We start from the raw sequence: 144,179 nt of genomic DNA, 5'->3' as shown, positions 1-144,179 counted from the left end.
AGCAAGGAGAGTGAGAAACCACAAAAGACAATGCTGATCCATGATGATCCTGAGGGATTAAAAAATTAACTAAGGCTCTCATAGATCAATCCCTCATTCTGAAAACCCTGGCCCAAACACCCTTGGTCAGCAATCCACATCCCATATCTCATCCAGGCATCCTCAGTGCTCACAGCACCCTGACACTGCATACTGTGATCCTGCTCTGGAATCCAGGACCCCTGGTCTGCTGCCACCACTGACCTTCAGACTCCAGAAAGTAGCATTCACAATATCTGAGTCTTTGCCTACCTTACTCCTGCATTTGTGACTGTGGGATGATAATGGATTTGGAGCAGAGCTGCAAAGGCACATGGGAGCCCAGAAGGGAAATTAAGAAATGTGGGATAAGTGAAGTCAGAACAACAGTGTAAGCAATGAGACAGCTCCACAGAAAGATCAGGAACTTCAGTTCTTCCAGCTTCGTAGCATAAGAATAGCAATTAAAAGATGCTAAAAAAAAATCAAAAGAAGTACTTTGCTCCCACGCATAATAGTGCTTCTCACAGACACAGGATAATGCTGGCAGGAAAAAAAATAGAAAGATGGAAATGGACCTGGTGTTTACAGTAAACACCCAATGATGTAAAAGTTAATGCTAACACCAGCATTATCGAGCAGACAAGCCTTGTGGTAGACTCTACCAGACATCATCATGAGACCTACATGGGGGGCACACACACCCTCATGCCTGCTTCTGCAGGGATGTTTCACCCAGGATTAGGCTCTGAAGTAGAGAGGTCACCTGGTCCACTTGGACCACATCCAGCTGGACTATCATGCAACCCTAAACTCCCCCCCCAACCTATAGTCTCCCCATTGCCTATATCACCCTTCACTCCCCTTTCAGTGACTCCTCTGTCTTACAAGCCTCTGGCTCCTTTTCCACAGTCTCTGCTGCAGAGACTGAAAGGAATGAGTCTGTCCTCAGCCCAGTTCCTGGGAGATCTTTTACATCAGGGATTCCCAAGATCACATTGTTCAAGAACCACCGTGGGTAACAGCAGCTCCTGGCTCTGTGCCTAGCACACACACATGCTGAAAGTGGTGTTCAACAGCTGGGGCAGCGTCCATATCCCATTTTGAACCTTGTGCACCATTGATGGTACACGTAGGAGTAGGAGCTCCTATTTATCCTGTCACCCCCCCAGCACTATGGGAAAAAAAAGCTTGTCCCTGGTCCCCCAGTGCCTATCTACTCATTCAGACTTCCCCTGCCCTTGTTACTGCCTTTGTAGCTGATTGTAACACTTAATCATGTCTCTCCATAAGGCTTTGGTATATTTTGAGTGTCGCCACAATACGACCACTTGAAAAGCATCATTTTGAGGATACAGACCGTGATGACAGCACACTTCACTGTGGAAGGACCTGATCTCCGCTGCCTCTGGGAAATGGCTGCTTGGAGCTGGCTTCCAACACCAGCACTGATCTGCTGACAAGCCCTGCTGATCAACATGCACTTCACGTTGGTGCAGATGCTGCTGTGGGAGGACAAGCTTTGCACAAGCACACTTTGACATTTGACAGCAAAATGTCAAGAGAGCTGACACACAGCCATTTCCCAGCTGTCTCTCCAGAGCTCTGGCTGCAACATGCAACTCTGCCCAGCTATTTGGTTTCAGTGGCAGCACAGGCTCCCCGGGTGGACTGTGATTCACTGGCTATTGCAGATGCTGCAGCAGATGGATGCCTACTCTGTCTGCACCCACAGCCTGCTCCCAGCACAAGGCTCTGAGGTCCAATATCACAGGAGGCACGTGGCCAGCTCCTGCCAGGAGCCATTCTGACAGCTTCCCTAGGGATATGCATGATACTTTTTCTGCCTTAGTGTATTGGGTCTGGCTGAGATGGAGTTAATTTTCCCCATAGCAGCCCTCATAGTGCTGTGCTCTGTATCGGCAGCTAGAACGGTGTGGATAACACACCAGGGTTTTGGCTACTGCTGAGCAGTGCTCCCACAGCATCAAGGCTCTCTCTCCAACATTCCCCCCCCCACCAGCAGGCTGGGGGTGGGCAAGATCTTGGGAGGGGACAGAGCCAGGACAGCTGACCCAAACTGACCAAAGGGGTATTCCATACCATATGACGTCTGCTCAGCAATAAAAGCTAGGGGGAGGAGGAGGAAGGGGGGGCATTCGTTATTTATGTTTGTCTTCTGGAGTAACCGCTACACGTACTGAAGCCCTGCTTCCCGGGAAGTGGCCGGACATTGCCTGCTGATGGGAAGCAGAGAATAAAATCTTTTGGTTTCCTTTGCTTTCACGCACGACTTTTGCTTTATTAAACTGCCCTTATCTCGACCCACGAGCCTTTCGTTATATTTTCTCTCCCCTGTCCAGCTGAGGAGGGGAGTGAGGGAGCGGCTTTGGTGGGCACCTGGCAGCCAGACAGGGTCAACCCACCACACTTAGATACCTCTTTCTCCCTTGGGACACCTCTCCTGGCTTCCTCCTGTCTCAGGGATGCAGGGAGGTTAGGCAGTGGCACTGCCAGTGCAGGGATTATTCAGTTCACAACACCAGAGCACTGTCCCTGGCCATACTGTTCCTTGGCTCTCCCTCCCCGATTCCGGAAGACTGTAGAAGGATCCTCCCTCTTCTATTTAGGGTCTGGTAGGCTGGGATTGACACTGGGGCATAAAATCCAGCAAGCAGAGTAGTTTCAGATTCTGCTGGCTTTGATCAGCTCCTTGTAAAGCCCTCACACTCCTCTGCAAGGGGAAGTTTCCAGATGTGGGGATAGGCAGTCTGTACCTGAACACTTTTTGCCAAATCAGTTCATTCTTCTTATTTACCATTTGCAATAGTGCAAGCCCACAGTGTGCTGAATCCTGCTTAGTCCTGCACACACATCAGCAAACATAGCATCCAGCAATGATCTCTGCCCAGAAAAGTGTGTTGTGGCAGTGCAAGGCAGGGAGGCATGCAAGGAGCACAATGACTCTAGACACATCAGTACAACAGCCATTTTGATTGCAAATGTCAAAATTCTTTACCTTCTCCATACTGACACCATCTGCTGCTACACGGGAGATATGGATTGTTTATTCAGTCAGCTCGCTCTTGAGGTGCTAAGGGTTACCTGGAGAAGGTGAGGACCAGACGTTTCATTACCTGTGGATGCTTCACTCCAGTCAATATAATACAGAACAGAGAAGGATGGCGTTTTGTGAGACACCTATGATGTGGTGTGGAATTGCTTATCAATGCTTATACTCCCATGTGTATATATATATATACACATGGCAAAAACTCCTTAGCTGCAGCAAAGCTCTAGGTAAGTAGTGGGAGAGGAGTGCTGAACAACAAAGGATGGTTCAGCACTGATCTGAGAGCTGCCTGCCAAGCCATGTCTGAGCTTTAGAAAGGAGGCAGCATGCTGCAGATAACAGGGGCATGCAGCACCTTGCAGAGCTGTGCCTTTCAGGATCTGCACCTCATGCCTTGTAAGTCCTTGCTGAGCACTACATAGAGGCCCCCAAATCCCTCCTCTGTCCTACCCTCAAAGACTGAGGACGTGCTGATTTAAGGGTGGTCGATGCAGCTCCATGGCTTCTGGAGTACAGCCTCCTGCCTCTGCAACACTGCTGAGAAGATGCAGAAGCTATATCAGAGCCAGCTCCAAAGTGGCCTGCAAGGCTCTGCTTCAATCAAGAGGGGGCTGGTACAAACACCAGCCTTGCCTCCAAGTGCTGATGCATTAGGTGTGGTGGTCGCATACCACCAGGCATACCCTGCTATCTGTTACTGCTCTGGCCATGCTTTTGGAGGTCCATTGCTGATTGCTTAATACCCTGCTCTGCTCAGCGCTCTCAGCTGCACACGTGGGGTGACAACCACCACGTGGGGTTCAACACACAGCGACGCAAGTTTCCTCATAAAATGTAATGCAATAGTGGGGGAGGCATGTAGAGATTTAAGAAATAAACGTGATTTAAATACAAAAAGGTTGCACATATAGCATGGAGAATGAAGAGGCAGGAGCAAGATCATCAGAACTGCCAGCTGGAGGCAATGCTGGCTTTTTGGAGAGTGGCTTTTCTGAAAAAATTACTGTTTCTACAAATCTCAGCCACTTCATCTATGAAATTGAAAGCCCAATGTAAACCTTTAACAGTGAGGATTCTTGCTGCCTCTTTCTGAATGGCTATGGTTTCACTGTCATCATCATCTTCCTCAGATAGACCAAGATCTATCAAGTCACTCAAGGGTGAAAGACGGAAAAACAGAGTTAAAAGCTGGGCATTCAGTTTCGTAGATGAACCAGCAAAAATCCTTTTGTATTGGAGCTGCTTGTTCTTTGAGGGTTGTTCCATGTAAATCCCTGACTCCTACGGAGCATTTGCATTAACATGCTTAAAGAAACCAACACAGCTCTACAAAACAAGCACGAGTAGAAATGCTGCAAAAAGCAACAGTTTGTGTGAGCTTGCAGACATGGGCACAATACAGACATCTCTTTGCTCCACAGGGAGAGATACATTCAGTTTACTCCCTTTAAGTCTACCTCCAGGCAAAAGGGCTGGGAGAAGAATCCAAACTGAAAGCCACTCTTCAGACATTCAACAGGACAGGCAGCGTGAGGGATCTCAGGGCTCACTGGTTCCAGCACCAGTTTCCAGGATCCCAGTAATGCAGTTCATCCCTGCCCCAGCTTTGCCACTCCAAAAGCTGCCAGAAAGTGCTGAATGGTTTTAAAAAAATCTCAACAGGAAAATTCCAGCAAGCTGGAGGGCATTCAGGGAGCAGCATGAGCAAAGAGGATGGGGTGAGGGAGTGGCCTGGGGACGGGACTGAACCATCTGGGTGAGTAAGAAGAGGATGGATGTGAGGACTCAGGAAGCCTGTAAGTTGTTGTAGGGTGGGACTAGCTAGTGGTATTTGTTTGGACATTCATTCATTTCTCACCAGCTAATACATCTCTGCCAAATTCATGCTGTCATTAAATGCTTTAGTAAATCATCCAGCACATTTAATGAAAGAAAAGGTGTAAAAAGAAATACTAGTTGTTTGACTCATCCTAAACCTCCAGTTCTCCTTCCCTGCCTCAGGGAACAGGGAGCATAGTGAGGATGGTCTGTCTGGTCCCAGGGTGAATATTCCAGCACCCAGTGTTTAAAGGGGGCTGCCACAAGACAGAAAGACTAAATACTTCCCAAATTTCTGCCTCAGCTCAGGCTAGTTCCTCTTGTGGTCCTGAGCAAACAGTGATTCCTGAAAAGACCACTTCCCTTTTCTTTCCACAGCGAGGTGCTGCCTGGGCCAGAGCTTTTTCCAGCGGTTTCCAGGACAGCCTGACTAAGCCCATTATTAATGTATCATTACATCCCAGAACTATATAGGATTATGATGCGTTCAAAATGGAAACTGCAGCATGTGATGATCAGTCACAGCCCTTGCACACATGACAGCAAGGAGCTGCTCAGGTCAGGGATGAGGGGCTTGCCAGCAGAGATGATAGGCTGAGTGAGATGAAAATAAGTAGCAGAATGTGTATTCCTGCTGATGACACAACTAGCATGAGGCAGGTACTGCCTCCCAGTGAGAGGAAAAGAAGCCCCAGCTGCTTTGGGCATTTTGAGTTACAGAAGACATCAGAAATAGCTCAAGCAGCAGATCTATACCAGCTAACACAGGAGCCAGACAATGACTGAACCAGTTTTTCCCATTTCTGTGCTCTCTTGCTCCATGACTCATCATCTGGCATGTGACAGGAGCCACTTATAGGCCGTGACTCACGGGCATTGGGTGAGGTGATCTGGGTTGGAACCTGCTCCTCCTTCTCTCCACAGCCTGTCCTCTGCCCCAGGCCCCATCCCATATGCTCTTAATTACCATATGCAAATCCAGATGAGAAAAACACTCTGATGTTTCTAGCTGTTAATATCACACCGAAATTGCTGCTGAATTAAACTGCAGACACAGTAAATCCTTTCTTATCACAGACACTCTAGTAGCAGCAGCAGGAGGAGGGCTATGCACTTCTATAGCATCTTTCTGCCTGAGCACTCTGAAAGCATATTGAAGATCTTACAAGAGCAGAAATTATACAATTCCTTTCTGAAACATGGATCTGTCTGGGTGCTGGAGCCTGGCTGTTGCGCGATTCCCAGAGTACTCAAGAACCCACACAGATGAGGAAAAAATCCTATAAGCAAATGAAATAGCTGGGCAGAATAAGTAGCTAAGATGCCAAGCTTAACTCCTCCTTAGCTGCACGGTTTTGGCCATGGCTTAGCTGTGAAGCAGGGCTGTGACTATATCAGCTGGCTGCCTCATGAACATGCTCCTTTTACAGACCTGCCCAACTGAGAACCCTGGGAACCAGAGGCTGCAGTTGAGTAGTGACAAAAATACAGCCAGCAGTTGTGGGTGAACCAGAGTCAAAGCCAGCAGAAGTGTGGACTGAAGGTTTTCCCACCAACTTCTATGCCTGGGAGCTGTGAGCTCAAAACTCTCCACCACAACAGCCACAGCAGGGCAGGGAATAAAGTGTCCTGCTGAAGGAGTCCGGCATCAAACTCAGCGCAGCTTTGTAGATCAAAGCTGGCTCTCTGACCTGTGCCTGCAGGCATACAAGATGGCAAAGCTGCTCCCAAAGTCTGTTATATGGCTACACGCAATGGTGAATGAGCAGCCATTCTTGCTCAGGTGTGCACTGCAGGGGCGAAGGCTCCTGAGATTGTAGCAAGAGGTGGAGAGGGCACAGATGCTTCACACGGATGGAGATATTCTCAACAGCACTGGAGATTTCAGGGGTTGCTGGGGATCTGAATCATCCCTAGAATTACTATATTTTGGAAAGACCTCTGAATGAGAGATCATGAATCACTTCCACTGGGCCCTCAGGACTTTCCTCCCTAACATTTACTGGAATCTGGCTTCAGATGACTTGGCCTTCCCCAGACCATGGTAAAGGAGAGGCCCTGCTTATCCAAGGCTTATGGGAGGATAATTTCAGAAGCAAGTTTCATCTGCACAAAGAAAAAGTACATGAGGACAGCTGCATCTCAAGTAGTTCTAGATCCCCTATCACCTTCATGACTTGGGGAAAAGATGAGCTAAGCCCTAAAAGGGACAAAGAAGGTCTTCATAGTGAATAAGATCTTACTGCAGTACAGGTCAGCACATCCATACAGACTCCAGCCACTCCATGGCTGCATATCTTCACTATTGCTTCCTCTCTATCCAGATTAAAACTGGCATTGCATTTCTGTCCAGACCATGCGTTGCAGGAATCACAGCTGCAAAACAATCTTGAACCCTCCCTGCAAGTCAAAAGCATCAGTGACCACTGAAGAAAGCCTGAGAAATAAGGAACTCAGTCTTAAGATAACTCAGGTAAAGAGGCTGTAAAATTATGTTTACTGTCTCTTCAACCCAGAGCTCCACATATGTAGGAATCACTCACAATCAAGTGGAAACCCAAACATTTCTGGGATGGCAGATTACAGATATACAACCTCATGTAGCAACACAGCAAAAGCAGAACAGGCAGCAAAGGTGGCTAAGGGAGAGTGAAGTAAAACCACAGCAGGGCCAAGTTCTTGAAATATGTGGTGGGTTGACCCTGGCTGGATGCCAGGTACCCACCAAAGCCGCTCTATCACTCCCCCTCCTCAGCTGGACAGGGGAGAGAAAATATAACGAAAGGCTCGTAGGTCGAGATAAGGACAGGGAGATCACTCAGCAATTACCGTCACGGGCAAAACAGACTCGACTTGGGGAAATTAATTTAATTTATTACCAATCAAATCAGAGTAGGGTAATGAGAAAAAAACCCCAAATCTTAAAACACCTTCCCCCCACCCCTCCCTTCTTCCCAGGCTCAACTTCACTTTCTCTACCTCCTCCCCCTGAGTGGCGCAGGGGGATGGGGAATGGGGTCAGTTCATCACACGTCGTCTCTGCCGCTCCTTCCTCCTCAGGGGGAGGAGGACTCCTCACACTCTTCCCCTGCTCCAGCGTGGGGTCCCTCCCACGGGAGACAGTCCTCCATAAACTGCTCCAGCATGGGTCCTTTCCATGGGGTGCAGTCCTTCAGGAACAGACTGCTCCAGCATGGGTCCCCCATGGGGTCACAAGCCCTGCCAGCAAACCTGCTCCAGCCTGGGCTCCTCTCTCTCCACAGGTCCACAGGTCCTGCCAGGAGCCTGCTCCAGCGCGGGCTTCCCACGGGGTCACAGCCTCCTTCGGGTGCATCCCCCTGCTCCGGCGTGGGGTCCTCCACGGGCTGCAGGTGGATATCTGCTCCACTGTGGACCTCCATGGGCTGCAGGGGGACAGCCTGCCTCACCATGGTCTTCCCCACCGGCTGCAGGGGAATCTCTGCTCCGATGCCTGGAGCACCTCCTCCCCCTCCTTCTTCCCTGACCTTGGTGTCTGCAGAGTTGTTCCTCTCACATATTCTCACTCCTCTCTCTGCTGTTGTTCTTCCGCAGTTTTTTTTTCCCCCTTCTTAAATCTGTTATCCCAGAGGCACCACCACCATCACTGATTGGCTCAGCTTTGGCCAGCGGTGGGTCCATCTTGGAGCCGGCTGGCACTGGCTCTATCCGACATAGGGAAAGCTTCTGGCATCTTCTCACAGAAGCCACCCCTGTAGCCCCCCCGCTACCAAAACCTTGCCACGCAAACCCAATATAAATAACTAAGGTATCACCCCACAAGTCACCATAAATAAAGCAGCTAGATATGTCAAAAAGCCCTAGCAGGATTATTTTCAGACTTGAGCACAGCGGTGGTGCAATGGTTTGCTACCAGGACTAGGTAGCCACGTCCCAGTGAATAGGAGAAGCAAGGCAGGTATGGCATTACCTAGCAGTGATGGGCATCAGTTCTGCCAGACAGCCAGAATGCCTGCATCTGCAGAGCTTTATTATTTTTAAATTATACAATCCTACAAGGAATTTAATACATACTGTGTACAACCAGATCAGGAGCTCCAAAATCAAGCACAAACAGAAAACATCCCAGCAGCAAGCTGGTTTTATTAGATGTTCCTCTTCACACTGCATGTCTAAATGGTTTTTCAAACAGCAGCTATGTCCAACAGCTGACTCCTGCTAAAACTGCAGGAAACTTTAACCCTTCCCAGTTCTAGGTAGTTCTAACAAGACCAGAAGCAATAACCGGAAACACAGAAAGAAATTATCTGTCTCTCCAGAGCAGGAATATGCAATAAGCAATTCAATGGTCTGGAGGCTGGCAGCACCCTGATTTGGGGATGATAGGATGCTACAAAGCAAAAAGGCTGAGTAACAGCCCAATAAAGGCAGCATCTGATGAGCGTAATGCATCAAATTTATCCTGCCCTCTGAAGGACATCAGGACCACATATACTTTTGCTGCTGATACCCAATCGCTTTTAGTCCACAGGCTGGATTTTGCAATCCCTAGAAGGTAGCTGGAGGAAAAGACCCTGTAGCACACAGGTTTGAAAAGGGAATTTGCCTGATTACTGTTAAGACTGTGCATTTCTTGACCCTTTTATGGCCAAGTCCCTGAACAAACAGGTCCTCTGAAATCAAGTCCAAATGCTGTCTGAATCTCATTTCAGCAGAATTCAGGCTTGGCAAAAGAAAGGCAGAATGATTCCCAAGATGATGGGACAAGAAGCTTCTGAACTGGGAACAAATCTTTGGACCATAGCGAGACTGTGCAAGATTAGAAACCACTTTTTGCACTACACAGCAGGTCTTGATATGACCTCCCTGGCCAAAACAAGTCTATCAAGAATGCTTTTTTCAAGAAAGACAAAATCTAGGGCAACTGTTGACACTAGCTCAGAAATAGAGGGAGGAGAAAGAAGTAATGGACAGATAAACATATTTAGTCTTCATGGATCAACTGCTACAGGGAAGTTTTGATTTCAGCACAGGAACACAGACGTCTGTGGACTGAATCAGACGGGTGAAGCCCCATCCTTCACCTTTGCCAGCAGAGTTCAGATGCTCTGCGTGAGGTGTAATAACCCCAAAGTAGGCAAATGAGTGACTGGCTGCTCCATTCTCCCCCTTGGTCACAGGCAGCCTCCTCCACATGGGAACGGTTTACATCTAGAAGCAGGTTTCATAACCCTCCCGTAGCAAGCTAGGTGCCTATACAACCTATATTCTTGCTTTATATGCTATATATTCTTGACATCCCTTATAGTGTCCAATTTTTTTTCTGAATTCTTGCAACTTTTGGGGCTTGTAACTTCCTGAACCAGTGAGTTCCACAGCTAATTACAAGCCACAGTAGTAGTTGTCTGCCAGTCCTTTTGAACATACTGGCATTTAACTTCATTGCTTGTCCTTGGGCTAGAGCAGGGAGAGTATCATCTTTTCTATTACATTTGCCATCCCTCTGAGCAGTCCCAAGCTTTTTATTCTGCTCACATACAAGAGTATTCCCTGATCTTTGGTCCTGTCACCAATCTCTCTCCAACTGTCCTCCTGATGTGTGGGTGGGCTCATACGTTCGCATGGCCAGCAGCAAGGCAGAACTCGGAGGATCTAGATGAAACCGCAGCATCAATTTACATAACAGGACTCACCAGGAGCATCAGACTGGAAGAAAATTAAGATCTCTGGGACAAAGAACTCGTTTTTTGTTTGCTATTACAGCCTCAGACACCTGAGAAGCAGTAATGGAGCCATGGGCAGGCCATTTCTGAGTCAATGGCATATTCTCCTGGGCCACCTGCACTTTCTGCAATGCAGGTCCAGGGTCCCTTGGATCCAGAGATCCAGCTGCACTTTATCCCCAGCATTCTGCATTGATGCAGCGAAGAAGACACATGGCAGCAATTTTATCTCCTTCCTGTGAATCATTTCGGTCAGCTCCAGTTGCCAGAAGCTCTTGCCCATCTTTTAAGCATCTCAGGGCAGAAATTATCTGTGCACTCTCACTGCTTAACAGATGCTCTTGTAAGAGTGGCACCTACTAGCTAGGCACAGCTCCACAAACCTCTTGGGGCTGCGCAGAGCACTGACCATCCCAGGGAACACAGTGAGAGGCTGGAGAATGACAGTACAAATGATACATTTACATTCCCTGACAATGACAACCCTGATTTTCCTCCCCTGTGCCCTCTACTGCTGGTCTCTGACCCACAATCCCCTGTTCCTCTAGCTCTTCAATGCCCCTCACACCTGCCTCTTCTGCTCCAAGGTTCCTCTACAGCTCTGCCAAACATTTACCATTTTATCTACGTTTTTCCTACCATCCTGTTGCTCCTGACAGGCCTAAAGATGCTTTATCTGAATTATTCTTGGTTCATCAGCAAACTGCAGAAAGCTTTTGTGAATAGGTTAGACCTGCCAAGCTCGCTCATTAGCAACACCAGTATACAAGGCTCTAGATGTCTGGAGGTAAAAAAGCAGATCTATATTTCCCCCATACTCCATACACCTTTACAACACCCATCAATCCAGTCTCTGTATGATCTGTTCCTCAACAGCCAATGCTAATATAACTCCCATTAACACCACATTCCCCCCAAATACCTGCAATTGCAACCTCACATGCTCAGCATTTTCCATAACCCCAAAAGATTGCATCTGCTATTTGATGATCTCCTTTTGTTACTACATTCCCATGTGTACATTCCCCTACAGCCACATCACTGTATCACACATACCAAAATCTCATTCTTTTATACCTTTGCCTTATTGTTCTCACTGACTGCCATCCTGAACATTGCCTCTCCAGAATCTATATCCCTATCCCACATATATCCTTCTCTTTGTTCAAGCCCTTCTCCCTTTGTGTTTGCAGATGCAATTTGATGGAAGGATTTGTGCAGAGAGTGGGGGAGGGAAGAAGGAAGGTGGGGAGGGAAAAGAGGGATTTGGCTATAAAAAGATCATGTAATTAAGCTCTAGTAACTGGTACCCAGCCTGGACCACTCATCTCAGTAATTAAAAGTAGTAATTCCTCCATTCCTAGATAACCTTTCTCATCTGATCTGCGAAAAAGAGGCAGGGAGAAAGCATTCATTTACACAGCCAGCACAGACACACCCTGGGCAACACAAAGGACTCCAGCCTGCACAGAGCCCAGTGTATCTCTTAGCAGAAGAGCAGGGTTTTACCTGCCACACTATTTTATCCTAACACCTTTTGAGCAATTGATTTACCAGTATTTAAAAAAAAAAAAAGAAGATAAAAAGGGAAAAAAAAGCTACAAGCTACACTGACAGCAGCCTTTCCTCTGTGTCCTTTGTTTCTGGCTTTTCATGGAAGCGCTGTCTGTCAAAACAGCTTTTGAGCTGCACAGCAGCATCACCACCAGGGATGCACAGAGAGCATGGTAGCTCGTGGGACCAAAACAATCCCTGTGGGCTTGGCTGTCATGGCAGACACAATGGAGAGCTGTGTGACTGCATTGTCGGGGCAAAGCACAGCTCGCCTCTGCACAACCAGCCCCAGACATGACAACCACTATTTCATAGCTACAATGGACAAACACGCATTCTGCGCAGCAATACCAGCCTCCTCACTCTCTTCCATCAATTATAATCACAGCAGCTCCAAAGCAATGCAACCTCTGAAGAGACAAAGCAATCCTAAAATTTTTAAGCTTCATTAGGTAGCTGGCAATCTCTACAAAAACAAACCAGCCACTTTGCAGGACAATGAATGGCCTGAAAACCATCAGTACGACTAACGTCCACCCCGATCATTTCTCCATCTCACCTTTCCACAGATCCTCTGTTCCCTGTCTCCTCTCACTGAATACGCTCTGCTCCGGCACTGCTGAGCACTCAGATTCCAGCTGGCTCCATGCTCTCTCACCAGGATGCTATGGGAAACACAGAGTCAAATTTTTTTTTTTTTTTTTCACAGCTGCATCCCTGGCAATGCAGAGGGTCTGCGCAATCACATCTCCAATGTTTCTGCTGCTGCTGCTGCTGCTGTTGTGACGTTGCTGCGTGTGAAGGAGCAAGCATGCCCACAGCATTGCTGCTCCAGCTTGCAGTCAGTCCCTGCGGGACCTCAGACAAGGCAGGGGATGGGAGGGAGCAGAGAAGGAGAGGAAGGAAGAGAACAAGTCAAGCTGGAAGACGGAGGATTGATTCTTACAGGAATTGGGAAATCAGGAAGGTAGCATGAGGAGAAATATAAAGACTAAAGCCTATGCCATAAAATAGAGTTGCAGTACCTTATTCTGTGATGAGCTTTGGTTTCAGATGCTGCATGGTTGCAAGCTGTCTGATCTCTTCTCCTGGCTTTGCAAAAGAAAGCAAAAGTAACTGGAGTGCTACGTTCCTACAGTTGATAATGGCAGCCAGAGCCCTTGGAGATAAAATGCTAGTCTGCAAAGCAATGCACAGGAGGAGGAGGATGGGAGGACTTATTACTAAGAGATCAGGAAGACTACAAGAAGCTTCTTGAAGCTTCTTTTACATTTCTGTAGTGCCTTGTCCTAAAGAGCTTCACCAACAGAATCTACACAGCATCCCTGAAACACAGCCACCCCCAGAGTGAGATGCAACCACCAGCACTTTCCCCAGTGCTGAACACAGCTAGCAGGGATAGGATGTCTGAAGTCCATGCTGTCACAGGGAATCTCAAATCAAGATCCCAGCAACTATTAACTACAGCTTGTGATTAAAGTGCTGCCCGTAACCTGGGCATCTCTGCAAAGCAATCCATGGCAGATCTTCCTTCCTGAAACAAGGGATCACCACCTGCAAAAGCCCAGGCTTTCTTGCTATCCTGGGGCCATATGAAAGAATTTTTCCATCACCTCCTTTTCACTAGAGGCAGCTGCAACCTGCTCCATAGGCAAGTCAGTGCAGTTCCTCACAGGGCACAGGTAGCTTCGCCAAGGGACACGTGTGGCTACTTTTGTTTTTCTGTCACAGTCTGGGCATGACCACACACCCCAGAAACTCAACTGTGCTCCAGGCTGTGCCAGGGGAGATGTTCCTAGCGCTAGAGCATCTCCCTTGAGACAACCATCCTGGAGGGACCATTCACATTATTGCACTTTGCCATCTAACCCTGCTCGGAGGGCTGAGGTGCCATCACTGCTCCTACAGCCACCACCCTGCTCTGAGCTAAACAGAGCTCGGAAAACGGAGTGTCCACATTGGAAAAAGGTCTACACTGGCAATCCCTACAAGCCCGAACCAAACCCCACCTCCTAAACCAAGGCTCCATGGGGAGCGGGCAAGTCAGAGAACACGTAGAAATGTCACACAGACACACAGTTCAAAGAAATGAAGAACTATCACATGCCTGAGTACTTTTTGCTCTATGCCATGATGCACTCAAAGCAGCAACCAAATAAAACAAATACAACAGCCTGGACAATACAACACTTTGCAGAAGCTTCTGCCTCTGAAGAGGCTAACATAAAAAGCTGTGACAGAAAAATGTTAGACGCATTACTGGAAGTGGCTGCCAATTGTCTTGGATCCCAGACCACTAGAAACCTTTAAAATATCTGTTCGGGTAACGTTCAAATCAGATTTCTGACTGAAAACCCAGTGACTGATAGGTAGCTCCCACCAAGAGCTATCAAGGGCTCCAGAGGCAGGAGTCCAGGACTCCCCCCAGCACAGAGAGACCCTTACAGTGAGAAAAGAGAAAGGGCCTTGGGCTGGCTGTGGGCTGTGCAGCCCATTCGCAACATACTGGAGCCAGCATCGTAGACGCATCTCTGCTACTCACCTCCAAAACACTGGAAATGATCCATCAGCCTGTCCCAAAGCTCAAGCTCTGCAGGTCCTTCCCAAGAGGCCGATGCACATGCCCCATCTGTGGTACTTCACTCTCCTCAGCCCACTGCTTGCCTTTCCTTGGATGCTTGGGACCCACATGACAACCTTGTCCCATTCAAGTAGCAGGGACAAGCCCCAGCGATGATGCAGGAGCGAGGGATGTACCTCCACGCCTGGCCATTACAGCAAGCAGAAAGCTAGTCCTGGTGGGCTCTGCTCCACCCAAGCTGCAGTAAATGAAACTATTAGCAGTCGCAACAACGTACTCCCATTAGAGTGCAGCCCCCAGACCCCCATACAGCCAGTCCCATTGTATTGTCAGCGTTAATTAAGGCAGGCTCAAGCAGATGTCTCCAGCCTGTTCAGCTGGGACAGTCGGGGAGCAGCAGCAAGGAAGGAGACAGTCTCAGCTGTGGAGCTCTGTGCAGAACAAGGAGTGTTTGTTACCCAGGAGACTCGTTCCCACAGCAGAGAGGAGAATGGAAACTATTTCAGTGCCCGCCCCAGTCCTCCACAAACATTGCCAATGCTGATGCCAGGAGGTATAAATGCTGGCAGGCTGAGTGCTTGCCTGCATCCCTGTCCCTGCCACAGGACACTGGCATTAACCAATTCACTGACAGCAATGCCTCCCTTGTGTAGCAGACATGCACACCAGAGCAGATGGAGTCAGGGGGCTGCTTTGTTAAAAAACAGAGCAATGCAGCAGACAAGGGGCTCCCTCAGAAACATTCCTATTTACATATCTGTTCCCAACATAAACATTTGTACCTTCCTCCCCAAAACAGTTATTCAGCACCTTCCCCCTACCCCAAGCTCACGTGGCCTTGCACCTCTGCAGCAAGCACCCCTTTGCTGCATCTCCCTCCCAGGATCTGCCCCTCTCAGCAACAGTGGTAAAAACTGATGGGCTGTCCCAAAGCTTCATAGGTAGTAAGAGATTACAGGCACTAATGAGGAAGAAGAAAGCTCTTTCTTGGGGACTGTCTTCTAGGAGATGACTTCTCTTTGATCACAGAGATGAATCAGTGTGAGAAGGGGAGCGTGGCTGACTCCACAGTCTCATGCAAGGAGGGGAGCAGGGATACTGCAGGCTGGTGACTGTGCTCATTAGAGAAGCAAGGCGAGGGAGATGCAGGTGCCAGAACATGCCTGCCCCTACAGTAACAAGGGTCCCCCTCCTGCTTGGCCTGGAGAGGTAGGGATAGGTGCTTCCCACACACCTCAGCATTGTGGGGTGCAGCTTGGCAGGAGAAAACTGCTTATCAAGCAATGCTAGTCTCATTAGTCATAGGCATCCCAGGCGTAGGGCAGAGTTTTTGCCATCTCGCCTCCTTCCCCCTTGCTCCAAGGGTGTGAGAACTCAATGCACAACACGTTCTCCCACCCATGAATTCCAGTTCAGGAGGTGCATCCCATTCCCAGTGCTGGGCTGCAGCAGAGCTCACCACTTCGGGGGAGCCCCATGTCCTGCACTCACACTGGACATGAGCTGTGTGCATACCTGGAGAGCTTGCTGACAACAACCAGGACACAAACAGATCATCTAGGTGGAAAAAAGCCCAACACACTTCTGCCTTGGCCTTGGTCACCTTCCTACACCTACCTACACGTACCATGCAGGAATTGGCCACTAAGGTCAGCACACCCCCACATACAAGAAGGAAGAAACTTTTCCATTTTTACTGCAATTGTACAGCAAAATCATCCACCAGCAGCCCAAGCCCCCCACCTATTTGCTGCAAATCTGCTCTGGTGATCCGTGAACTGGAAACAGCTCAGCCCCAAATCCCAGCCAGCTGCCTGGGCCGTAGCTCTGACACCAAGCACCGGGCAGGAACAGGTTTTTAATCACGTCTCACTGTCATGCATGGTGCACAATTTGCCCACTCTTGCAACAGCCTGACAGCCTCAGGGCTGCCACCTCACCACCGCAGCTCACGGCTATAACCCAGCACAGGGAGCTGCCTGTCGCCTCCTCCTAAAGGATGGATATTTTGATCTAGTCCTCATTACCTTCAGTGTGTCCATGCCTCAAGAAAATAGAAAGTGGTATGAGCAACAGTAAGCTCATTGCCACAGTGGACAATCTGTGCCTTGCTATCTGTGGGTGAATGTGGTGGGTTGACCCTGGCTAGACGCCAGGTGCCCACCAAAGCCGCTCTATCACTCCCCTCCTCAGCTGGACAGGGGAGAGAAAATATAACGAAAGGCTCATGGGTCGAGATAAGGACAGGGAGATCACTCACCAATTACCGTCACGGGCAAAACAGACTCGACTTGGGGAAAAAAATAAAAAATTACCAGTCAAATCAGAGTAGGATAATGAGAAATAAAACCAAATCTTAAAAACACCTTCCCCCCACCCCTCCCTTCTTCCCAGGCTCTACTTCACTCCCAATTTTCTCTACCTCCTCCCCCCGAGCGGCGCAGGGGGACGGGGAATGGGGGTTTGGGTCAGTTCATCACACGTTGTCTCTGCTGCTCCTTCCTCCTCAGGGGGAGGACTCCTCACACTCTTCCCCTGCTCCAGCGTGGGGTCCCTCCCACGGGAGACAGTCCTTCATGAACTTCTCCAACGGGAGTCCTTCCCACAGACTACAGTTCTTCACGAACTGCTCCAGCATGGGTCCCTTCCACAGGGTGCAGTCCTTCAGGAACAGACTGCTCCAGCGTGGGTCCCCCGCGGGGTCACAAGCCCTGCCAGCAAACCTGCTCCAGCCTGGGCTCCTCTCTCCACGGGTCCGCAGGTCCTGCCAGGAGCCTGCTCCAGCGCGGGCTTCCCACGGGGTCACAGCCTCCTTCGGGCATCCCCCTGCTCCGGCGTGGGGTCCTCCCCGGGCTGCAGGTGGATATCTGCTCCACCGTGGACCTCCATGGGCTGCAGGGGGACAGCCTGCCTCACCATGGTCTTCCCCACGGGCTGCAGGGGAATCTCTGCTCCGGCGCCTGGAGCACCTCCTCCCCCTCCTTCCTCACTGACCTTGGTGTCTGCTGAGTTGTTCCTCTCACATCTTCTCACTCCTCTCTCTCTGGCTGCAACTGCAACTCCCCTGTAACTTCTTTTGCCTTTCTTAAATCTGTTATCCCAGAGGCGCTACCACTGTTACTGATGGGCTCGGCCTTGGCCAGCAGCAGGTCCGTCTTGGAACCCACTGGCATTAACTTTATCGGACATAGGGGAAGCTTCTAGCAGCTTCTCACAGAAGCCACCCCTGTAGCCCCCCCCCCACTACCAAAACCTTGCCACGCAAACCCAGTACAGTGAAACAGCAAGAACATGCCTAGGCTACAGCTTCTGGTTCATCATGACCCCATTTGTAGCATGGTGTGCTGGTTTTGGCTGGGACAGAGTTAATTTTCTTCACAGTAGCTAGTATGGGGCTAGGTTTTGGATTTGTGCTGGAAACAGTGTTGATAACACAGGGGTGTTTTAGTTATTGCTGAGCAGTGCTTACACAGAGTCAAGGCCTTTGCTGCTCCTCACCCCACCCCACCAGCGAGGAGGCTGGGGGTACCCAAGAAGTTGGGAGGGGACACAGCCGGGACAGCTGACCCCAACTGCCCAAAGGGATATTCCAGACCATATGACGTCATGCTCAGCATAGAAAGCTGGGGGAAGAAGAAGGAAGGGGGGGACGTTCGGAGTTATGGCATTTTGTCTTCCCAAGTCACCATTACGCGTGATGGAGCCCTGCTTTCCTGGAGATGGCTGAACACCTGCCTGCCCATGGGAAGTAATGAATGAATTCCTTGTTTTGCTTTGCTTGTGTGCGTGGCTTTTGCTTTACTTATTAGACGGTCTTTATCTCAACCCACGAGTTTTCTCACTTTTCCGATCCTCTCCCCCATCCCGACACAGGGGCAGTGAGCGAGCGGCTGTGTGGGGCTTAGTTGCCGGCTGGGGTTAAATTACGACACATGGCCACAGGAGGGAGAGACATCATCACTCTTTCCCACATGCTGGACCACTCAGGAGCAAGGCGGGAGCAACTCAGTGACTTTCCACCTCGCTCACTGATTGCTTGTGGCAGAAATCTGAATCCCCAAGACATGGCAACCCCATCCATCATCGTTGAGGCCATTTCAGGAATGCCAGAGAGGGATGTTGGTCAGAGCTGAAGAGCATGATCCTGCTCAGCTGGAGCAAGGGGGACCAGAACACAGAGGCCATCAGGAAAGCAGAAGGTGCTGAAAAACTTATAAAAATCCTCAGAAATGAAAAGAGGGGGAAAAAAAATCATTCCCCATCACTGCAAGCCCTGCCCCTCAAGGTCAAACAACATCTCTCTAAAACACACAGAGATCAATACAGGCTGATCATTACCAATATTACTTTTCTATTCAGTGTAAGGTGGTGTCGTGGTTTAATCCTAGCCGGCAACTAAGCACCACACAGCCGCTTGCTCACTCCCCCCACCCAGTGGGATGGGGGAGAGAATAAAAAAAAACAAAAACAAAACCAAAAACCTCGTGGGTTGAGATAAAGACAGTTTAACAGGACAGAAAGGAAGGAAAACAATTATAATAATGATAATAATAATAAAAAGACAATAATAATACTCAAAGAATTAGACTATACAAAACAAGTGATGCACAATGCAATTGCTCACCACTCGCCGACCGATGCCCAGTCAGTTCCTGAGCAGTGATCCGCCCCTCCCGGCCAACTCCCCCCAGTTTATATACTGGGCAGGATGCCATATGGTATGGAACAGCCCTTTGGCCAGTTTGGGTCAGCTGTCCTGGCTGTGTCCCCTCCCAGCTTCTTGTGCCCCTCCAGCCTTCTTGCTGGCTGGGCATGAGAAGCTGAAAAAACCTTGACTTAGGATAAACACTACTTAGCAACAACTGAAAACATCAGTGTGTTATCAATCAACATCATTCTCACACTAAATCCAAAACCCAGCACTATACCAGCTACTAGGAAGAAAATTAACTCTATCCCAGCTGAAACCAGGACAGGTGGGAACAAATATGGGAGTTTTTGTATGAGGGGGTCAAAAATCCAAGCAGATTGAGAAAAACACGTTAGCATAGTGGCAATGCCTGCCCTCAGTCCTCACATTTCCCCAGGGGGTCACTAATTGATCCCCACTGAGCCTGCCTTCCGAGAGGATCTGAGGGCAGAGGCACAGGAGTCTGTGGGGTTATGCCAGTCACAGACATGTTCACAACAGCAGGATTCACCAGCCCCCCATGATGATCCTTCCCCAGCAAGCCCTGCCCACTGTCCAGAACAGCAGTACTGATTTCTTCAGGGCTAGCAACCCAAGGCAGGAGTCATACCTCCAGAATAAGAAAATGACTTGAAAAGAGAAAGTTGTTGCTGTTTATTTTTTTTTTTAAATGGACAGTTCTTGTTGTTTGCTAACCATTTTTGAACAGAATTAATTCCCCAAATTCATTCCTCTGATGTTTAACAACATCCTCTAAATTTCCAGCTTATCTTTATCCATGCACAGCTCACCCCTATTCACTACGTTCCAAAAATGAGCTTTAACGTCAATGTTTATCCAGCCTGTGTGTAAAGTTATATCATCTGAGTTCTTTAATCACTTCACATTAGGTAGACTCTCCATTTCTTTGATCATACCAGTATCCTTTCTCTGGACCTGACCCAGTTTGCATACAGCCTTCAGAGAGCGACTGGAAATGTACAGAGTCTTCCAAGCAAGATTTTACCATGCCTTAATACACTAAAATTTCCCCATCTCTGCTACAAATATTTTGTCCAACATGTCACATCGGATGACATTTATCTTTTTCATGGCTGCATCATACTAGCTGTTCACAGTTATCCTGCATGTCACTGACAGACCCTGGGTTTTCCCCCATCTCTCTCACTTTCCCCAATGAGCTCCCAGCTGGAGCTGAACTTTTTGCTTATTTCTCATGCACACAACCATGCAATTTTGAACTATCCAATTCCCATTTGTATTATTCCTTAAGGACATCCAAGCTCTTCCTGCTGAATAACATCATTAGCAAAATCTTACTTTTTAATGCTCAGAACATTATTTGATGTATTGAATACCTTCCATTTTGAGGCTACTCTCTACTAACAACCTCCCTTCAGACCAGTAGTTCCTCTTTCAACATTCCTGTTATCTTCCTCTAGTCTGTTTGCTGTTCCTTACTTCTCAAAGGGTATTATGGATGGAAGAAGTCCACATGGGTTCAAGGGGAGGCAGGACAAGCGCTTGAGAGATCAATTTCAGGTTACTAAACAGTTAAAATATAATAGACTTAGTGAATCCCCTGGAAAAAGAAATTATTAAGATATGATATCTGCTTGCCCTGCTCCCACTCTTCCCTAGCTGACCACCTGCAACCACTTTTGGAAAAATAATACTGGGCAAGGTGGATCCTTCACCTCAATCACTATCTTGATTTCCATCTTCCTGTATTAAGGTTGAATCCTTCCTATTGCTAGCGGCTGATGCCTCACTGCCCAGGAACAGAGGTTTTACAAGCTCCATAAAAAGTCACATCTACAATACTGAGACATCTATGGGAAAACCAAACCCAGCCCACAACCAGCTGTCTGTCTCCAGTCCCTTCCAGCCCAGGATTCCAGTATGTTCATACTGTTTTTCTAGGAAAGCACTGCTATCAACATTTTACATACAGGAGACTGGAGCAACAAGGAGATGTGAACCACTTGGAAGTCTGTGTGAAAGGGAGAACCTATCCTAGAACCCCAGTGCCCATCTTTTAGCCTTAATACTTAGTACTCCCCAAGCAGGAGCACAAAGAAATAGCTGAACATGTTTAGGCAGAGGGAAATCAGGACAGAAACAACAGAGCAGCTCCTGAATCATACCTAAGTCTCAGCTTCAATCTGATAAACAAAGCTCATAAAGCTGTACAGAGAACCTTGAATTAAAGCAAAGCCTGGATGTAACTGATGCAGCCTGAGATTTCAGAGTGTCTGAAGCAGGAGCTCAGCTGTAATAGCAATCCTGTTTCTTCAAGCATTCACTCAAACATTGATGATACACTGAATGGGAATATAAACTCTTTTACTGATCAAAGCCTTGGCAAAAGGAGCAGAAAGGGTATTATTACAAAAAAGATATGCCTTCTAATCTGGCAATCAATTGCTCTGAGCAGCCCATGGCAACAATGGATATTAAGGTGTTACTGGCTTCACTCATATTAAAATTAGTTTTCAAAGTGGGATCAATGCTTACTCTACAGCACAATTTACCTAAACCATTAGTACATTTTCACCATAACTTAATAGTTCCCCTCTGCCATGAGGAAAGCCTTAAGTTGCTACATTACATACTATATTGAAGCTGGTGAATTTGGCGGCTGCAGTTCTGCTGTATTCACCAGTTTGTATTCTGACCTCAAATAAAAATTACATATTTCCAACTAAGCAGCTGAAAAGCTGCAGGGCTGAGCTGAATCCGCAGCCCTGAAATGGTTCACTGTCTACACACTAAGTACAACCAGATTGCTGTGTACACAGAAAGCACTGCTCAATGAAGGTGACTGCTTATGGTTCCCATGATGTATACCAAAGTGACATTCCCTTCCCACTCCAGGGGCATCGCCTGGCTGACTCAAAGTGAGGGCGACTGCACTGCAAACAAGCCTCAGCTCACAGAGACTGCAATGGAAGGGATGCAGCAGGAAAGGGGCAAGCAGAGAAGAAGAAAAACATCACTGTTGGACACAAGAGAGGTCACATCCAAGAATGGAAAAAAGCCTCCTGCCCTCCTGATTCAGTACTGAGTCACAATTATTCCAGTTTTCCAAGGCAACAGCAAGTATGAAAGCTGCTCTGGATTTCACACAGAAAACCCACACTCACCTCCCTCTGCGCATGCCAAAGCACTTTTGTGCCATCACTGCTCAGAGCAACAGCAAGTCAAGCAGTGAGATCTGTCAACTCACCACAAAGTGTTCCCAGCAGACCTCCCAGTTCTCAAACACTCCCACCTTTTCAACAAAACCCAGGGAGCACATAACCACCAGCTGATTTATGAGACACGTGATATTAATGATGGTTGTTTATACTGCTTTTTTTCCTATGTTTCTCCATTTACCACCCAAACTGGACATGTAGCGCTGCTCTGCAGTGTTACCTAGATAGCTTGTGCTTCTGCAAAGCACTCTCTGATTTAAAGAGACTATTGAAGGTACACTCAAAAACCACCCACTAGTAGCAATCCTACAGCACAAGACTGGCAGGCGTAGGACTCCAGTGCCACCCAAGAGACTGCCTGTGCTCCTGAGCACCCACATCCCAGTAGGCACTTAGAAAAGCTGCAAAGGGGAGAGGAAACAGGACAGTTAAGGGAGAACCATTGAAAATTTCTGCTAAAAAGCCTCCATAATGCAGGCTTGTAACTAAACCCTGGAGACCTCATCCACCTCTTGTGCATTTAACCTGCTGGCTCTCAGATGGAGCGATTGTCTTTTACTCGTCATCTGTACCATCTGTAGTACTGATACTGTTAGCTGAAGGGATAAGGTCTATACATAAACAGCAAATTGACATAAATTATAATCATTACCATAACACCTCACACAGCACAGATTGCACATCCCCACCCATAATCATCATGCATGACCTGCTCATTCAGAAGGGATCTGTGGTTACCATAGATCACAGGCTGAACTTGAGTAATAGTGGCATTTTGCTTTGAAGCAGATGAACAGTATGTAGGGCTGTATGAATAGGCATGTCATATGCAAGACGTGGAGTAATCCTTCCTCTCTAACCAACACTGGCACATGCCTCAGCCTCCTATATGGACAAATTGGTGAGAGTTCAAAGAGAGCAAGGAAAACCAGAAAGGAGTAAATTGCAAAGCAAGCTGGTTAGTTGTCTGTAGAAAACTAGGGGGTACATGAAAGCAGTTCTGAAATGTATAAAAGGCTGCTGCCAAGAGCAAGTGAATAAGTTGTTCTCCACATCCCTGACAGCAGGAATAGGCTGCCTGAGGGGCAGCCAGGGAAGTTTAGGTTAGATATCAGGTATAACAGACAAAACTAGTGTCTTGGTTTTGGCTGGGATAGAGTTAATTTTCTTCTTAGTAGCTGGTACAGTGCTGGGTTTTGGATTTAGGGTGAGAATGATGTTGATAACACGCTGATGGTTTAGTTGTTGCTAAGGAGCGCTTCTCTTAAGCCAAGGACTTTCCAGTCTCCCATGCTCTGCCAGCAAGCAGGTGTGCAAGAAGCTGGGAGGGAGCATGGCCGGGGCAGCTGACCCCAACTAGCCAAAGGGCTATTCCATACCATGGAACCTCATGCCCAGTATATAAACTGGGGGGAGTTGGCCGGGAGGGGTGGATCACTGCTCGGGCATCGGTCAGCGGGTGGTGAGCAATTGCATTGTGCATCGCTTGTCTTTTCTTGGGTGATATTTCTTTTTTTTTTTTGTTATATTCCTTCTCATTACAATTATTATTATTATTATATTATTATTATTCTTAGTTAGTAGTGTATTTTATTTTACTTTAGTTATTAAACTGTTCTTATATCAACCCACGAGTTTTACCTTTTTTCCCTTTCCTCCTCCCCACCCCACTGGGAGGGGGGAGGGGGAAGCGGCTGCGTGGGGCTGAGTTGCTGGCTGGGGTTAAACCACGACAACTAGCCCTTCATTATTCCACCAAAAAAACACAGCAGTCAGGAGATAAGACTGGTTTTCTTAATATTTTGCATGATAAATAAGTAAAGCTCTTTCCTTTATTTAGAGGCATGCATTCCTATTAGTTTTCACAGGCCCTTAGTGTCAGAAATTGGAAATAATTTCTTTTTCTGGGTGTGCCACTGAAGAGATGCCCATCTTAGGGTCTTGGCCAACCCAGTGTACCATGGCATCAGGAGATACTGATAGAGGGAAGGGACTGGACTGCTAAGATGTGGGATGCAGCAGATAATGTCCCAATCACTGGGAGCTTCTAGAGAGAGATGAAATGAAGAAACACAAGGAATGGCATAGCCTGAGTCCACTATGCCTGGGTCAGGGAAATGTAATTATATGGCTTCTGGAGGTCTTATTTTTGTATGATTTCTGTTTGACTCAGAGGAGCAGGAAGCCTCTAATGCAGGATTAAAAACCTAGAGCAGTTTATTCTGTGAGGCAGTATACCTGGAGAAACAGAAACACGCTCCTGGAAAGACACAGCAAACCTACAGGTGAAGACAGAGTGGAAAAGCATCCCATGCCAGCTGATCCAGTAGCTAATCCACCTAGCTGTTAAAAACATACTCAAGGGGTTTTTTTCCTAAGTGGAATATGCTTAGTACCAGCTTTCAGCCAGTGGATTCATCCTCCTTTCATCCACCACAGTGAAGAGACTTTTTCTCATGAATTCAGTCTTGCTGAAGATAATCCTTGACCACAGCTGAGAACCCTCCTAACTTTCTCTTTGGTTGTTATAACCTCTTCCCATCTAATACAGCAGGCTGCACTGGATCATCAGTCAGCTGTACTCGAGGTCTCCATGTCAGGTCAGCCCATGATTAAACAACTGTTTGGCTGTATGTGCTTATAGGTATACGCTTAATCAGCACAAAGAGTCTAATCTGCAGCATCTAGCTGCTATGCGGCTAGTTGTGCAAGGTCTACCTCCTCTACAGACATGTTCAACCAACAGGCAGCAATATCATATGCATACAGGCACACAGAGCCAGAAATGGGAAGTTCGTACCTGTCCACTGCGTGCAACAATTTTGCTCAGGTTGAAGAAAGACCCACAGCAAAGGAAATGCTATAGGGATAAAGGGAATCCGTGTGTGGGAGGAAATCCTGCCATGTTCTTTAAAATAGAAAACAAAAGCTGGTAGAGACAAAGCCCATGACCTGGCACCAGCAATGAGGCAGGCCATGAAGGCAAAGCAGGTCACAGGAGATGCCTGACAAACACAACAAGCTTAGATTGTGTTGTAGAGACTGAAATAGGGCTCAGTCTCATGTGAAGCAGATGAAAGAGCTGGAGCACATTGCTCTACAGGGTTCCTTGTGGAGACATCTCAGCACTTCAAGAACTGCTGGAAACCGTGGTGTGGAGCTCTGGCACCTCACAGAAGACTATTGAGAAACGTCCAGCAAAGAGGTGCTTAAAGACGACAAACAAGGTCCTGTGTCCCCATGCACCTGAGACACATTCCAGTCAGGGGAACAAGAGCATACCAGGGTGGAAAGAGCCCTGAAAGAGCCCTCAGGAGCTCTGTAACATATGATGATACACAGAGCCTTGGCTCAGGCCTAATAATAAACAGCAACGATGATGACTCAGAGACCTCCTTTGTTGGCTGGATGTGGAAGAGGAGCAGGAGGAGCAGGAAGGAGCAGAGGAATAGAGGAGCAGGAAGCCCCTGATGAAGGACTGATTGCCCAGAGCATGTTTCTGGAAAAACAAAAACATGCTTTTCATCTCTGTGACATATTTCCATCTCCGGACAATTCTGAAGTCTGTGCTTTCAATACACACTTAAGAAAGCACTCCAGCCTGTGCACGAACCCAGCATGTGCCTTTCAACACACAGCACAGAAAAGAGAAGCCCAGCTAAATGGCGAGATGGGGAGGAGGGCTAGCGAGGGCTGAGCACGCTAGATATGACAGTCAAAGCCAGAACACAAGTGTCTGCTCTGCTCTCACTCATTCTCAGTGCAACGGCTGGAGAAAACTCTTGGTCACAATGTTCTAACAGGACCTGCTCTCCATCCCTGGGAACATCTGCCAGAATTAGTAATCCCATATCAGAGGAGGCGAAGCATGGAGCGCCAAACAATGTGACCTTTTTAGCAATTTTTGCACGCCTGCTGCTTTCACAGCAACTTTCTGTATCAGCTTAAAATAAATTCATCCCTTCAGAAAGTAAAGTACTCAGAGATTGCAGAAGCAGCTGGCCCTTCCTCTACAGAGCCAGAAACTAGCACAGATGTATCTGGGGATGCAAATGTGGAGGCAAAGGAGCTACAGAGGGGGTTTAATGCTATAGTTCTGAACCTCAGCATCTGAAAGAGAAGTGTGGTCTCCCCTGTCCATGACACTGCTGCCTTCAACTCAGAGCAAATAGGTAAGCCCAAGCACTGTCCCCAAGCTTGCAGCCAGGAGACATCTCAGCTCTTTTCATCTTCTTCTGTGTGCAAGGCTCCAAGTATTAAGCTATGTAACAGCAATGGGGGCTGCACTCCCACAGGGGGTAACTTCTCCTACATCCCATATTAGACCAGTCAAGAGTGGAGCCACATCATTGCCCTGGTTTCGGCTGGGATAGAGTTAACTCTCTTCTTAGTAGCTGGTACAGTGCTGGGTTTTGGATTTAGTGTGAGAATGATGTTGATAACACGCTGATGGTTTAGTTGTTGCTAAGGAGCGCTTATCTTAAGCCAAGGACTTTCCAGTTTCCCATGCTCTGCCAGCAAGCAGGTGTGCAAGAAGCTGGGAGGGAGCATGGCCAGGGCAGCTGACCCCAACTAGCCAAAGGGCTATTCCATACCATGGAACCTCATGCCCAGTATATAAACTGGGGGGAGCTGGCCGGGAGGCGCAGATCGCTGCTCAGGCATCGGTCAGCGGGTGGTGAGCAATTGCATTGTGCATCACTGGTTTGTTTGTGGGGTTTTTTTTCCTTTTTTTCCCCCTCTTCTTTTTTTGTTATATTCCTTTTCATTACTATTATGATTATTAATATATTTCATTATTATTATTGTTAGTATTATATTTTACTTTAGTTATTAAACTGTTCTTATCTCAACCCACGAGTTTTACTTTTTTTTCCCTCCTCCTCCACATCCCACCGGGAGCGGGGGGAGTGAGGGAGCGGCTGCGTGGTGCTTAGCTGCTGACTGGGATTAAACCATGACAGTCTGATAGAGCCAATGCCAGCCGGCTCCAAGACAGACCCGCCGCTGGCCAAGGCCAAGCCCATCAGTGACAGTGGTAGTGCCTCTGTGATAGCGTATTTAAGAAGGGGGAAAATTTGCTGCGCAACAGCAACTGCAGCCGGAGAGAGAGGAGTGAGAATACGCGAGAGAAACAACTCTGCAGACACCAAGGTCAGTGAGGAAGGAGGGGGAGGAGGTGCTCCAGGCGCCGGAGCAGAGATTCCCCTGCAGCCTGTGGTGAAGACCATGGTGAGGCAGGCTGTCCCCCTGCAGCCCATGGAGGTCCACGGTGGAGCAGATATCCACCTGCAGCCCGTGGAGGACCCCACGCCGGAGCAGGGGGATGTGCCCGAAGGAGACTGTGACCCCGTGGGAAGCCCGCGCTGGAGCAGGCTCCTGGCAGGACCTGTGGCCCCGTGGAGAGAGGAGCCCAGGCTGGAGCAGGTTTGCTGGCAGGGCTTGTGACCCCGTGGGGGACCCACGCTGGAGCAGTCTGTTCCTGAAGGACTGCACCCCGTGGAAGGGACCCATGCTGGAGCAGTTTGTGAAGAACTGCAGCCCGTGGGAAGGACTCCTGTTGGAGAAGTTCGTGGGGGACTGTCTCCCGTGGGAGGGATCCCACGCTGGAGCAGGGGAAGAGTGTGAGGAGTCCTCCCCCTGAGGAGGAAGGAGCGGCAGAGACAACGTGTGATGAACTGACCACAACCCCCATTCCCCGTCCCCCTGCGCCGCTCGGAGGGGGAGGAGGTAGAGAAAATAAGGAGTAAAGTTAAGCCTGGGAAGAAGGGAGAGGTGAGGGGAAGTTGTTTTAAAATTTGGTTTTTATTTCTCATTACCCTGCTCTGTTTTGATTGGTAATAAATTAAACTAATTTTTCCCCAAGTCGAGTCTGTTTTGCCCATGACGGTAATGGCTGAGTGATCTCCCTGTCCTTATCTCGACCCACGAGCCTTTCGTTTTATTTTCTCTCCCCTGTCCAGCTGAGGAGGGGAGTGATAGAGCGGCTTTGGTGGGCACCTGGCATCTAGCCAGGGTCAACCCACTACAAGCTCCTACAGCTCCATACACAGCATCTGCTAGCAGTAATACAGACCTATGCAATTTTCCATCCCATGCCCCACTTGAGACAGCCCCAGCTCCACACCTTCTGTGGTGCACAGTGCTACAGCAGCCCATCACACCTGGGAGAAAGGCTGATCAGAGCATTGCTCCATCCATATGTGTGACCAGCTCATGGTGCAGCAGCCCACCCCCGTAGTCCAAGCCCTCTCCCCATGCACAGGGGCTCCACAGTCACTGGGACTTACCCTCTCTCTCTCGAGTTCACTTGCCTTGGGCATCTCCTGCTAGGATTCTTTCCCTCCCATTTCAGGATAACTTACAAACTGTTTTGCAACTGGATTTACACCAAATAAGGAAGATGGGGGGATAGGGACTAGCTCAGCAAAGCAGCAATGTGTCAAAGGGTTTGGGGGCTTTGCCTTCATTGTCCCCACAGCTGGAACCAGCAGTAGAGGGGTTTTGCAGGTTTCAGCTACTGCCCATTAAACTAGCACTGAAAGACCTCAGCAAGAGGCTGAGGAGCTGTTTCAGGATGTATACCACAGCGGGCATAGCCTATTTTCAGTAAGCCCGGTGCCAGACAGGCATAGAGCTTACACCAGTGACCTCTGGGTACAACCGGTGACAAAGAACAGGGAGTTCATGTAGTTCTGTAGCAACTGATGTCTGTTCTGTAGAGGTTGGGGGGGACCTCCTTTGAAAAAATATTGCCTAGCCTCAAAAGAAAAAGGTTGAAAACAGTTGACATCATAGGCCGATTGCATCAGTGAGTGCTGTTAAAAACCTAGCTTCAAGGAGAGCACAGGGACCCCAAAGTAACAGGTCTATGTCCTGGTGATACCTACAAGAGGAGTGAATCCAGCCAGGCATTAAGCCATCCTGAAATTCTCCCTGTTAATGAGAGCAGCCAGGTTGTATTATCTATTGTCTCCTCTCTCCAGCAAACTGCTGGTATAGCCACTACCCCTTCACACAGCTGGGAAAGGACAGGTTATTGGAGTTAAAACTCCCTGTTCCTGCACATGCTGATATCCTTTCCCTGGGCTGCTGGTGCCTGCAATGAGGAAGGTACTTTATGCTTTCCCCCTCCATGGTGCAGGGATTCTCCACCGCATCCCAGCCCAGCTGACTTTGGGATGAGATAACTCCTGACATTGGGCTACCATTGCATAAGAAAAAGGGAAAGCTTCCCAATGTAACAACAGTAAATCTTGTGCCAGGTGCAGCTCCCCAGATCTGTCTGAGACAAAATATGGCCACGACTTCATCTCCAAGTATTCATCAATATGGGCAAGAGGGCTCCACACAGGGGGCTGCTTCTCCAGACATGATGAGCCTTCATGACTTATTCCTGCATAGTGACAAACCGGGACAGGTCTCTCCTGGGGTGAAGCAACTCTACACTGACAGGCTGGTTCACTAATAAGCAAGACAACACTGAAGCCATGTCTTCAACCAAGCTGCTTCTGCAGCCAAACTGATCTCAGCCAGGGAATGGCTAACCACCAGATGATCCCAAGGGGTTTAAAAATCATTCACAACAACCCAGGCTCAAACAAGACAGTTGAGAGTGAGTGTGTTTAGATCAAGGCTGCAATAAGGCTCACCACATGTGCAGCAACAGCAATTTTGCCAAGGCACAAGTGACAGCCCTGCAGCATCCACAGCCTGCCAGGAGCATGAGCATTGACCTTGTCTGGGGAACCCTGTCTACAAGCTCTCCCCTGTGCTTTCTGACCACACCTGGAAAGATGGAGGAAAGTGTTACCCACAGAAAATGTGGTTTAGCAATCTGTACAGCCTGGCCTTGTCTCACATTGGAAGCTGCTCTTCCCTACAAGCACTGCTCCACTTCAGTCTGACCCACTGCCCACGTTCATCATTCACTGGAGGAATCCAGCCATTACAGGAGAGGACGGGCACAGTCAGCACCACTTCATGGGAGTTTACTTTTCCAGCTCTAGCTGCATAAAACCTCAAGCAGACCACCTCCCTGTTCAGTGCCTCAGTTTCCCCACTTGTGAAATAAGGATCATAACACTTACCAAGTTGCTGCAGATGTTGTAAAGTTAACTTCATTACGGGATGCTGGCAGTCTGTAAACAGTAATGAGAATTCTGCAAGACTGATTTTCCACCCATAAAGCAGAGACTCCTTGTGGCTTTCCCAGGCATACAAGCTACTGCACTCAGCTTTCTTCACCCTCACCAAGGCAGGTATGCTGCAAAGACAGGGATCCCCATTATCCCCAAAAGCAGGAGCTTTGGTCCCTCTACCAGCTGCATCCAGGTCATCTGCCAGGCAGGAATGCAATGCATCAGGCGAGCCTCAGCACGAGCTGTCAAGGCACCGGAAGGGCTGGGGCTGCACCGCTCTGGAATTCCAGCAACGCACAAACACTCCATCAGCCTGTACCAGGAATGACTCCTCCCTGCCCCAGACCAGGCTGAATCACTGGAAATACCAAAACAATGATGAGGTCATGTTCCCAGAGCAAGGAACTGGAGCCAGATATAGCCGCGTGGAGAGCCATGCTAAAAAGGGACTCAGTGTACAGGTTGGAGCCTCTAGCAGACAGGGACCCCAGGCATTTGTCTCATTTAAAAACAGCTTGAGGCTGCCAGGAGACTTTTTTTTCTCTGCAGGGAGCAGGGAACTGGGCAGCACTACAGGGGCTTTAAAACTCTTTATCTGGCCCATTGAAAGAGGCACAAACATTAGAGCTTGTGAGTGTATAGATTTGGGTCAGCTCATTACATGAACAAAGCAGAGGAAAAATTATGACTGGATTCCAAGATCAATGTTCCCAAAATCTCAGTCCTGCTGTGATACCAGGCTCAGACTTAAGCAATTCAGAATCCCCCTGCAGCAAGCTGAATGGCAGACAAAAATCACATGCCCATTACTGTCTGGTTGCTTTTGCTACAGTCTCAGCCAGTTTCCATGAAAAAAACCATTAGTTTGGTAAGTTTTCAATGGGGTGAGCAGCAAATAAAAGTGGCTCCTGCTATTGCTCCTAAAATGAGCATCTAAGGCATTCCGCCATCAGCAAAAAGACTTTTCAAGGCAGTGCAGTTCCAGCCTTTCCCAGTTCTCAGTGGAGGGAGACTGGAGACATTTTACTACTTAGACTGTGAAGGAAATTGCAACATAGGAAAAGATCGAGGAATTCACAATAGAATTCACAACAGCCTACTCTTTCCCCTCTCCATAGGACGAGACATTTGGATGGATAACAAGAACACCCACAGTTATATGAAGAAGAGGCTCTAAGAATCCAGATTTTGTTCCATCAGGACATAAAACAGATCCTAATCAGAAGCCAAGGTGGAGCAAAGATAGGAACAAACAGCTAACGCCAGGCATCTCACCTGGCTGGCTGGGCAGTAGTCATTGAGCTGGCATACTCTCTGCAGCAACCACAACAGTGTCTGGCACACTGAGCTGGTGGGCTATGTCTGTACCAGTCTTTTTCTCCTGCAAGTGCTTTCAGATTTGCTAATAAAAGATAGAAGAAAATCTGTGGTGACCTGTGCATATGTATTGGGTTTGCATGGCAAGGTTTTGGTAGTGAGGGGGCTACAGGGGTGGCTTCTGTGAGAAGATGCCAGAAGCTTTTCCCATGTCCGATAGAGCCAGTGCCAGCCAGCTCCAAGACAGACCCGCTGCTGGTCAAAGCTGAGCCAAATAGTGACGGTGGTAGTGCCTCTGGGATAACATATTTAAGAAGGGGGAAAATTTGCTGCGCAACAGCAACTGCAGCCGGAGACAGGAGTGAGAAGATGGGAGAGAAACAACTCTGCAGACACCAAGGTCAGGGAAGAAGGAGGGGGAGGAGGTGCTCCAGGCGTCGGAGCAGAGATTCCCTTGCAGCCTGTGGGGAAGACCATGGTGAGGCAGGCTGTCCCCCTGCAGCCCATGGAGGTCCACGGTGGAGCAGATATCCACCTGCAGCCCGTGGAGGACCCCACGCCGGAGCAGGGGGATGCCCGAAGGAGGCTGTGACCCCGTGGGAAGCCCGCGCTGGAGCAGGCTCCTGGCAGGACCTGTGGCCCCGTGGAGAGAGGAGCCCAGGCTGGAGCAGGTTTGCTGGCAGGACTTGTGACCCCATGGGGGACCCATGCTGGAGCAGTCTGTTCCTGAAGGACTGCACCCCATGGAAAGGACCCATGCTGGAGCAGTTCAGGAAGAACTGCAGCCCGTGGGAAGGACTCACATTGGAGAAGTTCATGAAGGACTGTCTCCCGTGGGAGGGACCCCACGCTGGAGCAGGGGAAGAGTGTGAGTCCTCCTCCCCCTGAGGAGGAAGGAGCGGCAGAGACAACGTGTGATGAACTGACCACAACCCCCATTCCCCGTCCCCCTGTGCCGCTCAGGGGGAGGAGGTAGAGAAAATCAGGAGTAAAGTTAAGCCCGGGAAGAAGGGAGGGGTGGGGGGAAGGTGTTTTTAAGATTTGTTTTTATTTCTCATTACCCTGCTCTGTTTTGATTGGTAATAAATTAAGCTAATTTCCCCAAGTCGAGTCTGTTTTGCCCGTGACGGTAATTGCTGAGTGATCTCCCTGTCCTTATCTCGACCTACGAGCCTTTTGTTTTATTTTCTCTCCCCTGTCCAGCTGAGGAGGGGGAGTGATAGAGCGGCTTTGGTGGGCACCTGGCATCCAGCCAGGGTCAACCCACCACAGCATAACTCTCACAGGAGAGCTGTTAGACCACAAGTGCTCAAAACCAATTCAGTTCATTTTCACTGCACTGTTTCAGCGTGTTCTGGTAATAAGAACCACCATACTGGGTCACACCAAGAATTCTTCTGGTCTAGTGCCCTATCCTTGACATTTTGGTACTGGCATATACATATCACAGAGTACAGAGTGATCTCTCCTAAGGCCATTGTCGTGGTTTAACCCCAGTCAGCAACTCAGCACCACGCAGCCGCTTCCCCCTCCCCGCTCCCAGAGGGGTGGGGAGGAGGAAAGGAAAGAAAAAAAAAAGTAAAACTCGTGGGTTGAGATAAGAACAGTTTAATAACTAAAGTAAAATATAATACTAACAATAGTAATAATGAAATATAATAATAATAATAGTAATGAAAAGGAATATAACAAAAAAAGGAGGGGGGGGGAAGGAAAAAAACCAGTGATGCACAATGCAATTGCTCACCACCCGCTGACCGATGCCCGAGCCGCGATCCGCCCCTCCCGGCCAGCTCCCCCCAGTTTATATACTGGGCATGAGGTTCCATGGTATGGAATAGCCCTTTGGCTAGTTCAGGTCAGCTGCCCTGGCCATGCTCCCTCCCAGCTCCTTGCACACCTGCTTGCTGGCAGAGCATGGGAAACTGGAAAGTCCTTGGCTTGAGATAAGCGCTCCTTAGCAACAACTAAACCATCAGCGTGTTATCAACATCATTCTCACCCTAAATCCAAAACCCAGCACTGTACCAGCTACTAAGAAGAGAGTTAACTCTGTCCCAGCCGAAACCAGGACAGCCATACTCTTCCAGCCTGTGACAATCAGCAGTCAAGGAACTTCTAGAGCTGGAGGTTGCATACTGATCATCATGTATAATAGCCACTGAAACACATCTCTGCCATTGAGGTGTCTGGTTCCTTTTGTAACCTGTGTATATTTTCAGCCTTCATGTCATCTCGTAGCAGCATGTTCTGCAAATCAACTGTGTTGAAAAAGGACTTCCTTAACCTCCTGCATAATAAATAATTTTGCTGGATGTGCTGCTTCTGTGCTGTGAGAAATAGCAAATGCTCATTCCTTACTCAACTCCTCCCCACTGTACACTATTTTATAGGCCTTTACTCTTTCCTACTATCATCTACTTTCCCAGGGGAAGTCCTTGTTTAATCTCTTCCTACAGAAGCTATTCCAGTCCCTTAATCATCCTCATTGCCCTTTTCTGTATCATGTCCAGGTCTATGCCACTCTTTTTGAGAGAGGGTGACTAGACTGTATATGGTACTCAAGATGCAGGCACAACATGACTGTATACCTAAGTATACAAGAATATATATCAGCATTTTTTGATTTATTCTTTATTTCCAGTATGAGGTCTGCCTTTTTGGCTACAGCTGAACATTGAGCTGACGTTCTCAGATAACTATCCACAGTGATTCCAAAGGCTTCTTGTGGGCAGTGAGAAACTGTTCACAAATCACCATTACATGTGTAAAGTTGTGGCATTTATCAACATGGAATCCCATTTGCTGTTTTATCATGCTAATAGTTTTGCAAGATATTCATAGAATCATTTAGGTTGGAAAAGACCCTTGAGATCATCGAGTCCAACCATAAACCTAACACTGCCAAGTCCACCACTAAACCATGTCCCTAAGCACCACGTCTACATGTCTTTTAAATACCTCCAGGGATGGTGACTCAACCACTTCCCTGGGCAGCCTGTTCCAGTGCTTGACAACCCTTTCGGTGAAGAAATTTTTCCTAATATCCAATCTAAACCTCCCCTGGAACAACTTGAGGCCGTTTCCTCTTGTCCTATCACTTGGTACTTGGGCAAGGAGACTGACACCCACCTCACTACAACCTCCTTTCAGGTAGTTGTAGAGAGTGATAAGGTCTCCCCTCAGCCTCCTTTTCTCCAGGCTAAACAAGCCCAGTTCCCTCAGCCGCTCCTCATAAGACTTGTTCTCTAGACCCTTCACCAGCTTCGTTGCCCTTCTTTGGATGCCCTCCAGCACCTCTATGTCTTTCTTGTAGTGAGGGGCCCAAAACTGCACACAGTATTCGAGGTGCGGCCTCACCAGTGCCGAGTACAGGGGGACGATCACTGCCCGAGTCCTGCTGGCCACACTGTTTCTGACACAAGCCAGGATGCTCTTGGCCTTCTTGGCCACCTGGGCACACTGCTGGCTCATATTCAGCTGGCTGTCGACCAACACCCCCAGGTCCTTTTCCGCCAGGCAGCTTTCCAGCCGCTCTTCCCCAAGCCTGTAGTGTTGCATGGGGTTGTTGTGACCCAAGTGCAGGACCCGGCACTGAGCCTTGTTGAACCTCATACAATTGGCCTTGGCCCATTGATCCAGCCTGTCCAGATCCCTCTGCAGAGCCTTCCTACCCTCAAGCAGATCAACGCTCCCGCCCAACTTGGTGTCATCTGCAAACTTACTGAGGGTGCACTCGATCCCCTCGCCCAGATCATTGATAAAGATATTAAAGAGAACTGGCCCCAATACTGAGCCCTGGGGAACACCACTTGTGACCGGCCGCCAACTGGATTTAACTCCATTCACCACCACTCTTTGGGCCCGGCCATCCAGCCCGTTTTTTACCCAGCGAAGAGTACACCCATCCAAGCCATGAGCAGCCACTTTCTCCAGGAGAATGCTGTGGGAATTCCTGTAATTCTTCAGGCAGTTTTCAAACCAACTACCCTGATTAACTTAGAATCATCAGAAAATTATATTCTTCACTTCCTCTTCCAAACCATAGCTAGATGTGTTGCAGAGCATGTGTTCCACACAGATCCCTGAGGGACCCAGGCACTGCAGGTACCAGAGCTTTGATGCATTGCAAAGCCTGGCGTTTGACAAGGAGTACTCCAAGCACAGTAACCAGGGATGCTCTGTCTCAGTGGGATATCCCACCGCGACCTGATGCAAGGAGCTGTGGAGCTCTAATGCCTGTGCACTGCATCTGAACTTATGCTGACACAGGGCCATGCACAAGTAGACACCTGTACCAGGAGGCCAGACTGTCCTCAAAACTTTTAATACAGCTGGGGTTATTCTGTTGACAATGGATTAAGGTACACAGGCACTTCCCCTTCTTCCTGCTTTCCTTTCAACATCCAATTACAGTCTCAAAAGAAACCTCCCAACCCTTCACCCCATCACAGACACCTGCCCATAGGCTTTGCCAGGCACAGTCTCAATGCTGTGTATATGTAGCACAACCATTACAGCAGTAGGATGGTGGCCACACTCCACATCCCAGCACTGGGATGAGATTAGCAGCACATCAAATTTGTGCTTACACACTGCCATCTGAACCAGTGTCTTGCCCTGGCACTCGTGGAGGATCCTGGTGCAGTTTGAACCAGCCATTGTGAAATCAGCCAACAAGTTCTTCTTGTGAAGGACACTAACGAGACGCCCAAGAGACACCACCACCATACTGCATATACAGTTTCTTAAACAGAAAACTCTGAAGTCTCAAAGCAACTGAACTAGCAGAGAGGTTGAAAGCATCCTAAGGCAGTGTCCTCCAACAACAGCCTTTATAGCTTGTGCCAGACAGATACTGGTGTCAGCAGAACATTTGTAGCGATAGACCAAGAGCTGCCCACAGGGGAGACTGTTCAGATAGGAGCGGTCCTGAGGATGGGACACACTCCCATCCCCATCTCCACTGAGGAGTCAACTGGAAGTGCAGAGTCCAGGGCAAGGCTTAAGGGCTACAAAGATGCTCAGCAAATACCCACCCCAGGCACAACAGACGTGAGTTGTGGAAACCAACATTCCCAGTCCAGGCAAGCACACACAAGAACGGGAAGAGGGGGAGAAATTGTGGGCTTCAGATGAGCAGTAGCTATCACAAGCAAAACCCCAACCAGACTTCACTTTCCAGAATCAGAGGAACAGAGACCTATACCCAACAAACCTCAGAAAACACCCTGCTATGTGTCCAGGGCTTTGGTGAAGAACTGGGACTTAAGTGTTCAGCAGAAGGCAGGTTGCATGAGGCCAAGCAGAATTGGGGTAACCATCCTCCCTGAACATCTGGGAGGGATACAGCAAGCAGAAAAACTCCTCCCAGCCAAGTTTACCCTGAAGCACTCCAAGTTGAGCTGGCAAACCAGCAAGATCTGATGCCTGGCCCAGCTTCAGCAGAGCTAACCACAGGAAAGAGCATCAGGCAGCTACAGCTACACACAATATCTTAATTTCATTTATTCCCAGAGCTCAAAGGTACCCTTGCCACACAGCAGCTTGATGGTGTGGGGAAGGGTGAAGGAGGCACTTCATCTATCCCTCATCTGTTTCATGAAAAGTATTGCCTGCAATCCCAGCAGAAAGACAGAAAGGAGGTTTCAGCAAACCATAACCCCTATGTAATATCCCAGTCTGGGATATTACATTCTCCAGCTCACATAAAAAGAGAGCAGATGTATTCCTGCACATTGACCATCGCACACTGCCCAGTCACCAGCTCCACCAAGCCATCCAATATGCAACACAACCAAGCCACTGAGTAGAGAAAACTCAGGATGCCAGGCATCCTGCACAGGAAAAAGTGTCAGACAGCATCTGCTGCCACAGCAAAAACTGAACCAGAAGTAGAACTGCAGGCAGAATATCAGGCAACCATAAACCAGGCTTGCACCTTCTGAATATTATATGTTCCCTTATCCTCAGCCTGAAGGTTTTTGAGGGACGATTGCCAGCAGGTAAGGATGTTGTCCCAAAACTCAGGATTCTTTCACCCGGTGTGCAAAAAAGCCGGTTAACACGCAGAGTCGCGATATCTATTTCATGTCTGCGCAGAGATGGGTGCTAGGTGGTAACTCCACAAAGCTAGCACAGCCGGTTAACACACGGTAAAGCATTTTATACCTTTCGAGCAACAGTTATCAGTACTTTTACAGCTTCGCTGAGTTGCCCTCGTTCCTATCGGTTCTCGCAAGCCTCATCTCCACTTAAAGTCGCAGCGTCCTCCTTTTTTACTGCGCATGTTCTGTGAGGAAGGGGCTTCTGTTGGTAGGGGCTCTCCCTACCCGAGGGCGGGTTTTCTAGTATGTTACTTAGGATAGTTCACTCACAGTCCAAGTAGCTCTTTGGTTGCCTCTGTGCTGATCTTGGTATTTCTTTACCCGGCTGACTTATGGTGTCATCTTGTTTCTCTTCTCAAGGTCGTGCCTCCTTAACTAAGTAGCATCCTTTGGGTTTTTTTCTCGCATATCTCCAACAATTCCCCCCTTTGAGACTTAGATAAAGAGTTCTTATTTAAAATAAGTCTCACTTAGATATTTTCATTCTAAAATTTCCATCTCTGGGAGATTTCAAAATTTTCCAAAACTGCTCATAGGTTCCTTCCCATTGCCATATGTCTTGTTGGAATTTTTTCCTGTCCTTTATAGGGAAGTTTTCAAGTTTGAGGGATTTATCTCCCTCTGTCGTGAGCGTGCATACCCTGGATGATTGCATTAGAGCAATTTGCTTCATCATGTGCCAAACCTTAAAATACAGTATGATTATAAGCAGTAAACATAAACATGTTAGTGATAACAAGATCACACCAGGGTGTAGCATGAGATTAAGAATACCTGTTGTCTTGGGTGACCATCCGAGGAGGGCTTCCCACCACCTATGTTCTCCATCTTTCTTCACCCGGTCCAAAACACGATGTATCATCTCTTCTGTGTCATGGTGAACGGTGATTGAAGCCCTTTGTCCATCTTCTCAGGCACGTTCCAGCAACCGGTGTAGATCATTACATTGTAAAATATTTTACACCAGCGTGAGATTCATCCCAATGGGAGTAAGCAATAGATCCTTAACTAAAGTATAATTGGGTTGTATTAGCTGATAAGTCGTAACAGGAGCTGAATAGTTGAAATCACATCCTATAATGTTAGTAAAGTTACAAATGCAAGTATTTGAGTGATTATTTATCCTGACAGTAATATTATCTACAACTATAAAATTACATAGAGTTCTTATACACACACATCCTTTCTCAGTATATATAAGTACAGTTCCAGGGCTTTCTTTCGGATGCATCTCGAAGTGACAAACATTTTGCCCAGTGTCGAGACAAATGTCTTGAGCTTTGATGGTATTACTTTCGCAAATAAATCCCTGTTGTTCCCGTACCACACATGCATCAACTTCAACAGTCTGCCATCTGTTATTGTCTCGTTGGGCCCATACTCTATGCTCTAATGGATAGAGTACAGTCCCGTTGTGGTTTAATCCTAACGCGATGATCGGGTAGATGGTTTTTACTGATGCATTCTGTATGGTTACGACAAAGGCCGTGGCTTTATTATCGATAGGATTGTGAGTGAAACTGCCCAGATACCACCATGACTGGAATTCTCTTTCAAATTCGGTTGCCTTTTCCCAGATTATTTCCTGAATTTCAGTAGGTAAGGTGCCATCTTCACCTTCTCTTACAATTGCTGCTATTGTATATTGCACCCACAGTTGAGCCTGGATGCAACTAAGAGCTAGAGAAATATTATTTTGGGCTGTACCAAGTGCATCTATGATTTATTGGTGGTCCTTTTCATTAACCCTTTCCCAGTGAGGCAATATATCAGACAACAGCCATTGATGAGTTCCTAAAGCTGACAGGGAGGATTGCAATGGATATTCTAGTTTTTTTAGATCATGTGTGGCTGTACTGAGTTTGTCTGCAAGTACTTCAGCATCTGTGCTGTTTAAGACTCCCAATCCTGTCCCTAGGATACCAGTTACATCTCTTTTTACTCGATTTGGAAGGGTAAGAGACTGCCCATGTAACCACGCTAACCATCCTGTATAGGACGTACTTATGAATGGTGAACAGGCTGGTTTAACTGCAGAGATATTAATCTGCATTGATAGTTCTACCCATTTGAGGGACCATGATGGATTAAACAAAAGTCATTGTTGTCCAACCCTTTTAACGACATACGGTCCAACTCTAGCTATCTGGGGGGTTATTTCCTTTAGTAATATCCTAATTACTTCCCTAGCCCCATTGTTGCGACAAGGGAAAGTCTCAGGCCATCTGGAAAATGTATCCACTAGAACAAGTAGATACTTATACTGTCCACAGTTTGGTAATTCAGAGAAATCTATTTGCCAGTATTCCCCAGGGGTTATTCCTCTTTTTACATCACCTGCTGGTGGCTTTCTTTGTGTTTTGGGATTATTTGCACAACAAGTTTGACATCTCTTTACTGTTATATCTGCATTTGTCTGCATTTTTGGCCCTACAGCGTATCTCTTAACACTGCTTATCATAGCATCGGCTCCCATGTGAGTTTCTTCATGTAGTTTCTTGAGGAGAGCTTCCATCATTTTCTTTTAATTTCATCAAAACTACTCCGACACTCTGGAGCCCATTCTAACAACTCCCCCGGGCCCTTTGTGGCTGCGTATAAGGGTTTGGCTATAAGTCCAAAATTGGGGATCCATATCCAGCAGAATCCGGCTATTCCCAGAAACTTTAGCAGGCTTACTGTGGCTTCACTACAAGTCTGTTCTGTATCTGCTCCAATTAAGATATCGTCCACATACAGGGAAATTACCGCATTTAATACAGCATCTGGAATATTCTCTTCGGATTCTTCTGATGTTTCATCTGTCAGCAAGCAGATCTGAGCTCTCCAGGTGGTTTCAGGCGGGATATGGAGCTGTACAGCATTCTCAGAAAAGGTTACTTGTGCATTTAGTTTGCATAGTAAATCTCATCCCAACAAAGGTAGGGGGCATTCTGGCATGTATAGAAACTCATGAATTAATTTAGCTCCCCCAATTGTGCATTCCATTGGTTGTAAAAAAGGCCTTAACATTCTTTTTCCCTTTGCCCCAACAATAGGTATAGTTACTTTACTCAGAGGTCCTTTACAAGTGGTGACTACTGAATGAGTAGACCCACTGTCAATTAAAAAATCTATGGTCTCGTTCCCCAGCTTAACTGGAACCAGGGGATCAGCTGGGAAGATTTTAATGTTCTCCCCCGGTCCCCTTCATTCATTGTCTGAATCTTCTAACATAATAAGATTAGCATTTTCTGCATGATCCCGTTCCTTTGGCCCCTTTCGTTTCGGGCAGTCATTTTTCCAGTGTCCCTCCTGTTTACAGACCGCACACTGATTTAGCCCTCAAGGGGTTCAGTTTTGCGGACCTCTTCCCTGCATTATTCCACCGCATCCTCCTCTTCCTTTACTTCTTCCTCTACCCTTCCCTCTGACATCATTTCCATTTATTGCCACTGCCAGCAAAGATGCTCGCAACTTCATTTTGTTCTGTTTTTCTTTTCTTTCTCTCTCATCTCGATTGTTATAAACTTTATATGCTATTTCTATCAATTGTGAGATCGACATTCCCCCAGCTCCATCAACTTTCTGCAACTTTCTCCTTATATCCCGAGTTGACTACCCAATAAACAACATGTTGAACATCCTCTGATGTGCCTCATCGTCCGGATTCAAGTCCATCCATTTTCTAGCTACCTCACATAGCCTTTCGTAAAAGGCAGATGGATTTTCCTCCGGACCCTGCCTTACCTCATAAAGCTTAGACACATTCTTCGGTTTAGGCACTCCATGCTGAACCCCATAGAGTATCAGCTGCTGATACTGCTTCAGTTGAGCCCTCGTTCCTCCCCCATTAGGATCCCATTCTGGGTCCCTTTTAGTAGGTAGGAACTCCTCAGAATCTTCTTGCCTGTTTCTCCTTCCCCCTTCTTCCCTGGCCCTTTCAATCACCATTCTCTTTTCCTCTGCCGCAAAGAATGTATTTAGCAGAGCCTGTATATCTCCCCAGTTGGGATTATGTGTTAACATTATAGCTTCTAATAGTCGATGTACTCCATCAGGGTTTCCCTTATAGGATCCAACAGATTGTTTCCAATTTAACAGGTCAGAGGTAGCGAATGGAACATGTATAAAAACCGGCAGTCCTTCTGGTCCCACCGCCTGCCTCAGGGGAGCCTGTACAACTGGTTGAGCATGCCCTCTAGTCCGGCTGGAAATAGGGCTAAAATTCTCATTGCCCGATTGTAAATTAGGATCGATTGGCGATTGTCCGGCACTATTTTTGTATGGAGGTGGGGCTGTCGGGACTAACAGTGGCACATCCTCCTGCTCTTCTCCCCCTGCAATCTTTCTATCATCACGGCCTATGCAACAACCGCTCTCCTTTTTTTTCCTCAGAAGCTGTATACATCACTAGGTCAGTCTTTAGCTTACATGTTTCCCCGAATAGGTTTTCTGTACAAAGTCATAAAGGCATCAACATGAGGTACTTCGTCCCATTTCCCCATCCAATGGCAAAACAACATCAATTGTCATATAGTATTATAGTTTACTGATCCATTTTCTGGCCAGACCTCATCATCGTTACCCAATTTATAATTTGGCCACCATTGATTACAGTATCTTTTCATTTTATCTTTAGTCATTAGATTTCCCCCAAACTTATTCCAGTTTTTCAAAATATACCCCAAAGGGCTACAGGGAGGAATCATGGATTGGCTTGATCCCATTTTAACCAAATTACCTATTTGCCGGCTTTGACTCCCTTGGTCAGTAATTTCCACTCTGACCCCCCTTGGTCAGTATGCGCACTCAGTTCTGACCCCCCTGGTCAATTACGGCACCCCTTGCCGAGCGTCTACGTGCGACTTTACCCTTTCACCTTCCATGGGAGTCATTGAATTTGTAATTAAATTTTATACTCACCAATCCAAGGATTCATCCCCCTTTCACCCTGATACAAATATCTCTGGTCGGCGTTGCACCTTTGAGTCGCTTGTCGCCCTGACTTCGGAGAGAATCTGGAGGAGTCCCCAGTCAACAGGTCAGTGTGCGCTGGAGCTCTGTCTGGTCTGGTCTGCTGTCGGGGACAGCAAGACGATCTGGGCAAGGCCTTATGGCCATCTCTTCTCAAGGTCACGCCTCATTAACTAAGTAGCATCCTTTGTTGTTTTTTTTCTTGCATATCTCCAACACAATGGGTCAGTGAGTATTTAGGTGCTACAGCAGAACACACTGTTCAAACCATGAACCTCTGCCTTATGGAATAATGAGAAAAATAAAAAAAAATCCCAGGAATTAATTTTTTATATATCTCTCAAATACAAGAGCTTCATAAAAGACTAAATTATCATCCTCAAACATTGCATAACAGATGACACGAGATCTGACCCCGCGGGACCGAGCAGAGCACCGTGCACGCACACGCGCACGCACACCACAACACCCCCCCCCCCCGAAATGCCAACACCCCCAGGCAGCTGCCAGCACCACCAACCGCCCCGCAGGGCTGCCCGCTCCACGGACGAGCCCCCCGCAGGCGGCGACAGCAACCACCACCCCCCCTTACCGACTGCCCACGCCGCGCCGCTGTTTACAGCCGGGCGGCGGGGCGGGACCTCGGCGCTGCCCGCCCCCCCCCGCCGGGGCTGCCCGGGAGTCGGCGTCCTCCGTCCCCGCCGAGCGGGGCGGTGCTGGGGCCGAGGGCGCCCGAGGGGGAGAGCTGCGGATGGCAGAGGATGGGGCAGAAGCCCGGTCCCACGAGCCGTTACTTACAAGGCTGTATAGCAGCTTGGAGAAGATATTACTACAAAGCGCAATCGAGTCTGGCATGTACACTTGGCCGCTGACACCAGAAGCTCGGACAAATGTACAGGATTAAACGGCTGATGAGAACACCGAGAGCTCCCTTACAGGATGTTTAACGTTTCCTCTAAGTTTCCTCTAAAACATCCCTTACAGGATCCAAAGGAAGTTTGGGAATTCGAGCTCCATCACATAACAACCACCTGCTGGGCTTTTCCTAGGGGCTTGCTGTTCAGAGTTGTCCACTGCAGCTTCCTTACTTTCCTGATTGTTTCCCAAATCAGGATACCGCATTAAAAGCACTATCATCTCAGATCCATCCTCCCACAGACCATCCTCCCACTTTAGGAGATCCAGGAACAACATACACATCTGGTTAAAAACTCCTTTGATCAATTAGCGGAGTAGCAATCAGTCATCCCAATATTCTCTTTTTATTTTTGTCGTGGTTTAACCCCAGCCAGCAACTCAGCACCACGCAGCCGCTTCCCCTTCCCCTCCCAGTGGGGTGAGGAGGAGGAAAGAGGGGGAAAAAAAAGTAAAACTCGTGGGTTGAGATAAGAACAGTTTAATAACTAAAGTAAAATATAATACTAACAATAGTAATAATGAAATACAATAATAATAATAGTAATGAAAAGGAATATAACAAAAAGGAGGGGGAGGAAGGGAAAAAAACCAAACAAACAACAACAAAAGAAAAAAACCACCAGTGATGCACAATGCACAATGCAATTGCTCACCACCCGCTGACCAATGCCCAGTTAGCTCCCGAGCCACGATCCGCCCTCCCAGTTAACTCTCCCCAGTTTATATACTGGGCAGGACGCCATATGGTATGGAACAGCCCTTTGGCCAGTTTGGGTCAGCTGTCCTGGCGGTGTCCCCTCCCAGCTTCTTGTGCCCCTCCAGCCTTCTTGCTGGCTGGGCAGGAGAAGCTGAAAAATCCTTGACTTAGGATAAACACTACTTAGCAACAACTGAAAACATCAGGGTGTTATCAACATTCTTTTCCTACTAAATCCAAAACCCAGCACTGTACCAGCTACTAGGAAGAAAATTAACTCTGTCCTAGCCGAAACCAGGACAATTTTAAAAAAATATTTTACAAAATCAGGAGTGATGTAGGACAGACATCACTGCCAGCTGATATGTTTCAAATGCTGATCTTGTCAAACCACTGAAATATTTGTATCTGGAGCAAGTTCACCAACAGATCTATTACCCCCTGCATGTCCTATGCAGCATTTGCAAGTCCCCTTCAGTCAGAAGGTGAGTGCTTTGCATGTAAACCATATAAGAAGAGTGACATAGTCTCAGCATTTCCTTGCTCTGTCAGCAAAAGGTCTGCCTCTGCTGCTCGGCATTATATTCTGCTGCATTACATGCTAGGAACAGCTTTGATAGCACTCAGTCCACAGACCAGTCTGGATATTATGGGGATGTCTGCTTACCTGCATAAATTCTCCTTTTTCCTCTAGCCCCAGGAAGGCTGACTGTGAAAGACATAATCCTAATCAGAAAGCCATGATTGTCTATGCAAAGTGAATGGTAAATCAGAGGGAGGTGACAAGCACTGTCACAGCAGTTTCCTCAGTCAGGGTCCAGGCTCTCACTTTACTTAGGTATCTCCTTGCAGGGGAGATCACTGGATTAGAATTTGCTTCTTCCCTAGCAAGCAGTTCCTGGCTGCTGAAGTCTGGATCCAGTCCCAGATCCAGTTTGCACTGGCTATGCTGAAATTTAATACCACAGTTTGTAACAAGCCTCCCAAAGCAGCAGGTGCAACAGACTGTTTTTTTCTGTGCTGAGTTAAACCCAGGGAGATGAAACCTTCTATTAGAGTTTAAACAATCTTATACAGTAACTGCTAAAACTGGGACCACAGGCAGCAAGGTGTTATACGCAGACCGGATGAAATGGGGACATGGCTGTCCTGTTGCCATGATACATTGCCTCCACCGATAGCTCAGAGACTCAAGGCAGAGAGCTCCCAATAAATACCAGATGGTTACTGTGCAAAAAATCCAATTCAAAACAAGGAAAGAGTCTAAATTTTTATAAAGAAGCCGAAAAACATATAACAGCCAATGCTGCTTAGTCCTCTGCACAAAAAAAGCTCCATTTAGACAGCTCAGCAGTGCTGGCAAGACAGATCACGTTGCCATGCTGGCCTTCCACCCAGTAACTCTGCTGATTATGGAGCTGGTGTAACAAAACAGTGAGCAAATCCCAGTCCCTCAAGATCACCATGTCTTTGGCTGTGTCTATGCATTTTAGGTCCCTTTGCTGGCAGTCAGATTGATAGGATTTTCAGCTCTCTGGAACTCATGACTGACAGATGAACCGTTCCCAAATAAAATATTAGCCAGCACAGAAAAACTCTGCAGAGGCCCCTGAGCCCTCACTAAGTTCCTCTGAAACTTGACCACACCACTCATCAGGGAGGGTGAGGGAGCCATCAGGTCACGCTTCATCCGTTACACTGAGCAACAGCACCGGCAGAGTAAAGGGCAGGACACCCTGTGCTAGCGGTGAAATAGCATCTTTGCCTCTGATACTTCTTGTGTGATTTCCATCAAGCCAGATGTGCGTGTGCCTCAGAAGACAGATATTGCCTCAGTCTGTTATGGTGGGAAAGTTGCCTAGTGCTGGTGGCTCAGATGAGCCTTAACCATGACACGAGCTTCTCAGGGCTAGATTTTATGGCTTGATCTGTATGGGAGCCTGAGCTTCTTTTGCCCTTTTAAGTCTAAATAAAATGGCTGGTGCCCAGCTACAAAACCTGAGATGGTTCTGAGGACAATGATCTTTTACAACAAGAGCAGATTTGCAATGCAGATAAAACTGGGCAGGCTGATGAATGTCAAGTCCTTGTCCCTTGACCAACTAAGGGTTTCTCTGAGCTTGCAGCACTTCTGGACTGCAGATACAGTGTCGTGGTTTAACCCCATGTCTTGGTTAAACCACAACTCCCCAGCCGGCAACTAAACACCACGCAGCCGCTCGCTCACTCCCCCTACCCAGTGGGATGGGGGAGAGAATCGAAGAAAAAAAAACCCTCATGGGTTGAGATAAAGACAGTTTAATAGGACAGAAAGGAAGGAAAATAAAGATGATGATAGTAATAATAATAATATGACAATAATAATACTAAAAGAATTAGACTATACAAAACCAGTGATGCACAAGGCAATTGCTCACCACTCGCCGACCGATGCCCAGTCAGTTCCACCCCTCCCGGCCAACTCCCCCCAGTTTATATACTGGGCAGGATGCCATATGGTATGGAACAGCCCTTTGGCCAGTTTGGGTCAGCTGTCCTGGCGGTGTCCCCTCCCAGCTTCTTGTGCCCCTCCAGCCTTCTTGCTGGCTGGGCACGAGAAGCTGAAAAATCCTTGACTTAGGATAAACACTACTTAGCAACAACTAAAACCATCAGTGTGTTATCAACATTATTCTCACACTAAATCCAAAACACAGCTACTACGAAGAAAATTAACTATCCCAGCTGAAACCAGGACATACAGGAAGAGGGTGGTGTTTGAGCACTGGCCGTCTTTTGAGAAACTGGATTAACTGTTAGTTTGGAAGGAGGTTATTTCCAACTCATGCCTTCCAAAGTGCCTGTGTACAGTCAAAAGGCTACAAAATTACACATATTATGAAGATTGGGGATTTGGGGGATGTATGGCTGGACCTAAGGCATACCTGGGGTCAATACTGTCACCCCAGTAATATGGCCCAGAGTGGATTCATGACAGAAACAAAGGCACGTGAATGAGAAAGACATTGCCAATTCAGCCTTTTCCTCAGCCTGGACTTCCCTTTGCTCTGAGGTATGTAGTTAAATGGAGAAAAAAAAAATAGTGTCATAAACAATCTCAGGGAGCGGAGATGCCTCCTGCAGCATGTTTTCTCTTGTTCCAGGGAGGCCCTCTGGGATACCATATAACAGCTCTAATTCACCCTGCCTGCCTTCCCCGGGAGCAGCACACGTCTTTGGAAGAGAAGCTGAAGTCAGAGGGTGCACATGGGTGAAAGGAAAGGCCCAAGTCCTTGCTTTGGTAGCCAGGAGGGCAGAGCTCTGGGCGGCCACTGGCTCGGTGCTTTGCAGGGAGCACAGCCTCCTTTCCTGACGGCCCTTTACTTTGGTTTGCTTTGTTAGTTTGTTTTTTGGGTTTTTTTTTTTTTACAGTCCTTTGTGTTTATGTTTGTCACTATTTGGTGAAAATGTTCCTGTTGTGGCAAAAGGTGATTTTGGCCACATGTTTCTCCCAGACATAATGAGTGCTCCAAAGCCATGCTGATGGGAGAAGGCATAGCCAGAGCAGCAGGTGCTGGTCTGACACAGGCGTCTCTTGGGTGAGGGTGGAGGTGGCTGCTTTTTGGCTTCTTTGATCTTGAGCAGGACCTGAAATCAGAAAATAAGATGGAAAAAGTGGGAAATGCATCACAAGCACAGTAGAAGAGGAGCAAAGAAAGGGAAACAGAAGCAGGGGTCCAAAGCCAAAAATGATTGACAAAACAGGAGGATGGCAGGAGGGGTTGCAGAGCAGGAACTGAACTTGCAGCACAGGGTGGCAAAAGGAAAAGTAAATCTTATTCTAAAAGGCATTAATGGGAGTGTCATCTGTAAGATGTGGGAGGGGATTATTTCAGTGTATTGTTCCTCACAGCTCTGTGATGCCTCAGTTGGGATATTACTGCAGCTCTTTTAGGCACTTCAGTCAAATAATCCAAAATGTGAAAGCCATCTCAACAATAGTCAAAAGTCCAGAAAACAAGATCTATAAGGAAACGTTGAAAAATTGGCTTGCTTAATCTAGAAAACAGACTACTAAAGGGGATCTCCGATATGTAAAAGATTTTTATGATGAGAATGGTGATCAATAGATTCTCATATTCCTTGACAGAAGGGAATGAAATAATGCACTTTATTTGCAGGTAGTGGGCTCTCTGCTCCCACGTGGCCACCAAGATCATCTGCAGACAGGTATCTTTTCAGAAAGGGGCTGTCAAAGGCAGGAGGCCAGTACTGAGTGCTCAGCAGAATCCCCAGCCGCCGAACCCCTGTCCTTCCTGCTTGGAACAATGGCAGCTGTAGGTACTTGTCCTCTCTAAGCTTCAGGTCTATATTTAAGTTCCTCTCATACTGCCAGCTGGGGATCTCCGTACAGCAGGAAACACAAACACTCCTCTCCTGTGACAATTCACTTCCCAGAGGAGATAGAAAAGTAAAGTGATTTTGCACTAGAGATGCTCAACCCAAGCACTGAGGCTGGGATTCTGGGCCACAGATGTGTCGGACTTCTGCTCAGCTGAAGGGTAAACAGCCCATTTTTACACATCTGAACTGCCTCTAACTGTGTGCTGAGGACCTTCCTTCCTAGCAGTCTTCTCTAGCACCCACCTACCCCCTCTGCAAGGGCTGAGAATTCCCCTTCACTCATTCTCCAACAGTCCTGGAGCACCTGGGGAGCTTCACAGACATCCCAAGGATGATCAAGGCAGTCACTGGGGAGCATTGAGGTGCATGCCCTTGGGACTTTGCTCAGAAACACTCGTGTCTCGCAGCTCAGTGCAGGAAGAGAAAGGAAGCACCAGGTGGCAGCAGCATTTAGCAGATGCTCTTGTTTGAAAGGCAGCCAGGAGCTGTGTTTATACTGATCTTGTTGAGGGGTGCATTGGCTGTAGCGAGCTGTGCGCTCTCTGCCCACTCCATCTCTCCCAGCCTCTCCTTGCCCTAATGGCCTCATCTTCATATTCCTGGGGATAGGAGGGCAGCTGGTTTCAGAGGGGGCATATAACCATTGGCTACAAACGAAGTAAATTCTGAAGTCAAAAAATCCCCAGCAAACACGTACGCCTGGGTGGACGGCGAAGTGCTGCAGTCTGCCAGGCTAAAAACTGTATGGCAGCAGGGCAGGAGGACTGAAACATGCCACTCCTTTGCCACTGAGCCACAGCACTTAAACCCTGCACCTAAAAATACTGCGGCTTCCTTGCTCCAGTGCAATCTAATCCACATCTAAATAATCTCAGCCTTGGTCCCAGCTGCAGATGGTTTGAACTGTGCCAAAACCCAAATTCAGTCCTCCTTCTCAAGGGACTAGGAGACAGATGGATGGCAGCACTTGCACCTACAGGAACATACACTCTGAGCAATGCCAGGCCCGTGCAATATGGCTCCACGGTAAGCTTAGGTGGTAGTAAGCAGGGTTTCTGGTTTACTAAGGTATCATCTCCTTACTTTATCGCTGGGAGTTGACTTTAACTGACCCTTCAGTAATCGAAAGCCAACTACAGGCAGCACACAGAGGGTGATGCTGAGGAAGATTGCTAGCCACACATTTGGTTGGCTGAGGGTGTTTCGAGCTGTACCTGTGTTGTGGTTTAACCCCAGCTGGCAACTAAGCCCCACACAGCCGCTCCCTCACTCCCCCTGTGTCGGGATGGGGGAGAGAATCTGAAGGGTAAAAGTGAGAAAACTCATGGGTTGAGATAAAGACAGTTTAATAGGGAAAGCAAAGCCGCGCATGCAAGCAAAGCAAAACAAGGAATTCATTCACCACTTCCCATGGGCAGGCAGGTGTTCAGCCATCTCCAGGAAAGCAGGGCTCCATCACACATAATGGTTACTTGGGAAGACAAAATGCCATCACTCCGAACGTCCCCCCCTTCCTTCTTCTTCCCCCAGCTTTATATGCTGAGCATGGTGTCACATGGTCTGGAATATCCCTTTGGGCAGTTGGGATCAGATGTCCCGGCTGTGTCTCCTCTCAACTTTTTGTGCACCCCCAGCCTCCTCGCTGGTGGGGTGGTGTGAGAAGCAGAGAAGGCCTTGACTCTGTGTAAGCACTGCTCAGCAATAATGAAAACATCCCTGTATTATCAACACTGTTTTGGTCACAAATCCAAAACATAGTCCAGTACTAGCTACTATGAAGAAAATTAACTCTGTCCCAGCCAAAACCAGCACAACCTGAAAAACAAAAGCATGATTAAAACCATAACAGCAGCACCTCTCACCATCATTCACTTGAACCTTTCACCCTCTGTGATTCCAAAGCACTTGGTGAACAGACCAAAATATAAAGTAGACACCTCTCCAACAGTGAAATCAACTTGCTGTAGAAAGGAGAGCGATACCAATATCACTGTCTGAGACAAGGAAAGAAAAATGCAATGTCCAGACTCAACTGCAGCAACAACTCAGGGAGACAAGGATGTCAGAGTGAATGCCTTATCTCTTTACAAAGAGTCAAATCACTGCAAAAGATTGATATAAATGCTCAAGAGACCTTCTTCAGCAGCAGTCCAGCCCTCTCACCTTTTGCCAGGACTCTAGTGCAAAAGGAGGAATACTATTTTCTTACTTTCCAGCACCATTTCCTGAAGCATATGGAGTACTGACTCTGCCCAGCAGACAATAGGATCATAGCCCTTTATGAGAGGAGCATGCATTGCTCTGGGTGTCTGCATGGAAAGCGTGGCCTAATGGGTATATTGGCAGAGCAACTGCCGTGTGCTGGCATGATGCTGCCACATTCTTTGAAACCAAAGTGCTCACTTCTGGCTCCTCCAAAACTGAGGGAATGTAAGATAGAACAAACAGTCTGCAAAACCCTCATTACAGGGTTTAATGATGCTGTTGTTGGCAGTAAAGTTGCTGAATGTTTTCTTTTCAGTTGGCCAAATTCTGCCGTAATACAACTCCACTGAAATTAAACAAGTTGTCTAAGTCCAAACTAGAAACACTTTCCTTAAAAATCGTTTCAGACTGAGACCTTATTAAGCGGTGCTCAGCATTATGGCTAATTTGACCTACATAGTACCAACAGTGGAGCAGATAGAGATATCCCTGGCAAGTGAGTTACCACCTGTCTTTGGAAACTGAACAGACACTCTGTCTTCTCTCACTCAGCACTTTTGATACTAAAAGCCATCTTACAGTGTGTATTGGGTCTAGCTAAGATGGAGTTAATTTTCCCCACAGCAGCCCTCATTAGTGCTGTGCTCTGCATTGGCAGCTAGAACGGTGTGGATAACACACCAGGGTTTTGGCTACTGCTGAGCAGTGCTCCCACAGCATCAAGGCTCTCTCTCCAACATTCCCCCCCCCACCAGCAGGCTGGGGGTGGGCAAGATCTTGGGAGGGGACAGAGCCAGGACAGCTGACCCAAACTGACCAAAGGGGTATTCCATACCATATGACGTCTGCTCAGTATAAAAGCTAGGAGAAGGAGGAGGAAGGGGGGGGCATTTGTTTGTTTACATTTGTCTTCCGGAGCAACCACTACGCGTACTGAAGCCCTGATTCCCGGGAAGTGGCCAAACATTGCCTGCTGATGGGAAGTAGGGAATAAAATCTTTTGGTTTCCTTTGCTTTCGCGCACGACCTTTGCTTCTGCTTTATTAAACTGCCCTTATCTCGACCCACGAGCCTTTCATTTTATTTTCTCCCCCTGTCCAGTTGAGGAGGGGGAGTGATAGAGCGGCTTTGGTGGGCACCTGGCATCCAGCCAGGTTCAACCTGCCGCACAGTGGATGTGACCATCTGCTTGGAAAATATGTTGCAACAACTGACCTGTTACCGTAAAAGTCAGTGAGAAAAACTCTCTAAGACTCAATTTGGAGTTTTAGAAAGCAGGCATTCTTTATTACGGCGCCGGATGCACAGGGGATCGCTCCACCTAACGTGCATACCTGGTTAACACATGGTAAAGCATTTTATACCTTTCGAGCAACAGTTATCAGTACTTTTACAGCTTCGCTGAGTTGCCCTCGTTCCTATCGGTTCTCGCAAGCCTCATCTCCACTTAAAGTTGCAGCGTCTTCAATGAGTGATCCGCATGCGCAGTTGACTCTTCAGGTGGTCTTTGGGGGTCCTCTGGTGGTCTTCGATAGTCTTCCTCACGATGTCCCTTGGTTGAACTCTGCTTCTGCGCAGGCTCAGTTAACTTCTGCATACTTTGCATTTCTTGTGAATACCCAAAACTGATAAAGACCTACTGAAGCCTACCTAGTTTCTAATTACAAGGACATCCTGACCATATATCCTTCCTCTTATCTACTGAATAGGACAATGCATGCCTTATTTGGTAGCCTAATATTTAGCAGACAACACTTAATCACTAAATAGAGTTTTACTATGGTATCAGACCTGCATCTCAGATATTTCTAAAATGGCCAAGTACCTTGGTAGTGCAGTGAAGACGGGCAGAACAAGTCTTGGCTTAACAATTCATCCAGAAATAAAGGCACTGATTAATACACTGACCTGAGACTTGAAACAAAAAGCATTGGGATTTCAGAAGTAGAGTCTCATAACAATGCTGTATCAATATTGGCTATGGATTTCTGAATTACTTTGCTAAGCTTCCATCTTCCTCCTGGTCAAAGTCTCAGGAGACAGACTCATTTTTATGTTATCCTTCACTTTTTGCATGTGTTCAGAAATCTCTTACGTAGAGTAACTCCAAAGACCTGGTCATCACTGGCATTTTTTTCTTGGGCATTTGCCATTTAACCTGGCTGAAGGCTCACCATAGTCACATGGCATTTTTCTCATGTCTAACTGGATGTTGTACTTCTATGCTTTCCTATACCAACATGTTTACTTATTTAAAAAAGAACATGCATCCTTCTGCAAACAAAATGCTCCTAGATATCTGTAAGAATTGGACACCTGGAAACAGAATATAAAAGAGCAGCAGAAAACATTCCAGCCAGCTCAGTAGGATTATTTAAAGGATCATTCCTGTGGCTGCATGTGAATGTGCATCCTTATGCAAGGAAGTGAACATGGCACACATTCACCTGGACAGATGGGATTCAAAATAAGCATTCCCAGCAGCCCTCAGAAATACCCTGGCATTTCTTGTAGAAAAGGCAATCAATATATTCTGTTGCTGTAGAAAAGGCAATCAATATATTCTATATATTGCCTCTAGAGATGCATTTTGAGTGCAATCCAGATTTGTCCCAGGGTTTACCAACAAATGGAAAAGAGGCTGCGAACATCAGGTACATGCCATCACTATACATTGTGAAGGTGATAGCAAAGTAAACAGAAAGGCTGCCCCAGATGAAGAACTGGTTCACAACTGTCCAGTAAGAGGTGTCCAAGCCAATCTGAAAGAATGGAGCAATACAGCTGTTGTCAGTGCCTTAATTATTTAGCAGATCTGTGCTGAACACAGCTACACCAACCAACCAACCAACCACACAAGACCACTTAGGGTTGCCATGTCCCTGTGACGTGCATTTTCATGACAAAAAGACTTAGCAAACAATTCACTCAGTTGTGCTGACTAGCATGCCACATCCCAAGGTCACCTAGACACATTTTCCATGTTGAATTTCATGAGAAAACTGACAAGTGCTGCAAAAAAAAAGAAGATACTTTTCATCTTAAGTGGACTGCATGGCCTGCTCTCCTGAGAGTTGCCTGGAAGCTAAGGGATAGAAAATACTTCCACTGGGTCCACACACAGGGAAGGCTGTCTGACTTGGATCCCTTAAGTGTCCAGAGCTGAATGCTGTGAACTACTGCAGAGTAGCAAGTTCCTACTTATTTAACTTGTAAAATGCATATAGGAGCAGCTTTATTGCTCCTATGTCTTGCCGAACAATAATAGCATATGAGGTAGAAATGTGTATGTGAAATTACTGTAGAAAGACTTCTACTTGAAAGGCTGAACCTGGAAAACCTGGCTTCAGAGATCTAGTTCATTCATTGTTTTGTGTGGTCATTAAAAAGTCCCTTGTCAGGCTTCAGGAACAGAGCTAATAAGATGTGACTACTTCAGGGGACTGTTGCAATGGCAGCTTTTACTGTAGTCAACAGCGTAACCCAAAAGTCTCATCACACACTGAAACCCACAGACCAAATCAGGATAATACACAATCTCCTTCCTGGTGCATCCTTTTTTTTGTGCTCTCAGGTCTCACTGGCAGGAAACTATTTTGGGGGCTATCACAATAGCTAGCCAAAGAGTCAGCTGCTTTTGCTTCATGGAACCAGCTCAAAGCACCCAGAGATAAAACCCCTATAAAAAAATCCAAGTGGTGATAGAAACAGTACCTAATCGAAGAGGCTCATTCCTAGCACCAGGAGGGAGGTATATACCGTAAATTCGGTCGCAAAAGAACCCTCTAAGACTTGGTTTGAAGTTTTAGAAGGCAGGCATTCTTTATTACAGCGCCGGATGCACGGGGGATCGCTCTGCCCAACGTGCATGCCTTTGTCTCAGCAAGCACCCCTTATATTTCCATAGGATTATACATATGCATTGCATTTCTCAGAAATCTTATACATATTCATTCTATTTCCTGTGACTAATTATCATATTTACATAATCATTATGCATGCGGTCAGGGTTCCTGAGGGGCTTCCATGAGGGTCTTCGGTGGTCTCTGGTGGTCCCTGGTGGTTGTTGAAGAAGTGTCTTTTGGTGTCCTTTCCATGAACTCGAGTCTTTCTTCCATATATGTTCACAGGTTGGTTTATTGAGCACCTTATCTCAGTCTGTTGCAATGGATGTTAGTTTTAATTGGTTTTCTCAACTCTTTAACGAGGATGCAGATGTTCTTTAGTTCCGTTTATCTTTGTTTCAACTGGCATCCAGTTCCTTATCTATACTCCTTCAGGACATAGCAGTCACAAAGACAAGAATTATGTCCTTGGGTGCATTCTTGTCTGAGGCCCCTTGTAACATTCTACTTTACATCTTATAGGCTTGTTTCTTAAACTTAAAATTCCCTTATTATTTCGGTATCATAATGAACCACTCATCATAGACAATCTAAAGAGAAAAAAACAGCATGAAGTTAGCAAAAGGCTGCCTTTTCCATCTCTTCAAAAGTATACACAATTAAATGCTGGAACATCTTGGTTCGAGATGCTACTGAGACCAAAAGTATAAGGTGACTCAAGCTCAGCAGTCCTAAACTGATCATTACCGTAAGGTGGAGGAATACACAGGGGAAGGATCACTTTATGCTAATCCTGTTTGCTAAGCATCCACTGCTGGCCACAGTCAGAGCAGTATACCGCCCCGGCGCCTCGCGGAGCAGCTGGCGCAGCGGCAGCCGCCAGGTGGGAGCAGCGTTCCGCAGCGGGCAGCCAGCAGGCAGGGGCTCAAGGCAACTGCCCTGCCTGCACGGTTGCACGCTCAGCCCCAGGGCTAACATTTGCACGCTATCTGTGCTTCCCCGGTGCTGGGTTGGGTTGGAGATAGATTTGTCTTAAACTAACACCAGATCTTTCGCTGCAGATTTGCTCCTCTTGCAAGCTGCTGAAGCACACAGGCATCCTGGGGTTAAACTGATTGCTTTAAATGTGCTAATAAGGCAAGCATAGGTCTTACACAGATCTTCACCAAACTGATCAGGCTTCTGTGTAATTTGTATCCTTGTTTGATGGTTGTAGTCAGTTTGAACACTTTCAAAAAATCCCATGAGGTACCTATGTACTTCATAATGCACCTAAATGTCTTCAGGCATCTGTCCTCTACCAGCAGTACAATGAAGGAAGCAATATCTGCTTTATACTCATACAGCTGAAGAAGACAGACCTGTGTGCCTTTCAGTGAGGTGGGGGGAATGGCTTAGTTTATTTCCTTTTAAAATGTTTCCGGATACTTTGCTTGAAAATGCTAGAAATGTCCATGAGAAAACAGAAGCTGGACCTACCTGTGCTGAGAAGCCAGAGAAGAAGCCATACCAGAAATGCACTAATGTGAAGGCAAAATTCTTATAGAAGAAATATTTGAGGAACTTGCACATGCGGATGTAGGACCACCGGCCGTGGACTAAGAGCAGGTGCTGCAGGTAATGGAACTGTGCAAAGAAGTCGTCACTGGACAAGATCGCCTGCATCCCCTCCTGGCCACTGATACCAACCCCGATGTGGGCAGCTGCAACAAGAAGGTTATTGATCATATCATTACAGTGAGAGTTTTGATTACCCCATTTTTTAAATGAGTCCCCTGCACTGGGACACTGTGTTAATTCCCTCCCAACCTTCAAAAAAAGTCATATGTAAAGTTATTTATGGAAAAAAAAATATTTTGGGGCACTAATTCTTTCAGCAGCATTATGATTTTGGCTGTGATGATACATTTCCAACAACTGGGCTTGTATTATTTGAATGGAATTACACCCTCAGTGACAATTGATTTTTTCTTTCTGAATGTTTTCCAACAGCATAAATGCTGTTGTTCATAAGAGCTGCTGTTATGAAAAAATAACTTTAATTTCTATTGACATGTGACTTGTATTTACATGCATGCATGTCCTTCCAGCAGCCTTAAAACATTGCTCCAGACAAGCAAAATCTTCAAACTCCTTATAGATTTCTTAGACATAGTGCTACAAAGCAGACTGTAGCCTTTTTACATTTCCTGGGCTTTATTAGTTCAAACAAATAATTAGAAGAGTCATGTCTCTTTTAATAGTAGCTTGGGTTTATTAAACATGGACATAAGTTTAATGTGACAGCTAATTATACAGCTTTAACTAATGAGAACAATCTTGATGGCTGGAGGTTGGTTAGATTCAGAGGTTTCCATGGAACAGTGAATTGATAAAATCCCAAAGCCCCAACCCTCTCTCGGGGCAGGGGGGTAGTTTCTAATTATCATGTACACTTTAACTTGCTTTTCTTATCCTTTCTTTACTGACTGCCTGACTTATCTCCCTTGAAGCTCCCTACTTAGCCTTTTCTTTCTTAATTAAAAGGCTCCAGTTAATCAATTCTTACGAATTAACACAAGGAAGATTAGCAATAGGCCCTTCTGAATAATCTTAATTTAATTATACCTAGTTAAGGGATTTTTTTCATGAATTCATTGAGGTAATGCAGCATCAAATGATGCTCAAGGACAATGGGGCCTAGAAGCCCGTGTTTTATAACACAAGGGAGATAATTGACAAATGGCCCTACCACATGGAAATGTTAAAAAAATTCATGTAACATTATATGGAATATTTACGGGCATGAAGATTTTCTTTCTGCATTGCAGACAGGCCCTCTCTAAAACAAACTTGTTTGTTCTTTGTATTGCCCTTGTGATGGTGGCCATGCAGACACACAGGTGGACATGTCACAGCCCCAGTGGGCTTTTGTCTATTCTAAGGTAGAAACAAAGAAATAGGTAACAAGTGCAATCTTAGCTTCCTGTGATCCAGGTGGTGGGAGCACAGCAAAGGGCCCTCTTGTGTGTCCTCGAAGGTAGGAGACATGAGTAGCCTATAGTGACAGCGCTCTGTAGAAACCTGCAGAAACTTGGGACACAGCTACTTGATGCCACAAAGAGGGTCGTACAGAAGTGTCCTGGTTTCAGCTGGGACAGAGTTAATTTTCTTCCCAGTAGCTGGTATAGTGCAGTGTTTTGGATTTAGGGTGAGAATACTGTTGATTGATAACACCCTGATGTTTTCAGTTGTTGCTAAGTAGTGTTTATCCTAAGTCAAGGATTTTTCAGCTTCTCACGCCCAGCCAGCAAGAAGGCTGGAGGGGCACAAGAAGCTGGGAGGGGACACCGCCAGGACAGCTGACCCAAACTGGCCAAAGGGCTGTTCCATACCATATGGCATCCTGCTGTATTGGGTTTGCGTGGCAAGGTTTTGGTAGCGGGGGGGCTACAGGGGTGGCTTCTGTGAGAAGCTGCTAGAAGCTTCCCCTATGTCCGATAAAGTTAATGCCAGCGGGTTCCAAGATGGACCTGCTGCTGGCCAAGGCCGAGCCCATCAGTAACAGTGGTAGCGCCTCTGGGATAACAGATTTAAGAAAGGCAAAAGAAGTTACAGGGGAGCAGCAGTTGCAGCCAGAGAGAGAGGAGTGAGAAGATGTGAGAGGAACAACTCCGCAGACACCAAGGTCAGTGAGGAAGGAGGGGGAGGAGGTGCTCCAGGCGCCGGAGCAGAGATTCCCCTGCAGCCTGTGGTGAAGACCATGGTGAGGCAGGCTGTCCCCCTGCAGCCCATGGAGGTCCACGGTGGAGCAGATATCCACCTGCAGCCCGTGGAGGACCCCACGCCGGAGCAGGGGGATGTGCCCGAAGGAGACTGTGACCCCGTGGGAAGCCCATGCTGGAGCAGGCTCCTGGCAGGACCTGTGGACTCATGGCCCCGTGGAGAGAGGAGCCCAGGCTGGAGCAGGTTTGCTGGCAGGGCTTGTGACCCCATGGGGGACCCATGCTGGAGCAGTCTGTTCCTGAAGGACTGCACCCTGTGGAAGGGACCCATGCTGGAGCAGTTCGTGAAGAACTGCAGCCCGTGGGAAGGACTCCTGTTGGAGAAGTTCATGGAGGACTGTCTCCCGTGGGAGGGACCCCACACTGGAGCAGGGGAAGAGTGTGAGTCCTCCTCCCCCTGAGGAGGAAGGAGCGGCAGAGACAACATGTGATGAACTGACCCAAATCCCCATTCCCCGTCCCCCTGTGCCGCTCGGGGGGAGGAGGTAGAGAAAATAAGGAGTAAAGTTAAGCCTGGGAAGAAGGGAGGGGTGGGGGGGGAAGGAGTTTTAAGATTTGGTTTTATTTCTCATTATCCTGCTCTAATTTGACTAGCAATAAATTAAACTAGTTTTTCCCCAAGTCGAGTCTGTTTTGCCCGTGATGGTAATTGGTGAGTGATCTCCCTGCCCTTATCTCGACCCACGAGCCTTTTGTTTTATTTTCTCTCCCCTGTCCAGCTGAGGAGGGGGAGTGATAGAGCGGCTTTGGTGGGCACCTGGCATCCAGCCAGGGTCAACCCGCCACACCTGCCCAGTATATAAACTGGGGGGAGCTGGCTGGGAGGGGTGGATTGCTGCTTGGGAACTAACTGGGCATCGATCAGCGAGTGGTGAGCAATTGCATTGTGCATCACTTGTTTTGTATACTCTAATTCTTTTATTTTTATTATTGTCATATTATTATTATTATCATTATTATTATTTTCTTCCTTTCTGTCCTATTAAACTTTCTTTATCTCAACCCACGAGTTTTACTTTTTTTCAATTCTCTCCCCCATCCCACTGGGTGGGGGGAGTGAGGGAGCGGCTGCGTGGTGCTTAGTTGCCAGCTGGGGTTAAACCATGACATTGGTGCATCCACAGACTGCCTGATTATTTTTCTAGTGTCTTTCTGGAAATGAAAACTGATCCAGCTACTCTACCCCTCCTGTTCACCTAACATCAGGGCCAACTCTTCCCTGTTCCAGTCTTCTGAAACCTTGCCCATCACCTTTGATATCTCAGATAACCACTGAACCTAATCTTCAGTTAGGAAAAAAAAATCCAGTCCTCTAGGGATACATTTTTAAAGCATTTTCAGACTTCCAGTATGTCCCTATCACATTAAAGTCTTAAGAGAACTCAGTCCTAACATGATTCTGAACCTTCCTTACCAGGCTGTGGCCATTGATAACCAGACTGTACACCCCATTTGCTTGCTCATCAGGTAGAATTTTTGTTTTTTGGAAGATTTTTCAAACTGAATGTTGATTTCATCACTGTCCAGAAAGGATTCTGGCTTCATCTTTTTCCTTGCATTCCTAAAAAAATCCAGAATAATAATTAAAAGCTTGTAAAGATATATATGTTTTATTAAATCAGCTTTATGAAAATAAAAAAATGATGCTTCCCTTTGTTAGTTTAGTTCAATTTTCCCTGTATCCCTACAACAACATGCATGGCTTAGCTGCTATTTGTGCAGATCATCCATATGCTTCTGAAACTCTAACAAGTGTGTGCTAAACCTGTGCTGATTTAAAGTCAAACAAATCATCTGAATGTCATGAAGGACAGTATCCCGAAGGGCATCCCGATTTTCTGTGCATACTGTCTGGCAACCACCTACTTCAACAGTAAAGGACTGAAAAACTTTCCCATTTTCCACCTATACCTAAGAACTTGTGTCTACTGAGGAGGCTATGGAGGAAGGCAGATTTCCAGATAATGCTAGAAAAGGACCATATCCAGACAAAGGACGGCAATGTGGATGAATAGCAATAGCAGTAGAGCAACAGCATAGCTCAAGCCTGGAGCCAATCTGTGGCTCCAGATCACTTGTCGAATGTCAGCTGATATTGCTTGCCTGACTCTGCTTTCTTATACATTTATATAGATTTGACCTCTTGGATCAAGAAGCTTCAGAGTTTATCCTCAGAGGAGATTTCTACGCTATGTCTAGCTGCTGGATCTTCCAGGGAGCCAGCTAGCCCTTATCTAAGGTCCCTGAATGAAGTGCACCAGGTAAAACCCACAGGAAAAAAAAGATGGAATAATATAAAATACAAATACTGCTCCATTCCAGTGTCAGGGCACAGCAATGAAGCTGTATATTTCACTCATTTACCTGAGCTCATTAAGTACATCATCAGATGTGCTGCCTTCAATAATGAAAACATCTTCCATGTCCTCATTCAGCAAGTTGCAGGAGTAACCAATATTCACTGCTGTCTCTGGGAAAGATAAACTAGGAAGATGACCCATCTTAGCAGCCCCAAACTCACCCACTGTCTCTGTGGCCTTTTTACACACATGACAAAAGCTCTCTTTCTCACTCAAAAGAGCTCTGAGCCTTTCAGAGTCAACAGTTTAAGAGAGCCAGGAGAGTCACCTTGATGGATGTAGCAGCAAATCTCCCCTAATTGAGCTTTACAAGGCCACAGAAAAAAAAGAATTCTACCAAAATAAAAAAGCTCAAAACACCCTTCAGTCAACATACTTGGAACAACAAAAACATTTCATGTTGATTAACAAATTTTTTTCAGGATATTTAACTCCCCCCCACCCCCATCCCCAAAAAGCCACAAATCATAGTTCTGAAGAAGACTATCAAGACATTTTGTTCATAAAATTCTGAAGAAAAAAAAAAGTATTTCAGTATTTCATAAGCAAAACTATTACATTCTGAACATGACAAAATGAAATGCTTCATTTTTCTCAAAAACTCTCTGCTCATTTCTTGGATTAAATTATTTGCAAACACTTTTGGCCTCCCTGAAACACCATTGTTTTGGTGAAGTTACTATGTCTCCAAAAGAATTTATTGGAGTCTATTCACAGTTCTTTCCAACTTAATGCTTTCTCCAAAAGCCTATGTTTCCTCCATTTCTATTCTGGATCATTAATGCCAGAACCAAATTGAAACAGACCTAACATCCACTTTAGCATTAAAGTTCCTGGAAAGCAGGACAAGATTTTTTCCAGCCTTCTTCACCTGGACAGTCGACTATACTCAAGTGACACCTTTTCACAGCATATGACAGGGACTATAGGATCCTCATTGTCACCTCTCCAAAGGCAAAGAATGCTACCTTCATACTGCTTCCAGACTCAGGACAAGAATTAAGAATAGGCACTAGCTACAGTTATCTGGTCTAATTCCAGATAACTGGAGTTTTGTCTAGCTGGCAATGAAGCAAAGCCCTGTAAGTTTGTCCTCTGTGCAGTTTTTCAAAGGAGAAAGAATGAGAACATGGGTCTTAGCAGAAGTGCCATGCCACCAGTGGGAGAGAAGAGAAACATCCAAAGCTGTAGCCCCTTTACCTTGCTTGTCTCCAGTGAGAACCCATATCTTAATGTGAGCTTTGGCAAGAGTCTCAATTGACTGTGGGACTCTGTCTTGTAACTTGTCCTCAGTCGCTGTGGCACCTAGCAGCTTAACAGAAAACAGCAGGGAACTGGTTAGTCTTCCCGTTGCTAGCAAAGGAGAAAGTGTAATATGTAAGCTGTCACACGTAAAGTAATCTTATCTTGTATGTATACAGAGGATTACAAAAGGACAGCTGATCACTTCAGGATGTTCCGAAGGCCGGTATATCTGGTGCATCTTGAAGGAGGATGCAAACAGACAGTAGTTAATCAACATTACTTAGATAACTTTGAAACAGACTCAGCAGTATTGTGGAGTTAAGTTATCCTTTAAATGAACTGTCTCATTAGAATACTTAGAATCACACTCACGAGCCTAGAAACCCCTTACTCACAGAAGCCCCTTCCTCTCCGAGCATGCATGGTAGAAAAAGGAAACTCTGTACATTTGAATGGAACCGAAGACTACCTGGACCAATAAGAATCTTGAAAGATTACATGTAAACAGTATTGTCCTGACAACGAATGGTCAAACAGTAGAAAATGTCCACCGTGTGTTAACCGGCTGTGCTAGCTTTGTGGAGTTACCACCTAGCACCCATCTCTGCGCAGACATGAAATAAACAAATATCTCGACTCTGTGTGTTAATCGGCTTTTTTGCACACCGGGTGAAAGAAGCCTGATTTTTGGGACAACAAAAGCATTAGACCTCCAGGTCTAGCAAGCACAAATGAAATTCAGGAATAAGGTTGCACTGATTTTCATTCTTCCTCAGCAAATTTACTGTACAGAGTAGAGCCCTGATTCTGCAAATGTTCTAGTCTCTAATCCCCCAGGCTCAGCTGGATCATGAACATGCATGAAATTTTTTGCCAACATGTTTGCAGATCTACAGCTCTATGTTCTTCCACATGTCCCCTTCACAGCAGATAGAGCTTTAACTGAGGGACAAAGACAGCTGTGGATCTGTGTCCCCAGACCTCCATATGCATCCTCTAGTATGGAGCTTGCTCCCAGCCATATTGTAATGCAGCTGCCACATGGCTGCTAAGCATCTTCCAACAGACCTGTTCTCACCCCTGCTCCACACCACCAAACAGCTAAACCACAGACTGCTCAGGACAAAAACCTTCATTATTTTAAAGTTATTGCTTTTTCTGCATTTTGGAGATACTTGATGGCTTTAACCTATCATCAAAGGGACATGAAAGTTTTGCTGCTAGCTCAGGTTTAGACAGCATCTGCTACCACCTACCTCCTGCTGTTGGGAGACTAAATTCAGAGGTTGGCTTTAAGCTCAAGATGTTTTGGCTTCCTGGGATGTTCATCATTCATCAGCTATGAGTGTTATTAATGCAGACAACAGCTCTGAGGGAACTTGTCTATAGGATCCTCAAAACTGCACAATCCACATTTTACAGCAGTAGTCCCTGGTCCAGCTAGCAAGAGCTTAAATGCTTGTAGCATACAAAGCCACCTCCTGGGAGTACCTGCTCATCCTTGGCAGCCTGAGTCTGAGTTGGAAGCCCAAAGATAGACACTGATGTCAAATGTGCCCAGGAACAGAGAACAAGGGCTTGCATTCCACACAGCCATTGTCTTTCTGGAGCTGCAGAAAAGCACAATAGTATTGTTGACAGGCCTTTGCCTGTCTGCCCATGACCTGGTGTAAGAGCAGCTGGAGGGACAGTCATGATGCCTTCCTGACTGTGGCTCTTCCTTAGATTTTAGGTCAATCAATGACAAAGAGTATTTTTACTACTGTTCTCTGAATATAACCATGTTCCATCCCTATTCCCCCTTGTCCTTATATCCTTACTCCCCCTAAGGACCCCTAGCAGGAGTCTGCTACACACAGGGACTTCTGCTCTTGCCCATCAACCTGACTATGATACTTGGCAGTCCTCTACATCTCCACAAGACCCTTCTACTTCCTTGTTGACTCTGGCTCTCATACCCATTCTCTGTCACAAGCCAGACTTTCCTACACCCACCCTCTGTTCCTCCCTGCAGCACCTTCTGGAAGTAAAGTCAGAGTACAGAGAAGGGTCCGGTGTAAACAGTGTTTTCTTCTGAGCCACACTTCTTCCTGCTGTGAGCCTGTGACCTCTTCTCTACTTAGGCCATGAGCTTCATAACCCTTACTTGCAAAGCAGCTGGCTCCTTACTCTCCTAAACCTCCATGTCTTTCCTGCTTTGAACACGACCCCACACAGCATTTGCACGATGTATTCTCTGGACTTGATGATTAGCATTTTCCACTGCTCTGTTGAGACCCAGAAGAGCAGTAGACTCTGCCCCATGGACTACGCAACTTCCAGAGGTCAGCAGCTCCTAGGCTAACACTTACTTCTTCCCATGCCCTGCTGGCATCCTGAGCTTACGGCTAATGGAAGGAGTAACAGTGCAGCTCCCAGGATTTCCGAGATTTCAGGAAAGCACTGCTGTGAGTGCAAAAGCTGAATTGCTTCCCCTCAGATCCCACACATCCTTTTCATTCATTATTCATGGCTCTAAAACACAGGCAGACCCCCAGGGCATTCAAAAAGCTGTAACAACACTCATGGAGAAAAGAATGACTTGAAGATCACAGTTTAGCCCTATTTCAAATTGACACAAACATGTTCATGGACATCATCTCCCAGTCCTGCCCAGGGCTGCAAGAACAAAGAAGATACTCTCTCTGAAATGGAGGGGCACCTGGGGATTATTCACTGCCTGCCATTTCAAAGACAGGAAAACAAATAGATCAGCCATTTGCACATACAAAGGATAGCTATGAAATATTTGTGTTCACGTCATCTCCCTTAGGCTCTGGTATGTCACTTCATCATGAGAAAGCTACTCTGACACCCATGTGAGTTAAAATAAAACCATTCCCCTGCACTGATGGTTGACATCCCAGTTACTGGCTCCTGATGGAGATACCAGTGAAAACCCAGGACTGCCATATTCCTAACCACTCCCATCACACAACCCACTGAGCTGTTTGCAGAGAAATCTTTACTGAAGTCATACTGAGCTGTTTATTGACAAACCACTATCCTCGCTGCCTCCCCCAGAGCTTGACCCAAATTCTGTGAAATACCAACCATTAGACCTTTTCCAATGTCTTCATATAACTCCGACAATTTATCTTCCCATCCTTCCAAGGCAGTGCTTGCTTCATGGTGACGCCTGATCCAGTCCTGAAAGTAGTCTTCGTCCAAGTTTTTATAGGCCACCACAAGTGTCCTCAAACCTTCACCAGCAAACTCCTGCGAGACAGTGGTGAGGCAGAATAGGTCCAAGAAGAACGGTCTGCTCACTTGGGCTTATAAAGGACCCTCAGAAAGCAAATGGCTATTTGTAAAAGCTTCTTGCCTAAAGTCTGCAGAGGAAAGGTGAAAAAAATCACACCTTAGATCACAAACCTTGGGGTACTTTTTAAAAACTAGTTCCAGATCACTTTATCGTTGCCACCCATGGTCCTTACAAAGAACAAAATCAAAAGGGCTTTCCTACTTTCTGGCTCTAAAGCTTTACATTAACCAGGCAGTTGTTTCTCAGGTTCATATTTCTCAACATAAGGTTCAGAATAGTGACATCTAAATAAACACTGAACACAGCCTTGAATTTTGGACCTGGGCTCAACATTTTTTAGGGTACAAATGCTGGCTGAAATGCACAGCCTGAGCACAATCAGTCATGACATCCCAGCAAGTCCTTGTAAGTGTGCTTTCTGCAGATGTATAATTGACAGTATGGATCTCTGTGTTTGGTGGAATAACAGAGATCCCTTTGTGAAAACTGAGGTGTTCCCCCAGGCCTGAAGTAAGGGTGCATCAGGAACAGGCCACATCCACAGCCCATCTCCCTCTGCTCTGCCCTCTCCTTTGCCAGTGTTGTGGTTTAACCCCAACTAAGCAGCACACAGCTGCTCGCTCGCTCCCCCCCCAGTGGTATGGGGGAGAGAATAAAAAAAAAAAACCTCGTGGGTTGAGATAAAGACAGTTTAATAGGACAGAAAGGAAGGAAAAATAATGATAATGATAATAACAATAAAAATAATATGACAATAGTAATACTAAAAGAATTAAACTATACAAAGCAAGTGGTGCACAATGCAATTGCTCACCACCCGCTGACCGATGCCCAGTTAGTTCCCGAGCAGCGATCCCCCCCTCCCAGCCAGCTCCCCCCAGTTTATATACTGGGCATGATGTCATATGGTATGGAACAGCCCTTTGGCCAGTTTGGGTCAGCTGTCCTGGCGGTGTCCCCTCCCAGCTTCTTGTGCTCCTCCAGCCTTCTTGCTGGCTGGGCAGGAGAAGCTGAAAAATCCTTGACTTAGGATAAACACTACTTAGCAACAACTGGAAACATCAGTGTGTTATCAACATTATTCTCATACTAAATCCAAAACACAGCACTATACCAGCTACTAGGAAGAAAATTAACTCTGTCCTAGCCGAAACCAGGACAGCCAGCAACTTTCTCTGGCTCCCCCAGGCAGTGAGCAGAGATGTTTGTGCTATTACACAACCCCTCTGGCAAAACTTTCTGTTACCTTGTGCTCTGCACTGTACCAGCAGGATCTGTCATCACAAGGGGGAGTAAATATTGGCCAAAACATCCACTTGTGTGAGTAACCACCTCCCAGTGCACACCATCAACAATATAAAAGGCCACAAGTTTGAGTGATGCTTTTTCCTTTCTGCCCAGTCAATATGCCCCTATATGATCTGGAAGAAGGGGAGGTGAGTGAGAGTATGTCCCAGTGCCTGCTCAGTCCCTTCTGACTGAGACCTCTCAGATCGCAATCACTGCAGATCTGAATTGTATTCAAGAAGGTAAACAGCTCTGTGGCCCTTTACTGATCACCTAAGTTATTCCAATCCAAGGCTTGCTTGAATGCATCGGGTGCATGCGTTGTACAGTAACAGCAGACTTAGATGGAATTTAGTTGCCAAAACACAGATGCGTAGTGCCATTTCAGGTGTTTCACCTATTCTGCCTGGCTTCCAGCTCCTACTCCAGAGGAATACAGGTCTTCTGAATGTCCTGCATTGTATTTGCCATCCATGTCCAGGTGTCCTGGATATCCTAGAACAGTTCAAATGGCACCTGGTGCCCATGCTTAGGCAACTGATTTGAGACCTAAGGCTTTATAAATTAATTCCCCTCTCCATTCCCCATGAAAAAAAAATTTAAAAAATTAGTGCTTGGGTACTGCTTCTGAAATCTGTTTTTTGTCTCAATACAAAGTACATTTCCATACGTGGAGAAAAGGAAATCATCAAATGCAGAGATGTTGTGCAGAAGGAAACATTTACATTCAGGTGTTCTGTGGTCTCCTCTTTGAGAGAATCACAGGATGAATGAAGCAGTTCATAAAGAATGGTGTCAGCCCCCTTGCAGTACAAAGTCAAGTCACCTTCTGGACTCCGCACTACGAGGAAGAGGAAGAGAAATGCTACAAATCCCAGACTGAGGCACTTGGGATTCACAGCACTTGCATCAAAAGAAAGAAAGATTTTTAGAGGCATCCAATACTTGGCCAAGTGTTGGCAAACTCCCAGGAATCAAGATTAGCTTTGCTTAGAACAGAAGATAATGCAGCTACTCTCTACCTTAGTGGTAGCAGCACAGGCAACTGTACCCAGATTGCATTGGTCTGAGCGGAAGTTCTGTTAGACTATGTGGTTCCTGCAAGCAGCACTTCAGGCAGGACATCTGCATTCAAAAGTCAAGAACAATTTGTTCTTAGGGAACTGGTCCTGCTGCTCCTATTGCTCCTACCAGTAAAGGTACTACCATTCTCTTGCTACAGTTATGATATTCCAATTCCTGAAGTATCTGAGGACATTGGAGGGTTAATAAAGGCTACATGAGATTTTTTGAATTATTTCACCATTTTCCTTTTGGGAAAGTGGACTTCTCTACTCATCTTTGCTTTCTCCTTTCCCACTTCCTCAGATTTCACTGACAATTTTGAAGCTGATTAGAAGGAAGGCCTTTCCTGCATTGTCATGAAGGAGGTAAGATATGTAAAAAGCTTAATGTCTTCAGGAGGCTGCTCTATCATTGTGGTCCAGACGTTAAAATGTTCTCCAACCTGCTTAAGTTAAGTATTTATTTAGCACTATTGCTGTGTAATTGAAAAGTCAAGGCAGCCCATCTCAAGCGCTCAGAATTAAATGTTATTCAGAAAGCATTGCAAAGGGAAAGGCATCACAGCGGAATGAGGGCCAACTTTGTAGCCTAAAAAGTCAGGAAGGAAAGAAGGGAGCAAAGGGAACATACCAATAACAGACATTGTTGAAATCAAGAATAGCCAGGAGTTTGTAGATTTTTGTTTCTCCCATTTCCACAACAGTGATGGTCTCCAGTGTGCGAGCCTGGAACACAAATCCAAAGTTTCTGGCAGCAGTGATGAGGGCTCCCTCATCAGGAGATTGCACCTGATACACCAAGTTACCCGACATGCAGGAAAAAAAGTAATGTGGCTTCTGCCTTGTTTCTGAGGCTAAACAAATAAAAAATCAAAGACATTATATAGCAGTTAACCCTTTGTTTTTCTGTCTATCCACAGAGGTGCAGCACTAAAAAGCACCTTGTGTCCACACATCTCCATCAAGTCCCATTCACCCCATTCTCCAGGCCAGTGCAAGAGGCCCCCTAGACTCTTTTGGGGGCCTTTATCACTCTCTTTGGAGTCCAACAGATCTCACCAAGAGGGCAACTCCCTTGGGTTTAACCCCTTTTAGTTACATCTGCATGTGTTTTTCTCATCACTATTTTCACCTTATATGTGTCAATTAATGGTTCTAGCCTTTAAAGGACAGTTTTCACCCTGTTTGGGATTTCAGGAGACTGACCCAGTACCTGCAGGAACACTGGGTGAGCAGAGCTAATGAGTCTCCAGTGGATAGGTGCTATATGCTCTATGCTTTATGGGACTTGGTGCAGAGTAGAGAAAGAGTAGGGCAAGCCATCTGCCACCTCAGGGAAGCTGTGGCACCTGCAATTTCCACACTCCAGAGATGTGGTGGTTGCAGCAGTGTCAACTCCACCACAGGAACACACGGGAAGTGGAGGCCCTGGTCCATTCTCTTCCCATGTGGCATCTCCAAAGACACCGATTTATGTGTAGCCATATACTACAGAAAATCACCAGGGGGCCAAAAGGACCAATAACAGCTTCTGTGGAGAGAAGACATACTGTGGTGCAGGGTGAACATAACCACTCAGTCTGGTGCCTTCAACAGTCCTCACCTTCCTTCTCTCTTCTGGCATCACTGTGTGACAAAGTGAGAGCAGCCAGAAGAACCTATGCGTCGGGACATCACTCAGCTTCACAGCTTCAACCAGGCTATGGTCATAGAAGGCAAACTTTGGGTCGGCTAATTGGTTGTATGAGAAACCAACCTTCTCTGTGTTCTGCAAAAATATGGCTCGGTATTATTTGTAGAGCTCTCACAAGCCTGTACACCAATGCCTGCCCATCATAGCCCCCCCTCTCTTCCTTACATTTGCAAAGGGCCCTCTCTTGCAGGGCTGTTCATGACAGGGACTGATGAGTCTAAGTGGGAGATCGTGAAAGCTACTGAATCACAGGAGAGGACAGGCACTTGAGGTGCCTTTCAGAGCAGCACTCAGGCTGATAACATGATTAGCTAAAGATGCCTCTCTGTACTACAGCAAATGCTCCTACAGGATCCGCACCAAAGGATTTCTATAGCAAAGAAATGCCTGCCTTCAACACATGCCTGCTTGGAGGCATCATGCTCCTGAGTTCAATGGCTGCCTGCGACAGGGGAATGTGGAAGCCCAATTTAAACAATTCAAAAGGCTGTGTTCTCCACCCTATTCTCCCAAAGCAAGAAAGGAAAAAGATGACAAAGTGATGTAAAGGTTCAACTCCACAGGCACTGCCCATTTTGTCTAAAAACAAGGAGCCACAAGCAGAGGGGAACATAGTGGAGAAATGGCCAGAAGCTCAAAGCATGATGTGTCATGGAGGAATGCACTGCCAAGCCTGCCCCATCCCTGATGAGCTCAGAGTTTCCAGGATGGGAGTCATCCTTTTGACCTGTGCAAGCTGACATTTAGCACTTACCGCAAGAGCACAGGCCCACCCCACCCCCCAAACTAATCTGCGCAACAAGGTCCAGGCACTGCAACACCGTGGACATGTGAGCAGCCTTTGGACCTGCAAGACTCTGCTCTGGCGAGTATCAGGGGCAGAAGGAGCTGCTGGGCAGCCAGTTGGCAGGAGACCAGCATGTCTCCCCAAGCAAGTCAGCCCTTTGCATTTTGCTGCCTGAGCGAGGGCAGTCTGGAGGCGCAGCACTCAGTACAAATAGCCAATTTCAGTGTGTAATTTAAGTTTTAAATGGCCTGGAAATGAATCATTGAAACGAGGAGTGGGATTTTCATCATCATCTTGCCATTTGTTACTTGGATTACTGCATGCAGTTTTCAGATATTTTAGGCAGTGAAATCCAAGACATGGGTTTGTGCCAGCAAGCAGAGGCTAGATAGAAATGGAGAAGTCACCCATTTTCACACTTTCTGATGTCCAGACATTAGGGGAATTTGACAGTGACCTTGTTATCGATATGAACTGAACTCACTGATTCCCAGTCAAAACTTTAATTAACTGCCAAGGATAATAAAATTCACCAATGTCCAAGTTTCCAACAAATATCAATGGCCAAGTATTCAAGAGGAGCTGTGCATGCACTAGGATGTTATGTGAAGCTGAGGGAACAGTGGGCACTCAGGCTACCAGACCTGCAGGTTTAAACCAGGCTTACTGGAAGGGAATGCAACTCTGGCAATCCTCTGACATCCACGAGAACACACATCCCTGTTGTCAGGGTCAAGAGCATGAGCTATGCCTGAGTGGGTTGTGTCCACTAGCACCTATGTAGGCAGGTTCACAGAAAGCACAGATCCTGCTAGCACTTGAGCACTTACCTCATTTATTTCTATCCTTTGCCCAGACATATCATACACATCACTTGCAAGCAAGAAAGACTGAGGTTATAGCCACAAACTCCAGATAAGTGCAGTCTCTGAGCTTCTCTACCACAAAAATTGGTTAAAGTGTTTTGAAGCTAGTATCAAGTTAAAAGGTTTCAGTAAGCACAAATATCTTGACATGGGTATTGGAGACTGATGATTCATATCTATCAGTTCCTATGTTAATCCATGACAAAATCCAGAGACTGACAGATGCTTGAAACACAAAGCAGTTACCATAAAAATGACTGGCATTTGGGCAAAGAAGACTTGGCTCAAGCTGAACCCAGAAAGGATGTAGTGCTAGGTAGGAAATGAAGGTGCTTTCAGGGGATGACTTCTCTTGTACCTTCCCTTTGGAATGCAAGACAAAATCCAGCTCCTGGATCATATTGGGTTTGCAACAGTCCCTGGACAACCACAGCGAAGGAGTTGTCAAAGCCCATTCCAGGGCATGTCTAGGTAGCAAGGCTGCTCCATTAATTTTCCCTGAACTGATGATCTGGTCACAGAAATGGAAGACATCTCATCTCCAGGAAACACTATTGAAACTTCTGCCTGAAGAAAAATTTCACTTGGAAGGTCTGGACTGTGCCCAGCCCAGCCAGATTCAACACTTCATTGAAGTAAGATTGAAATACAGTGAATTACATGAATGATATATCCATATTTGCACCAGAAACCTCAACTGTGACTAAAGTCAACTCTAGGTACTAGTACTCCTTCACAAAAGCCCTGAGGGTGTAGAAGAAACTCAGAAGCCTTCTCTCCTGAGAACTGCACATCAGTTGATCCCCTGGGAACTGTAACTAAGAGGCTTTTAGACACCTCCTTCCCAATGGGAAGCCTAAGCCTCCAGAGTACCCTCCCTGGCAGCAGAACTAATTCATGGCTTTCCCAAATGCCCCTGAGCAGCAAATCCAAAGTATATTCTGGGGAAGAAGCTAAGCATTTAGAAAACTATAAGCAATAGACTGTCTGCCTTCTTTCCGCATATTTCCCATTCATTTCTTGAACCCACATCCTATGTCTATATTCTGTGGTGACTCACTTTGGAAAAGTCAACTACAGGACACATGAATGAACAGACTGAATATTTTTCAAACTGTTTAGCAGCACTAATGTTGGCTAGCATAAAAGCACTGTTTGAGATATGATGGTCTCCAAATATACACAAAACAAGATTTATAGTAAGAAATAACTTCTTTTATTAGGCCAGCTGATAGCACTGAGAAAAAAGACAAGCTTTCTGGCTGTGCTGGGTTTGGCTGGGATAGAGTTAATTTTCTTCATAGTAGATAGTATGGGGCTATTTGTGCTGAAAACAGTGTTGATGATAATACAGGGATGTTTTCATTACTGCTGAGCAGGGCTTCCAGAGAGTCAAGGCCTTTGCTGCTCCTCACACCACCCCACCAGCGAGGAGGCTGGGGGTGCCCAAGAAGTTGGGAGGGGACACAGCTGGGACAGCTGACCCCAGCTGACCAAAGGGATATTCCAGACCATATGACGTCGTGCTCAGCATAGAAAGCTGGGGGAAGAAGAAGGAAGGGGGGATGTTCGGAGTTATGGCATTTTGTCTTCCCAAGTCACCATTACGCGTGATGGAGCCCTGCTTTCCTGGAGATGGCTGAACACCTGCCTGCCCATGGGAAGTAATGAATGAATTCCTTGTTTTGCTTTGCTTGCGCATGCGGCTTTTGCTTTACTTATTAAACTGTCTTTATCTCAACCCACGAGTTTTCTCACTTTTACCCTTCAGATTCTCTCCCCCATCCCGACACAGGGGGAGTGAGGGAGCGGCTGTGTGGGGCTTATTCGCCAGCTGGGGTTAAACCACAACACTGGCACACTAGTCCATCAGCAGGTCTGACACAGGCAAAACAAGCATCAATCTACGAATAAGCTGTGACTGATTTCTCTGGGGGAATCTAATGATGTTAATCAATTAGTTTGTGAATTGTTAGCACCTCTTGAGCAGTATGAAGAAAACTGCCTGGGGCCATACAATGAACAAGCCTTTTAATTCAATGACTGTTAGGATCTAACAGAGCTAACAACTTTTGTTTCCCATTTTTTCCAACTCCCTACAAACTTTTTTCTCTTCTGGTAGGTGAAGTATGTCAGGGCTGCAGACAAATGACCAGGCCATTGACTAGGTACCAACCAAAGGTTAAGCTACCTGAACAGGATTGTGGAAAAACGCTGCTCATGACATGAGATAACACTGTGAGAAGCTGACAAAATTTACAGATATCACCATGAGGGAAGGCTGATTTCACAAGTGGTTTAAGAGGGAGTTAGTTATGTGAGTTATGTGTTATGTTTTGCAGGGTTAGCAATACCTGGGTAACCATATCAATAATACCATAAAAGGCTGAGATCACCTCAGTAGTGATATCAGAAAAAAACAAATTTGAGTGCAGATGTAGTAAAATTGGGACCAATGAGGAAAAAGTAATAAAGTGGAGGTTCTTTAGTTGGGAGGATACTGGGACAGAAAAAGGGAGGTAAAAGGGTGGCAAAAAGGGGAAACAAGGGACAGGAAAATGATATTAAGATATGCGAATGATGTAATTAGGGTTGTCCAGGCATCCCTGATGGGCAGCTCTACACTTGATCACTGCAGCTTCTTACAAGACACTCTCTTCTGGGTATCATATTTAGTCTCTGCGGACCAAGAGGCATATGATAGAATAAAACACAGAGAATAAGACAAATAGATAACATACCATAGGATTTGCTGTTGAAGTCTGTATTTACTTCTGTTGAGGCCATCCCTTTGTGATAGAAATCCTTATGCTGGGCAATGAGTTAAGACAAACAGCAAGAAATCATTCTCACCCAGACTCCCCCAAACCCTTGTTAATCCCGCTGTGAACAAGCGGCAGTAGCATACGCCGGGCAGGCCACATCACCAGACTGAAAAGCAAGGCAGCAGCAGTTTAGGGAGTGGTGCTCAGACAGGGAACATTTCCAGCAGGGCTCTGGGCTGGGCTGAGCTGTGGTGCTGAGGGATGAGTACAGCCATGACTGAAACAACCCAGAGCTTCACAAAAAGCTAGTCATTGTGTAACTCAATACAACTAAGGAGCCATATCAGCTTGCAGATGACATGAATTTCCACTTTGCTGCTGGTGTGACATACTGGACAGGAATGGGATGAATTCCTCATATTTACCAACAGAAAAGAGAGTCTCAGAGTGCAACTTCCCAACCCCTAACTCCGAGCGTAGCTATTCACCCCTCCAGTAGCACCAGCAGTAAGAGCTGTCCTTTGCAGTTTGACATCACAAACTTTTCACAATTGATCTCTGTGAATTACACAGCAAGGATTAACTCTGCAGTCAGTAGCAAAGCTGCCTGAAGAGTTAGGTCCAACAATAAACTATACAGGCCTAGTCAGTCTACACCCCAACCTCAAGGTTTTGAAAGCATCATGGACACGTTGCTTACCCTTTACCCCTGCTTGCCTATCTCCAATAACCAACATAGCACTGCATTCTCTGGGAAGTGATGGCGTTCACCCTGCTCATACAGCACCAAGCACTACGGATCCTCAATCTGATTACATCTACTTACCCGGCAATCCACTCCTCACACAAGCCCTACAGCCGCCTTGAAGAACATGCCATTCACTTTGTTTGGTGGGCAGTGCAAGGCTTCCAGTCTTACTCCTATGGCATCCTACACCTACATCTCCCCTTTAACTGCAAAATCATCCTCTCCTCTTCCAGGGCTCGCTGCTGTCCCAGCTCTAACCCTGACAAAGACCTCTGAAGGCAGCAGAAAGAAGAAAAACATCACTGTGGTGTAGAGTTACTCAACAAAGTGATTTTAGGGAGAAGAGGACTTGGGGAGAAGAGGAAAGGGTCTGATGGAAGAAGACAACGTGTTTTTAGCCCTCTGTCCTTTTAAAACCATGTGGGGCTTATTCTGAGTAGTCAAGACCCACAAAGAGAGCAGGGGGTATTAGATGTCTTCACTAGATGGCAACAGCATAGAGAGCTGGCCTTGGCTGTGTGTGATCACCCACAATGGGGTTGCATTTGTGTCCAGGGAAAATGCTGCTCCCAGCTAAGGCAAAAGCTAAAACTCTAAGATGAAACATGAAAAGAGGTTCTGACACGTACCTAACATAGAGCGAAATTGGCACCACCGTGTTTAGAATGATCACATATGACCAGAACATGAGGAAGCCAGAGTAGGAGGCAGAGTTGACGCCTTCTGCCCAGGGCAGATAGACCTGGAACTAGTAGCCTTTATCATACTCCCAGATGCCATTGCTAATGGCTAGGATAAGACACATCAGTGCTAAAAATGCAAAGATCTGAAAAAAACCCCTAAAGATATTACATTTTAGAAACAATGAATTTATTATGTACAGGTTAATCAGAAGACCCTAATCGGATTGGGTTGGACAGCCTGAATCTCAGGGAAAGGTTCCTAGTGGTGAAGGAGGAAAAACAGCAAAGTCATGACACTTTTACCTCAAGGACAAAATTACACAGTGCAGAGTCTGGCAATTTGGAATCACAAGACCTCAAACAGCTGGGGATTTAAGTCCCAAGTAGACACCTAAACCAGGGTGCTCATGGGCAGCTGGCTGCAGAACATCAAATCTCATTAGAGGTGAGTTGAGCTGCTGCTCCTCAAACATCTGGCTGCATACCTGGGAATAGAAACCCCCTGGAGGGTTTTTTCTGGCCATTTGCTGGATGTATCATAGTTTTCCTCACCATTTCTAAAAAAAATTACTAAAGATAATTTGTAATACAGAAAATCCAGCATTGTGCAGGTTGGAATTCAGCACTGGATATCATTCTGATGGTTAAAGGAGAGTTAATCACTGACTCAGAACTAATGGTTGCCTTGGTACCTGTCATCACAATCTGATTACATTTCCTTTGAGCAAACAGAAAGCAACACTAACCAGTGATGTGTATCCTTGGACTTTAGAGAAGCCTATTTCCTGAAGCCTAAAGCAACCAGGGGAACAGCAACTGGGAAGAGAATTTCAAAGTGGGACACCTTAGTGAAAACTGGGACTTGCTCAGGAACACCATTTAATAGACACAAAAACATTACATAGGTCATAAAGTATTTTTTGATTAAAAGAAGATAAGAACATAGCAATACAATTATTTGGAAAAGAATACAAAAAGAAGGGGAAGAAGGGAACTTAATAGAAATTAATATAAACTGCAAGGAATTATAGAACTATGAATATCTAATAGTCATATAAATATCAAGAAAAGAAAACGGTAAATTCATAAACAAAGGTGTGGAAAAGGCAGACATGTTCAACAGACAGTCCTCCATGAATGAAGGAGGAAGGAAACAGAAGGAAGTATCTGTCCCATATGATGTAGCAAATGGAAAAGACAGATTATCTTCTGTGATGAGGAACACTATGTGGCTATATCTGCTAATAGTAAGCATTTTCAATCCAGTGGGTCCAGGAAATTTAAAGATGAAAGCTTAGAGAGACTAGCTGAAAAATCCTCTTAACCAGTAAAGTTAATTTTTAACAGTGCTTTGAAAACTGGGAAGCTCCACTGTACTAAAAATCTGCTAACATAATTCCAGTATTTGAAAGGTAGAAATGGTGATCATGGGAAAGATAAACTGAAGTTAGCTTGACATCATGCCTGCACAAATGATAATAAAAACTGTTCTGTTGATATGGATTTCTTCAAATATTTGACTTAAAAAAACCCAACATCCTAATAAAAATGTGAAGATATGGAATCAACAGGCTGCACAACAGAACAATTAAAAGTCATCTCTTGCAAGTATGGTCAGAAGAGAGGAAATATCAGTAAGTTGGGCCATTATGTATAAGGCCACCCAGTAACAATCACATGACAACAGTAATCAACCTTTTTAAAAAACAATAATTGAGGTACAAACGTAGAAACATTGCTGGTAAAGCTGATATTTGTATTGCTGAGGTAATCTATGAGAGGAGGAAGGATACTTTTATGGAGTGGTTTGAATCACTTGGTGAAAAGTCCACGTCCGACCAACTTGAGTTTTAATACCAAGAAGCTGCTAAAAGGGGACTGCAGTAAGTAAAGGTGCTGGGCTGAGTTTCAGGAGACACATTTATTTCCCACATCAGTAGTAGCTTTTCTATTTAATTGTGGGAAGCCCAATAAATTACTCCACTTGTGAAATGGAGACGATATTGCTTGCTAGTAAGGAATGTGGTGCAGTGTTTTTAAACCTCTGTGACCAGCAGTAAAAACAGACTTCAATTTGTGCTGTTGTAATCATCATGACTTAAGGATATATGAGAGGCATGACCTGGGGACAGGTAATGTCCTTTATTAAACCAATAGACATAGATGGAGAAAATAGACAAGCCTGTCCATTTTTATAGATATTTCTGTTGGTCAAGTAAAAAATATTACTTCTCTCTGCAGACCTTGTCTGTTGTAAAAGAAATTAATCAGAAGAGCCAGCTAGCTCTTTTATCACTGTACCCTGAATGATTCCTCACTGCCCCACAGGTTAAAAATTGTCAGTTTGTAGAATATCACAATTTCAACGTATGATTTAGCAACAGAAATACACATGGGGCAAGACAGCCCATGTGAACTTTCCCATATCACAGCAGTTCTTGTCTACTACTGCACTTGTTTTATGTACATTTTGCTTTATGTACATTTTGCTTTATGTACATTTTGCATGTCAATGTTCTCATCCCTAACAGCTCAACTTGTGTGCAATACTCATGATTACACAAAATTCACTAACATGCTGTTTACTTTGAGACAAATGTGAAAGACCAAGCCATTAACATTAATTTCTGTGCAGAGAAACAACTATGTACAGGCTGTTGCAATCATAATCACAGCTCTGCAAAAGGACGTGAAAAAAAAATGATCGTAGGCCTGCACATGCTCATGGGGCTTCCCACCATGAACATCCTCCCTCTCTGGGTCCTGCCCATGCAGTGCCTGCGAGAGATCCTCTGCAGGACTGAGTAGGATTTTTGTAAAGAGGAGGTGACTTTTGACAAACATTTCCTGTTGGACTGTGAATTAAAACTGTCTCGGTTTCTTTATTGGCACTTTGATTTCTGCTCTGGGATTTGAAGCAATAAGGTATTTAGAGATGAAGGTCACAGCCCTATTTCTCTGAAAACATGCTTCCCCAAGCCTGCTAAAAAGCAAGTTTTGGAGGAAAAAGCATTCCTGGAGCTGGCGGGTGTGTCCCAGTCAGAGGAACATTCACTTCTCTCTCAGATTCCTGAGAAACACTCTCAAACATGAAAAAACAGCTATGGTTGCCATCTGGAAAGGTTTATTCCTGGTTAACCCGTGTTGGGACAGACCAGGGTGACATTTAACCAGGACTCCATTGGCGAGCCCCGCTTTAGAATAGAATAGAATAGAATAGAATAGAATAGTTCAGTTGGAAGGGACCTACAATGATCATCTAGTCCAACTGCCTGACCACTTCAGGGCTGACCAAAAGTTAAAGCATAGTATTAAGGGCATCGTCCAAATGCCTCTTAAACACTGACAGGCTTGGGGCATCGACCCACCATCGACCACCTCTCTAGGAAGCCTGTTCCAGGGTTTGACCACCCTCTCAGTAAAGAAATGCTTCCTAATGTCAAGTCTGAACCTCCTCTGGCACAGCTTTGAACCATTCCCACGCGTCCTGTCACTGGATCCCGGGGAGAAGAGATCAGCACCTCCCTCTCCACTTCCCCTCCTCAGGAAGCTGTAGAGAGCCATGAGGTCGCCCCTCAGCCTCCTTCTCTCCAAACTAGACAAGCCCAAAGTCCTCAGCCGCTCCTCATAGGACATGCCTTCCAGCCCTGTCACCAGCTTTGTTGCCCTCCTCTGGATGCATTCAAGGACCTTCACATCCCTTTTAAATTGTGGGGCCCAGAACTGCACACAGTACTCGAGGTGAGGCCGCACCAACGCTGAATACAGCGGGATCATCCCCTCTTTTGACTGGCTGGTGATGCTGTGTTTGATGCACCCCAGGATGCGGTTTGCCCTCTTGGCTGCCAGGGCACACTGCTGACTCCTATTGAGCCTGCTGTCGACCAGCACCCCCAGATCCCTTTCTGCAGGGCTGCTCTCCAGCCACTCCTCTCCCAGTCTATACTTGTGTCCAGTGTTACTCCGTCCCAGGTGCAGAATCCGACATTTGTTCTTGTTAAATTTCATCCCATTGATGATTGCCCAATGCTCCAATCTATCCAGATCCCTCTGCAAGGCCTCTTGCCCCTCAGGAGAGTCAACAGCACCTCCCAGTTTGGTATCCTCAGCAAACTTGCTAATGGTGCATTCAACTCCTGCATCCAGATCGTTGATAAATATATTGATCAGAACTGGCCCTAGAATTGAACCCTGAGGAACGCTGCACCTGAGGAACACTGGTCGCCAGCCAGATGTAGCCCCATTCACTACAACCCTTTGAGCCCTGCCATTCAGCCAGTTCTTCACCCAGTGCACTGTGAACCTGCTCATCTCACAGTAGGACAACTTGTCCAGAAGGATGCTGTGAGGGACAGTATCAAAAGCCTTACTAAAATCCAGAAAAACTACATCCACCACCTTCCCTTCATCCACTAGGCAGGTGACTGTCCTGGTTTCAGCTACGACAGAGTTAACTCTCTTCTTAGTAGCTGGTACAGTGCTGGGTTTTGGATTTAGTGTGAGAATGATGTTGATAACACGCTGATGGTTTAGTTGTTGCTAAGGAGCGCTTATCTCAAGCCAAGGACTTTCCAGTTTCCCATGCTCTGCCAGCAAGCAGGTGTGCAAGAAGCTGGGAGGGAGCATGGCCAGGGCAGCTGACCCCAACTAGCCAAAGGGCTATTCCATGCCATGGAACCTCATGCCCAGTATATAAACTGGGGGGAGCTGGCCGGGAGGCGCGGATTGCAGCTCTGGCATCAGTCAGCGGGTGGTGAGCAATTGCATTGTGCATCACTTGTATTTCCTTGGGTGTTATTTTCTTGGGTGTACACCTGCAATACATTGATGACATCATCATATGGGGCAACACAGCAGAAGAAGTTTTCGAGAAAGGGGAGAAAATAATCCAAATCCTTCTGAAAGCTGGTTTTGCCATAAAACAGAGTAAGGTGAAGGGACCCGCACAGGAGATTCAATTTTTAGGAATGAAATGGCAAGATGGACGTCGTCATATCCCAATGGATGTGATCAACAAAATAGCAGCTACGTCTCCACCGACTAGTAAACAGGAAACGCAAGCTTTCTTAGGGGTTGTGGGTTTTTGGAGAATGCACATTCCAAATTACAGTCTGATTGTAAGCCCTCTCTATCAAGTGACCCGGAAGAGGAACGATTTCAAATGGGGCCCTGAGCAACAACAAGCCTTTGAACAGATTAAACGGGAGACAGTTCATGCAGTAGCCCTTGGGCCGGTCCGGGCAGGACCAGATGAGAAAAATGTGCTCTACACCGCAGCCGGGGAGAATGGCCCTACCTGGAGTCTCTGGCAGAAAGCACCCGGGGAGACCCGAGGCCGACCCCTAGGGTTTTGGAGTCGGGGATATCGGGGATCTGAGGCCCGCTATACTCCAACTGAAAAGGAGATACTGGCAGCATATGAAGGAGTTCGAGCTGCCTCGGAAGCGGTTGGTACTGAAGCACAGCTCCTGTTAGCACCCCGACTGCCGGTGCTGGGCTGGGTGTTCAAAGGGAAGGTTCCCTTCTACACATCATGCAACTGATGCCACCTGGAGTAAGTGGGTTGCACTGATCACACAACGAACTCGACCAGGAAACCCCAGGCGCCCGGGAATTTTGGAAGTGATCACGGACTGGCCAGAAGGCAAAGATGTTGGAATATCGCCAGAGGAGGAGGTGACGCGTGCTGAAGAGGCCCCACTGTATAATAAACTGCCAGAAAGTGAGAGGCAATATGCCCTGTTCACTGATGGGTCCTGTCGCATTGTGGGAAAGCATCGGAGGTGGAAGGCGGCTGTATGGAGTCCTATATGACAAGCAACCACCGGCTGGCTGGGAACATATCCCGTGCCCCATGCCACCGCCCGGAACGCTATCCTGGGCCTTGAGAAGCAAGTCTTATGGCGACATGGCACCCCAGAAAGGATCGAGTCAGACAAGGGGACTCATTTCCGAAACCACCTCATAGACACCTGGGCCAAAGAGCACGGCACTGAGTGGGTATATCACATCCCCTGTCATGCCTCCGGGAAAATCGAGCGATACAATGGGTTGTTAAAGACTACATTGAGAGCAATGGGGGCTGGGACCTTCAGACATTGGGACACACATCTAGCAAAGGCCCCCTGGTTAGTCAACACTAGAGGATCTGCCAATCGGGCTGGCCCCGCCCAATCAGAACTTTTACGGGCTGTAGAAGGGGATAACGTCCCTGTGGCGCACATGAAAAATATGCTAGGGAAAACAGTCTGGGTCACTCCTGCCTCAGGCAAAGGCAAACCCATTCGTGGGATCGCTTTTGCTCAAGGGCCTGGGTGCACTTGGTGGGTGATGCGGAAGGATGGGGAAGTCCGATGTGTGCCTCAAGGGGATTTGGTTTTAGGTGAGAACAGCCAATAGATTAAATGGTATGATGTTGATTGCTAAATAACCCTGCCACCGTGTGTCGTCACTGCTATAGTTGCTATATCAATGGTATTACAGGAAGAATCACCCAAATTAATGAAGGATGAACTTTGATAAAACCGAGCGAAGCGCAGTAGTGATGGAACCAGGACTGACTTCAGCATGCAACAATCCAACACCACACACCATCCTCCTGCTGCGCCCAATGTCACCCGCCCGCCGCACCACACCGAAGCCCGATCCTGCTCTGCCGACTGAGCGGACTTTGCACCATCCCTCCTGCCCAGACAGACTGTTATGACAGATGGAGCCCAAAGTCATGGACTGAATGAACTCAACAGACATTGGATAGAGATGGCCCATAGACCGCGGGAATGATATCTGTGTGTATATATTAGAAGACAGGAAAAGTGGTGGTGATTAATTGGAAATGTATTGGAAAGTGTGGGATCTGGGCATAACGTAAATGGTATAGAATAAGGGGTGGATATTGTCCTGGTTTCGGCTGGGACAGAGTTAACTCTCTTCTTTCTTAGTAGCTGGTACAGTGCTGGGTTTTGGATTTAGGGTGAGAATGATGTTGATAACACTCCGATGTTTCAGTTGTTGCTAAGGAGCGCTTATCTTCAGCCAAGGACTTTTCAGTTTCCCATGCTCTGCCAGCAAGCAGGTGTGCAAGAAGCTGGGAGGGAGCATGGCCAGGGCAGCTGACCCCAACTAGCCAAAGGGCTATTCCATACCATGGAACCTCATGCCCAGTATATAAACTGGGGGGAGTTGGCCAGGAGGGGTGGATCGCTGCTCGGGCATCGGTCAGCGGGTGGTGAGCAATTGCATTGTGCATCACTTGTCTTTTCTTGGGTGTTATTTTTTTTTGTTATATTCCTTTTCATTACAATTATTATTATTATATTATTATTATTCTTAGTTAGTAGTGTATTTTATTTTACTTTAGTTATTAAACTGTTATTAACCCACGGGTTTTACTTTGTTTTCCTCCTCCTCCTCACCCCACTGGGAGGGGGGAGGGGGAAGCGGCTGTGGGGTGCTTAGTTGCTGGCTGGGGTTAAACCATGACAGTGACCTTATCATAGAAGGATATCAAATCAGTTAAACAAGACTTTCCCTTTGTGAACCTGTGCTGACTGTGCCTGATGATTGCATTGTCCTTTAAATGCCTTTTAATAGCACCCAGTATGAACTTCCCCATAACTTTTCCAGGAACTGAGGTTAGACTAACAGGTCTGTAGTTTCCTGGGTCTTCCCTCACTCTCTTCTTGTAAATTGGAATAATGTTGTCTAGCTTCCAGTCAGCGGGGGCTTCCCCAGTGGAGGCACCAGTCCTGGAGTCAGGTATTGATACTTGTACTCCTGAATCCTTTAGCATTCTTCCCAGGGTCCTGAAATCTCTTTTGATCGACCTTGGACTTCTTGTTGTGACATCATTAGTACCCACTAATAATTAGTACCCACTAAGCGTACAATCAGAGTAACAGTCTCTCCCCTGTGACTCATTCATTTTCCACTAAAGCCCAATATGCAGCCAGTAGTTGTTTTTCAAAAAGCATATAGTTTTGTGTGCAGGGAGGGAGTCAACATGACCAAAAGACAAGTGAGATTCTCCTCTCTTCATCTTTTTTCCACAAGCTCCAATGTGCTATATCATCTCCTGAAACTAGGACTTCCAGTTCAAAAGATCTGTGAGGTTACTTAGGACCCAGCGCAAAAGCATGGGAGACAGCATGCTTAGCCTGTTTGAAAGCTCTTTTTTCATCTTCCCCTCTTACAAGCTGGATCCTCTTTCTCGCTACATTATACTGGGATCTTAAAATCTGTGCTAAGCATGGGATAAATTGGCACCAGTACCCTAGTAAACCTACAAAGCGCTGCACACCAACCTTGTTTTGGGGTTCAGCTATATGAAGTATTGTTTGTTTTGCAGATTCAGGGATAATCTGGCAGGATCCTTGTCAGATGATGCCTAAAAAGTAAAATATCATGTAAAGTATCATTTTAAATGGTATTTATTAGAGCTAATGCTATAAAGAAAGGATAGTATAGACAATCTTATGTCTCTTCAGATGCTGGGAACCCTGAGTTGTGCAGCATCAAATGGGCTTCTGATAAGGGGACAGCGCTCCATGCAGATCCCATCCATGGAAGAGGTTTCCCCATTTTGGTCATTTGAACTATTGTAGGACTTTCTTACAAGAAAGCAAATCTATCATTTCTACTGTCAAACAGAACTGATGTTTGCATGAGAACTTCTTGCTGCAGTTTGTGGTGGGTTGACCCTGTCTGGATGCCAGGTGCCCACCAAAAGCCACTCTATCACTCCCCCTCCTCAACTGGACAAGGGAGAGAAAATATAACGAAAGGCTCGTGGGTCGAGATAAGGACAGGGAGATCACTCACCAATTACCGTCACGGGCAAAACAGACTCGACTTGGGGAAATTAGTTTAATTTATTGCCAATCAAAAGTCAGAGTAGGATAATGAGAAATAAAACCAAATCTTAAAAACACCTTCCCTCCACCCCTCCTTTCTTCCCAGGCTTAACTTTACTCCCGATTTTCTCTACCTCCTCCCCCTGAGTGGCACAGGGGGACGGGGAATGGGGGTTGTGGTCAGTTCATCACACGTTGTCTCTGCTGCTCCTTCCTCCTCAGGGGGAGGACTCCTCACACTCTTCCCCTGCTCCAGCATGGGGTCCCTCCCACGGGAGACAGTCCTCCATGAACTTCTCCAATGTGAGTCCTTCCCATGGGCTGCAGTTCTTCATGAACTGCTCCAGCATGGGTCCTTTCCATGGGGTGCAGTCCTTCAGGAACAGACTGCTCCAGCGTGGGTCCCCCACGGGGTCACAAGCCCTGCCAGCAAACCTGCTCCAGCCTGGGCTCCTCTCTCCATGGGGCCACAGGTCCTGCCGGGAGCCTGCTCCAATGCAGGCTTCCCACGGGGTCACAGCCTCCTTCAGGCATCCCCCTGCTCTGGTGTGGGGTCCTCCACAGGCTGCAGGTGGATATCTGTTCCCCCGTGGACCTCCATGGGCTGCAGGGGGACAGCCTGCCTCACCATGGTCTTCCCCACGGGCTGCAGGGGAATCTCTGCTCCGGCGCAGAGAGGGAGCACCTCCTCCCCCTCTTTCTTCCCTGACCTTGGTGTCTGCAGAGTTGTTCCTCTCACATATTCTCACTCCGCTCTCTCTGGCTGCAATTGCTGCTGCACAGTAACTTTTTCCCCTTCTTAAATCTGTTATCCCAGAGGCGCTACCACTGTTGCTGATTGGCTCAGCCTTGGCCAGCAGCAGGTCCGTCTTGGAACCTGCTGGCATTAACTTTATCGGACATAGGGGAAGCTTCTAGCAGCTTCTCACGGAAGCCACCCCTGTAGCCCCCCTGCTACCAAAACCTTGCCATGCAAAACCAATACACAGTTAGATAAAGGCAAGGCCACACAGGTGGTGTAATTGCCAGTGCCAAGTGGGAGCTGGCTGCAGGCTCCTCTGTTATAATGTTCTGGCTAAATTTATCCTGCAGCCATAGAATTTCTTCAGCACAACTCAGGCCTGAAGGCCAAACTATACATGCAGTACAGCATAGCACAGGCCTGGGCATATTCAGGTTAACTGTTATGTGGATCACTAACTCCTCGATCTACAATGGTACAATGAGCTTCCAGTCAGGATCACTACAGCCAGTTTTACTGGTAAAGACAGGCAAAGAAGGCAGTGAGTACCTTGGCCTTTTCCATGTCCTTTGTCACCAGTTTCCCTGCCCCATACAGCAGCAGACCCACATTTTTCCTAGTCTTCCTTTTGCTGTTTATGTACTTGTAGAATCCTTTCTTGTTGCTCTTCCCATCTCTTGTCAGATTCAACTCCAGGTTGGCCTTGGCTTTCCTGATCCCATCCCTGCAAGATCGTATGGCAACTCTATACTCCTCCTGGGTCACCTGCCCCTGCTTCTAGGTCTTGTACACTTTCTTTTTATGTCTGAGTTCAGTTAGGAGCTCCTTGCTCATCCATGCAGGCCTCCTGCCACCTTTGCTTGATTTCCTACTGTTCTGCACTGGGGGGGTGGGGGGGTGAGGTGAGAGAGAGAGTACAGGGTTCTTTCTGGATCTCAATAAGAAAGGCACAACAACAAATGGCTTAATAAGATAACTGCTTTAATAAGACAGCATAAGAAGAGGAATATAGATAGCAAGCAAGTCTTATGTCCCTTCAGATGCTAGGAACTCTGCATTCTTGCAGCATTGAACAGAGCCCGGATGGATTTTTCCCACAGCACTCTGAGCAGAGCAGATCCTGTCTGTGGAGAGCAGCTCTCCCCCATTTTGGTCATTTGAGCTATTATATAATTTCCTTACAAGAAAACAACTCTACTCCTAAAGGATGTTCTCATGAGAACTTCTTGATGCACTTTTACATAAAGGTAAGCCCACACAGGTGGTGTAATCGCTGGTACCAAGTAGGAGCTGCCTACAAGCTCCCCTGTTACAATGAGCTGGCTGAGTTTATCCTGTGGCCAAGGAATTTGTGCAGCACAACACAGGCCTGAAGGCCAAGCTGTATGAGCAGCACAGCACAGGCCTGGGCCTACTCAGGTTACCTGTTATATGGATCACTAAATCATAAACGTGCAACGGCCTCCCAGTCAGGATCAACACATTCCACCCCTTCATCCACATACAGATTGCCTTTCCCAAAGATATTATAAGTTACAGATTACATTAATAACATACGGGCTTCTCAAGCACTAAGTACAAGGCCCAATAGAGCAGACAAGGCCTGTTCACATCACTAACTCCTCGAATACAATGTCTTCCACAAGGCTCCCAATACACCTAGTTGTTGGGATGGACATTTCTTGATATTGGAGGAGGTGATCCTTGAATATCAGCCAGCTCTCCTGGACCCCTCTTCTCTCCAGGGCTGTATGCCATGGGATTCTTCCAAGTAGATCTCTGAAGAGGTTCAAGTCTGCTCTCCTGAAATCCAGGGCTGTGGTCCTGCTTTTTGTCCTGCTCCCTCCTCTTAAGATCCTGAACTCCACCATCTCATGGTTACTGCAGCCAAGGATGCCTCCGACTTTCACATCCCCAACCACTTCTTCCTTGTTCATAAGTATCAGGTCCAGCTGAGCACTCCTCCTTGTTGGCTCCTCGATCACCTGTGTCAGGAAGTTGTCATCAATGCACTCAAGAAATCTCCTAGATTGCTTGAGCCCTGCTGTATTGTCCTTCCAGTAGATATCAGGGTGATTAAAGTCCCCCATGGGGACAAGGGCCTGTGAATGTGGGGCTTCTTCCAGTTTTTGGAAGAAGGCCTCATCTACTTCTTCCTGATCAGAAGGTCTATAGGGCATAAGAGATGAATAACTGGAAATGTCAAAGTGTAAATAAAGAAATCCATTTCAAAATGTGCTATGGTAAAGGAGAGATTGTGGAACAGATACAGTGGCTTATCTTCAGAGCAAATAGTTTTGTCCTATCTGCAAGCTGTCATTACTCTTGCTATTCTCTGCTAAATTCTCTGTTCCCAGTGGCTCTATGTACCTTGTCTACTTGAAGTTCTGTGGGACAAGTTCCTCATTTTTCATGTTGTCTTTGCTTTGGAGCATCCTCAGGGAGCATGAAGACACAATATGAAAACTGAAATTATTCCATAACCATGACCATGTCATATTTCCCAAGTATTTAAATGTACATTTTACTGTCCCTGGTGAGGTCAGGTCAAGTGTCCTGCTGGACAGAAATGGACTCAGGCAAAGCTTTTGCATAATACAGGCCTTTATACACCCTTTATTCAGTGCCTAATAGTCTTTCTTGATTATGTGAATTTAAGTCTGGTTGGGCTGATGACCCTAAAACTTGTGTGTATATATGCCATGTTTGTTACACTGCACCAGCTGAAGTAGAATGTAAAGTAATGTAACAGTAAGTAGCAATCTCCAATAATTGTTCTGTGTTTTTATTGCCTTGCTGTTGATTCTTTAGTAATTACTTCTAGGCCACTGCCAAACAAACTACATGTTAATGCCATTGTCCATTAACAGAGCAAGCAATGAGCTCCAGATATTAGCATGTTGTCCATTTCACCAGTGAGGAGGCTGGGGGTGCACAAGAAGTTGGGAGGGGACACAGCCGGGACAGCTGACCCCAACTGCCCAAAGGGATATTCCAGACCATATGATGTCAGGCTCAGCATAGAAAGCTGGGGGAAGAAGAAGGAAGGGGGGACATGTTCGGAGTGATGGCGTTTGTCTTCCCAAGTAACCATTATGCATGATGAGGCCCTGCTTTCCTGGAGATGGCTGAACACCTGCCTGCCCATGGGAAGTAATGAATGAATTCCTTGTTTTGCTTTGCTTGCACACGCAGTTTTTGCTTTCCCTATTAAACTGTCTTTATCTCAACCCATGAGTTTTCTCACTTTTACCTTTACGATTCTCTTCCCCATCCCACTGGGTGGGGGGGAGTGAGTGAGCGGCTGTGTGGGGCTTAGTTGCTGGCTGGGGTTAAACCATGACAACTTGAAAATGAGTCATTTGAATTTCTTGTAATTAAATAAAAAAACACAAAGGCAAAGCCTTTGACTTCTGTTTGTCATGATCTACATAGACTGTGGAAGGATCCCTTCAAGTTCTACAATTTTCACTTAAGACTTACACTGTACCAGAGTCAGAATCTGTAGCGAGAAATTCTATCAACCTTTGTTATATTAATCAGAGTAAATCTAGTTCTGTGATATACAAGTATTTCAGGAGACATTAGTATCTCTCTTACAGTGGAGGACAAGGGAAAATCAGGCAGCTTACTGTGATTTTTATGTGATTTTATTATATCTGAGCCTCTCACAATATTAAATATAATTATTTTCACAATACTTTTCTCAGGAGAGCTATTTTTATTATCCCTTTTTTTCAGATGAAGAATTGAGGTATAGAGAGACTAAAGGTATATCTATAAGGCAATCATGGAAAGCTGCTCTGTGAGTTCTGTGGTGCTGTGATTCTGTGCCTGAGTCCCATGATGCATATGCAGAATAAAAGGGTTGATTCACTGTGCAAATAGGCACTTGTACATTCAGTTACTAAATTTCCAAGTACAGGTGTAAATTTTGGACATACAGTTTGTAGGTGAAAATGATCCCTTCTCTCATCACTGAGTCTTCTCAGTACACCTCATTCCTGTAAATGATGACTGAATCTCAGGTAGCTGGGAGATCCTTCTGGGCACTCTTTGCCTGTGAAAGGATAGTCTTTTTCCTGGACTAGAAAATCAGAGGACAAGGCACATCTCCAACTGAGATAAACTTTATGCTCAGCAAAAATAAAATTAAAAAAAAATTGGCTGTTGTCCATTTCCAAACACTTCTAAATTTATCTTGTAAAAAGGTCATAAGCATAAAACAAGGTCTCATCTCCACTTCCCAAAGTACAGCCTTTCCAGGCTCACAGTGCCCTGTATTCATTTAGAAGCCATCCAACCCATTAAGCAGCAGAGGTTTTCTCTTCCAGCCTCCACCAGCCCCACTCAGTGTTCAGGCATCTCATGGACAATGCATCAGGGACCCGAGAGGAAGCTCCACCAAAGACAGCAGGAACAGAAGAATCTTCTCCATCATCCTCCATCGAAACTCCTGTTGTGGTTTAACCCCAGCCAGCAACTAAGCACCATGCAGCCCCTCCCTCACTCCCCCCCACCCCCATTCCCAGTGGGATGGGGAGGAGAATCGGGAAAGAAGGTAGAACTCGTGGGTTGAGATAAGAACAGTTTAATAACTAAAATAAAATATAATACTAACAATAATAATAATGAAATATAATAATAATAATAATTGAAATTAAAAGGAATATAACAAAAAAAAGAAGAGGGAAAAAAAGGAAAAAAACCCAAACAAACCAGTGATGCACAATGCAATTGCTCACCACCCACTGACTGATGCCCGAGCTGCGATCTGCGCCTCCCGGCCAGCTCCCCCCAGTTTATATACTGGGCATGAGGTTCCATGGCATGGAATAGCCCTTTGGCTAGTTGGGGTCAGCTGCCCTGGCCATGCTCCCTCCCAGCTTCTTGCACAGCTGCTTGCTGGCAGAGCATGGGAAACTGGAAAGTCCTTGGCTTGAGATAAGCGCTCCTTAGCAACAACTAAACCATCAGCGTGTTATCAACAGTATTCTCAGACTAAATCCAAAACCCAGCACTGTACCAGCTACTAAGAAGAAAATTAACTCTATCCCAGCTGAAACCAGGACAACTCCTTAAATGACTTGTGTGCCTCTTCCAAAAAGCACAGAGCTTCATAAAATGAAGGGGCAAAACACTAGTTTTGCAGTTCTTTCAGACTGATTTCAAAATCAAGTTCAGATGCTTTCTGCCAGGTGTAGTGGTAACACACCCAAAATATATATTTTTTTTTTTTAAAAGGTGGTTAAATCACCTCCTTATAAGAAACTTCAGAGATACAGGAAATTCTGTTGGGCCTGTAGGCCAGTTTCTGTTGCCCATCAGGTATTTGCAACACTGAATTTATTAGGACTGAGCCCACAGAAGAGATTTTTCTGGGGATGATACAACATTTGTATTTGTGCTAGAAGCTGAGAAAAATCTCTTTTGATTCCAGCAAAACTGATTTCAGGAAAAATGAAATTCAAGCCCCAGATTGCTGTCAAGACTGAAGATACCTCTCAATATACTTTTTCCTCCCATCCTTTCCCTCTCTCTAGCACAACACAGCTTGACTATCTTGCTAAGAAGAACAGGTAGAAAGGCGTAGAAAGGAAGGTATGGGAATAGGGATATTGTAGGAACACCTCAGCTGCCTTCAGACTGCCCATATACCCCCATGCAGTAGGCTTAATAAAGCTTAAAGTATCAAAGGAAAGGATGCAGAAACTACCAGGATATTGGAAGGAGAGGAGGGGGAGTGGACATCAGGGACTGGGGAGATGAAGACATGAATGTCAAGTGCTGTGGGCATCCATGGGTGGTGGAGTAATGTTTTGTATCCTTTGGAGGAGTGTTGTTCAGCTCTTCTTGCACTGTGTGCCTATGTGTGTGCACTCCTCAGGCAGCACTGGTGCCTGTGCAGATGTGCTGCAGTTGGCCAGGCTGCTCTTCTGGTTGAGAAGGAGTGAGGAGCCAGTATGTCCAAATGGACACAAGCCATGGCTATGTGTACGGTCTGCTGAGACAAAACTGCTGTCAGGCATGCCCAGGCCAGCTATCCAGGCTGTGGCTGTCCATGTTGTTCCAGGCTCCAACATGGCCAGCTGCCTGGCAGATATGGTAGTCTGGCAAACCTGGTCTTAGGGGTCAGCTAAAGTGTGAGACCCTGACAGATATCCTGGCATATATACCAAAGGATATGTTGTAGCCGAGCCAATCAACCTATGCAGATCTCCACCTGAGAAGGGGGATAGACTTGGGCTTCAGTGGTGGCTGTTTGCTGTGGCTAGGATGGGGATGGGATTTCTCTTTTGCACAGCTAGCATTGGCTGGCACCCTATTGCTAGGCTTGCAGTGTGGTAAGCTGCATAAACGAAAGGACTGTACTCCTGGCTTGATCTGAGGAGCTTTTGAAGGATATGGCATATGAACATGAGCATGGGGCCATATGTGAGGATATATGATTGGAGGACTGAGCTGCAGTGACTTGAGGAACACTGTAGTCAGACTAGGGCTTCTCCAACTAAGGACCCTTCAGAGGAGGGTGTGCAATGATGGTGTGAGGGACTGAAAGAGTTAACATCTGTCAATGTCTCAAACATTGTAGCAAACTAAGGTACTGTTGGCATGGACACAGGGGGCATGCCAGAGGGTGTGCAGTCCCAGACCCAGCCTGGTAACCCACCATATATGGCCAGAGGTCATACAAAGTTTATTTGAGGAGGGGGCTTGTAGCTCCTTGGAAAGTCCCTAAGACCACCACCCCAATAAGCCGCACATGCTCAGTAGATAAAGAACCCTCTGGAACACTACTGTATATGTTGAGAACTGTCTAGAATGAACCCATATAAGTCTTCAGGGGGCGTAACTGTGGATGAAGATTAGACTATAAAAGACACAATTGCAAAGAGCCATGTTGCGTGTGCCTGCCACCAGAGGGCCCTAACCCAGAGCAGAGATCATCGCTGGATCCAAGGGTGGTGATATCTTTCCTTTTCTCTCCCCTTTTCTTATCTCTCTTTTTCTCTCTCTGTTTTCTGATCTCATTCTGGTCACATAAGGGTAATATTGTTGTGGACCTGTCATGGTGATATTGTTGCGAGTTTGTCGTGGTTATACTGTTACAAGCTTTGCCAAGCCACTATCCGCTGCTTTCTGCCAAGTTTTAAGCAAGTTTCGAGTAAAGTTGTGATCTGATTGAACCTTTTGAGTAATTGTCATTGCTCTGGATTACCGCACAGAGAATCAAAAGGTTAACCTCACCCTCACCCACCGAGTGGGACAGGACAGATGGGGACTGTAATTTTTATAGTTTACTAATGTTTGATTTAGGTTCAAATTCCCATTCCAAAGTCATCAGAAATTCCAAAATCCCCACTATTTTTCCTTCCTCTTTCTGATACTAAGAGGAAACTGAGGTTATTAGGAATTTTTTTAGAGATTTATGACTCAAAGAGATGAAATTAACTTCCTGGTATTTCACTGGGGTTCGTCTATATTGCTCAGCGATGCTGGAAATGCTGGCAAGGATAATATACTTTGGGGAAGGTTTTTCTATTCTCAGTCTATCTAACCATTTGGTGAGGTGAGGAGAGCATTTAAACTTTTTCTAATCATTCCAATTGAAAGGTATAGTTATCCCCATGCAAATGATGTCTCTAATCTGATAAAACAGAAGGAAAGGTGATAATTCCCTCCTTCCAACCCATTCACTGCAATGATATTTGGGAAAAAATTAAAGTCAGGGTGTAATCACTCAGTTATTCATATTATGAAACACATAATACTTCTGTTTTGATTACTTAAAAAAATAATAAAAAAAACCCCTTAAAACCCTGTCATGGTTTAATCCCAGCCAGCAACTAAGCACCATGCAGCCGCTCACTCACTCCTCCCCCCCCCCATGGAATGGGGAGGAGAATCGAAAACGAGTAAAACTCATGGGTTGAGATAAGAACAGTTTAATAATTGAAATAAAAAATGAAATAAAATATAATAAAAATAATAATAATAGTAATGAAAAGGAAGATAACAAAAAGACAGTGAAATATAACCCAAGAAAGACAAGTGATGCACAATGCAATTGCTCACCACTTGCTGACCGATGCCCAGTTAGTTCCCAAGCAGCGATCTGCCCCTCCCAGCCAACTCCCCCCACTTTATATACTGGGCAGGATGCCATATGGTATGGAACAGCCCTTTGGCCAGTTTGGGTCAGCTGTCCTGGCGGTGTCCCCTCCCAGCTTCTTGTGCCCCTCCAGCCTTCTTGCTGGCTGGGCAGGAGAAGCTGAGAAATCCTTGACTTAGGATAAACACTACTTAGCAACAACTGAAAACATCAGGGTGTTATCAACATTATTTTCCTACTAAATCCAAAACCCAGCACTATACCAGCTACTAGGAAGAAAATTAACTCTGTCCTAGCTGAAACCAGGACAGTATCCACCCCTTATTCTATACCATCTACATCATGTCCAGGTCCCACACTTTCCAATGCATTTTCAATTAATCACCACCACTTTTGCTGCCTTTTAATACATATACACACAGATACCATTCCCTTAATGTATAAGCCTTTACAATGTCCATTTAAAATGTTCGTTGAGTTCATTCAGTCCATGACTTTGGACTCCATCTATCGTAACAGTCTGTCTGGGCAGGAGGGATGGTGCAAAGTCCGCTCAGTCGGCAGAGCAGGATCGGGCTTCGGTGTGGTGCGGCGGGCGGGTGACATTGGGCGCAGCAGGAGGATGGTGTGTGGTGTTGGATTGTTGCATGCTGAAGTCAGTCCTGGTTCCATCACTACTGCGCTTCGCTCGGTTTTATCAAAGTTCATCCTTCATTAATTTGGGTGATTCTTCCTGTAATACCATTGATATAGCAACTATAGCAGTGACGACACACGGTGGCAGGGTTATTTAGCAATCAACATCATACCATTTAATCTATTGGCTGTTCTCACCTAAAACCAAATCCCCTTGAGGCACACATCGGACTTCCCCATCCTTCCGCATCACCCACCAAGTGCACCCAGGCCCTTGAGCAAAAGCGATCCCACGAATGGGTTTGCCTTTGCCTGAGGCAGGAGTGACCCAGACTGTTTTCCCTAGCATATTTTTCATGTGCGCCACAGGGACGTTATCCCCTTCTACAGCCCGTAAAAGTTCTGATTGGGCGGGGCCAGCCCGATTGGCAGATCCTCTAGTGTTGACTAACCAGGGGGCCTTTGCTAGATGTGTGTCCCAATGTCTGAAGGTCCCAGCCCCCATTGCTCTCAATGTAGTCTTTAACAACCCATTGTATCGCTCGATTTTCCCGGAGGCATGACAGGGGATGTGATATACCCACTCAGTGCCGTGCTCTTTGGCCCAGGTGTCTATGAGGTGGTTTCGGAAATGAGTCCCCTTGTCTGACTCGATCCTTTCTGGGGTGCCATGTCGCCATAAGACTTGCTTCTCAAGGCCCAGGATAGCGTTCCGGGCGGTGGCATGGGGCACGGGATATGTTCCCAGCCAGCCGGTGGTTGCTTGTCATATAGGACTCCATACAGCCGCCTTCCACCTCCGATGCTTTCCCACAATGCGACAGGACCCATCAGTGAACAGGGCATATTGCCTCTCACTTTCTGGCAGTTTATTATACAGTGGGGCCTCTTCAGCACGCGTCACCTCCTCCTCTGGCGATATTCCAACATCTTTGCCTTCTGGCCAGTCCGTGATCACTTCCAAAATTCCCGGGCGCCTGGGGTTTCCTGGTCGAGTTCGTTGTGTGATCAGTGCAACCCACTTACTCCAGGTGGCATCAGTTGCATGATGTGTAGAAGGGAACCTTCCCTTTGAACACCCAGCCCAGCACCGGCAGTCGGGGTGCTAACAGGAGCTGTGCTTCAGTACCAACCGCTTCCGAGGCAGCTCGAACTCCTTCATATGCTGCCAGTATCTCCTTTTCAGTTGGAGTATAGCGGGCCTCAGATCCCCGATATCCCCGACTCCAAAACCCTAGGGGTCGGCCTCGGGTCTCCCCGGGTGCTTTCTGCCAGAGACTCCAGGTAGGGCCATTCTCCCCGGCTGCGGTGTAGAGCACATTTTTCTCATCTGGTCCTGCCCGGACCGGCCCAAGGGCTACTGCATGAACTGTCTCCCGTTTAATCTGTTCAAAGGCTTGTTGTTGCTCAGGGCCCCATTTGAAATCGTTCCTCTTCCGGGTCACTTGATAGAGAGGGCTTACAATCAGACTGTAATTTGGAATGTGCATTCTCCAAAAACCCACAACCCCTAAGAAAGCTTGCGTTTCCTGTTTACTAGTCGGTGGAGACGTAGCTGCTATTTTGTTGATCACATCCATTGGGATGTGACGACGTCCATCTTGCCATTTCATTCCTAAAAACTGGATCTCCTGTGCGGGTCCCTTCACCTTACTCTGTTTTATGGCAAAACCGGCTTTCAGAAGGATTTGGATTATTTTCTCCCCTTTCTCAAAAATGTCTTCTGCTGTGTTGCCCCACACGATGATGTCATCAATGTACTGCAGGTGTTCCGGAGCTTCACCCTGTTCCAGTGCAGTCTGGATCAGTCCATGGCAAATGGTGGGGCTGTGTTTCCACCCCTGGGGCGGTCGATTCCAGGTGTACTGGACGCCCCTCCAAGCGAAAGCAAACTGCGGCCGGCACTCTGCTGCCAAAGGGATTGAGAAAAATGCATTAGCGATATCAGTTGTGGCGTACCACTTGGCTGCCTTTGACTCCAGTTCGTATTGAAGTTCCAGCATGCCTGGCACGGCCGCACTCAGCGGCGGCGTGACTTCATTCAGGCCACGATAGCCTACTGTTAGTCTCCGCTCTCCGTTAGACTTTCGCACTGGCCAAATGGGGCTGTTAAAGGGTGAGCGAGTCCTGCTGATCACCCCTTGGCTCTCCAGTCGACGAATCAGCGTATGGATGGGAATCAGGGAGTCTCGGCTGGTGCGATATTGCCGCCGGTGCACCGCTGTGGTAGCGATTGGCACCCGTTGTTCTTCGACCCTCAGCAACCCCACAACCGAAGGGTCCTCCGAGAGACCGGGCAAGGTGGACAACTGTTCAATTCCCTCCGTCTCCAAGGCAGCCATACCAAAGGCCCGCCGGTACCCCGTTGGGTCCTTGAAATACCCTCTCCGGAGATAACCTATGCCAAGGATGCATGGGGCCTCTGGGCCAGTCACAATGGGGTGTTTCTGCCACTCATTCCCAGTTAGGCTCACTTCAGCCTCCAATACAGTGAGCTGTTGGGATCCCCCTGTCACCCCAGAAATACAGATGGGTTCTGCCCCTTTATAGCTTGATGGCATTAGAGTACACTGTGCCCCGGTGTCCACTAGAGCCTTGTACTCCTGTGGGTCTGATGTGCCAGGCCATCGGATCCACACAGTCCAGTAAACCCGGTTGTCCCCTTCCTCCGCCTGGCTGGAGGCAGGGCCCCTCTAGTCCTGGTCGTAAGATTCTCCACTCACTCTTTGTAAAGACGGATTAGAATTCCTTCTCATAGGATCAGGAGTAAGATCAGCCCTTCCACTCTGTCTGCCACACTGCATACAGTGCTCACTGGAGCCTGAAGCAGCAATTTTCCTGGAAGAATCCTCATTTCTGGTTGTTTTTCCTCACAATTCACGTACCCGTGCATCTAGGACCGAGGTAGGTTTTCCATCCCACTTCCTCATATCCTCTCTGTGCTCATGCAGGTAAGACCACAGTGTCCTGGTTTCGGCTAGGACAGAGTTAATTTTCTTCCTAGTAGGTGGTACAGTGCTGTGTTTTGGATTTAGTAGGAAAAGAATGTTGATAACACCCTGATGTTTTCAGTTGTTGCTAAGTAGTGTTTATCCTAAGTCAAGGATTTCTCAGCTTCTCCTGCCCAGCCAGCAAGAAGGCTGGAGGGGCACAAGAAGCTGGGAGGGGACACCGCCAGGACAGCTGACCCAAACTGGCCAAAGGGCTGTTCCATACCATATGGCATCCTGCCCAGTATATAAACTGGGGGGAGTTAACTGGGAGGGGGGATCGCGGCTCGGGAACTAACTGGGCATCGGTCGGTGAGTGGTGAGCAATTGCATTGTGCACCACTTGCTTTGTATAGTTTAATTCTTTTAGTATTACTATTGTCATATTATTATTATTATCATTATCATTGTTTTTCATTTCTTTCTGTCCTATTAAACTGTCTTTATCTCAACTCACAAGGTTTTTTTTTCCCTGATTCTCTCCCCCATCCCAGGGGTGGGGGGGCAGTGAGCGAGCGGCTGCGTGGTGCTTAGCTGCCGGCTGGGGTTAAACCACGACACACAGGATACCCCGTGAGGTGTACCTTCTCTCTCCTCTCTCTTGAGCAGAGGGACGCTTATTCCTAATAGCTGAGATATTGGTCCGTGCAGGTGGGAGGCAGAACTTATCCTCAAATCGCTGGAACTCTTGGGACAGTTTCTCGGCTAGTATGTCTGGCAGTTTCTCCACAGCCGCGACGAGGGAGGAAGTGAGACTTTCTTCGTATTGCCGAAGTCGGCCAGCCAATTCATCTACTGTTGGTCCCTCTTCATCTTTCCAGTCCATTACTGCCAATGCATTGGCATAGGACGATGGTGCGCTCTGTGTAAACTTCCGCCACATGGGTCGTGCACATTGGACTTCATCTGGATCTGTGGGTAACTGCACATCGTCTGGGTCATAATAAACCATCTCCCGCACAGCTAATTCCCTCAGGTACTGGATACCTCTCTCCATGGTGGTCCACTTGCCTGGGTGACATACAACATCTTCCTTGAAGGGGTACCTTTCCCTCACACCTGACAGAAGTCACCTCCAGAGGCTGAGGGCTTGTGTCCCTTTTCCCAATCGCCTTGTCAATGCCCCCTTCCCTAGAAAGGGATCCCAGCTGCTTGGCTTCCTTACCCTCTAATTCCAAGCTACCGGCCCCGTTATCCCAGCATCGGAGCAACCAGGTGATGATGTGCTCGCCTGGACAACGGCTGAAATCTTTTCGCATATCTCGCAGCTCACTCGGGGATAGGGATCGAGTGATTATCTCCGGTTCTGCCTCTTCCTCCTGTTCTCGTGATGGCCCTGGTTCACCTTTATCCTTTGCTAAGCGAGCTGTCTTTTTTGAGTATTTCTTCTTCTGTATAGGGGCGACTGATACTGGCATGGGTAGGTTCTCTGGTTCAGCTGCAGTGCCCGTCACAGGCGTTGCAGTAACCGTAGTACCTGTTGCCGGGGCCGGAGAGGCTGCAGTGTCTGTCATGGGGGTCGAAGTGGCTGCAGTGTCTGTCACGGGGTTCGGAGTGGCTGCAGTGTCTGTTGCTGGGGTCGGAGTGGCTGCAGTGCCTGTCGCCAGGGCTGGAGGGGCTGCAGTGGCTGTCATCTTGTTGTCAGATCCAGAGACCTTCGCTTCCCCTTGAATAATGTTAAACAGAGCTCGGTAGGCATGAGCCAGGCCCCAGCACATTGCAGTGATTTGTGTCTCCCTGGAATTGTCGGGGTGACAGCATACTTTTTCCAAATGTTCTACTAGTTTTTCAGGATTCTGCACTTGTTCAAGGGTGAAGTTCCAAAACACTGGAGGTCCCCACCGTCCTAGGCATTTACTCATGCTACCCCACACACCCTGCCACTCATAACTCTGCAGCTTTGGGGCAGATCTCTTTGGGGCAGATCTCCTAAATAGTTGTTTAACCCTAAACAACGCCTGAACCACATTCAGGAACAAGCTAGTTCCTAGCAATAGAACCATGTTAGTTTCAACATTCCAAAGATATTCAAAATTTTCAAAATTCTCAAGCACTACTGTAATTAGCCTGGAGGAGGAGGGGAAGGTGAAGGAAGGTGTCTCCCCATAGACTGGCTCTCCGAGGAGAAAAGGTAAAGGGTGTAATTATTAACAGTTTCTGCTAGATAGCTCCCGAAGTACGGAGATAACGGCAATGCTGAGTACAAATACCGGATTAGTCCCACGACCCATAATTTTATCGTACCATAAACCAGTGTTACATAGTAAAGCAAAGCGAAAACCTTAATCCACCTCACCTTATGGGTGATAAGCAGCAGCACAGGGACTATATACGGCAAGTGAGGTGATACATAACACAACTCTAAGAACGAACGCCACAACTCTAAGAGCCAATAACCCAACATTGTGACTGGCGACCACTAAACTAATACAATACAACAAATAACAAATTCGTTTTAACACACTCTGGTCAGATCTGTTGTTATCTCAACCCTTTACACCCCACGTTGGGTGCCAAAAAGGCTGTCGTGGTTTAACCCCAGCCAGCAACTCAGCACCACGCAGCCGCTTCCCCCTCCCAGTGGGGTGAGGAGGAGGAAAGCAAAGGAAAAAAAAAAGTAAAACTCGTGGGTTGAGATAAGAACAGTTTAATAACTAAAGTAAAATATAATACTAACAAAAGTAATAATGAAATATTATAATAATAATAGTAATGAAAAGGAATATAACAAAAAAGGAGGGGGAGGAAGGGGAAAAAAAACCAAACAAACAAACAAAACCCCACCAGTGATGCACAATGCAATTGCTCACCACCCGCTGACCAATGCCCAGTTAGTTCCCGAGCCACGATCTGCGCCTCCCGGCCAACTCCCCCCAGTTTATATACTGGGCATGAGGTTCCATGGCATGGAATAGCCCTTTGGCTAGTTGGGGTCAGCTGCCCTGGCCATGCTCCCTCCCAGCTTCTTGCACACCTGCTTGCTGGCAGAGCATGGGAAACTGGAAAGTCCTTGGCTTGAGATAAGCGCTCCTTAGCAACAACTAAACCATCAGCGTGTTATCAACATCATTCTCACCCTAAATCCAAAACCCAGCACTGTACCAGCTACTAACAAGAAAGTTAACTCTGTCCCAGCCGAAACCAGGACACACACACTCACTCGCACACCCACACTCGCTCCAGTTGCTGGCACCACGGGCACACGGGCCCTCCAACCCATGGTCTGACTCCATTTGCTGTCACTCACACCCCCATACACACACATGCACACAGAATAGAGCCCCTCACCCAGGAAAGAGTTAGGAAGGAATTTAATAAGATAGGACAGACTGCGCTGATCAGGCGCAGAGCATAGCCAGACAAGTGCACTGACCAGCCAAACTATTTACATGTGACCGGCCCTTTTTACCCCCTTACCCCTCTATTTTCCCACTCTTGTTCCTCCCCAAATCACCTAAACCCCTCCTTTGTCCTGCCTTTGGTTCCTCCCCTAAACATCCCATAATAAGTCCTATGCATCCCATAATATGTTCCATACCCCTAGGTAGAGATCCTCCTTAGTCCAAAAGGTGATCCAGAGATCTGCTCCCAATGACTCACCTTGATGGGTGTCATGACTGGACAATGGGGCTGGTGGTTCTGCTGGGACAGCCCTGGGAGAGGCCTGGACAGGGTGTTCCTTCCTCAGGAGTCCTTGATTTGGGTTCCTGCCTGCCACTATGCTCCCCTGGGCTTGTGAAGATGGGCCTCTGATGGACTGATGGTTCCTGTGATGGGCCCGAGAGTAGCATAGCAGGGTATTATTTGGGGTCCCCCTCCTGCCATTGTCTTTCTGAGCTCCTTCATGGGTGTGCAGATGAGCTTTTATCACATAACCTAACAATCAGTACTAATTTTGGTGAAGAATATATTGAAATAGTAAAGACACGAGTGGACTGAGCTATGAAAAGAGAAGAAAAGTATTACATAAGATCTCTTTAGCAATTTTTAGACAAAGATGCTTTTTAATTTTTGGTTTCCAAAGCAGGCTGTTTTTGTCACCAGAATTTATTAAGCAGGCCATCAATTTCCATTCTTTACTCCTCATGCCTTGGATAGACCCCCATCTTTGGGTTTATTTGGTATGATCAGAGAAAAAAAAAGCTTCCACCTAAAGTGAAAGCCAAACAAGTAAGGTTATACTCCACTAAAATTTGGGAGAAACATTAATGATCCTGTTAAGAAGGTATACATGTTTATATACAAAAATAACATTAGACAGTGTCCTTTTAAAGAAGTTAAATATATAGACTGTTAGAATGATTACACAAACTTTAACCATTTCAAGAACTTTTTAACTTGCTTATTAAAATGGAAGTGTGATATTTAAATATCACTTAACATTTCTCAATGTATTCAACTTCTTTGGAACAGACTGAAAGGCAATGCACTTTACTTTTCATAAAAACATAAATACCAAAACAGTTCATAAGTAAACAATAAACAGTTCAAGTTACATTCACTTCATTTTAACAAGCATACCTGATGTTTAATCCTGTACCTGCAGTAGGGCAATGGAATGCTCCATCCTTCCCCTGCCACAGAGCATTAAGAGCCAAGTTACAATCCAGTTAGATAAATTACTTTTAAACACAAACAAAACCTTTAACCTAATGCTACATCAAAAAAGTTTCAGGCATGAATATAAAACCTTACATTTTGGCATATCATATGCATCTGTCAGAACCATATAAAAAATATAATATATTTCAATCACAATACATGTGCAAACATGCCCTGAAAAAATTAAAAAAAAAAATGGTAGCTTTGGTTAAACTACTAAATTATGTATTTTTTAAAAATAGGAATAAAGTAGGCAAAAACAAGGAGAATTTTTACAGTTCATCTATATCAATTTGCCTGTTCTTTACTAATGCATACTGCTTTTGCTTGTATCAGTACTTTCACAAGCCATTTGTTTTTTCAACAGGGAATAAATCACACAAAATGCACTGTCACTAAAAAGCGACTCTAGAATTTGCAATATGAAGTGCTATTCTTGCAATGGATCTCATGGCACAAGGAGAAACTTGGTGACAAACTCCAGCTTGTGAAATGTAGTTGGAAGCTAAACGATACAGCCTTTCTGCTCCAAATGTGTTAAAATGCCCAAGAAGTACCTTCTCCACAAGACCTCTGTCCACTAATTCTATGAGGTGCTGACAGGTTGTAACATAGCCACTTATTCTGCAATGGGGAAGCCAGTCAATCACAGTCCATTGTACAAATCTCCACTGAAAGAAATCTTCCGCTCTCTGTCATATAAGCAAATATTTCCTCTTAAAAGACCAGGCATGCTCATGACAGTAAGCTGTCAGTCTCCAAGGCTGGTCACATCCCCTGCAAACACATATGTTAAAGAAAACATACATATGCATTTATTGTGCATATTAAACACCATAAAAAAGTATGAACTAGCCAGATGCTGAGAGTTTATGCATACTATATATCCACAAGAATGGGAGCAGGGCCTTTTTTTCTTGCCAAGTTGTAAAGAGGCATCTGAAAAATACATTTGACAATGGTATTTTCCAATAATAATAATAGATAAGATGGGCTTGGGCTGTATGAATTGAACCTATTCTCACTCTACTGAATTAAATAATTGAAAAAGAAATGTGACAGAGAAAATAAAACAAGAACCAAATAGGACACATCTAAGTTGCTTCTCCTTTGTTTACAAAGTATTTCAGCTTATTAAATTTTACTCTCTTTTAATTCACCTAGAATTCCACCACAGTTACTTTTGAAATGCAAAATGACAGCACATAAATTGCTGGAGGAGAGGCAAGACTGGCTTCCAAACACTTTTTTCACCTTATTGATTCAGATATATGAAAACAGAATGTTCTTAACTTTAGGTTATTTGTTTCACTAGCTTAAATGTGAATGTTTTTTCCTGTACTAGCCACAGAACTGGTACTTTGAGTAGAAAGTCAGTCTAGGGATGGAGAATACGCCAAGTCAGTCTGCTGTTAATTGGAAGTTGTAATGCCAGCTCTATTATAAATGTACAAAGCCAATTAATTTACAGGTAGTAAATATATAAACTTAAGGGCTGACAGTGTAGGTAAGGATGACCAACATATGAGCAACTGTCTCACAAGCAACTGCTTAATAACTATATTGAAAGGTTCTAAAAGAAATAACAGCCAGTACCATAAACATCATGAGATGAGGATCTGCAGCTAGTGAAACAGTCATAAGAGGAGAACAATGCTTAAAACTAAAATATGCATTTCAAGTTCCAAGGAGAACACAAAAAAAATTATTAACTTCTACTATATTAGAAATCCAGAAGTTACGGATCTGTCTTACAGAAGAGACAGGTACAACATTCAACCCTCGAGACTCAGTAAGCCTAAAGATATTTAACTCTTGAAAGACAAACCTTTCATGATAGGATCTGACACGCTTTGGGACTCAACTGAAAAGTACTACCTCACGTTCCCTGTGTGATTTAAACCACTATGCTTGGATTGGGAGCATAAGGGAGGGCATAAACAGCTTAAGGTGCTATGGCTAGGGCTGCTGGAGATCATCCACTTGCCTTACTTTGCAAAATGCTAGAACAGATTTTGGAAGTCACTGAAGGGCTAGCATTTGACCATACTGTACCTAACATGGAAACTGACCCCTGCATTTGCAGTAGCAGTTAATTTGAAAATTATTAGAGGGAATTTTTATCCAAATTCTCTTTTGAGGAAATGCTGAGAAGCCTTGTTAGTAGAACAGAACAGCCTTGACTATTGAGAAAATTATGCAGAAAATGCCTGAAGAAGTGAACAACATAATAGCAGAGATGTGGAAGTTATTGGAGCAAAGTGTTCCAATGGGTTTTTAATTGCTCCAGGCACTGAGTACAAAGAAACAGAGTATGACATCCAAAATTTAAAGGAAAAATGTACAGAATTCAAAAATAAGCATTGGAACAGCTGAAGGAAACTGCAAGTCCCAAGATACAAATGACTAGAAAAAACAATAAATGGTAAGGTAGAATACAAGTAAATGCAATTTTAGCTGGAATAGCCAAAATGAAAGGTGCTTGAAAGATCCTGTAAGATTATTGTAATACAAGATAAGATAATACAAGATAAGATAATACAATAATAAGATTATTGTAATACTAATCTCAATAAATGAAGCAGGCAATGTACAAGTAAAAGCTACAGCTTGGAACTGCAACAGAATATTAACTGGCCACATTCTGTATTTTGAATATTACTGGATATACTTATCCAGCAGCAATTATACATGCATCGATATGACATGTCACATCCACACAAAATATCCCAATGAATGCTATGTTAGAAACTTCGATGTCACTTTGACAGTGAGCATGCTTGATCTTTAACAATAGATTATTTTTTCTACTTCCTCCCTTTAAACTTTTGTTCATTAACTATAGTTAAATGGAACATCAGAATCTTCTCAGAAGTCTTCAATAAGCTCAGAGTTCTGCTTTTTCAAGCACCTATGCAGGATGATGGCCTAGTATAGCAAAGAAGAGACTTTCATCTAAAAGTCAGCTGCAAAAGGTGTCAATTGTCTGTCAGAGAGCTACCCTTTAACTTCTCCTGCTTCATGAGATTCTACGGTTAGCTTATTTTTCACCAAAATAACCCAGTCATTTTTATCTATGAAATCAAACTGAAAAATTGATCAGAAATTTATATCTGTAACAAGCCATTTCTGTAAATGTTACATTTATGTAATTTTTTCTGCAAAACAAAATCCATATGCTTTCCAATATGTTTCAATAAATTGCTTTATTCTTTATATTGTTATACCTTGATGATTTATAAATAATAAGGGTCACCAGATGCCAAACTTCATTGACATGATGACCAACTGTTAGAAGCCTGAGGCTAAACCTTGGGTTCTCAATTAGTCATTAAATGCTAACTCTTTGTTCCTTTCCTTACCACTGAGTAATTCTCATTCTAGGGAATAATCCTGCATTAACAGGCAAACAGATTAGGTAAACACAGGGTATTTTTTATACATAAACCAGAGTTCCTGTCAATACTTTCAGAATTGGTAGAACCAAGAGTTTACTATACATTTTTTTGTTCCATATTGAGGACTCTGGATATCTTGTAGACTCTGCAAAAGGGGGCTAAAGACTGTACAAAACTAAAAAATATCAGTGTTGCCATGAAAAGGCTGAAATCAAAGACTCAATAGTCTAGGGACTATTAAGTAGGTATTCTTTATTGCAGCGCTGGACACACAGGGGATATCTCCTCCTATTGTGGGTGTGTCCGGTCAGGTTAATTGCATAGTTTATATACAAGCTTATACATACATATTCATCAAATTTCCAGGAACTCATTATACATATTCACCAGATTTCCGGGAACTCATTATCATATGCAAATGTCTCTTGCCCATGTCTGTTTATGTCTCCGGGTGGTCGTCAGGGGTCTCTGGATGAAGGAGATACTCTTCCTCACTGTGTCTGCTGGCTGACCTCTGCTTTTGCACATACTCAGTTCTGGGATCATGTATATCATGTCCTTCAAGGGTAGTCTGTTTTGGTTGAGGCGCTTGTTTTGAAATTTCTTTATCGTTATGGTTTCGCGCAACTGTTTTCTCTAAGGTCGAACTGTCCTAGTGACATTCTTTAGGAGCCTCTTATCTTAGAGCCTTCCTGACTTCCCCAAAACAGTAAAAATCCAATTTGGTTTAGTTACAACAATTCTAGTAAGTGGAAAATTCCACATTTACAGGCATCAATCCCTCCTTTTCTTTTGAGGATTCGTAGCTAGAAAGCTATGAATCCTCACTACAATATCTTGTTGTTATGTCTTAATGATCATTACACTTATATACAAAACCATGGTAAAATGCCTGTAAAGTGGTATATATTGTATCATGCAACAGGTTACAATAATTAGTTAGTTATAGTATTGAATTGTCATGTATTACTCTCAAATTTCTTCAGACCTAGAGAAGGTATCCTTAATTATTTCATGTTTACTAAATTTATAATAGTTCATCCTTTTCAAGGGTCCGAGTGAAATATTTTCCTGTTTCCACTTGATGTCTAACTTTGTTTCTTTTCCAATCACTGTACGTCTCAGCTGAATTCCAGCAACACCAAAGAAAACATTTGAGAAATATACAAACAAATATTCCTAAAACCATCAGAGCAATCAATCCAACGAATAATTGTTTCAACCATCCTAAATTGGGAAGCCAAGAGGTTAATTTATCGCAAAAATCTCGAAACCCCAAAGAAGTATCATCCAAAGATATCTCATGGAATACTTGTGTTTTCTCCCAGAGTGTACTCAAATCTGCTTCTATCATCTGATTATTTTTATTGATATATGCACAGCAACTGGTATTAATAATCATACATACCCCTCCTTCCTTGGCAGTCAATAAATCTAATGCCATTCGATTTTGTAACATGACTTTATTAAGGGATGATACTTCTGTCTGTAAATTTTTCATAATATCTGTTGTTAGATTTTCCGTCTTCTCTAAAACTGCAGAAATATTTACTATGGCCTTTTCTAGCTCACTTACTCCCAGCCACGGTAAGAACCATCTGACAAAGCTATGAAATTTTGTTCCTCTAATTACAAGTGGGTTATCTTCTCGTTTAGCACGTTTCCATGATGTTCTCAGTATGCCTCTAGGTATTTGGGACTGGTTATATATTCGGTCCTGACTAACTAGATGACCTATGGTACACATTCCCTTCCATCCTGCAGGGAGTCGTTTTCTGCTAACACCGTCGCCACATAGCCACCAATACCCATCGGGTAGTTTACAGGGCCCGTCAGTGGCCGTAAGGTTAGCTCCATAAAATGATCCGTGGTTTACCCAGCCAGTTGATACATTCCTAAAATAATCCCAGTTTGAGAAGCTATAGGTTTCTAATTGGGTTCTATTACAAAAATCAATACATGTCACATTTATCCCTATCAAATCCCAGGTCCCCACTTCTACCGTGGTTTTATCGATTGTCGTGGTTTAACCCCAGTCAGCAACTCAGCACCACGCAGCCGTTTCCCCCTCCCCCTCCCAGTGGGGTGAGGAGGAGGAAAGCAAAGGAAAAAAAGTAAAACTCTTGGGTTGAGATAAGAACAGTTTAATAACTAAACTAAAATATAATACTAACAATAGTAATAATGAAATATAATAATAATAGTAATGAAAAGGAATATAACAAAAAAAGGAGGGGGGGGGGGAAGGAAAAAAAACCAGTGATGCACAATGCAATTGCTCACCACCCGCTGACCAATGCTCAGTTAGTTCCCAAACCGCGATCCGCGCCGCCCGGCCAGCTCCCCCCAGTTTATATACTGGGCATGAGGTTCCATGGCATGGAATAGCCCTTTGGCTAGTTGGGGTCAGCTGCCCTGGCCATGCTCCCTCCCAGCTTCTTGCACACCTGCTTGCTGGCAGAGCATGGGAGACTGGAAAGTCCTTGGCTTAAGATAAGCGCTCCTTAGCAACAACTAAAACATCAGCGTGTTATCAACATCATTCTCACCCTAAATCCAAAACCCAGCACTGTACCAGCTACTAAAAAGAAAGTTAACTCTGTCCCAGCCGAAACCAGGACATTGATTCAATAATCATTCCACCCATCTCTGCAGGTACAATTTTTGTGTGTGTAGTGGGGGGGTGGCACGAACAAGTGTTGGATCTTGCCTTCCATAGGCAACTATTATTGCTAACCAGAATCTGGGTGTTATTATCTAATATTTGTAAGTCAAATCTCGATCCAGTCTCATAACTTGAATTATCGTAGTCGCAGTATCCCCCATCTGGTCTTTTCCAAAACTCAGGCCAAGTATTATTGTCGCAATTCCAATGAGTGGACCCTACCCCGTACAAAGGGAGTCTCATGTTACCTTTCCGTAAGGCAGTACAAATCCAACAATCTTTAACTCCTGTAGCATTCATTATCATCTGAATTGTATTATAATATAAGTTCTCGTTCCAAGCGCAAGTGTTCAAGCTCAACAGAGTTACCGCTGCAAACGTAGTTTCAAATCGCCAGACTTTTCGACGATCCATCCTGACTTAGGAGCCTTCTTTACTCGAGAATAATGGATCCAGGCCAGTTGCTCTTGAATCTTAATCGCAGTGAAAGTGGTCAGCAACACCTGGTAAGGTCCACTCCACTTCTCTCCCAGTGGATCACCTGAAAAATTCTTAACATAAACCCAATCTCCAGGGCTAAATGGGTGGATCAGATGATCTAACCCTTTAGCCCTGGCTCCCAAAACATCTTTACTAATTCTTTCTAATTGTTTTCCTAAGGATATAACATAATTTTGTAAATAATGATTTCCCAACTGGTTCAAATCTTCCCCTTGATATTTAGCCAGATATGGTCTTCCATATAGTATCTCAAAAGGGCTCAAATTTTCTTTGGCCCTAGGTTTCACACGTATTCGAAGTAGTGCAATAGGCAGTGCTTGATACCAATATAAGTTACCTTCCTGACATATTTTCGCTATCTGTTGTTTTATTATGTGGTTCATTTTTTCTACTTGCCCACTGGCTTGTGGTCTGTAGGGTGTATGTAATTGCCAATCGATTCCTAATAGTTTGCTGACCTGTTGCACTACTTCTGCACAAAAATGTGTACCCGTCTGATGAAATGACTGTTGGTACCCCAAATCGAGGTATTATTTCATTTAATAATACCTTAGTTACCTCTCTTGCTTTGTTAGTCCTACAAGAAAATGCTTCTGGCCATCCTGAAAAGGTGTCTGTAAGTACCAATAAATACCTGTACCCTCCTTTTCTTGGAAGTTCAGAGAAATCAATTTGCCAATGGTCTCCCGGTACACTCCCTTTCCCAATACTTCCTAATTGTACCCAGTTACTTGTATTGGGGTTATTTTTTAAACATATTTCACATTGCTGGGTCACCTGCCGGACTGTAGTATACAAATTTTTCCCTATTAACTTCTGATTTAAAAATTTATACAGGGAGTCTGCTCCCCAATGTGTCCTATTGTGTTCTTCTCTAACTACTCCCCGTATTTGTTTGGCAGGAATTATTATTCTGCCATCACTCGAGTGGGCCCATCCTCTGGAGGGAACCTGCCCTCCTATCTCCTCTATTAGTTCTTTATCAGCCTTAGAATATTCAATGTTTTCTTGGTCATCTAGATTCCTACTTCTATTATCTGGAATTAAGGTTAAAATCTTTTGCATTCTTTCTGCTGCCTGTTTAGCCTCATAGTCGGCCAACCTATTACCTTTTTCCTGGTCAGTGTTACCCTTCAGGTGTCCTTGGCAGTGCATGATGGCAACTTTGGCTGGTAATTGGACTGCTTCTAACAGACGAAGGATTTCCTCAGCATACTTAATCTGTTTCTTTTGTGCAGTTAATAGTCCTCGTTCCTTCCAAATTATTCCATGAGCGTGGACAACTCCAAAAGCATATTTGGAATCCGTCCATATATTTATCTTTTTCCCTTTTGCTAACTCCAGGGCCCTAGTCAGGGTAATAATTTCGGCCTTTTGAGCTGATGTTCCAGCAGGTAGTGATTGAGATTCAATTACTTTGTTTACTGTTGTCACCACGTATCCGGCCTTTCGAATACCTTGTCAGATGAAGCTACTTCCATCCGTGAATCAGGAGTCCTGTGCATTTTCCAGGGGTTCTTCTTTCAAATCTGGTCTGCTGGAGTACACAGTCTCTATGGTTTCTAAGCAATCATGTGTCAACGGTTCAGAAGTCACCCCACTGAGAAAAGAAGCTGGGTTCATAACATTAGTTACTTCAATATTAACATCATCTGGTTCAATCAGAATAGCCTGGTATTGCAGAAATCGGGACGGGGAAAGCCAATGATTCCCTTTCTGTTCCAGTACAGCTGATACTGTGTGTGAAACCAGCACTGTGATCTTTTGGCCCAAGGTAAATTTTCGGGCTTCCTGAATATTCAAGACCACAGCCGCCACAGCTCGCAGACATCCTGGCCATCCTTTGCTTACTTCGTCGAGCTGTTTAGAAAAATAGGCCACAGCTCTTTTGTAGGGTCCTAGTTGTTGAGCCAGGACTCCCAGAGCTATACCTTGTCTTTCATGGGAGAACAACCAGAAAGGTTTAGTAACATCAGGTAGACCTAGGGCCGGGGCCTTCATTAGTTCTTTCTTAAGTGTCTCAAATGCATTTTGAGCTTCTTTAGACCAAATCAGTCGAGTGGGGTTATTTTTCAAAAGCTCATACAAAGGTTTTACTATTATTCTGTAATTATAAATCCATAACCAGCACCAACCTGTCATTCCCAGAAAAGTCCTGAGTTCTTTTACCGTCTGAGGGAGGGGAGTCCTGCAGATGGCCTCTTTTCGTTCTGTTCCTAATTCTCTTTGTCCTCCAGATAGTTCGAATCCAAGGTAGGTTACCCGTTGCCGCACCATCTGAGCTTTCTGTTGAGAGACTCGATACCCATTTAGTCCCAAAAAGTTCAACAAGCTGATAGTCCACTGTATACAATCAGGTTTTGTCTCAGTTGCTATTAATAAGTCATCCACATACTGTAAAAGGATTCCATCTCCGGAGGGAGGATCCCATGTTTCAAGTTCTCGTGCTAATTGATTTCCAAAGATTGTTGGACTATTCTTAAAACCTTGGGGTAACACTGTCCAGGTAAGCTGGGTTTTCCTACCAGTGGTAGGACTTTCCCATTCAAATGCAAATAAATTTTGACTTTCTTTGGCTAAAGGCAAACAGAAGAATGCATCTTTCAAATCTAATACCGTAAACCATACTTGATTATCTCGTAATTTACTAAGTATAAGGATTGGCTACTACAGGATGTAGGTCTTTAACAATTTTATTAACTTCTCTTAAGTCTTGTACTACCCGATAAATTCCATCCGGCTTTTTCACCGGTAATATGGGGGTATTATATTCTAATTCACATTCCACTAATAGTCCATGCTGTAAAAAGTTATTAATTGGTCCTTCTATTCCTTTCCGATCTTCTAACCTCAAGGGATATTGCCTTTGTCGCACTGAGCTTACCCCTTCTTTAAGTTCTACTACTATGGGAATGGCATGCTTTGCTCTTCCTGGGATTCCTGTAGCCCATACTCCTGGATATACCTGATTAGTAATCTCTTCCCTTTCTGGTGTAGATGTGGCTGACCATTCAGGGTCCATTAGGGCTAAACTTAGAATTTCAATCAATTGGTTTTCTTTCACCTTTAATTCCATGATTCCTTGTTTAAAAACTATTTCTGCTTCCAATCGTTCCAATAGGTCTCTACCCAACAGTGGTTTTGGGGAATTTGGTAAGTATAAAAATCGATGTATACCAACCTGTTTTCCTAATTTAAAATTGAGGGGGTTTAGAAAGAACGCCTTTTCCTGTTGGCCAGTAGCTCCCACTACAGTCACAAAGTCTTTACTCACAGGTACCAATTCTTGATTCAAAACAGAGAAAGAGGCTCCCGTGTCTACTAAGAATTCTACTTCTCTCTCCTGTCTCCCTAGCCTTATCTTAACCAGTGGATCCGCTAGGGTAGATTCCCCAGGTCCTCGTCAATTAGCCCCTGCTTCAGCTATCAAGGTTTGCGAGGTTCCTTTAAGTTTTGGACATTCATTCTTCCAATGTCCTTCCTCTCGACAATACACACATTGATTTTTTCTCACTACATTCCCCAGTCCTCTTCCTCATCCTCTAAATCCTCTTTTATGTATCATTCCTCTCTGTTCCAGAGCTACCACCGTAGCTGTTGCCATTACTTTTGTCAATTTTTCCCTATCCACATCCTCCCGATTCCTAAAAACTCTCCATGCCTCCTCAAGCAATTTCTCTAAGTTTCTTATTTCTGGTTCTTTTAGTTTCTGTAACTTCTTTCTTATATCCGTAGATGATTGTCCCAAAAATAAAGAGACAAGCTGTTGCTGTCCCACATCTGAGGAGGGATCTAGGGTAGTATATTTTCTCATAGCATTTCTTAATTGATCCAAAAATTCAGTAGGGGTCTCTCTTTGCCCCTGCTTGATAGCATATAATGCTGAACAATTTACAGCTTTTGGAATCGCATTCTCTAATCCCAGTTTTATCCATTCTCGATATCTTCTTAATAATCTATATTCACACCCGTCATTGGGGTCCCAATGTGGGTCGGACAGGGGAATGTAATCATCCACATTCCCTTGTAAGGTTCCCCCAGTAATTTGGGCCTGCACATGAGTTCGTGCAGTTTTTAATACTAATTGCTTTTCTGTTTCCGTCATTTCCCCTAGAATCAAATCTACATCTGTCCAATCGGGATCCTGGTTCTTTACTATTAATTCAAATCGTTTTGCCACCCTAGAGGGGTCATCTCAGTATCCCTTAGCTACCTCTTTCCAAGCATCTAAATCGGCAGTGGAGAAGGGAACTTTTACTCTAGCTGGGCCTCCCACCCCCATTACCTCCCGCAATGGGGCCAGGAGTTGAGGAGCTTTCTGAGTCTTACTCCAAGTCCGTGCAGTAACCGGAGTAAAATTACTTGCCGCTCCTTCCTCCTCACTACTATTATCTGTTTCGGATGGTAATGGTGGAAGTGGAGGAGGCAGGTTCTGTAATGAAGGGGGTAATCCCAAGTCTTCAGGCTGATCCTCTACCTCCTCTCTTTTCTTTCTGGGGTCTTTCACTTTTAAACACCTCTGTCCAATACTACACGCTGAGCAGCACCTCCTCATTTTCCCTTGTTCCTTTTCCTCACTTCTCTTTTCCTTTTCTAAGGATAAAACTAGGGGATCTTGTGGTGGGATATTAATACCACAATCCTTCTGCCACTCTGGATGATTCCGCAAAGTGAAAAACATATCTGCGTATATAGCCTCATCCCATTTTCCTTCTCTCCGTAAAAACAACATTAACTATAATATAGTATTATAATTCAAAGATCCGTTGAAGGGCCATTTTTCATCATCTTCTAGTTTATACAGGGGCCACCACTGGTTACAATATTTGATCAATGTTTTCTTATTCACACTCCCACTTGGTGGTCCCCCTATATCTTTCCAATGTGCTAGGATGCATCATAGGGGGCTTTTCCTTACAATACCACCGCTTTGCTGTCCCCCCATTCTACCTTACTGATTCTGTACTTCCGTTATTTTGTCCCACTCCAACCACGTTCCACAAATGTCACAATTAATATCCCATCCAAATTTTACCCACAAATTCTAATCACAAATAAAACAATTCACAAGAAGAAAAAATTCACATTCATTTTCATGGTGAAATGCACAGTTCTCCAGGTTTTTCACACTCACTTTGCAACCGTACCGTACCTCAATCACTCATTCACTCACCAATCACATCAGAGTTAACTCAGCTCAGCTCATTCATACTCAATTGCCAATTTTACAATGCCTGATGGGTATGTTCAAATTCAATATCAATAAGCCAATATCCGAGTTCAGTACCAATAAATCCGTATTGCCAAAAGTACAAAACTTATGCGGGTTACATAAGTGTACCAATACCGAAAGTACGTTATTGCAAAAGTACAAAGCTTAACCCGTGCCTGTACCAACGTACCAAAATACCAAATGTATACCCTCAGGCACTAGTAGCCTGGTATACGGCGCTCAGCGTAGGACATCTCCTATGACTTATGAGAACCTTCCAAATGACCGGTCCCAAATTCCAAAACAGAAAACCAAAAGATTTAAAGAATACCTTTACTCCTTTAGATGTTAGATGGTCCTTGTCTGCTCCCGCAGTGATCCGATTGAGGCGAGGAGTCCCTCCGGGAAATCCCGGGGGTACCCTAGGGAGTCCTGTTCTCAGCAGGTCCTGCAGCCGAGCAGAGCAGGTCCCATCTGGGTCGCCAGAACTGTTGCCGTGAAAGGCTGAAATCAAAGACTCAATAGTCTAGGGACTATTAAGTAGGTATTCTTTATTGCAGCGCTGGACACACAGGGGATATCTCCTCCTATTGTGGGTGTGTCCGGTCAGGTTAATTGCATAGTTTATATACAAGCTTATACATACATATTCATCAAATTTCCAGGAACTCATTATACATATTCACCAGATTTCCGGGAACTCATTATCATATGCAAATGTCTCTTGCCCATGTCTGTTTATGTCTCCGGGTGGTCGTCAGGGGTCTCTGGATGAAGGAGATACTCTTCCTCACTGTGTCTGCTGGCTGACCTCTGCTTTTGCACATACTCAGTTCTGGGATCATGTATATCATGTCCTTCAAGGGTAGTCTGTTTTGGTTGAGGCGCTTGTTTTGAAATTTCTTTATCGTTATGGTTTCGCGCAACTGTTTTCTCTAAGGTCGAACTGTCCTAGTGACATTCTTTAGGAGCCTCTTATCTTAGAGCCTTCCTGACTTCCCCAAAACAGTAAAAATCCAATTTGGTTTAGTTACAACAATTCTAGTAAGTGGAAAATTCCACATTTACAGGTATCAATGTAAACTAATTTGCTTCCTATTCTCATTCCCAATAGAAGAAAAAAACCAGTAAACATCTCCTATTATCTACGTATCAATGTAATTATATCTTTAAGTGTCTTGAGCTCTGCTATTTATTTGTGTACCTTGTCATGCTTTGCCCAAATTACCGATAACTGACAGACAGATTTCTCCTTAGATGTTGATTCTATTTTCTCTTAGTGGAAAGGCTTCTCATAACAGACACGACAAACTAGGAAAGGATGCTATTCCTGACAATGCTATCAACTGTTTGTCTATTTTCCCTGGGAGATAAGGTTACCGAATTGTTATTATTGTTACTGCTATTATTATTATTTTTAAAACTGGCATGACCAAAGAGAAGCATTATGATGGAGGAGGGGGGAGAAAAATCAGGAAGAAGAAATGGCTTTTTTTTTTTTAGCCATGACTATTTAGTGTTATTTCCTTTGATACAGAATGCATTTTTTCTTCACTATTTAGTACCAAGAACTATTTACTATCGCTCCAGGTGGATACAAAACACTACCAAACCAGACCTGCTCACAGATTTACCTTGCCTTTAGCATTCCTATACCCTCTTTACACAGCTGCAGGACATAAAAAAAACGTGGGCCGTGAATTTCTGCCCCTTGCTTGAGACATACCCGCTGCGTAGAGCCCTGCCATGACCGTACACCCTAGGACTCGCCTCACACGAACCGGATTTTTACAGTGTGACACTATATACACCACATCATAGACTTTTTTTTTTTAAGAACCGCACACAAATACACTCCCGCTCCATGAAAGGATGTGGTAATTAACGTATATACTTCGTGCACCCGAGTACAGCCGACAGGCCCTGGTCCCTCATTCCCGCCAGGGACGCGGGGAAAGCCGCCCCCCCCGCGCCCCCCGGCGCCGCGGCGCAGCCATGTGGCCTTACCCTTCTGGAGGATGGGGGTTGACCACATTGGCGGCACAGCGGAACTGGTGGGCCCAACAGCCAGGTGACGGCCTCGTAGTTGTCCCCGTGGAGCAGTGTCCCCGCTTCAGCGCTGTGCACCGCCACCTCCTCGAAATGGTGTAGCCCTCCCGAGTGGTCGAAGTGCACGTGGGTGGTGGCAGCCTCAGGCCCCAGCAGCCCGACCGCGCGGAGGTAGTCGGGGGGCTGCGCAGCCCCAGCCCCATGTCGATCACCACGTCGTGTTGCGAGCCGCACAACAGCCAGATGTTGGGTCGGTTGCCCGACTCGTAGAAGCGCTCCTGGATCCAGTAGAGGCCGCCGCCCAGAGATTTGCGCGGAAGTCAGTCCAGCGCCAACATCCCATGCCATGCTGTGCTGTGCCGCAGCATCTCCCGCTGCCCGCTCCCGCTGGCAGCGCCTTGGCACAGGGCGGGTGGAGCCTGTGCACTGAGAGCGGCGCTGACGGTGCTGGCCCGTCCCATTGCGGCAACCACGGGTGACTGATTTGTCCTTTCATCTGTCACCGTCCGTTTATAATGTCAGTAGACAAAAAACAATTTTAATCCACAATGCTTGAAAAAATAATGAATTTCTATAAACCTGCTCAATTGGAATACAGGTAGTTTTTGTACTGGGTCAGGCTGTATGATCTGTATTTAGTAGTGGTCTCAGGCCTCTCTCCCCCTCCCCTCCTCTTCCCCGCCCCCCTGCTTCCCCCTTCTCTCCCCCCCTCTCTGTTAGAGGAAAATATATCATGCTGGATGCAACAGCCCAAGAGAGGTGAGGCTGCTGCTGCTCCATGTCCCCAGGTCCAACCAGTAGTGAGGCTGAAGATGTATTCCCAACAGGCGTGCTCACACAGAGCACACACACACGTGTGTATATATATATACACACACAGCCAGCCACGCAGATCACAGACACTCAGAGCATTCATACAAACACAGACAGCACTAACGTCCTCATCCTGCTCTCCTCTCTGGCTGAGCAGGATGGAGGTCCACTAGTGAGAATATATATATACATATGTACAAGGTGAATCTCTCCAGCAGCTGGTCTCAGGCACTCAGTCTGCTCAGTAGCTGGCCCTTGGATCCCAATCTCTCCAGTTGCTGGCACCTGGGCATACGAGCCCCTGAAGCTGCAGCCCTACTGTTGTCCCAAAACTCAGGATTCTTTCACCCGGTGTGCAAAAAAGCCGGTTAACACGCAGAGTCGCGATATCTATTTCATGTCTGCGCAGAGATGGGTGCTAGGTGGTAACTCCACAAAGCTAGCACAGCCGGTTAACACACGGTAAAGCATTTTATACCTTTCAAGCAACAGTTATCAGTACTTTTACAGCTTCGCTGAGTTGCCCTCGTTCCTATCGGTTCTCGCAAGCCTCATCTCCACTTAAAGTCGCAGCGTCCTCCTTTTTTACTGCGCATGTTCTGTGAGGAAGGGGCTTCTGTTGGTAGGGGCTCTCCCTACCCGAGGGCGGGTTTTCTAGTATGTTACTTAGGATAGTTCACTCACAGTCCAAGTAGCTCTTTGGTTGCCTCTGTGCTGATCTTGGTATTTCTTTACCCGGCTGACTTATGGTGTCATCTTGTTTCTCTTCTCAAGGTCGCGCCTCCTTAACTAAGTAGCATCCTTTGGTTTTTTTTCTCCCATATCTCCAACACTACTACAGTTGCTGGTACAGACTCTTTCTGTTTCTCTCTGTCTCTCTGTCTATCGCTCTGTCTCCCTCTGTGTGTGTGTCTCACTGTGTCTTTCTGTGTCCCTTTCGTTCTCTCTCTGCCTCTCTCAGTCAATTTCTCTCTCTCTGTCTTACTCTGTCTTTGTGTGTGTCTCTCTGTATCTATCTCTCTGTGACCCCCCCCGTCTCTCCTTCTGTCTCTGTCTCTCTCTCCATCTCTGTCTGCCCGCCTGCCTCTCTCTCTGTCTACCAGTCTCACTATCTCACTGTCTGTCTCTGTTTCATTGTCTCTGTCTGTCTGTCTACGTCTCTCTCTCTGTCCAACTCTGCCCCTCTGCCCCTCTGTCTCTCTCTGTGTCTCTCCCCCTCTCTCGGTATGTCTCTCTGTGTCTCCCCTCCTTGGTCTCTCTCTGTCTCCCACTGTCTTTCTCTCTGTCTGACTGTTTGTCTCTTTGTCTCTATCTCTATCTCTCACTCTCACTGTCACTGTCTCTCGCTGTCTCTCTGTCCTTCTCTCTCTGTCTTGCTCTCTGTTGCTGTCTCTCCCCCTGCCCTCTCTTTGGTGCTCTCTGTCTCTCTTCCTACCTCTCTTACACACTCTCTCTTTGGTGCTCTCTCTCTCTCAGGCTTTCTCTCTTTTCCTTAGAATAGAATAGAAGAGACTATTTCAGTTGGAAGGGACCTACAATGATCATCTAGTCCAACTGCCTGACCACTTCAGGGCTGACCAAAAGTTAAAGCATAGTATTAAGGGCATCGTCCAAATGCCTCTTAAACACTGACAGGCTTGGGGCATCGACCCACCATCGACCACCTCTCTAGGAAGCCTGTTCCAGGGTTTGACCACCCTCTCAGTAAAGAAATGCTTCCTAATGTCAAGTCTGAACCTCCTCTGGCACAGCTTTGAACCATTCCCACGCGTCCTGTCACTGGATCCCGGGGAGAAGAGATCAGCACCTCCCTCTCCACTTCCCCTCCTCAGGAAGCTGTAGAGAGCCATGAGGTCGCCCCTCAGCCTCCTTCTCTCCAAACTAGACAAGCCCAAAGTCCTCAGCCGCTCCTCATAGGACATGCCTTCCAGCCCTGTCACCAGCTTTGTTGCCCTCCTCTGGATGCATTCAAGGACCTTCACATCCCTTTTAAATTGTGGGGCCCAGAACTGCACACAGTACTCGAGGTGAGGCCGCACCAACGCTGAATACAGCGGGATCATCCCCTCTTTTGACTGGCTGGTGATGCTGTGTTTGATGCACCCCAGGATGCGGTTTGCCCTCTTGGCTGCCAGGGCACACTGCTGACTCCTATTGAGCCTGCTGTCGACCAGCACCCCCAGATCCCTTTCTGCAGGGCTGCTCTCCAGCCACTCCTCTCCCAGTCTATACTTGTGTCCAGTGTTACTCCGTCCCAGGTGCAGAATCCGACATTTGTTCTTGTTAAATTTCATCCCATTGATGATTGCCCAATGCTCCAATCTATCCAGATCCCTCTGCAAGGCCTCTTGCCCCTCAGGAGAGTCAACAGCACCTCCCAGTTTGGTATCCTCAGCAAACTTGCTAATGGTGCATTCAACTCCTGCATCCAGATCGTTGATAAATATATTGATCAGAACTGGCCCTAGAATTGAACCCTGAGGAACGCTGCTGGTGACTGGTCGCTAGCCAGATGTAGCCCCATTCACTACAACCCTTTGAGCCCTGCCATTCAGCCAGTTCTTCACCCAGTGCACTGTGAACCTGCTCATCTCACAGTAGGACAACTTGTCCAGAAGGATGCTGTGAGGGACAGCATCAAAAGCCTTACTAAAATCCAGAAAAACTACATCCACCGCCTTCCTTTCATCCACTAGGCGAGTGACCTTATCATAGAAGGATATGAAATTAAACAGGACTTTCCCTTTGTGAATCGGTGTTGACTGTGCCTGATGACTGCATTATTCTTTAAATGCCTTTCAATAGCACCCAGTATGAACTTCTCCATAATTTTTCCAGGAACTGAGGTTAGACTAACAGGTCTGTAGTTCCCTGGATCTTCCCTCACTCCCTTATTGTAAATTGGAATAACATCTGTCTCTGGCTATCTCCGTCTCTGTCTCTGTGCCCTTATCTTTCTCTCTCTCTTTCTCTGTCTCAAGCTTTCTTTGTGTATCTCTTTCTTTGTCTCTGTCAGTGTCCCTCTGAGTCTTTCTCTCTCACTCTGTCTCTCTGTTTCTATTTCTGTATCTCTCTGTTTCTTAATCTGTGCCTCTGTCTCTGTGTATCTCTGTCTCATGCTTGCTCTGTCTCCATCTCCCAGTCTTTCGTTCTGTCTGTCTCTGGCTCTCTCTTTGACTCTCTCTGTGTCTCTCCCTCTTTCTCTGTCTCTCCCCGTCTCTCTCCCCCCCTCGCTCTGCCCCCCTGTCGTGGTTTAACCCCAGTCAGCAACTCAGCACCACGCAGCCACTTCCCCTCCCCCCTCCCAGTGGGGTGGGAGGAGGAAAGGAAAAAAAGTAAAACTCGTGGATTGAGATAAGAACAGTTTAATAACTAAAGTTAATACAATATACAATACAACAAAATAAAATACACTACTAACTAAGAATAATAATAATTGTAATGAAAAGGAATACAACAACAACAAAAAAATAACACCCAAGAAAAGACAAGTGATTGCTCACCACCCGCTGACCGATGCCCGAGCCGCGATCTGCCCCTCCCGGCCAACTCCCCCCAGTTTATATACTGGGCATGAGGTTCCATGGCATGGAATAGCCCTTTGGCTAGTTGGGGTCAGCTGCCCTGGCCATGCTCCCTCCCAGCTTCTTGCACACCTGCTTGCTGGCAGAGCATGGGAAACTGGAAAGTCCTTGGCTTGAGATAAGCGCTCCTTAGCAACAACTAACCATCAGCGTGTTATCAACATTATTCTCACACTAAATCCAAAACCCAGCACTGTACCAGCTACTAAGAAGAGAGTTAACTCTGTCCCAGCCGAAACCAGGACACCCAGCCGAAACCAGGACACCCCCTCTTTCTCCCGCTCTCCATCTGTCTCTATTTGTCTTTTTATCTTTCTCGATTTCTTTGTCTCTCTCTTTCTCTGTCTCTTTCTCTGTCTGTGTGTGTCTGTCTCTCTGCCTCTCTCCTCCTCTCTTTTTCTCTCTCTCACCCTCTTTCTGCTTCGCTCTTTTTAGTGCTCTCTCTGTCCCTGTATCTCTCTGTCTCCTTGCCCCCCCTCTCTTGCTGTCTCTCTCTTTGTGTACCTTTCTGTCTCTGTCTCTCTGCCCCTCTCTCACACTGTCTCATCCTATCTCTCTCTCCCCCTCGCCCTCTCTATTGCTCTGCCTGTCTCCCTCCGTCTCTCCCCCTCTCCTTCTGTCTCCCTCTCCTTCTGTCTCCCTCTCCCTCTCTCTCTGACTCTCTCATTCTGACTCTCTCATTCTCTCTCTCATTCTCTCTCTCTGACGCTCTCTTCCTCTCTCTCTGCCCCTCACACTCTCTGTCCCTTGCTCTGTCTCTTGCTCTCTCGCTCCATATATCACTCTCTCACTTTCTCTCCCTCCTTCTTTCTCCCCGTGTCTCTCTGTCCCCCTCCTCTCTGTCTCTTTTCTCTCCTCTCTCATAATCTCTCTCTCCTCTTTTCTGTCTTATCCCTCCCTCCTTCCTCTTTTTTCTTCCCCCTTTTTCCCTCTCTTCTCTCCTCTCTAGATTTCTTTCTCTCTTGTTCACTCTTTTCTTCTGCTCCATTTTTCCCGTTTTCTTTGTCTTTCTCCCTCCTTTTGCCTCTTTTTCCTCTCTTTCTCTCTCTCACTTTTGCCTTTCCCTCTTTTATCTCTATTTTCTCTCTTCCAGTTTTAATCTATATAGACGTTTCTTGAATTTTGCGCTCTCTTTTCTCTCTCTTTGCTCTCTTCCCCCCTTCCACTTCTTTATCTTTTCTCTCTCTCTCTCCTTTCTTTCTCTCTTTTCTTTTTTTTCCTTTCCCTCTACTTTGCTCACACTTTCCCCTCTTTCGCTCTCCTTTTTCTCTCTGTTGTGGTTTAACCTCCGTAGGCAGCTAAGGCCCACACAGCCGCTCGCTCACTCCCCTCCTGGTGGGATGGGGGAGAGAATCAGAAGAGTAAAAGTGAGAAAACTCATGGGTTCAGATAAAGACAGTTTAACAGGTAAAGCAAAAGCCACACATGCAAGCAAAGCAAAAACAAGGAATTCATTCACTACTTCCCGTGGGCAGGCAGGTGTTCAGCCATCTCCAGGAAAGCAGGGCTCCATCACGCGTAACGGTTACTTGGGAAGACAAACGCCATCACTCCGAACATTCCCCCCTTCCTTCTTCTTCCCCCAGCTTCTATGCTGAGCATGACATCATATGGTCTGGAATATCCCTTTGGGCAGCTGGGGTCAGCTGTCCCAGCTGTGTCCCCTCCCAGCTTCTTGTGCACCCCCAGCCTCCTCGCTGGCAGGGCAGTATGAGAAGCAGAGAAGGCCTTGACGCTGTGTAAGCACTGCTCAGCAATAAGTAAAACACCCCTGTGTTATCAACACTGTTTCCAGCACAAATCCAAAACCTAGCCCCATACTAGCTACTATGAAGAAATTTAACTCTATCCCAGCCAGGCCCAGTACATTCAGTTTTCACTTTCTCCCTGTTTCTCTCTCTCTCCCCCCCCCCTCTTTTTTCCTTTTCTCCATTCTCTGTTTTCTCCCTTTTTTCCCTCTCTTTATCTTTCTTTCTCTTTCTTTCTTACTCTCACTTTTAATCTTTTATCTTTTTTATCTTCTCTCTTTCACTGTTTCCCCTCTCTCTTTGATTCTTTCTAGTTCTTTCTCCATTTCTTTCTTTTCCCTTTCTCAATTTCCCTCTCTTTTCCTCTCCTTCCTCTGTCTGCCTTTGTTATATTTTCTCTCTCCTCCCCATGCCTTTTTTCTCTCTCTTTTCCTCTGTCTCTCACATTTCTGTCTCATTTCTGCCTTTCTTTCTTTCTCTCTTCCTTTCTCTCTTTCTCTGTTTTATCTTTCTTTTTCCTCTCTTTTTGTTTTGGTGGGATGAGTTGTGTAGCTGGGGTGCTGTGATGGACGGTTATAGGCTCTTCAGGAGGGACAGGCAGGGCAGGCAAGGCAGGGATGTGGCGCTGTATATAAGAAAGGAGTTGGATTGTATGGCGCTTGCAGTTGGCGACGATGTGGTTGAGAGCCTCTGGGTAAGGATGAAGGGGAAAGCAAATAAAGCGGATGTTGTTGTGGGAGTCTCCTATTGACCACCCAGCCAGGATGACGACACTGATGAATTATCCTACAAGGAATTAAGGGATATCTCTAGATCTGCTGCCCTTGTCCTTCTGGGTAATTTTAACTTCCCAGACATCAACTGGGAATATCATACAGCGGACGCAAACAGGTCCAGGAAATTCCTGAAGAACGTTGAAGGTAACTTCTTGGTGCAGGTACTAAGGGAGCAGACTAGGAAAGGTGCCCTCCTAGATTTGTTGTTTGTAAACAGAGAGGGACTCGTGGGCGAAGTGGTGATTGGTGGCTGTCTTGGTCACAGTGACCATGAAGTAGTTGAGTTTCAAATTGTTGGTGATAGGAGAAAAACTGCCAGCAAAACTTCCACCCTGGATATGGGGAGAGCAGACTTTGGGCTGCTGAAGGAGCTAGTTAGTAAGGTGCCCTGGGAATCTGCTTTTGAAGGTATAGGGGTCCATGAATGCTGGTCACTTCTTAAGAGCCATCTCTTAAGACCGCAGGAGCAGGCAATTCCAAAGTGTCGGAAGTCAAGCAAGCGGGGCAGAAGGCCAGCTTGGCTGAGCAGGGATCTTCTTCTAGAACTTAGGCAGAAAAGGAAAGTGTATGGACATTGGAAGCAAGGACAGGCGACACAGGGGGACTACAGAGATGCTGTTCGCCACTGTAAGAAAATTCATGTGGCCAAAGCTCGATTAGAGTTCAAGCTGGCCAGCACTGTGAAGAACAACAAAAAGGGCTTTCTTTAAATATGTTAATAGCAAAAGGAGAATCAGAGACAACATTGGTCTGTTGCTTGGCGAGGTCGCTCACTTCACAAATAGGGACGTAGACAAAGCGGAGACGTTTAATGCCTTCTTCACCTCTGTCTTTAACACCGATGATGGGCCCTGGGACCCCCAGAGCCCTGTGTTGGAAGAACATGACTGGGGGAATGATAATCTCCCAGCCAACTCTGAACTTGTTTGAGACTTGCTGCTCCAGCTGGATGCGCATAAGTCTATGGGGCCCAATGGGATTCATCCCAAGGTACTGAAATCGCTGGCCGATGTTATTGCAGGACCTCTCTCCATTATTTTTCAGCAGTCTTGGGAGTCTGGAGAGGTCCCAGTCAAAGGCCTTCCTGAAGTCCAGGTCACCTCAGTCACCAAGGCGAGCAGCTCCGGTGCCGGCATGATCTGCAGTGGAGCGCTCTAGCGCAGTGTACGGGGGGTTTCCTGAACTGGGGAAACCTCAGGGGAACGGAGAGACCCACCAGGAGCCTGCAGCTCGCGTGACAGTGGCTGACAAGACCTGGGCGGGGCCAGGACCAACCACGGCCAAGCCCCCACACCTATAAAAGAAACTCTAGGGAGCGCTAGCGACCAGCGTGTGGCACGTCAGCAACGGCATGGCGCAGCAGTTTGCACAGAAGAGCATGCAGGAAGGGCGCTGTAACTCTGCCTGCTCAACCAGGGAGCAACGGTATCTACCCAGCAGAAGGCCATGTCCTCTCTAAACTCTGTATGCGCTGCGACTGATGCAGCTTCGCAGACAGAGCTCCAATGGGAACATGCTGCTACCCAGGTGTCAGGCTGCAGGGTGTGCCCTACTCTTATGCCAGTACCAGATGGCAGTAGTGACTACACCTGTGGGAGGTGCACCCAGATAGAGGAACTCCTCAGCTTAGTGGCAGAGCTCCAGGAGGAGGTGAGTAGATTGAGGAGTATCAGGGAGTCTGAGAGGGAGATAGACTACTGGAAATGCACCCTACCATCCCTGAGACAGACTTATCAGGCAGACAGGACACATGATGTGGAGGATTCCCTATCCTCTCTCCACCCGGTAGAACGCGGTGACTTAAGGGATAGGGGGGAATGGTGACAAGTTCCTGCCTGGTGCAGCAGGCGCATCTCCTCCATGACTACCCCACCTTCCCAGGTGCCCTTGCATAATAGGTATGAGGCTCTGCAAGTGGAACCAAACAATGACGAGGACAATGGTTCATCTAGGTTGGAGGTGTCACCAAGGTTAAGTCAGCCTGCACCCTGTGTCAAAGCCACTTCCATAAAGAAAAAAAGACAGGTTATTGTCATAGAAGACTCTCTTCTGAGGGGAACAGAAGGTCCAATATGCTGACCTGACCCATTTCTTAGGGAAGTCTGCTGCCTTCCTGGGGCCCAGGTTAAAGATGAGATGAGAAAACTTCCTGTCCTGGTACCACCCTTGGATTATTATCCATTATTGCTCTTTCATGTAGGCAGCGATGAAGTTGCAATAAGAAGTCCAAGGGCGATCAAGAGAGACTTCAGGGCCTTGGGACGACTGGTTAAGGGATCAGGAGCACAAGTAGTGTTTTCCTCTATCCTTCCAGTTGCAGCGAATGGTGCTGGAAGAAACATTAAGACCCAGCTGATCAATACCTGGCTCCGTGACTGGTGTCATGGGCAGAATTTTGTGTTTTTTGATCACGGGTCGGTCTACAAGACACTAGGCCTGCTAGCAACAGACGGGATGCACCTTTCTCAAAGGGGGAAAAGGATCTTTGCACAAGAGTTAGCAAGGCTCATCGAAAGAGCTTTAAACTAGATTTGAAAGGGGAAAGGGATAAAACCAGGCTCGCTAGAGATAAGCCTGGGGGCAGCACGCCAATGTTTGAGGGACGATGTGCTAGCAAGGTCCTTCAGTCTGCTCCACGATGTGCTGAGTACAGTGGAGCACATTTGAAATGTCTTTATACTAATGCGCACAGCATGAGGAATAAACAAGAGGAGCTAGAAGCTTTGGCCCAGTCCCAGAGCTATGACATCACTGGAGTAAGCGAAACCTGGTGGGATGAGTCCTGTGACTGGTGTGCCATGATGGATGGTTATAGGCTCTTCTGGAGGGATAGGCAGGGCAGGCAAGGCGGGGGCGGGGTGCTGTATGTAAGGGAGGGGTTGGATTGTATGGCGCTTACAGTTGGCGACGATGTGGTTGAGAGCCTCTGGGCCGATGTTATTGCGGGACCTCTCTCCATTATTTTTCAGCAGTCTTGGGAGTCTGGAGAGGTCCCAGTTGACTGGAAGCTGGCAAACGTTGTCCCAGTTTTCAAGAAGGGTAAGAAGGAAGACCCTGGTAATTACAGGCCTGTCAGTCTCGCTTCAGTGCCTGGTAAAATTATGGAGAAGGTTATTCTGGGAGTTATTGAAAAACACTTGAGAGACAATGCAGGCATTGGTCATAGCCAGCACGGGTTCACGAGGGGAAAGTCCTGCTTAACCAACTTAATTTCCTTTTATGACAAGGTCACCCATCTAGTTGACCAAGGGAAGCCAGTAGATGTGGTGTTTTTGGGGATTTTAGCAAAGCTTTTGATGCTGTCTCTCACAGTATCCTTCTGGACAAAACATCCAGCACACAGCTAGACAAGTCCATAATACATTGGGTGAGCAATTGGCTGACAGGTTCGGGCTCAAAGAGTTATAGTAGATGGAGTTACCTCAGGCTGGCAGCCAGTCACCAGTGGGGTTCCCCGGGGCTCAATTTTAGGGCCAGTGCTCTTTAATGTTTTTATAAATGAGCTGGAAGCAGGAGTCGAATGTACATTAAGTAAGTTTGAGGATGATGCTAAACTAGGAGGAGCTGTGGACTCCCTCGAGGGTAGAGAGGCCTTACAGAGAGATCTGGATAGACTAGAGAGCTGGGCAATCACCAACCATATGAAATTTAACAAGAGCAAGTGCAGGATTCTCCACCTGGGACGGGGTAATCCTGGTTATACGTACAAATTGGGGGACGAGAGGCTGGAGAACAGCCCTGCAGAAAGAGATCTGGGGGTTTGGGTTGACTGAAGTTGAATATGAGTCAACAGTGTGCCCTGGCAGCCAAAAGGGCCAACCGGGTCCTGGGGTGCATCAAGCACAGCATAGCTAGCTGGTCGAGGGAGGTGATTGTCCCATTCTACACTGCACTGGTGCAACCCCACCTCGAGTACTGTGTGCAGTTTTGGGTGCCTCAATATAAGAAGGACATCAAACTATTAGAGTGTGTCCAGAGGAGGGAGACCAAGATGGTGAGAGATCTCGAGGGCAAGACTTATGAGGAGTGGCTGAGGTCACTTGGTTTGTTCAGCTTGGAGAAGAGAAGGCTGAGGGGTGACCTCATCGCAGTCTACAACTTCCTCAAGGGGGGTGGCGGAGGGGGAGGTGCTGATCTCCTCTCTTTGGTGACCAGTGATAGGACACGAGGAAATGGAATGAAGCTGCATCAGGGGAAGTCCAAATTGGACATTAGGAAAAGGTTCTTCACTGAGAGGGTGGTCAGTCACTGGAACAGGCTCCAAGTGGTCACGGCACCAAGCCTGTCAGAGTTCAAGGAGCATCTGGACGATGCTCTTAGTCATATAGTTTAGTTTTAGGTAGTTCTGCGAGGAGCAGGGAGTTGGACTTGATGATCCTTATGGGTCCCTTCCAACTTGAGATATTCTATGATTCTATCATTCCAGACAATATCCACTGCTCTCCCCTTGTCTACCAAGCCAGCCATTTCATTGTAGAAAGTTATCAGGTTGGTCAAGCATGACTTCCCCTTGGTGACTTCTCCTGATGATTTTCTTGTCCTTCATGTGCCTGGAAATGTTTCTCAGGATTTGTTGCTCCATCACGTTCCCAGGGATCAAGGTGAGGCTGATTGACCTGTAGTTCCCTCGGTCTTCCTTCTTGCTCTTCTTGAAGGTAGGAGTAACATTGGCTTTCCTCCAGTCCTCAGGTACCTCTCTGTCCTGGTTTCGGCTTATATTATTATTATTATTTATATAATTATTATTATATTTCATTATTATTATTGTTAGTATTATATTTTACTTTAGTTATTAAACTGTTCTTAACCCACGAGTTTTACCTTCTTTCCCGATTCTCCTCCCCATCCCACTGGGAGCGGGGGTGGGGGGGGAGTGAGGGAGCAGCTGCGTGGTGCTTAGTTGCCAGCTGGGGTTAAACCACGACACTCTCCCAGTCGCCATGATCGATCAAAGATTATCAAGAGTGGCCTCGCAATGACATCTGCCAGCTCCCTCAGCAGTTGTGGGTGCATCCCATCAAGGGCCAGACTTATGTATGTCCAGTTTGCTTAAGTATTCCCTGACCTGATCCTCTTCCACCAAGGATACATCTTCCTGGCTCCAGCTTTTCCCCCTGGTCTCTGGGCCTGGGATTCCTGAAGGCCGGTCTTGCTAGTAAAGACTGAGGTAAGGAAGGCATCCAGTCCCTCAGCCTTTTCCATGTCCTGTGTCACCAGGTCCCCTGCCTCATTCAGCAGTGGGCTCACATTTTCCCTAGTCTTCCTTTTGCTGCTTATGTACTTGTAGAATCCCTTCTTGTTGCCTTTGACATCCCTTGCCAGATTCAATTCCAGGTAGGCTTTGGCTTTCCTAACTGCTCTGCATGCTTGGACAGTGTCTCTACATTCCTCCCAGGTTACCTCTCCCTGCTTCTACCTTCTGTATGCTTCCTTTTTGTGTTTGAGTTTTGCCAGGTGCTCCTCATTCATCCATGTAAGACTTCTGGCATCTTTGCTTGACTTCCTGGGATTGAGATGGACTGTTCTTGAGTTTGGAGGAGGTGATCTTTGTATATTAATCTCTCAGGATCCTGAACTCCACCATCTCATGGTCACTGCAGCCAAGGCTGCCTTTGACTTTCACATCTCCAATGAGCCCTTCCTTTTTGGTGAGTATGAAGTCCAGCAGAGCACCTCTCCTTGTTGGTTCCTCTATCCTTGTCCCCAGGCTAAATGCAAAGTCATGAGACAAGCAGAGCCAGCAATAATATTTACAGCTATGGCCATGGTCATACAGTGTATGACAAAGCTCACAAAAGTTTCTCACCCCAATGCCTTCCTGACATCCTTAACACCATAATAATATTCAGAAGAGAAAAAAAGAGAAAAAGAAAAAAAAAAAAGAACATTCTGAGAGGTAAAATATTTTTGTAAGGCTTCTGAGGAAGTTAGAGCCAGGTCAGGAACCAGAATGTAGGGGATTCCTGCTGTCAGGATAATGCTTAGATCATCAGATATCTGAGTCTCTATGGATGCAAGTATTTGCATGCAAGCATAGTTTGAAAAGACATTTTCCATCCAGAATATTCCATTTTTTTGTCAAAGCACCATATGTCTACTTGGGTAAGTGAACAGGAAAAGGATCTAGGAAGAATTCCCATCCTCATTCAATACTGACTCAGTGGGGGATATCCACACTGGAAAATTAAGATCTAGGGATCTATGCTCAAGCATGGAACGTCTGACCATCCAAGATGCTTGATTCTGTTTTGTATTGTTCCAACTAGTTATTTTAAGACAATGCCCAGGTACAGGCAGACTGAGACCAAAACTTCATTACGGATGAAACTACATCAGATTTGTCTCCTTCCATCCTCCACATTCTATCAACATTACTCCAGCAGGTCCTGGGGCTCTCAAAAATGCCCTCATGCCGCCTGTTAGGGCACACCACACATGCTCTCAGTTTCATGTTATAAAAAAACCACTCTGGTAGCTGTCAATGCAGCTCTCATGTTATTTCAGACACTTTGAATTAAAAAAAACCACACAAAACAATGAATATATTTTAATGCTACAAAGAACAGAGCCCAGAGCAGATACAGGATCCAGTGCTATGTAGTTTTGGATGAGGGAGAGGGGTCCAACAAACGTGAATGAGAACCAGTGTGTGTCACTTGGCCTTTGGGCCAGGTTATTAGTCCTTGGACCTCTTCTATTTAGCATGAATATTTGGAATTTGAGGTGTCACTTAATAATTTGAAAAATTTTCAAAAGTGACTAGTAGGATACTCAGTTCTAGGAGGCCTAGCATAATTGGTAATTTTGGGTGATGATGGAGTGTTATGAGTGAAAAGCAGGTGCGGATCCCTCAGGGACAAGGCACAACACTCAGCAAGTGAAAGTTTTGGCTTTAATGAAAGTGTAGTGTTACCACAGTGGGAGCCCTGGGACACCAACACTAATCGAATGGGGACCTGACGCAGTGGAACCCTGCTTGGGAGTGAAGCTCAAGGGAAAGCACCACAGGGGTGGATAATAAAACTTGTGCTGATTAACAGATCATACATATGCAATGTCCTGTTTTGCTCATTAGCAAATTTGTAATGCAGGTGCTGTTGTCCAAATTCTGAGATCTGCAGCTGGCTGTTATGCTGACGCCCCTGCAAAGGTGGGTGCAGATGGGGGGAAGCGAACTATCCTGGGTTACCGTGACAATGAGATAAAATGTGCTTGGGGCTCTACATACTCGGATGGGAAGAAGGGAACTATCCCAGGTTACCCTAACAAAGTCTTCTCACGCCCTACATGGGTACATAACATTTGAGAGAATCATGCTCCTTTACAGTATCTCAAGTTGGTCCTAAAAATTGATGCACAAGTATTTTTTTTCTTTGTCTTGCCTTATAGCAGTAAAATCAAACTTCTAGAGAATACCCAGCAATGATTAGGAGAATATATCTCCTTACAGTCTTATTACAAAGTTTATGTACAAATTAAAAATCAACTAATAAAGTATATTGAAAAAGTGATTCATTTCACTAAGTTCATTTTGTGATAGTCACATTTTAGTAGTTGTGACCTGTGGAGAGCCCACGCTGGAGCAGGTTCTCCTGACAGAAACTGCGGCCTGTGGAGGACCCACGCTGGAGCAGGGGAAAATTGTAAGGAGGGAGGAGTGGCAGAGAGGAACTTTTCCGAACTGACTGCAACCCCTCTTTCCCCATGCCCCCTGGGCTGCTCGGGGTGGGGGAAGGTAAAGGTAGAGGAGTTGGGAATGAAGGAGTGAAGTTGAGCCTGGGAAAAAGGAGTGTGTGAGGGGGGAAGGTGTTTTAATTTTTTCTTTGTTTCTCACCATCCAACTCTATTTTAATTGTCAATAAATTAAATTAATTTTCCTCAAGTCGAGTCTGTTTTGCCCGTGACAGTAATTGGTGAGTGATGTCCCTGTCTTTATCTTGACCCATGAGCTTTTTCATCTTATTTTCTCCCCCCGTCCTATTGAGGAGAGGGAGTGAGAGAGTGGCTGGGTGGGCATCTGGCAGCCGGCCACGGTCAACCCACCACAAAGATGTTGGCTTATGTAACCTGAGGACAGAAATGAAAACTATAGGCAAAAAATACATGCATGCATATTGGAACAAAACAAAACAAAATTAATTTAATTATAATGAGAAAAAAGACATTCAGTTTGGAAGTAAAACATACACCAAATTATATTTCTAGACACAAAGGAGAGAGAACTTGGAAAAATGCATTTAATATTCTCCCTAAAGAAGTGACTCTTTAACACCATCAACTAGCTTTAAACTTCTTGAAGATAATCGGGTATCCATCACATCCATATCTTAAAAGACTATAAAAAGCCTAAATTTTTATTGTTTAATATCGTTCTACACACAATTTGCCATGCAATGTTAGAAACCAGTTTTGGAACTGAGAGTGGAGATTTTCCTCCATAAAATAAAAATACATCTTCTGATTTCAGTAGGGCCAGAAATTTTATCAAGAGATATGAAAATTAATTCACTTCTATCATAAAATTTGTGTGTTTTGTAAGCACTTTAACCATTTATTTCTTTTTTTGCCTTCAAATTCTAATTGTGCAAATACTTTGTTTATAAACTTTGTATTACTGTCTACACTTTCATATGGACATAGCACTTTCCACCTTTTCTTGCACATCATCTTATTCACTCAGATGACTTCCTTGATTTGTCTCCTATAAGTACTCTTGTGTTTGATTGGACATGAGGGCCCTGAATCTCTTCTGATACATACCCATACAAATATGATTTTTCTAACATTACACCAATGTGAAAGAATAAACAGGCCCACAGTTTTCCATCTTCTGAAAGCAGAAAATGTAAGATCTATTCAAGCTATAACTTTGAGATAATGTTCATTTTCAGGCTGTCCAATAAAAGCAACACACCAATACTGGGACTTATCTGTCTCACTGAAAGCTTTTATAATATATCACACATATCTCATCATTACATTCTGTACAATCTCAGAATATCACATGGGAAACTTTAAAAAGTCCTATCACCTGCCCTACCAATCCCTTAAAAAAAGAAACACACATAAGCAAGCAAACAAGCATTTACTCTTTCAAATTGTCAGACGTAGAAATATTATACCCCGTCATGTAAGATTGTAACAATGGATGAAAGGGGGTAAGCATTTCTTCTGTTGCCTAAGAGTAGGGCAGGATTTCATACTCACAAGATAGATATAAGTTCAGTAATTTTCCACAGACATGCCAAATATCAAAGGATAGTATCTTGGCCTGTGTACTGGGTCTGGCTGGGATGGAGTTAATTTTCTTCATAGCAGCCCGTATGGTGCTGTATTTTAGATTTGTGAACAAAACAGTGTTGATACACCAATGTTTTGGTTGTTGCTGAAAGGTGCTTGCACGGCATCAAGGCTTTCTCTTTTTCCCACTCTGTCCCTGCAGCAAGTTGGCTGCAGGTGGGCAAAAGATTGGGAGGGGATGTAGCTGGGACAGCTGACCCAAATTGATCAAAGAAATATTCCATACCATATAACATCATGCTCAGCGGTAAAAACTGGTGTAGAGGAAGAAGAAGGGAGAGTTTTGGCTTCCAAGGTGGCCATTGCTCAGAGACTGGCTGGGCATTGGTCTGTTTGTGAGACATGGCGAGTGATAGCCTTTGCATTGCTTTTTTCCTCTCTTTCCTTCACATATTAAAATTTATCTTGACCCACAAGCTTTCTTGCTTTGTTCTTCCTATTCTCTCTCCCATCCAGCTGGAGGGGAGGGGAGTGAGTGAGTGGCTGTGTGGGTGCTTAGCTGCTGGCCGGGATCAACCTATCACAGACTGATAATTATCCAGTCCATTGTCTAAGGAATAAAGGTATTCTACTACTGACTCTGACTGCACTGAACACTGCTAGAAAATTTAAATATATCATTTAAAATTAAAATGCATCTCAAAAAGTTTTAGGTCTGTGTGCTAGTTTTGGCTGGGATAGAGTTAAATCTCTTCATAGTAGCTACTATGGGGCTATGTTTTGGATTTGTGCTGGAAACAGCGTTGATAACACAGGGATGTTTTGGTTATTGCTGAGCTGTGCTTACACAGAGTCAAGGCCTTTGCTGCTCCTCACCCCACCCCACCAGCGAGGAGGCTGGGGGTGGGCAAGGAGCTGGGAGGGGACACAGCCGGGACAGCTGACCCCAACTGCCCAAAGGGATATTCCAGACCATGTGACACCATGCTCAGCATAGAAAGCTGGGGGAAGAAGAAGGAAGGGGGGATGTTCGGAGTGATGGCGTTTGTCTTCCCAAGTAACCATTATGTGTGATGGAACCCTGCTTTCCTGGAGATGGCTGAACACCTGCCTGCCCATGGGAAGTGGTGAATGAATTCCTTGTTTTGCTTTGCTTGCATGCGCGGCTTTGCTTTCCCTATTAAACTGTCTTTATCTCAACCCACGAGTTTTCTCACTTTTACCCTTCTGATTCTCTCCCCCATCCCACCAGGGGGGAGTGAGCAAGCGGCTGTGTGGTGCTTAGTTGTTGGCTGGCGTTAAACCACGACAGTCTGTCTTCTGTGAATTTCTTTGCAGAGGAAATAGTTCTATAAGCAGACTTTATTAAAGAATTCAGGTGTTCACATAAAGAAAGGTTCAGTTTACCTACTGAATACCTGCAATAACTGATAATTTTTCCTTTCCTTTACAAAGAATACTACTATTTTGTGGAACAACATATTGACTGGCTAGTAATAACAGTTTGTAGACTGTGTGTCGTGGTTTAACCCCAGCCAGCAACTAAGCACCACGCAGCCGCTTCCCCCTCCCCCCTCCCAGTGGGGTGAGGAGGAGGAAAGGAAAAAAAAGTAAAACTTGTGGGTTGAGATAAGAACAGTTTAATAACTAAAGTAAAAATAAAAATACACTACTAAGAATAATAATAATTGTAATGAAAAAGAATACAACAAAAAAAAAAGAAATAAGAAAAGAAACCAGTGATGCACAATGCAATTGCTCACCACCCACTGACTGATGCCTGAGCAGCAATCCACCCCTCCTGGCCAACTCCCCCCAGTTTATATACTGGGCATGAGGTTCCATGGCATGGAATAGCCCTTTGGCTAGTTGGGGTCAGCTGCCCTGGCCATGCTCCCTCCCAGCTTCTTGCACACCTGCTTGCTGGCAGAGCATGGGAAACTGGAAAGTCCTTGGCTTAAGATAAGCGCTCCTTAGCAACAACTGAAACATCGGAGTGTTATCAACATCATTCTCACACTAAATCCAAAACCCAGCACTGTACCAGCTATTAAGAAGAGAGTTAACTCTGTCCCAGCCGAAACCAGGACACCGTGCAAGCTGCTTCAAAACAGAGTTAGGGAATGTAACTTTTTAGGGGGTGGGGTGAAGAAGTGTTTTGGCATAATCCTGGACATTATATTTACAACAGAAATACATGTATGTTATTGGATAACTCATATCCAATCTCTTTACTATAAAAATATCTTTATAAAGGTGGGTTCTGTATTAATAGACAAATATTACAGCAAACAGGTATCTCATATACAATGCTATCTAATAATGAAACAGAAGAATAAGAATGAACAACTGGACAACAACTAGCCTAAAAGCAATTAGGAGGTAGTTTCATTGCCTAAAGGAAAAAACACTTTTAGTTTTTTATGTGGACTTAATGAGTGTTCTGCTGGCAACTGGAATCTAACCATAGCAATATAACCATTCAGTTATGAAGAAGTTAATACACAGCTTAATATAGACTGCTATTTGCCATATGCTGGCACTGCTGAAATGAAAGCTATTGTCGGGAGTGGGGTAAACATAATTGAAATATGTGTGCGATAGCTGCCTTCCATTAGGGATAAACATAAGAAATGTTTGCATAAACAACTCTGCAGCACCAGCTAGCTCAAACAGTATGTGGTGGGTTGACCCTGGCTGGATGCCAGGTGCCCACCAAAGCCGCTCTCTCACTCCCCCTCCTCAGCTGGACAGGGGAGAGAAAATATGACGAAAGGCTCGTGGGTCGAGATAAGGACAGGGAGATCACTCACCAATTACCGTCACGGGCAAAACAGACTCGACTTGGGGAAAGAATTAATTTAATTTATTACCAGTCAAATCAGAGTAGGATAATGAAAAAATAAAAACCAAATCTTAAAAACACCTTCCCCCCACCCCTCCCTTCTTCCCGGGCTTAACTTTACTCCCGATTTTCTCTACCTCCTCCCCCCGAGCCATGCAGGGGGATGGGGAATGGGGGTTGCGGTCAGTTCATCACATGTAGTCTCTGACACTCCTTCCTCCTCAGGGGGAGGACTCCTCACACTCTTCCCCTGCTCCAGCATGGGGTCCCTCCCATGGGAGACAGTCCTCCACGAGCTTCTCCAATGTGAGTCCTTCCCACGGGCTGCAGTTCTTCCCGAACTGCTCCAGCATGGGTCCCTTCCACGGAGTGCAGTCCTTCAGGAACAGACTGCTCCAGCGTGGGTCCCCCGCGGGGTCACAAGTCCTGCCAGCAAACCTGCTCCAGCCTGGGCTTCCCACGGGGTCACAGCCTCCTTCGGGCATCCCCCTGCTCAGGCGTGGGGCACTCCATGGGCTGCAGGGGGACAGCCTGCCTCACCGTGGTCTTCCCCACGGGCTGCAGGGGAATCTCTGCTCCAGCGCCCGGAGCACCTCCTCCCCCTCCTTCCTCACTGACCTTGGTGTCTGCAGAGTTGTTCCTCTCACATCTTCTCACTCCTCTCTCCCAGCTGCTGTTGCGCAGCAGTTTTTACTCTTTCTTAAATATGTTATATCACAGAGGCGCTACCACTGTCACTGATGATTGGCTCAGCTTTGGCCCGCGGAGGGTCTGTCTTCGTGCTGGCTGGCATTGGCTCTGTCAGACTTAGGGGAAAGCTTCTAGCAGCTTCTCAGAGAAGCCACCCCTGTAGTCCCCCTGCTACCAAAACCTTGCCATGCAAACCCAATACAACAACAGGCAAAATACAAACACATAGGCTGAGAGGATTTACCACCTCTTGCTCTCTGAAGGCTTGTGTATATGTCAAGGACAGATTGACAGACTGTTACGACCCGGACCGGACAGACCAGAGGGCCGTAGAGGTTCTGGGATTCCCCCGGGCTAAATTAAGGTGAAACGACACCAAACGATCACTTTGAACGCTTTATTCGAACAATCCAAACTGCTGAAGGCATAACGGTGGGCAGCGTGGGTTGCAGCAAAACGTTCACAAGAGAGAAAAAAGAGAGGAATAAGGAAAAAAAAGAAAGAAAGAGGGGGAAAAGAAAAGAGATAGTCACCACCCTTGGATCCCGCGATGTCGGCGACGAGCGTGGCAATCCTCCGGTGATGAGCGCGCGCAAAAAATGGAGAAGGGTTCCCTTGTTTTATACAGTCTCTAGTCCCTGCTTCCGTGTCGGCTGGTATCGTTTGCGTTGTGTGTGCGCCTGCGCCGGCAGTTGCTAGGTGGTCGTAATCTGCCTCCTGGGGGTTGCTGGGATGAAGGCCGAAGTCTTCCTCAGCTGCCCTCTAGGTGACCTAGGTCCCACTCATGTTCTTGTGGAATCGCCTTTCTTTAGCCGTTACTCAGTTGTTTATTCTACCGAACATTTGGCTGTCCCTACCCCCACATGTCTTTAGATAACTAAAGAATGTCTCAACACCTGCAAGCGGACCCCCACATTCTTTAGATTTGCAAGCGATTTACTTATCTTCCCGAAACTCAGGGTTTTACTTATCTACAATGTTTGAGACATTAACAGACATTAACTCTTCCAGTCCCTCACACAGACTAGAGACAGAGACAAAGAAGGGATGAAAAGGCAAGAGCACAGACTAAGCAAGTCCTGGAAACATGTTTTTTGCACCTTCTGGGCTGAATGTAAAAATATTTTTTAATTGTTTTTGCATGTAAAAATCAAAGGTATCTCATTCTGTCAACAGTTTTCTAACCAAAACAGTGTGAAGAGTCGAATTTTTTGCTAAACATGCAAGTCATAAATATTAGATACATACCTCTCATGGATACTGACTCTTGTTGAAGAAATAAAACAGCTTTAGGGCTAAAGTAATCCCTCAGGTAGGAATTCATTGGAATGAATAGTCACATTAAAGTGTTTGTGATGATTAAAAAAAGAAAGTAAAAATGTGTGTATATATATATATATATATATAAAATTTTCATTTAATTATTAACTTGCATCCTGGGCAGAAAATACAAATGCTCTACTGAGAATTTGTTTATAACACAAAAATCAAATGGTAAACATTATTTTGAAATGTTGAAAAAAAAAGACCATAGGTTAGCTATGCTGTTCTGTGCAAATGCTAACTGCATTGGAATTCACAGCTTGTAATGCAATGCACTGCAATTTAGTGGAAATAGAAGTTGTGTGGGCCATTGAATAGACCTTTCTCCCTGATCTCTGGGGTGGTTAGGGACATGTACAAAAAGCGCCTTCCACATAAATTGTCCCTTAGGCCTACCTGCCTCATGTCTTCTGTACTTCATTTAGTTTTTAATTGCAGTGGGCAATCTTTGTAATAATGAAAATATTTTAATAAGGGAAAGATGTACCATATATTGAAATAAATAATTCTCTCGGAGCATTAAAAAAGCCCAAAAGCCTATTGGATGTGTTCCTCTTGATACCAATAGTTCAGAGCTCTGTTTATAGAGATCATAAGATTTTAAAAGTTCCTTTCTGAACAATATTTTGTAACCTGCCATTGGTTCGATGCAGAGATTATAAACATAACGCTTCTTCCTGCTACTTGCAAGGTGATCAGTCCTGACCTGATGTCCTGGTTTCGGCTGGGATAGATAGAGTTAATTTTCTTCTTAGTAGCTGGTATAGTGCTGGGTTTTGGATTTAGTGTGAGAATACTGTTGATAACACGCTGATGGTTTAGTTGTTGCTAAGGAGCGCTTATCCTAAGTTTAAGGTTTTTCCAGTTTCCCATGCTCTGCCAGCAAGCAGGTGTGCAAGAAGCTGGGAGGGAGCATGGCCAGGGCAGCTGACCCCAACTAGCCAAAGGGCTATTCCATACCATGGAACCTCATGCCCAGTATATAAACTGGGGGGAGTTGGCTGGGAGGGGCAGATCGCTGCTCGGGCATCGGGACCGGAGGGGTGGACAGATGCGGCGCCGCCTCTCCCCCGTCGCGTACTGCATGATCGTGGGGCACCCAAATTATGGGGATGTCTCCTCCATAGATTGGCTCTCAGAGGAGAAAAGGTCAAAGGTACAATTATTAATAGTCTCCCATAGGCAGCTCCCAAAGTGCAGAGGTGACAACAATGCCGAGTACAAACACCCGATTAGTTTCACGGCTTGCACTTCTATCGTATCATAAACCAGTGTTACAAACAACAACAACGTGATAACTCTAGCCCGGTTCCCACAGATGATAAACAGCACAACAGGGAGCATATACTGCAAGTAGGGCATTACATAACGCAACTTCAAGAACCACCACACCAACCTTGAGAGCAAAAGAACCCACATTGTAACCAGTGACTATCAAACCAATACAATGAATACTTATAACAAGTTTGTTTTAACACACTCTGATCAGATCCGTCGTTATCTCAACCCTTCGTGCCCCACGTTGGGCGCCAAAAAGGGTTGTCGTGGTTTGACCCCAGCCAGCAACTCAGCACCACGCAGCCGCTTCCCCCATCCCCCTCCCAGTGGGGTGGGGAGGAGGAAAAAAAAAAGTAAAACTCGTGGGTTGAGATAAGAACAGTTTAATAACTAATGTAAAATAAAATATAATACTAACTAATAATAATAATATAATAATAATAATTGTAATGAAAAGGAATATAACAAAAAAAAAAAGAAATAACACCCAAGAAAAGACAAGTGATGCACAATGCAATTGCTCACCACCCACTGACCGATGCCCGAGCCGTGATCCACCCCTCCTGGCCAACTCCCCCCCTGTTTATATACTGGGCATGAGGTTCCATGGCATGGAATAGCCCTTTGGCTAGTTGGGGTCAGCTGCCCTGGCCATGCTCCCTCCCAGCTTCTTGCACACCTGCTTGCTGGCAGAGCATGGGAAACTGGAAAGTCCTTGGCTTAAGATAAGCGCTACTTGGCAACAACTAAGACATCAGCGTGTTATCAACAGTATTCTCACACTAAATCCAAAACCCAGCACTGTACCAGCTACTAAGAAGAAAATTAACTCTATCCCAGCTGAAACCAGGACACCTGAAATGATTTCATTAAGGGATAACAAGTGACTCAAGTCACTCAAGTAGAAGTCTGCTATTTTGGGGCATTTTTATTTGATATTTCTGTGCCACATTCAAAATCACAGTGCTAACATATCACTCAGAAGGTTCTTGACACAGTGAATGAATGGTTAAAAACCAAAAGATGATAAATCAATGCGCCTCTGTTAAAGAGAAAAAAGATTTTTTACAGGATTCCTAACTGAGATTCATTTAATCAACAGCAGTAGTATAGGTACCACTGATATAGAAGATAAGAAGTGACAGGTACCCTGCCCCCATCTTCTGGCAGAAGTCCCATCCCCCTCCAGCAGCCTCTGGGGCCACTTACCCCAGAAGTCACACCCCTCTTCTGGCCATGTGGTCTGTTCTGCTGGCCTAGAAGGACCAGCCACACGTACCAGTTTACCCAAAAGTACCTCAGACCTGGAAGACCCTTCCCCTATATACACAGGGACTGCAGTTTTGTTTGGGCCACCATTTTATGACAGGGTGCTGCCATTTGATAGCAGGAAACTGCCATTTTGTTAAATGTCATACTGCTCTGTGATTGGCTGATGGCCATTTTTTCACAAAGTCATACCCATGTGTTCTCAGGCAGGATTGGCTGGCAGGACTAGCTGCCCCTAACAGTGTAGGCTCTTTTTACCCTGGCAAGAAACATTCTGGACAATGTACAGGATGCAAAGAATCCTGTGATGCACATATTTAGTCAAAGCTTTCTCAATTTCATCGCTCTCACAAGCAGAGTTCATCAAATCATCAACCACAACCATATTTCCTTTATTAGGGGGAAATAAATGGTTATGCCTAAGGCCTTCAGGTATGCGCTCCATAAATTTGATGAAAGGATATTTACGGAGCAGTTCCTGACACAGCGGTTGCCAGCGAATGTCACCCCACACAATATTCTCAGGCATAACAGACAGCAAGCAGTCAGCATTCTCCAAAATATTCTTTACAAAATAACTTTTCCGACAGTTGTTAGGCCCTACCAGAATAGCAGAAAAGGAGTGCGTCCAGGGCATGCCCATGATCAAAAACTGTAGGGGAGGCTTTTATAATTTTTAGGTAGTACCCTTTTGTTGTAGACCACCTTCTGTGTCTTCCCAAGGGTCCTGGTTTCTATTGCCCACTTCTGTTTGTTCCTGATGATAGAGCACTGCTCCATCATGATCTTTTTAGGGTCATAACTGTCTGGATTTATGCCATAATCCAACATGAGATCCCTCAGGGCCTAATAATTCATCTTTTCTCTGTTGCATTTAGAGTGATGCCTTTAACCTTTAAACAACACTTTTCTCCAGACTGTAAGTAGCCTTAGGATTTGGGGCCTGTAGGGCGCGAGAAGACTTTGTTACGGTAATCCAGGATAGTTTTCCTCCCCCATCTGAGTATGTAGAGTCCCAAGCACATCTTATCTTGTTAGGGTAACCTGGGATAGTTCCCTTCTTCCCATCCGAGTATGTAGAGCCCCAAGCACATTTTATCTCATTGTCACGGTAACCCAGGATAGTTCGCTTCCCCCCATCTGCACCCACCTTTGCACGGGTGCCAACGTGACAGCCAGCTGCAGATCTCAGAATTTGGACAACAGCACCTGCATTACATCAGCAAATTTGCTAATGAGCAAAACAGGACATTGCATATGTATGATCTGTTAATCAACACAAGTTTTATTATCCACCCCTGCGGTGCTTTCCCTTGAGCTTCACTCCCAAGCAGGGTTCCACTGCGTCAGGTCCCCATTCGATTAGTGTTGGTGTCCCAGGGCTCCCACTGTGGTAACACTACACTTTCATTAAAGCCAAAACTTTCACTTGCTGAGTGTTGTGCCTTGTCCCTGAGGGATCCAGGTTCACTCGTAACAGGGCCTGATGATGCAAACTTTGTAATGTGCTCACCTGGCGGCAACTCACTCATCAACTCACCTAAATAGTCACTGAGCAGGGGGGGTTCCAATCCCCAGGACGACTCATGAATATCACAGAGTCTGTGTCATCATAAAGGCAACGGTCTTGCAGGGCATCTAAGAGATCATAAAGCTCTAGGCACTCATATGCCATGGTGAAGCAAGCTATAAAAATGTTAGTGTTGCACTCCAGGGTCACATGTCCTTTCACGTACTTCCATGAAGCAGTGGCCACATCCTCATCAATATAATCACAGGAGGACATATCATAAGCCAGAGAAAAGAGGCAACTATACAACTCATCTGGTTCTCTTACAATGGTGGTGTTGGGTAGGTTGGATCTCTGTCTCAATTTTCTCACAGAAAATTAAAAAACAGTTTTGCAATTTGGCATTGCACAGAGTTGTTTAGGCTGCAAAATGACATTTTCTTTCTGCCTGTAATCTTCAATGTATTTAGCTTTTCTGTCATTATCTGTGCACCAGACTGGGTAGCCTGAAGCTTCCTGCTGGAAGTTTTATATAATCTGAGAAAAGACTGCTACACCCTCTGTTCAAAATGCCAAACCTCATAGATTTCACAAACCCTCTAGCCCTTCTCCAGAGCCTTGTTCAGTTCTGGGGAACACCAGGTAGCCACAAAGGGCTCTTTCTTCTTCACTGTGGCTGCAGAGGGCAGGTTTCAGCACAAGTGCAGCCCAAGGGAAACAATAGCTTGCCATTTACCCTCATGGGAAGCACAGGGGAAAAAAGCCCATGAGGCATGTACTCCTTTACTTTGACCATCCCAAAGTAGGCTGTCAGGGTATCAAAATTTTCAAAAATAACTTTGGAATGCCCAAGAGGGTATTTTTTTGCTTTGTTGATGAAGGGAGAGAGGCTAGTAAAATCTTTTCATCAGGGGCTTCTTTGTAATACAGAGAAACGGCATTTGTCCTGTTGTCGAAAATTGCATCTCTGGGGACCAGCCATCTAAGAAGTCAGATCCTGCTTGATATTCACCACCTTGTAATGCATGGCGAATTTGAATATTTTCCTTTTTGGCCACGTACATAAGCCATTGAACAGAGGGGGCTGAATATCTCTTTTTCCTTCGATGATAACTGTCTGGAGAGAGGAGTGCACCTGTGTTAAGTTTAAGGAACATAAACTGGTACATGGCCATGCAAGTAGAAGCCAGTGTAGTACGCTGAAAGGGATTTATACAATGCTACACCTTCACCTTTTCACTATCCTCTTTCCCATAGAATGTGTGATGGGTCATCACCATAATCTCATTCCTGTATGATCAGCAGGCCTCCCTCAAAATTTTTACATCTTGTTGACAATAGTAACTCAGTTCTTTTTACAAGTAAAAAAATTTCTCCTGAACTGATTTTTCTCTTCAAGCATCATGCTGTTCACCCCATAATATTCCGGTGGTGGAAGAGGGCCTGCATAACTTTGATTTTCAGCAGTGTTGAAAAAATGGGGGAAATAACCTTTGGAGCCCTCGATACCCAAAGCTTGGGGAAGGTTGCTTAGTTTCATTGGTAAAGAATCTAAAGAATCTATGAAACTGTATTGGGTTTACATGGCAAGGTTTTGGTAGTAGGAGGGAGGCTGCAGGAGTGGCCTCTCTGAGAAGAGACCAGGGGCTGCCTCTGTGTCGGACAGAGCCAGTTCTAGAAGTGTCGTGGTTTAACCCCAGCCGGCAACTAAGCACCACACAGCCGCTCGCTCACTCCCCCCCCCCCACTGGGATGGGGGAGAGAATCAGGAAAAAAACCTCGTGAGTTGAGATAAAGACAGTTTAATAGGACAGAAAGGAATGAAAAACAATGATAATGATAATAATAATATGACAATAGTAATACTAAAAGAATTAAACTATACAAAGCAAGTGGTGCACAATGCAATTGCTCACCACTCGTTGACCGATGCCCAGTTAGTTCCCGAGCAGCGATCTGCCCCTCCCGGCCAACTCCCCCCAGTTTATATACTGGGCAGGATGCCATATGGTATGGAATAGCCCTTTGGCCAGTTTGGGTCAGCTGTCCTGGCTGTGTCCCCTCCCAGCTTCTTGTGCCCCTCCAGCCTTCTTGCTGGCTGGGCAGGAGAAGCTGGAAAATCCTTGACTTAGTATAAACACTACTTAGCAACAACTGAAAACATCAGGGTGTTATCAACATTCTTTTCCTACTAAATCCAAAACACAGCACTATACCAGCTACTAGGAAGAAAATTAACTCTGTCCTAGCTGAAACCAGGACAAGAAGGCTTTAAAATAGGCCAAAGCTGAGCCAATCAACAACGATGGTGGCTCCTCTGTGATAACATATTTGAGTAAGGGTAAAAAACACTGCAAAGCAGCTGTGAGACACAGGAGTGAGAAAAAATGTGATAGAAAGCCAGTCACAGAGCACTATGACGTTCAACAAAATGGCAGCTCCCTGCCATAAAATGTTGGCTGAATCAAAATGGCGGCCCCGATTGTATGTAGGGGAAGGGTTTTCCATGTCTGATATACTTTTGGGTAAACCGGTAGGGGTGGCTGGTCGTGCTAGAAAATTGCAACAGACAACATGACCAGAAAAGAGGAGTGACTTTCGGGGCAAATATCCCCTGAGGCTTCTGGGAGGGGGGCATGACTTCCACTGGAAGCTGGGGACAGGGCACTTGTCACTTCTTATCCTGTATATCAGTGGTACCATATACTACTAACAGAAGAACTGATCAGTTAATTAACGAAGAAATATTGCGGTTCATTTGTAACATCAAAACAATTATGTAGCAATTATATACAAGGAAATGTACTACCTAAGCATTCAACCTAAGTCATCAACACCAAAGGATAAATGAATAAAATCAGATGATTTATCAAACTGTAAATTTCTGTATGAAAAAAATTTTTGAACTACTGTCTCCAAGCATTAGGCTGTTTTAAAACCTCATTCCTCTTCTAGTTGAGTAGTCTTTCAGTTTCTAGTTTAAACTTATTGATGATCAATTTATGTCTATTTGTTCTTCTCTTCGAAGCCTCTTTTAGGTTAAACAGCTTTTCCTCCTCCATGGGGTTTGTGCTATAATGAATTCACAGAAAGACTTTTCACTTCGTACTAGCAAATATTGTCTTATTTCATGCTTCAATCTTCAAAGCTATTCACACATAATCATAGAATCATAGAATGGTTTCGGTTGGAAGGGACCTTTAAAGATCATCTAGTCTGACCCTCCTGCCATGGGCAGGGACATCTTTCACTAGATCAGGTTGCTCAAAGCCCCGTCCAGTGTCTCACCACCCTCATTGTAAAAAAATTCTTCCTTATGTCCAATCTAAATCTAACCTCTTTTAGTTTAAAATCATTGCCCCTTGTCCTGTCACTACAGGCCCTGGTAAAAAGTCTCTCTCCATCTTTCCTATAAGCCCCTTTTAAGTATTGAAAGGCCGCAATAAGGTTTCCCAGGATCCTTCTCTTCTCCAGGCTGAACAACCCCAACTCTCTCAGCCTTTCTTCATAGGAGAGGTGTTCCAGCCCTCTGATCATCTTCATGGCCCTTCTCTGGACCTGCTCTAACAGGT

At 45.9% G+C, this 144,179-nt stretch overlaps 1 protein-coding gene and 1 pseudogene across 1 annotated transcript; both read right to left on the bottom strand.

The window, feature by feature from the left end:
* Positions 1–55,756: 55,756 nt before the first annotated feature.
* Positions 55,757–100,719, bottom strand: LOC127029093 (phospholipid-transporting ATPase FetA-like). The gene is made up of 10 exons (XM_050914733.1): positions 100,705–100,719; positions 69,833–69,997; positions 68,868–69,063; positions 67,891–68,030; positions 65,668–65,832; positions 62,530–62,641; positions 61,334–61,439; positions 60,415–60,530; positions 56,685–56,908; positions 55,757–55,795 (listed from the first exon to the last, which is right to left on the bottom strand). The coding sequence occupies exons 1-10, from the start codon at positions 100,717–100,719 to the stop codon at positions 55,757–55,759; spliced, it is 1,278 nt and encodes a 425-aa protein (XP_050770690.1).
* A 1,382-nt stretch (positions 100,720–102,101) lies between these two features.
* LOC127029090 (acyl-coenzyme A thioesterase MBLAC2-like) lies at positions 102,102–115,851 on the bottom strand (annotated as a pseudogene).
* Positions 115,852–144,179: the final 28,328 nt, after the last annotated feature.

This window comes from Gymnogyps californianus, unplaced genomic scaffold (assembly GCF_018139145.2).
Source record: "Gymnogyps californianus isolate 813 unplaced genomic scaffold, ASM1813914v2 HiC_scaffold_68, whole genome shotgun sequence".
In the NCBI taxonomy this organism is placed as follows: Eukaryota; Metazoa; Chordata; class Aves; order Accipitriformes; family Cathartidae; genus Gymnogyps; species Gymnogyps californianus.
The sequence above is the reverse complement of the archived record's forward strand: the minus strand, read 5'-3'. Positions and strand labels throughout refer to the sequence as shown.

What these genes read in the sequence shown, in the direction of transcription:
- LOC127029093 (XM_050914733.1), bottom strand. An exon ending in GATGTACTTAATGAGCTCAG is followed by an intron (nt 60,531 to 61,333) that starts GTAAATGAGTGA and finishes GGATTTTTTTAG; the next exon opens with GAATGCAAGGAAAAAGATGA. An exon ending in TCTCTGGCTTCTCAGCACAG is followed by an intron (nt 55,796 to 56,684) that starts GTAGGTCCAGCT and finishes TTTTCTCTTTAG; the next exon opens with ATTGTCTATGATGAGTGGTT.